Source organism: Lampetra fluviatilis, chromosome 50 (genome assembly GCF_964198595.1).
Source record: "Lampetra fluviatilis chromosome 50, kcLamFluv1.1, whole genome shotgun sequence".
In the NCBI taxonomy this organism is placed as follows: Eukaryota; Metazoa; Chordata; class Hyperoartia; order Petromyzontiformes; family Petromyzontidae; genus Lampetra; species Lampetra fluviatilis.
The window spans coordinates 7,514,114-7,658,292 of record NC_136324.1 but is presented as its reverse complement, the minus strand read 5'-3'; the positions used below and the strand labels follow the sequence as shown (position 1 = coordinate 7,658,292).

At 48.2% G+C, this 144,179-nt stretch overlaps 5 protein-coding genes and 1 long non-coding RNA gene across 10 annotated transcripts in view; 4 read left to right on the top strand and 2 right to left on the bottom strand.

The window, feature by feature from the left end:
- The window catches only part of LOC144948681 (chloride intracellular channel protein 5-like), a 75,826-nt gene extending 75,284 nt beyond the window's left edge, over nt 1–542 (bottom strand). Inside the window, exon 1 of the mRNA XM_078878331.1 lies at nt 1–542. This exon is cut by the window's left edge and continues 89 nt beyond it. Within this exon, the coding sequence (XP_078734457.1) occupies nt 1–421 (421 nt within the window). The 5' untranslated portion in view covers nt 422–542.
- A 6,752-nt stretch (nt 543–7,294) lies between these two features.
- Nucleotides 7,295–27,719, top strand: SCCPDH (saccharopine dehydrogenase (putative)). Its single transcript, XM_078878330.1, has 12 exons — nt 7,295–7,867; nt 11,194–11,306; nt 14,509–14,589; nt 15,137–15,266; nt 17,769–17,818; nt 18,415–18,545; nt 21,420–21,537; nt 22,253–22,372; nt 23,358–23,414; nt 24,117–24,228; nt 24,996–25,077; nt 25,891–27,719. The coding sequence occupies exons 1-12, from the start codon at nt 7,678–7,680 to the stop codon at nt 26,006–26,008; spliced, it is 1,302 nt and encodes a 433-aa protein (XP_078734456.1). The 5' UTR covers nt 7,295–7,677; the 3' UTR covers nt 26,009–27,719.
- A 7,242-nt stretch (nt 27,720–34,961) lies between these two features.
- Nucleotides 34,962–57,320, top strand: LOC144948679 (opsin-5-like). The gene is made up of 4 exons (XM_078878329.1): nt 34,962–37,476; nt 48,934–49,030; nt 52,288–52,522; nt 56,513–57,320. The coding sequence occupies exons 1-4, from the start codon at nt 37,134–37,136 to the stop codon at nt 57,128–57,130; spliced, it is 1,293 nt and encodes a 430-aa protein (XP_078734455.1). The 5' UTR covers nt 34,962–37,133; the 3' UTR covers nt 57,131–57,320.
- Nucleotides 57,321–72,740: 15,420 nt separating this feature from the next.
- LOC144948676 (adapter SH3BGRL-like) lies at nt 72,741–118,978 on the top strand. 5 transcript variants are annotated; one of them, XM_078878327.1, is made up of 8 exons: nt 72,751–73,100; nt 85,377–85,562; nt 86,950–87,030; nt 88,551–88,612; nt 89,451–89,478; nt 105,228–105,272; nt 117,410–117,445; nt 118,291–118,978. In XM_078878327.1, the coding sequence occupies exons 1-7, from the start codon at nt 73,056–73,058 to the stop codon at nt 117,422–117,424; spliced, it is 462 nt and encodes a 153-aa protein (XP_078734453.1). In that variant the 5' UTR covers nt 72,751–73,055; the 3' UTR covers nt 117,425–117,445; nt 118,291–118,978. The 5 variants fall into 5 exon arrangements, with proteins under 5 accessions (XP_078734450.1, XP_078734451.1, XP_078734453.1 ...); XM_078878328.1 differs by lacking the exon at nt 89,451–89,478 and having other exon boundaries at nt 72,754–73,100; nt 88,551–88,613; XM_078878324.1 differs by lacking the exons at nt 117,410–117,445; nt 118,291–118,978 and having other exon boundaries at nt 72,741–73,100; nt 105,228–105,668.
- Nucleotides 96,648–101,652, top strand: LOC144948677 (uncharacterized). Its single transcript, XR_013640182.1, has 3 exons — nt 96,648–96,691; nt 97,921–97,956; nt 100,878–101,652. It is a non-coding gene; the product is annotated as an uncharacterized LOC144948677 (long non-coding RNA).
- Nucleotides 118,979–119,774: 796 nt separating the features above from the next.
- On the bottom strand, nt 119,775–140,898 carry LOC144948685 (SH3 domain-binding glutamic acid-rich-like protein 3). Its single transcript, XM_078878339.1, has 3 exons — nt 140,757–140,898; nt 122,666–122,833; nt 119,775–120,512 (listed from the first exon to the last, which is right to left on the bottom strand). The coding sequence occupies exons 1-3, from the start codon at nt 140,799–140,801 to the stop codon at nt 120,447–120,449; spliced, it is 279 nt and encodes a 92-aa protein (XP_078734465.1). The 5' UTR covers nt 140,802–140,898; the 3' UTR covers nt 119,775–120,446.
- Between the last annotated feature and the right edge of the window lie 3,281 nt (nt 140,899–144,179).

Here is a 144,179-nt window from a genome sequence, read left to right as displayed (position 1 = left end):
TCGCTCCAGCTGCTGCTCCCCTCCCTCCCGCTCCTGATGCCGCTCCCGTCTCGGCCGCTGATCCGTGCTCCCCACGGCTGCCCACGTCGCAGGCCGGCTCCTCCAGCAGACAGGGCGGCGGGGGAGGCAGCTCGTCCGACAGGCAGAACTGCTCGCCGTCTTCCTCGCCGCAGAGCCCGTCCTCTCCACTCGGAGGAGGCGGTGGTGGTGGTGGCAGCAGCATGTCCTCCTCCTCCTGCTGCTCCTGCTGTTGCTGTTGCTGACTGTCCTCCACCTCCCCCTCTGCCACCACCTCCTGCTGCTGCTGCTGGTCGTGCTGCTGGTCTTCGTGGTCGTCCCCTGGGCACCTCGGCTCCTGGCTCGCCTCGCCCGCCGCCGCCGTCGCTGCTACCGCTGCTTCGCCGGACTCGGTCTCGGCCATGTGAACGTCCCCGTGTCCGCGTGGGACAGCAGCAGCAGCGTGCGGCGCGTGGGAGCGCGAGCCCAGCGAGGAGCCCGTGGCTCGCGCTCTTAGCCCCCCCCCCCTCTCTCTACCCCCTCACCTTCTCCACACCCCCCCCCGCCTCACCCCCCCTCCCTCACCTTCTCCCCACCCCCCCTCCCTCACCCCCTCTCCCTCACCCCCCCTCTCACCTTCTCCCCACCCCTCCCTCACCTCCCCCCCCTTACCTTACTCCTTCCCTCAACTCACTCCTCCACCTTTTCACTAAACTCACTCCCCTCCTCACCTCACTCCTACCTCACCTCTCCCTCACCTCACTTCTTCCTCACCCCTCACCTAACTCCTACCTCACCTCACTCCTACCTCACCTGACTCCCCTCCTCACCTCCCTCCTACCTCACCTCTCCCTCCCTCCTGCCTCACCTCACTCCTACCTCACCCCTCACCTCACCCCTACCTCACCTCACACCTTAATCCCTCACCGATCCTCACCTTGCTCCCTCCTTACAGCTCACCGTCTCTCCTCACCCCTCCCCACTCCCTCACTCTCCCCTCTAGCCACTGCACGCCCTCCCCTTAGCTCACTCACCTCACCCCACTCACCTCACCTCACCCCGCTCACCTCACCTCTCTCCTCACCCCACTCACCTCACCTCACTCACCTCACCCCTCCCCTCACCCCTCACATCCCTCCCGCTCGTCTACAAACAAACGAAGCGCGAGATATAACGGAGCCCCCCCCCTCTCTCCTTTTATATGTAAATGAGGCGCGAGGTGCAATTGAGACCCCCACCCACCCACCCCTGTTCTATGCAAATGAGGCGTCGTCTATGCAAATGAGATGATGAGGATGGAGGATGATGATGATGGAGGGGAAGCCCCTTGGCCGCGCTGTCTCCGCCGCGCGCGCCGAGGTGGAGTGAGCGAAAGAAGACGCGGAGCGATGCCCCCACCCCCACACCCCCTACAGCCCCCACCCCCGCCCCCCTGCCCCCACCCCTCCCCCCACACACCGCACCTCGGCCGCTCTCCATCCACGGCGACTGCCGCAGGAGCCACCAGTGGCAAAGCCCTCTCGGAGGGGGCCTCTAAAGCGTGACCATTGTTTAAAGAGACGGGGGGGGGCATCACACAAAAAACTCCCGGGGGGAGGGAGTGGGTGTGGGGGGGAGGAGGTCATGACACAGTCAATGTTGAAGCAAATTTCAACGCCAAATAGAACGAGTAACGACTTGATCTGCTAACTAACACCTCGTGTGTGTATGGGGAAAGGCTGCGACGCCGTGACGATAAGAACTTAGAGTTGGGGGGCTCGGGTGAGCTCCGCCCCCCCAGATACCGTCTCACTCCCTACCCCCTTCACTTTGACTACAATGCAACCTCTTCATATCCGCTAACGTCCCAAATGTTTCTCTCTCGCGCGCTGCGCAATGTGGGCAATGGGACGGGAGGTGTTCCTTGGGTCTCAGATGATGCTTGGCCATTGTTCTGAATGTAATGTAAAATGTACGTATGCGTGTACAGCCCTGTGTGGGTCGCGTGGATTGTTTGTCAATAATTCTGATGCGGGTTGGTCGAAGGCAAGGTGTGTAGACCTTTGGAGCCGCGATTTAATACGACCTCTGCTGTGCACCACAACTCCAGGTGGCAATTACTCGATACAACAGACGTAAGGGTTGTCTTTGGTGCGACTAAAAAGCTGATGTGAACAGGCTGGAAGCTGCACGCTATTGTCCCACAAGTCACACTTTGAGAAAAAGAGAATGGGGACAAATTCCGCCGAGGTAAAATAGAACACGTCCGTGTCTGCTCACGCTGTGGAGACTGTGAAATGTATTTCTACAAGGTCGGCTGACCGAAAGATTGAGAAAGCATTCGTCAACTTCGCATAGCCCACACCGGCTTGCATCTCGTAGTAAAAACGTCTCAGTGTCACAACGGGTGCGTCAGTAACTGTTGCCATGTCCGACGGATGGAAGCCACTAAAGGCAAAGGCAATGAAAGAAGTCAGGGGGTCAGAAAAGATACACAAGCCTAAGCAAGCTCTTATATTCCGGGAAAATGTATGATAAATTATTGTTGTTTTACAGATCAGACATTATGCCAAAGCACGCCACATTCTGCCAACACAACACCAGCGTTGCATCATTGGAATAGACTGCCGAATGCCTCTATGGAAATAAACAAAAACCTGAAAAGTCTGATATCAACGAATAGTAAAGTTCACTCTCATCGCCGGAAAACTACACACGGTCATTTTGTTAATCCACTCACTGATGGACATGTGAGCTATCTACACACGCTAACTTCGTAATGCTAAAAATGCAATCCTGTAATGCAGAGTCAACGCTCGGTTATCTGTAGATGCATTTACCAGCGTTGATGATTAACTGTGATTGTCAAAAACAAACATAGTTTTCTTTGCCGTGTTTATACATTTTAATAGCATAGGTTGCATTTATTGCGTAATATCCGTGTTGTTTTTATTTTATTTCAATCACTCTTCCCCCATTTTCCCAAGAGTTGACCATACGCTAGATCTGGAGGTTAAAAAGAAACCCACAACACTGGTTTAAGAATAAAAAATAATTTATAATTATTTGTCAATCCACTGCTGGATAAAGGCCCTCCCTGCCCCGTGTCCATTAAAGATTATTTTTGACCGTACGTCACCTCGCAAGGTTGCCACCTATTCCCACCGTGAGACCAAACACCGGACATTTCTCAGCCAGAACTCGGCCTATCAAAACCGTGCAGTATACCGTCATACATCTTAACGCAACACCGTTTCGAGATCTCTGTACAAATCAATTCCTGCACACGCACACACGCAGATGCCAATTCTCGTCAACCCCGAACGGGCGGCAAAACCCTATCATATCATATCATCACTTGCTACCGATGTTAGCCGTGGCAAGGGAATCGAACTCAGGTTGCCTTAGATTCATAGTTGTGGCACGGCTTAAAAAGCCAATGTGCCAACAAACTCCCATCGCTCTGTATCTGGAGGTGAAAATCTCTGTTCTGCCAACGCTGGACCCGTGGGGCGCGTGACACGTAGATACGGACGCGGACGCGCACGCGCGTGCTTGACGTTGTCGCGGCAACCGAACGAGAGTTGGGGGGGGGTGTGTGTGTGTGTGGGGGGTGCTGGAAATAAAAAAAAATTAATGGGGGCCCTCTTATCTCTACACTCTCAGGTCCAGGAGAATTCCTCCCGAAAACAAAGACGAACCCCAACAACAAACAAAAAAGGCTGACATACATTCAATAAAAAAAGACACGCGCGCACAAGCCTGCAATGTTTCATTGTCTTTTTGATATATCAAGCTGCGATGTGGCAAATGTAGAGGTGATGGCAGCGGGCTCGGGTCAGTCGAGCGAATCAGCGCTGCACATTGAAGTTGGAGCGTTAAGTTCGAATCCTGGTCAGGGTTAACGCATTTCCAATCTCGCCATCGTCATCACCACCGTAAAATCGCACATCTTCATACAATTGTACTCTACACGGTATGGAACATTGATATCAATATCAAAAAGGTGACAGTATAGTAAAATTAGGGCACTTGATTCAGCGAACGCCCTAATTGTAGACAATAATTGTAAACTTATTTTACTATGATTGGCTCAGCATGTGGTAATCTTGACACTACCGTATTAGAAATTGTAAAACTTGGATTTGGAGTGCCTTTAGAATAACATTTGCCACCCATTTCAGTTTGTCTTTGTCCCTCGACTCCCTCCTGTGATCAGCACACTTCGAGTGGGCATCATTGCCGGCGGCTCAAAATAACCTGACCAGTGCATCTCACTGCAACGACACACTTGCAATTATTGTAAAACACAAGGCATTCAAGTGCAAGGGTCTGATTCGTCAATTTAGCAGTTTTTTGTGAAAGGGGTAGAAAATCAACAGAATATATTTTTCATTGAAAATCCGGTGGTAAACCCAACTCATTGCAATGATAGCTACTTTGTTGTAATCAAATGCGTAGACTATCTTTTTCAGTGCCAAATTATTATGTTTTATCTTTAACCGGGATGTTTTTTATTACTGAGATGGATTATCTTTTGTGTTGGGGGTGGTGTGCTGTGATTAACGTGTTCGTTTCCCAGAATTTTCCTGAACATAACTACAGTATATTGGATGGAGTTCGTGAGATGTAGCTTAAAACATTGCGTGCTACATTTTAATTCTACAAATATTTAAAAAATCGTGTTCGCATGTAGGAATTGTTTTTTTGGACGACGTATGTATTATTTATCCCATACAATTTCCAAATAAAACAGGACACTTATCGGAATATAAAAATGGTTAATTGTAAATTAGTAAAAAAAAATATTTAAAGTTTTCGTGACTGCAGGGATTCATATTCTTGGTTCTTTCGGTAAAGTCACATAGAAGGAAAATAATAAAATAATAAAAATATTAAACAATAATTGTTTTATATTTATATTTTAATAATAAAAATATAAAACAATAATTTTCCCTTCTACGTGACTTTATATGTATATTAGTAGTCCAATTATCTGTTGCTAAATTTATGTCACTTGCCAACTTAATAAATTATGCAAACATCGGGAACGTGGCGTTTGTTTAGAATGCGTTGACTCCGACTCGGCCTTAAATTAGTACTGTACTGTGTCTGGGGCGGCTTGTAAACATCAACATTGGGGAGACAAAGGCAGCCGGGCGGTGGTGCTATCGGACTTCATAGGTGCTCGCTAACACCACTCGCCCCAGCAGTCTGTTAAGGGCTACACGTGGGGGGGGGGGGGGGTGTAATCTTCGTCTTATTGCTCATCACGAGTTGATTTTGAGCGGCGTTGAGCAGGTGCTTTGCCTCGAATTGTAAATTGCTTTAGGTAGGTGTGGCCTCTACTCACGGCGTGTATTGATTTTTCAATTAATTAACGCCATGGGGTTGATTCGTTGAGTTGGTATATGGTTATGGGTCTTTCGGTAAAGTCACGGTAAAGTCTTTGAACCTATCTACGCGACTTTACCGAAAGACCAAAAGAATATAAATTCCTGCAATCACGAAAGCTTTAAGTCGAGAAGATGCGTGTTGTTAACTTCGCAATACACTAGTATAGCTAGATCTCATACTGCATGGTACGTGTATAATAGTTGACTGTGTGCTGTATGATAGTTGACCATTTATAATATAACTCGATAAACGCTGCGAGGAAACGTTGTGGGCGGTAGAAGACAGTGGAGCAAAACTAACTGTTGTAGTGTACTTCTATGCTTACGCGTCTAATGCTCCACACCTTCAGCAAACCATCGCCCACCATGGACAACAAATACGCATAGCTCATGGAATAACTCTATGAGCTATGAAGACTTCGTTTTCACAGGTGTCCAGCCAAAAGCTGGGGTCAGAAATGGTAGAAATCTAGAGAGACTAGCGTGATGAAGTATGGTTGAACACCCCTCACCCCCAGCAGCAGTGGGTTGACACAAGTGGCTGTACGTTTAAAGTTTCATTTATTGGGTATAGCCCTGTGAGCCATGCGGCTCTTGAGTCGGGTGCAACCGCAACAAACTAAATATGAACAGAGAACATCTTAAAGCGATGACGCGCAACAGAAACATCCTGGATAAACCAGCAAATCTTCCAGAAAAAAACCTCACCGTATTACAACGCTGTGTGCAAAATTCCCAGTGTGATGCAAGTCAAACAATAACAACCATAAGACAATTTAGATTAAAGTTATCAGGCCAACTCTGCAACTTGCCACGGTGGCGTGATGTTAACTACCTCGCCTGTTATACAGGAGGTCGTGGTGTTCGATCCCGACGCTGACGCCTGCTGCTGTATATTTGGAGCTTGCATGTTCTCCCCGTGGTCGCGTGGATTTTCCTCCGGCTCCTCCGGTTTTCCCCTCCACATTTAGAAACAACACGCGTTTAAAGTATTTGGCTGCTATACATTTCCACGTGATAAGCCACTTTGTTGAGTTATCATGTGATAGCCAGGTCGCTTCTGAAAAGAGCTATATTATCGCTCAGTGGGCCTTACCTGGTAAAATTAATACAAAAAAGTTTCATAGTAGTGGGGAGAAACTTTCATGCCTGTCTAGCGCAGTGTTTCTAATTGCAAGGCCCCTGATGGCCTTTAGTTTGGCCTTTGACGTGCGTCCTCCGACAGGAACACAAAGAGTGAAAACACCCCCATCATCATCATCCTCGTGCTGCTGTCAAACCCACCCAATTTTTTCAAATGGTGTGGCTATTCTCTGAAAAGTAGTGAAGGACCTTTAACACGGAGGCTTTCGCGACCAATATTATCCATGGTAACGTTTTTTTGGGGTGTTAGATCGCGTAAATCTAAATGTGTCGTCGTTAAACCCGCCACCAGCCAACAACCCAGCCAATTAGGAAAGTTCGTCACGGAAACAGAACGTGCCAATTAGTTACTAATTCAGCACACCGGCGTGTTGGAGAGGAAACGCGGTGTTGCTGAACGATTAACTAATTGGCACGATTTGTTTCGCGTGTCGAACATTACTAATTGGCTGTGTCGGGTGGCGGCGGGTTTAACGACGACACATTTATATTTACGCAATTAACCACAAACAACAACAAAATCCCCCTTCATTATGACCACTGGTCTAGCGACATCTGGCGAACTTCTAAACGTCCGTTCGGTCACTGTTGATGACAACGATGTCCGTTCCCCCACAAAGACAAAGATCCCCCGTGTAGCCTTAACAGACTGCTGGGGCAAGTGCTGTTATCGAGTAGCACCTAATGAAGACCGGCACGGCACACGAGAGAGGGGGGTGTGTGGCCAACACCACGCCCGACCGCCTATGTCTCCCCAGTGGCGATGTTTATTAAACACCGCTACACCAGATATTAATTTGAGGTTGGGTCGACCTAGGGGAGGCCCGGTTCAGATAATCGTCACCGATGTTCGTAAACCCGTGAGCGGGAATCGAACCGGGGTGGCCGGGGTTCGTGGCGCAGTGCGCTAACCGCTGCACCACCGCTCCCCCCACGTGCCCCCCCACGCACCCAGCGCCCGCCCATCCAATCCCAGTAATTAACGCCGGCGGTTGCTGCTGCTTGTGGGGGGCAGGAGGTAGTTAAATTGAGCCAAAGGTGCGTCGCTGGGTGAGAAGCGAGCAGGGCCTTTCGAAGCAAAGGGGGCTGTGGAAGAAGGACAAAGGGGAAAGCGAGCTGAAAGCAAAGTCAAAGACAAGCGAGAATTCCTCTTGGAGAAGCCATGGCTGACACGCAGCGTTCTCCTCGCTACGACCTGGTGGTGTTCGGTGCCACGGGCTTCACGGGGCAGTACGTGGTGGAGGAGGTGGGCCGAGTCGCGGCGAAACGCGACGGCGATTTCACTTGGGCCGTGGCTGGCCGCAACGGGGAGAAGCTCCAGGATCTGCTGGAGAGAGTCTGCGTCTCTATAGGTGAGTTGTCATTGTTGTTGTTGCTGCCTCCCTCGTGCGGGGTTCGTGCTGCCCCAACCCGGCCGCTGTCGTCAGGCAAGGCCGTAGGGCTGGGTGAGGCCTTGCTTGCACGGCAATGTCGCACGCAGTAATGCAAGTGGTATCCAGTCCAACGTTATTTGTTTGTTGCATTCTTTACACTTTATAGTAGCGTATGGAAGGAACCGTGCAATGCACGATTGAGGAATGTTAACGATGAGCTTGAGAAAGATGCCTCTTTACGGGGTAATGGATCATGGTGGTCGAGATGTTAACTACCTCGCCAGGGATACAGGAGGTCGTTGGTTCGCCTGCTGCTGCATATCTGAAGTTCTCGTGTCTCCTCGCTCTTTCCTCGTGGTTGCGTGGATTTTTCTCCAGGTCCTCCGGTTTTCCTCCCATCCCAAATTTGTAATCGGCATTTTTTTTGGATGATTTTGGTTTATATAAGTTTCCACAAGACGATACGATACGCTACTTAATTGAGCATTCATTTGTGCGCCAGGTCGCTTCTGAAAGGAAAGAGCTGCATCGCTCGGTGGGCTTAACCTGGGAGAAAAAAAATGGTTTGTTTTTAATGTGAGGGATGAAAGTCATCATCCAGCAGTGGCTAATACTGGCTGATGAAGTTTGTAGGCTGCAACCCGGTTAATGGCAATATCTCGTGTCTTTGTAGATTGTTTGTTTTGAGTTGATGTGCTGTGATCCCATAACACATCTGCAACGAAGTCGTGAACTAACACTGCCCACGCATTTTGCGCGGGATGTACAACGCCAGTGAATTGCCGGCGATATGCATTTATTAATTTATTTACCAAATGATACACTGGCCAACTTTCCACCACCCAAAAGATATAACACCAACATTGGCGACAATTGTATAACGTATCCACACCACCGAGTTGACATCAACATATTGCATGTGACGCGGTGATGTTACCGGAGTTGCTATAATGCCACACATGACCACATGGTTATGCGCGTGTATTGAACTTTGTAGCCAACGATGCTAATCGGAGGTGCAACTTTAAAAGTATGAAACGGGACACGAGCGTGTTTTTGTGCTCTGTTATGCTTGCGCGTTTTCTTAATGTGTTTTTAATTAATTGTGTTTTCACATAATGCTTAGATTTGTTGGCAAGACTACAAATTATGATAGACTACATTGTAATCAGTTTATCGTGTGCCTTTTAAAAATGGCTACTGCCACCACGTGTTGCCTCCAAAGCGGGAACCACCACACCCCCAACCCCTTGCAAGCCATCCTTGGGCGTGATGCCCCCTAAAGTCAGAATCCGAATATTTATTTTTACTGGAGGAAATCCGATGAGCTATAAAGCTATTTTTCTCCAAGCCTCGCCCCCGTCACACGTTGGAACAGAGCTTGGGTTTTTTAATCCAAATATTAATGCTATCCGATTAGTCGAATTCCCCCCCCTCTCCCTCAAACGCTCGTTAATGTTTAACACGTAGGGGTTTAAAGCCCCGTTTTTATGGCGTTCAGTAGTACACTGACTTCATGAACCATTTGATAATTCGTGTGACGTAAAAATGACTTCTAAGTTTGCACAACCATTCAATTCTCAAAGCCACTCGCAACCTGCTCCTTGTCCACCCATTTATCATTCTCATCCAAGTCGACCGTGAATAATTTGCCCCAGCTATCATCCTGTATTTTTGTAGTTGTCCCAACCAGATCTCATCACTAGTATAACAAAAATAAGTAATATTTAAAAGCACGCTTTTATGAAATTTACTAGTAATGGCAAAACTCCACGACTCCAGGAAGTGGCCCGAAGCTTGCCATGACGTAAGGGAGCGTGGCCAATTACAGCCAACGTTGGTTGACCGTGGACAATTAGACCCAAGCCGAGCCATAACATAACATTTTTTAAAATATTTTTTTTATTTTCTAATGATAGACTATAGTATTGTCGTCAGTGGCATAAGTATACCAAGTTTGCAGTCGATACCACATTGGGAAGTGGGTTAAAATTGAGTTACAATATTTGAGGATACGACAGGTGAGTTAAATAAAAGCGTGTAAAAAAGCCTCAATCGCATGCTTTTATGAAATGCACGCTACGAGGCAGTGGTGATGAGGTTGTGGGTTTTTTTGTGTCTTTACACACTGATGCCAAAACGATCGCACCTTTTCAATGTTTGTTCTCTGACTTGTATGCATGTACGGTGGCTTTGTCACTCCACTGCTAGCCTGGGGCCTTGCTGTGCTTTTTTTGCGGGCCGTGTTTTTGCTTTATTATACTTCGCAACGCTGCTTCTGTACTACTAAAACGTGATCTCTTTACTGAGATTTATTAAAGGTTGCATCCAGGGCTGGATTAAGGCATGGGGGCTTTAGGGGCTGAAGGCCAGGCCTCCGCCAGCTGGAGGGCCTCCAGATATGCAGTGAAAAGTTATTTCACTTGTGAATGCTGATTTTTTTTGTTAGCCTTTTAAAAAAAATTTAATGTATTTTTACCTTTGTTTTCCTTTTTAAAATATTACTGGGGGCCTCGCAGTACCCTGTAGCCCAAGGGCCTACAACATCTTAATCCGGCCCTGGTTGCATCTCCTGCGCACAAATAATCCGCACCTCCGATTTTAGCCACGGTTGGCTGCGTAGATTGCGGAAGAAGTTTAACAAACTGCATACGTTTGTAATTTTTTTTTTTGCTATAAAATATGGTGTACTGACGTGTCACTCCTGAAGTTAAACTTCGAGTTTACTGCTCTCATTTGGGCAAATGGTAAAGTTGCAACAGTAAATTTACAACATTCTGATGACTCCATTATGTAAAGTTACCATTCTAGTTTTTAATGAAATACCAGTAACCCTGGAGGCTTTGCAGTCTCCGATACTATCTAATTGTAAATATTTGTCCATGGTGTTAAAATGTGTAAAAAAATGCATAAAACGAAATTGCACCTTTTTTAGCAATTTGAATACAGCCGTATGGTTGGTAGTGTTATTGATGTGGTGGTAGCTTTTGTAGCTATGCAATTGGTAACTTGGTCAAAAGTCGCGTTTGCATACTGCATTTGTCCAAATTATTGTTCCTGTAATTTTGTTTCTTTACATTGTTGCACTAACTTTCTACCATGCAGCCTTTTTTATCTCCAGTCTCTTGCACAAGACACGTTGGTCTCGTTTGAACTCTTACCTAGCTTATTAAGTTTATGTAAATTCAGATGAGGTGCAGTATTTTATATGAACTAACTTTTCTTTCCATGATCAGATATTTAACTTTGTAATTTAGTTGTGCAGTGTTTGTCAACGATTTTAATGTAAACTTAATCTTTTTCAGGACAACCACACGCAAAGAACAGTGTCGGCCTTCTCATATGCGATGTGGGAGATGAAGAGTCTCTGGCTACTATGTGCCAGAATGCCAAGGTTGTCCTTAACTGCGTTGGACCGGTATGTACTTTACACAACCATTTAATCTGCAAAGGAACATGGGTGAAAGTGCAGATTTGATAACCCCGTCTTCCTGCAACGGCTATGTTTCAATGCGCCTAACGCCTCGATCCAACTTAATCTCCAAGGTGCTGTACAAACGTGACAAACTCGATTGGGGCTGAAGGGCAGTGGGGGGTGGTGGTAATCGGGATGGGCAAAACATGGGTGGGTTGGGTAACACTGGTACGGACTGGAACGAATCAAACAGGACCGGCAGTGCTAACACAAGCCACGGTGCAGCTGGGTCGGCCAGGACTGAACCATAGAGCCACTGTGCATTCTTGGGCGTTTATGTAGAAAGGTGGTGGAAAGTGATAGAATAAATTTTACTTCGTTTTTAATATACCCAAGAAATAATATGCAGAGTCGCGAACGCTCATAGATTTTTAATTCCATTATCAGATGGCATCAATATCACAACCTCAGGGATTACAAGACCATGGCATCCCCATGATTATTGTTGTAACACTCAATTTTCCCTTTTTCAAGAAGATCTGTTGTATATTTTAATAGTCTCGATATAAATAGACGGTAAATAGTAATTTTAAAAGTGCAATTATATTCCTTTTATAATTCCAACCTGATTATGGACCGTTTAATCTCTTAAATCTTGACTTAATTCAGGAATTCGTATTCTTGGGTCTTTCGATAAAGTCACATGGCTTCAAAGAGAATAAGTAATATTTTAAAATACTTGTTTAAAAACATGTTTTAATGAAATGTACCGTACTGCTAATGGCAGAACTCCACGACTTCAGGAAGTGGCCCCGAGGCTTGCCATAACGTAAGAGACCGTGGTGCTTTACAGCCAACGGCAGTTGAGCGTGGACAATTAGACCAAGGCAAAATTTGTTTGTCTTATTTTTTATGATAGAATATAGTATTGTCATCGGTAAGACATACATATACAACGTTTTCAGTCGCTACCACATTCGGAAGTGGGTTAAAATTTAGTTACAAGATTTGAGGATGCGACAACAACACTGAGTTAAATGAAAGCGTGTAAAAACTACGATGATTCGATCGCAACACAAGCAATCGTCATCGGGAGAGAAAATTGCGGGAAAGCTGCCGAGGCAGGATGTTTTAAAGGTTTGAAATGGGTGTAGCCCAAGGGTCATAAGCGAAGTGGGCAGGGCTAATGATGTTAAAGTGAGAAATTTGCATGTAAATTTTAAGTTCTGAGAGCTACCCCCACATTTACATGCAAATTTCTCACTTTAACATCACTAGCCCTTTTCGATTTAAAGCTTTCGTGACTGCAGGGATTCATCTTCTTGGTTCTTTAGGCAAAGTCACGTAGAATTTGACAGACAGTCTCCTCGACAGACCTGTTCGCCACCTGAGGACGGCGACTTGCGTTGTGGCTGAAACGTCGTGAAAATTATTTTATGTTTTTTTTATTATTTCAATTCTATGCGACTTTACCGAAAGAACCAAGTAGATCACTAGCCCTGCCCACTTCGCTTATGACCCTTGGGCTACACCCATTTCAAACCTTTAAAACATGCTGCCTCAGCAGCTTTCCCGCTATTTTTTTGCTCCTGATGACGATTGTGTGTTGCGATCGAAATGTCGTAGTTTTTTTAATTTTTTGTTTTTCCTTTTGAACCTATCTACGTGACTTTACTGAAAGACCCAAGACTATAGTTTAATCTCTTCTCGCCATGAATGACAATTTAATGCATTCCATGTATTTATTCGGACTCACGAATGTCATGCATGCAGTGTACAGTATCCTGCATAAACATTGTTAGGACATTTTGAAAGGAGCAAATTACCTGGCACATGGTGTTTTGCCTTCGGTGTGCAGTCTTCGAGCGGTGTTAAACGAGCAAAATCGTCGTGTATGTGTTTTTCAATTTCTCTCCCACAGAATTTGTGCAGCATCTGCAGCCATAAATTGTGGTACTAATATAGTGTCCACCGATAGCGTGGGTGACCTTTGTGCAAAGCTGAATCGCACCTAGGTGTTGCATAGGCTTGGTTTGGGTGTAGCGTGTAGCACTCGTGAGGCTAGTCTTAATTTCAAAGAGGACAAATACCAAATGTAAAGCGATATGTACATATACTGTCCTTTTCTCAATGGATCTGTCCATTATTTGTGTCCATGAGGATTAACTACAACATTATTAAATGTGGGTTAAACAAGCAGCATAAACAGACGAGCATAATGCAGTAAAAATGGGATTTTGCCATACTGCCCTCTGCTAACAATGTCCAAGCAGCGACCTGTGACGCCACCTGTTTATGCATTGTGATCAACCTTCCAAGCACTATCCAGTCTCAAGCCTGCTTGGCCTTCGATCTGATGTTATTTGGCACATTCCATGTGATTTGGTCCAAGGCACAGTGCTATACAGTTTACAAACATTTTTGGAAGCCGTAATTTGCTAATCTTGTGTGCTGGGAACGGTGGCACTTTTATTACACTGTGCTTGCGTCCTGGGTTTGTCCAATTTTATGCTTGGACACTACTGGCCAGTGTTCTGACAACTGAAAATGTAACTCTGCAAAATTCGCGAAGTACAGCTGGGAATGAGAGCTCTGTCGTCTCTAGTGTGGTGGCACAGGACCCAAGATACATTTTGGATTCGTTTCGACAATGGGACTGATGAAGGCAGAGCATGGACCCTATATTGCATTCTGGCCTGTCTTGAGCAATATTGATGACAGGGATGCTTTGTATACTTGCTCAAGAGCGGCAGTTTATCCAGAATAAGTATTTGTTTTTTGTGCATGTATGCTTGTACTAATTTCATTTTTTTTAATAAAGAAAACTACTCTAATTTGTTTTGGAGAATATTAAATGATATTGTTCAAAAAAAGCAGAGTTATGTCATGGGCATGACTTGACCACACGGAGCATGTGGAGGAAATTCCACATTGCCATTTTTGTGGGGGACCAGTAGTTCAGTATAACATACATATGCAGGCCTTTTTGTAATTCTGCTGATGCTTAAGGGCAATCCCACATCATGGGAATTATTTGGCCGTACCTCAGGTTAGTTATTCTGGGTTTTTTGAGCAGGGAGCATAGATGTGGAAGCGTTGCCTAGATTTTGCCGCACTGGTCTCCACTTAACTCCACAACCCTAGTATACCAAGTGTCTGAATAGTTCTGCAATTTTCATAATTCTATTTGGATTTTTCTTTTCAGTATAGGTTTTATGGCGAGCCAGTGGTGAAGGCGTGCGTGGAGAATGGCTGCAGTTGTGTGGACCTCTGTGGTGAACCGCAAGTACGCACGCGCACACATGCAATGCTTGTGCGTGCAGTTGTTTTTGCCCTGCTTTCTATTTGCTTCATGGGCTGTACTTAATTGATTTGTTTGCCTTTGTCCTTTTTTAATCCAGGTGACTCGCAAATGAGACCAATCCTGGTCTCTGGAGTTCTTGCCTTGTTAATTGAATAAACGTGACACTGTCAAATATTGATCTTCGTTCACTTCAAGGTTGCTGTGTCCCGAGAGATTATTTGACTCTACACTCCAGTAACAAGATGTAATTTACTCCTAAAGTTGTACCTGGCAACATAAGATGTTAAATTACAACAGGACTACACTGCCCCTTTTATATTGTCCACAGCAGCCAGAGAAGGAAACTAATTGTCATTGAACCGTACACGCGTCCTCTAGCAATGTTGCCCAAAATCAAAATTCATGACCCAGTGAAAATGGCCTGTAACCCTGCCTCCTGTTCTCTTGGAATGATGTTCAAATCCACTGAGCCCTTGCAAAGTGGCCTCGTGTTGCCAAGGCCTGACACTCGTGTTTTTTTTGCATGCAGTTCCTGGAGGAGATGCAGCTTAAGTACAGCAAGGCTGCGGAGGAGAATTCCGTTTACATTGTTGGAAGCTGCGGATTCGACTCCATCCCAGCGGACCTGGGTGTGCTGTACACACGCCACCAGTTCCCAGGTATTGCAGATGCACACGCAAACACAAGGGTTGTACGTTTTGGTATATACCCCACTTTATAAATGATGGTTATTTAAATAATTAGCTGGGCGATGGTGGCTTGTGCTTAATCCAGCACTGGAGGCAATGCTTTGTTGCTCACACAAATATTGTGAAACGTCCTCCTGCAGGTGTCGGAGGTGCAATACCCTAGCTCTCCTGGAGAATGCTTACTTACTACTTCTTCTTGGCTCCATATGGACAATAAGGCTGGAAAAAGGCCACGCCATGCCAGACGGGGGTGGGGGGGGTAATTGCACATTGAGCTCACCGCTGCACTGCTCCTCCACCCCCGTATTTAACTGCTGGAATTGCTGAAAGTATAGTATTATGGTTAAATAATGAAAAGTACTGCTTTCTGCTGGAAAATTAATGGTCCGATCGTGGTGCAATGTCTTTAAAAAAAAAATGTTCCCTGTCCCATGATGCTCTTAACTTTATTTTCTGGATTATAAGGTGACCTCTTTTCCCTCTTGTTAAAGCAAACTTTGCAGCAGTAAACAAAGCAGATGCGATGCCATGTGACCCAGATTTGGTTAACTTTATTGTTACCGGGAACATGCTATGGGGGTGCATCTTTCCAAAGTATATTTTTATCTGAAGAATAGTGCTTTGTATTGGATTAGCTGCAGCTCTGAGTTTGGACCCGGCCTTTGGGGGCGGGGGGGGGGAATGTCCCCATGTTTTGATTTGTTGCAATTCTCTACAACAGGTTTCTAATGTTGGGCCGAGTCTCCGAACAGCTGCCATCAATTTTGGAAAACGTGTTTTTTGTCACGTAAATGTAGTTTTGTCTATCTGTAACCATGTATTCCCCATCTATAATTCGGAACACGATATCGTGCTGCGTGTTTTTAATACTCTAATTATCAAATGTTTTTGAACATGACTTTTAAAATTCAATGGTTTTAAACTAACGTTTGCATTTTACAACCCTCATTTGTAAGGGCATTCTGACCAGCAAACACATGCCAAGCTTTAAACATTTAAATAAACCCAGGAACCCTGTTAGCAAGAGCAGAACATCTTGTACTGATGGGCTCATTTCCGCATACATTCAGGGCCATTATATCGCACTGTAAATTTGCTTTGTGCAGCATAAATCAAATCTGTAAGTGATGCGCACAACCCATCCAAAACATAATAATAGTGCAGGCTGAAATGATAAAGCTTCAAACTAGATGCCAAATGTATGAAAAGCACACCGACTTTGTGCATATACAGTACAATATACCATCAGCATTTCCTGAAGATCATGGTCTTTACTTTGACAGCAGTGTAGTCGTGATCCTGTCAAATTGCTACCTCCTCTCCTCCCCCCCCCTTTATTTAGAAGTTGTCACTTTTATAACGTAAATTACCTGGGGTGCTGCGGTGGCAATCCTGTTATCTCGCTCTCCTAGTATGCAGGCTATTGTGGGTTTGCTTCTGACCTTGATGCCTGCTTTATATTTAGGGTTTGCATGTTGTCCTCGTGGTCATGCGGATTTTCCCCTGGGTCCTCTGGTTTCTCTCTCCTTTTTAGAAATGTGCGTTCTTAGATAATGTTTGGTTGCTATACATTTCCACAAGCCACTTGAGCTATCATTTGTGGCCAGGTTGCTTCATCAGAAAAAATTGCTGTAGCTCTCAGGGCCTTACCTGGCAAAATAAAATGGTTAAATTTAAAGAACCTGGGACTTTGGAGGTTTGCTTTTGATAAGTGGGGCGACTGCCGTGGATCTCCCAGTTTGAAGCACGTTTCTCAGTCTCCCCACACTGCTCCACCGGGCAGTACAGATGGGCACACCAGAGTTTGAACGGCAGGTTCTGTTTGGGCTTAAGTGTAGATATTCCCGCTGCCTCCAAGCTACCTAGCTAGCATGTAAGAGTTTGCCAAAATGTTCTCCTAAGGGCTCTAGCGCTTCCACGAGTGGAGACCCTTCCACTATCAGTGACATAGTAGGTAAATTGCAGAGCTGCACATAATATACATTGGTGCTGCGGTGGTGAGATGTTAACTACCTTGCATACATGAGGTTGTGGGTTTGATCCCGACCCTGGTAGATTTTGGAGTGTTGCGTGTCTCCATGGTCGTATGGATTTTTCTCCGGGTCCTCCAGTTTTCTCTCTCCACATTTCTTAATAAAAATGCATTTTAAGAGTATTTGGTTGCTCAATTTTCATGCAATAAGCCACTTCATGGGGCTATCATTTGTGATAGCCAGGTTGCTTCTGAAAAAGTGCTATATAGCTCCGTGGGCCTTACCTGATTTAAAATAAAGCAAAGTTTTGGTTTAGTTTAAATTAGCATTAAACATGCGCCCTTGCGGTGGCAGGCAGGTTATCGCTCCCTAGGCCATCGTATCGTGCTCGGTCTGCTTGCAAGAGCCACTCGTGCTTTCATTTGTAGTTCCATTTTTATAGCGGCTGTGCTTGGCATGGTGTTCTGGAAGACTAACATCGTGTACTGTCTGCTTTCAGGCACTTTGTCAGGAGTGGAAAGTTACCTTGTTATTGAGACTGGTCCGCAAGTAAGAAATGCATTTTGTTTATTACCAAGTTTTTTTTATTGTGTAGTAATCCAAGGTTGTATTTGAGAACTTGTATTACTTTTTCAATGCTTTAATTAATTTCAAAGCCTTTTGCTATATGATTGCAGTAAAAATTATGATATTTGATAGCAGACCATACAAAATAGGCTTCCCATTAACCAATACACCACCCTATATCTTTCTCCCTAATGACAATTGCTTGTGTTGTGATCGAAACTTTTTTTTTTACCTACGTGACTTTACTGAAAAGAACCAAAGAGTATAGATTCCTACAGTCACGAAAACTTCAAATCAAGATTCAATATACCATCAATTTGCATCTTTTACCAGCAGAAATTGTTTAACAAGGACCCAGAACCAGTTTAAAATTGCTGGGCAGGGTGCGGCCAAATAATGAGCTCGTTTGACCATTACTGTTTATTTTAAATTGTTTGTCTGCATCCTTTGTATGCATTTATGGAAAAAAATCCCCACTTTTATTTATTGTGAAGCTCTTATGTGTGTGCCCCCCCCCCCCCCCCCCCGGTTGGTCTTGGAAACAACTTGCTCCACTGTGTGCACTTCGTTTTTTGTAGGGTGGTGCTGGTCACTATGCCACGTGGCAGTCTGCCATCTACGGCTTTGCCGACCAAGACAAGCTCCGCAAGCTCCGCAAGGAGATGAACCAGAAGCCTCTGCCGGTCGTCGGCAGGAAACTGCCAAAGAGGTAAAATGGGAAGGGGGTTGCCTTGTAAACAGAGGCGTAGCTAGGGGGGGCAGGGGGGTACATATGTCCTCGGGCGCCAAGGTAAAGGGGCGCCAAAATGAGGCTTACAACTTTACATTATAACTTATTGCGGCGGGCGCGGCAGCCTGAAACTACTGCACAAATCTACACCTCAACCTAAAAGTTTATATATGCCAATTTTATTGTTCGTCCCCGGGCGCAAAATATTCTAGCTACGCCTCTGCCTGTAAATAGTCTGATAGTCTGACCTACTGAAGCTGAACACAAATGAAAATGTGGGCCCAGGCTAAGCCCTGAAGGAGATGGGGTTGGTGTTGAATTTTCGGCTGGGTGGAGCGCCATTTTAGTAAATGGCTGCCATAAGAGGTTTTTTTGGGTTCCGTCGCATAAATATGTCGCTAAAACCCGCCACCACCCGACACAGCCAACTAGTAAGGGTTGTCATGTAAGTAGAACTGTGCCAATTTGTCACTAGTACAGCACACCGGTATGTTGGAGAGTCTAGCCACAACATTCACAATCTGAGTACGACATTTTGCCAGTAATTACAACCTAGCTTCATCAAGAGACAGCCAGATTTGTGGAGAAGTCTTACTGTTTGGTTCCTTTATATAGAGGTGTAGATGTGGTGACTACACTCTTGCGCAAAGTGCAGGGGGGGGGGGATGATTACCGAGTCAATGCACATTGTGCATTATGCGAGCCCTTGGAACTTGTCCTTCCTGTCTATTTTGTGTCTTAAAACAGCTGTACCAACGGTAATCCGTATTGAGGTATGCTGCCCTTTAATTACTGCCCAAGTAATTAAAACGATCAACATACCGTACACTAGCCAGATGTTTGGAAAAACATCAGTCAGATTTGGCACAGTACATTAAATACAAAAATTAATATCTGGTACAAAATATATATTACCGAAGATGTGTACAGGATTGACTGCACGTGTGGAAAATGTTATGTTGGGCAAACAGAACGAATGATCAACACGAGACTAAAAGAACATCGGAGAAATATTAAATTCTCCCACATACAACTATCAGCAGTAGCAGAACATGCGTACCAACACGGACACTCGATTTGATTTTGATAATGTTGAAGTTCTGTGCAAAACTATCTACTACTGGCCAAGACTAATTAGATAATCTATCAAAATTGAAAGAAAGATTATTGTAACCGTTCTGATAGCTACTGCATGAAAGCGAATCCATCAAATACATTAATTAAATGCATGCCTAAATAAAGGGCAGCATGCTTCAATAGGATTACCGTTGGTACAGCTATTTTAATACACGCGTTCTGTTTACGTGACAGAACATGTGTGTGGTGGCGGGTTTTAACGACGCTTGTATATTTACGCGATCTAACCCAAAAAAACCCTCTACGGATGATATTGGTCGCGAAAGTCTACGTGTTAAACTAGTGCTGACTTTGGTTTGGAGGTGGTAGGGTTGGTGAGCGGGCTAGTGCTGATACTTACAGCTGGAAGGTATGTGCCCAATTTTCAAGTCCATAAATGGTGTAGTGAGTTGGTGCACGTCACTGATCCAGATTTCCCAAGCTTAGCCGCGGCTGGAGGTGACCTATACATGCGTGCCCCCTCGTGCACGTGGGTTTTCTCTCGGGAGCTGCAGTTTCCTCTTCCATGTACACGGTCATTTTGATAGCATAAAACATCTTAATATATAGAGTACCGCAGAGCTTGAGTAATTATAGGTGCTGAATCGCTGCCTGGTTGCTACGTTCCCGCTTATCTGGTTCCTCGTGCCTCCTGGGGTCATTTATTTGTGCTCATTAGTATTATTCTTATGACTTCAATTCCTGGCCACGGCTAAAATAAATGACGACGTGTCCGGAAACTGTCCTGGGGCTGCTCTAGGTCAACCCTGCCTTTTTATGCATAGTTGGTATGATTTGCAAAATATCACTGCTGGGATGCAAATATGGTCAGGCATGGTGTTGGCCACACCACCCACTTGTGGTCATGTCAGCTGAAGTGGTGATAGCTAACACCACATTCCCCTGTTTTCGTTTCTGGCGAGTCTTGCCTAGAGACGTTAACTACCTCGCCTAGTATACAGGAGGTCGTGGGTTCGATCCCGACCCAGACGCCTGGCTTTTTATTTGTAGTTCATGATAGCTTCCTCGCCGTGGCCATGTGAATTTTTCTCTGTTTAGAGCATTTGGCTGCTATACATTTGAATGTGAGCCACTTCGTTGAGCATCAATTTTGGTTAGGCCGCTTCTGAAAAAGAGCTGTAAATAGCTCATGCCAGATGTGGCTAATAAGCCGCCTCTACACCAGGCAGCTCGTTCTGAACAAGTGCCCATTTGTTAAAAATGTAAGTGGAGCCGATTTTTTTTTTTACTTGCACACTGGGTCGTAGCTACAGTTCAAAAACGCAATGCCCCATTTCCACTGGCACATTTGAACAAATCCAGTCCAGTGTCCTTACAGCATGGGTGGTTTGTCCACTTAACCAAATCAGTGACGATCTCTCACTTGCCTGGTATGCAGAAGGTTGTGGGTTCAATCCTGACCATGATGCCTGGTATATTTGGAGTTTGCATGTTCTCCCCGTGGTCGTGTGGATTTTCTTCCCGGGTCTTCCAGTTTTTCCCTGCACTTTTAAAAAACATGCATTTAATGCATTTAGCTGCTCCATAACGTTTCACGAGATGAGCCACTTTGAGCTATCATTTGTGGCCAGGTCTCTTATGAAACTGAGCTATAGGGCTCTGTTGGCCTTACTTTAAAATAAAAATAATGTAATTGCGTTTTTAGTTTTAATCGCGTGGGTCTCCTGGCTTGTCTAACACCAGTTTGCGTATTGTCCCTACACCTCTCCTTTTTAGGGGCGCAGTCTTTTACAGCAAAGACTCCTCTCGCTGGGCCTTCCCGTTTCCGGGCTCCGACGCGTCGGTGGTCAGACGCAGCCAGCGCTACCTGCATGAGGAGCTTGGCGAGAGTCCAGTGAGCAGTGATGATGGGTTGAGTGCGGTCGTGCAGAGCGCTCGTGCGCACATTCGTGTTTTTTCATGCCTGCCCCCCGGCTGCTGAAGCAGATATTTGGTTTCGTGTGGTGATGGCAAACTCTGCTAGTGCTAAGATTTCTTGTTTGTGTGGGTGATGCAGCTTTAAATGTGGCAACCGTTTGAAAAATGTATTATGTACAAATCTGATTGTCATCAGCCATGGTCAATTTGCTACTGTATGAAGGCCTCTCAAAGCTGCTGCCATCTTTTGCATAATGTGTTATTGTAACTGTCAGTGATGGATTACCAAGACATGCAATTGTATTATGTTGAATTTCTTTTTCACAGTACGTTGCCAACCATGCTTATCGGAGATGTGGGGGAAGGATAAGAAACTAAACACAAAGTAGTTTTAGAGAGATGAGATTTCAATTTAGATTTAAAAGTGTGGTTCCCATGGCTTACTAATATCGGAAGGAAGAGCATTCCAGACGGCCACAGAAGCGCATCCGAAAGCGAACGATGCAGCGACTGTTTTTGTTTTGATGCCGAGCAAAAGAAAAAAGTGCGAGGATGACCAAAGTTCATGTGACCGGTTTTGTTCCTTGACAAGATGGGCGAGATTAATTTGTGGCAAGCACTTTCCGTGGTAATGTATATGACCCGATGCCCTTTATGCCACTGTTGAGCAGCCGCCCCTGTGCTCCGTGCAGGTTCAGTACGCAGCATACGCCACCGTGCCCGGCTTCGGCAGCCTCCTGCTCACGATCGTCGCCGGCTTCTTCTTTGGCGTCCTGGCAAAGTTCCGATTTGGCCGCTCGTTGCTGGAAAAGGTACCGCTCTATCGGCGGTGTGACGATCTGACCCCGTGGGTCGTGTGTGTGTGTGTGGTCCGACTTTCAGATGCATCGCCATAATGATGCTTCTGCTCTTGGCTTTTGTAAATGTTGAAAATGGGTTACCCTCTCGCACCTCGGCTATGTACAGTGCAAAAGAAGTTCAACATTACGCAATTATACCAACTGCCTTTCTGCACGTTTGTGACGCTCAGTAGTTGGTGTCCTTTTTAAATTCTGCAATGACACAATGATGAAAATCCACTTCGTGACCCAATGAAATCAAGGAGAGGGAGTAGGCAAATCCATACAGTAGACTACAATGGTGAAGAAAATGTATGCGACTGGAACAAAAGGGAGAAATTAAAAGGGGTACAGGAGAAACGCACTTCAAAAGATCCAAACAAAACATCACACAATCCCTAGGCACATCGTATGGCTGTGCTCGCCTTGATCCACATGCGCAGATGGGAATGAGGCCATGGATGATATAACAATGACTCTCGTAATATATTGGTCATTCGTCCTTGCATCCAAATGCAATGGGAATGTGTTTTTTGTATTTACTTGGATTGGGAAAAAATAAATTGTCATTTTGTATATAATTTGCCAATTTCAGGAAAGGAACTCGATTTGATTTTCTAAGAAGAAAATCTGGCACCTTTGCCTATACGATGCATAGAATTTCCAGGGTCTCAGTTTTTTTCTGGCCTTAATGTTACAGACTGGTTGTTTGTGTGGTACAGTACCATATACGCTGCTGTTTTTTGTAATGCCATTTTTAATTCATTCTGTGAAGTGGGCAAGAGAGCCCTTGATGCCTCTTTCCGATTTTTGTAATTGTGGCCATAATGGGAGGAACTTTTGTTGGTGCTCCTTAAAATAAATCCCAAAGTGGTTTTTTGAACATTGATGGCTGTGTTTTTTTTCCTCTGGTAGTGAACGCACTATGAATGAGTTTCTTGTGCTTTTGTATTTGCAGTACCCCAGGTTGTTTTCCCTCGGTGTGTTTTCTCATGAAGGACCCACCGAAGCTCAGGTACTTGTGCGCGTTTGTTTCGTAAATCGAAGGTAAAAATTGGTTTTTAAATGAGTAATAATGTTTATCAACTTGTTCCATTGTATCTTTGTACCACCTACGACAACCTGCTCCCCTTGCCACCTGAACACCCACTTGTGCACTCACCAAATCCCTCCTACTCTTAGTCATGCTTGACAATTTGTTAGTGTTTTTTGCTTTGTTTTTTGGGTTTGACGCGAATGATGTGTGAATATTAAACTCTTCTCCACAAGGCACAGCCAGCTAATCAGAATGTGTATTTACACTGAGTTTTAGCTATAAAGCTCTTCGTCATAGATGTCCAGTAGGGGTGGGTCACAACGTTACAACAACAATCAATACAAAAACGCGATAGGAGTGAAAAATATAATCAAATTAAGCAAATCACAAAATATACACCAAGACTTTCTATTTTACCAAGTAAAGCTCACAGCTGTTAGCTTTGTCAAATGAAACCTGACCACAAATGAGAGCTCAACTTTTGGCTTGTGGACATCTACAGCAGACAAATAATCGAAGCCGAGTTGTGTAAAAAATAAATGTGCTTCAGCACACACCTGAAGCGTAAATGTCTCGCAACATTTTCGTAGTTGGTAGACGGTTGCCGATGCCGCTTTTAGGTGCGTAAAGTATCCCACGACTGCACCAGAGTAATTTTTGTGTGCCTGGTCCCTTTCACAGATGAAGGGGACTTCTTTCAAGATGACCCTGTTTGCACAAGGGTACAGCCAAGGACGGGACCCTCAAAGCGAGAAGCCCGACGTCCGCATGACCACGCGAGTCAGTGGCCCGGGTGAGTTGTCCAACGGGGGGGGGCATGCGTTGCTACGTAGTGGACGTCAAATTGTCTTCTCGCTCTCGTGAGCAATGGAGGAGCTCTTGTCGTTGCTGGCACGGAGCCCAGGGGGTGGATGTTTCGGCCATGGCGGGGGGGGGGGGTGTCCATGCACTGTCTCTCAAACTGGTGCTCTGTTCCCACTCTCCAACTTCAAATGAACTTTAAAAGTAGACAACTTAAAAATTCGAAAACTTTAAAGACAAGTCTGCACAGATGGGTACACACACTTTCCTGGTTCTGCCATCATCTTTGCAGCCTCAAAGCCCCCCAGCATGTTCTGGAAGTTGTGAATAAGTCTACGACAGCCACAGCCTTGCATGTCAAGTTTTTTGCTTTATTTTGGTAGCCATGCAAACTACATGGCAATTGTATTGCCTTAACGTGTTTTTGCAGCCACTATCATGATTGAAAATATTCTAGCTTGTGGGATTTATTGATTTATTCTGACGTTGAATACGTACGGTGCAAAAGATGTTCGCGATACAAATAAAACATCCGATCTACTTACTGAATTTATAAGAATTGCAGATGTTTGTGTAAGGGGTCCTGTCTCTTTGTATGGCCGCAACTCTGATTTCCAGTGCTGCTCTTGGATGAGAGATGTAACCATGCTGCCTGCAAAGTACTTCAATGTGGTGCTTTTAATGAGCGAGCTGTGCCTATGGTCGTTGTGACCCGGGTGAGATTGTTTTTCGTGTGCGCTCTCCTCCTCGTTATTGCAGAGCCAGGCTACGTGTCCACCTCGATGTTGTTGGTCCAGGCTGGGCTCACCATCCTCAAGGAGCACAACGCCCTGCCCAAAAGGTGCCACACGTTGCACAGAGTAGTTTGTGCGTATGGTAGTATAGCGGTTGGCACACTCTGCTATGAACTGAAGTTCGATTCATGCTCGCGGCAGATACCCAGTAATGATTCTCTAAACTGGTCCTGGGCCTCCCTAGGTCGACTCGAATACCTGGTGCGATGTGTAAGCATTGATACTTTGGAGATGAATGCGGCCGGGTGTGGTGCTGGCCACCCATGGCCTTCTGTGCCGGTCTTCATAGGTGCTCCTGAACAGCACTTCAAGAGTCTAAGGCTATGCAGGGGGAGGTTTGTCTTTATAGTGGTTATACACATGCCACTGAGCCCAGCAAACCAAAATGTATACAGGTAGGAACAACAGTTCCACACTGCCCACCAGGGATTATTTGTCTGTCTGTCGTGCATAGACACACCCTCGATTTGTATTTCATAAAGTGCTTCGGGAGGGCTCAGTGCCACGTGACGTGCCACCCCACGCAGCTTGTGCCGCGTGACACAGATCGCACGAATGCGCTGTCCAACCAAGTTCCTACCTGGCCACTCTGAAGGAACGTGTCCCACTTGTGGCCAAGAGCATTAACGATTGTCTTAACCGGGCCTTCCCTAGCTCGACTTGTGCTCTTGGATGCCTGGTGTGATTTTGTGTCAACATTGCCGCTTTGGAGATGAAGGCGCGGCCGGGCTTGGTGCTGGTCACCCATATACTTGTGTGTGCTGTGCTGGCCTTCATAGGTGCTCCGCTAACAGCACTAGCATGGCGACGTGTAAGGACTCATGTCCAATGTAAGTGCGGGTGAACGTGTGGCTGTGCAGGGGCGGCGTCTACACCCCGGCCGCGGCGTTTGGCCGCACCAGCCTGGTGGAGCGTCTCTGCGAGTGCGGCGTCGCCTTCTCGGTGGTCGAGGAAGCGGGCGACAAGAAGTCTGCGTGAGGGCAGCGGCGGTCGTCCTCGCTCTGGCCTGGCTCTCCAGGGTGGCTTGTGGGCACCCCCCCCCCCCCCACTCAGTGGTGCGTTGGAGGTCGGGGGGGGGAGGCCCAGTTTGCTTAATCCTCTTCGCCATGCCGGATGATGGAAGATGTACTGCTAGCAAAGCCCTCTGTTGCTACGCTAGCTTTTCGAGATTTGCGTACAGATTTGTTTGTTTGCTGTTCAGGCGGTGGTTTTTCGCACTTCAAACGGTTCGCTTAAAATTGCTGCAGGTTTTTGAGGTCCTTGTTATTTTGACCAAGACTCCCGTAGGTTATTGCGGTCGTGCTGTGTATCTCTCGCCATGTTTTTTGGTTTTGGGCTGGGTTTTTTTACCCTTCGTCTGGCGCATTGCTCGTGCTAATGTATGGCGCAAGGCATGGCGACGACGTGAGAAAACAACGCACGGTGGTAGAGCCCTGAAAAACGCATCGGTGAGAGTTTTCGGTACATTTCTGATTCTGCGCGTCCCATTTTTGAATTTCTCCGATTTAAAATGTTTTGCGATTTTTAATTTTGCCGCGCACTGTTGCAGTTCCTGATTTATATCGCGTTCATGAATGCTCCGGTCGATTGGTTCGCTCCTGCACTCAATAAACGTACCAATAATTAGCGCTGTCTTGGGAATTGCTACGGTTGAAAGGGACTTGCACTGGTTGTGAACCCAGGATAAATGTAGTTGCGTTTCTTTTTTGGCTTTTGCACACGTGACATTTTGGCACTTAAAAAAAAAAACTTGGCCTGTGTTACACCCGGGTTGACTTTGTATGGCGGAGGAACTTGTGTGTGGCCTCCAAACGGGGTTTGTAAAGGCTTTGGTGCAGTCGGTAGAACCTTGAACCTTTTGATGCTCGTCCAAGCAGAACGTGGTTTGGGCCCACAATGTTCTGAGACAATCCCAGAGTTTGCATGACCTAGGACAAAGCTACCTGATTTTTGTAACTGAAATTTCCCAGTCATTTGCAGTTTGTCCTTGAAGTTTTGTGGCAGTAATGTTGCCGTCTTTACAATTTCCTCCCCCCTAATGCTGTGTAGGCTAAAGCTGCCTTTTTGCCTGGGGATATTTAACTATCGCGAAATGCAGTAATCTCGCCTGCTGCTTCAAGAAATACTGTCACGTTACTTATGATGTACCTTGGCTATGTATGTACAGGTTGATAGGTTTAAAGATGAGATGCACTAGAAAGCTAAGGGGTCTCTGGTGTTTTGCACTGTCCTATAAAAACAAAGTATAAGATTTTCTAAAGCACTTAAAGCCACCATAAATTAAATATCCCAGTTTTGCCACGGTCAATTCCCGATTTTTGCCTGCGATGTTCTGCGTGTTTTTCCGCAAGTGATTGCGTCGTGAGTACAAGGGATGTTGCATCGTGATGACTTGCACTGTAATACAGTGACAGAAGACACTTTATAGTCAAATCGCCTGGATCATTCCCCCTAACCAAGTTGTGGGTGAATTTGTACTTGGTTTACTATTTCCATTTAAAGGTTTACTCAAGGAGTCCCTGCAAGCATTTTAAAGTGTTCCACGTCCATCTGGCTATATGCTGCGTCATAATCTGCCGAGTGAGTAGCGTAATTACGCCTTTAGTGCTAAGCCTGCATTCTTACGCGTTTACTGTTCTCAAATGTTGTGCTCTGACTGGTTTGGAAATTAATAAATCTGCCTAATACACACCTGGCGGTCTATAAATGTATGACTTGTCATGTGACGTATACATGGGACACGATGATTGTTTTACACATTTCTTCACTGCGATGCCCTGTACCTTCTGCCACTGACGGTCTTGTGCTGTGGTCGTCCTTTTATAACGGAGCTACTCGACTCCGGATGAAAACACATTCCTGCAGAGGGAGCTGGTAGGAACGTTGGGTTTCTTGGTCAATGGCCAGGGTCAACGGCGGCGTGGTGTATTCCGCAAGTATGCCTGACCTAAGGGCGGGCACAAGCCGGCGTGAATAGGTTAAACATTGAGTTTTATAAGGGCACCACGGGGTGACCAGCCCCTCCCTGCACGACGGACGGACACCATAATCTCCTGTGGGCTGGTGTAACCAGGAGGTTCCTACTAGTATAAAGTTGAGGAATACAACCCTTTTTTTAGGTGGTGTGAGAAATGGCTTTGCCAGTTTCATGAAGGGACGAGGTTGATGAGCCCCCGATTCTTTGACGGCGTTTTATAACCGCCAGCTTCACTGCCATCTGTATCTTTGTGGAACTTTCTCAACGAAGCATCGCGTGCTGGCCAATGATCCTGGATGACGTACGTCACCATTTCCAGGATCAACTAAACCATGAATCTTCTTAGGTTTTTTCGGTAAAGTCACGTAGAAAATAAAATAAAAAAACAAAAATCACGACGTTTCGGAGGCAACACAAGTCTCCGTCATCAGGTGGGACCGTCACAGCCAGATTAGCTGTATCAAGATTGATTAGCTGTATCAAGATTGATACAGCTAATCTGGCTGTGACGGTCCCACCTGATGACGGAGACTTGTGTTGCCTCCGAAACGTCGTGATTTTTGTTTTTTATTTTATTTTACTTTCTACGTGACTTTACCGAAAAAACCTAAGAAGATGATTCCTTGCAGTCACGAAAGCTTCAAATCTAGAATAAACCATGAATCTTGTTAAATGGGAACGACTCGGTGTTCTTTGCTCATAACACTGCCTACATTGGTGGTTCTTAACCTGGGGGTACACGCACCCCCTGGGGGTGTGAGCGATGCCCTTTTCTGGGGGTGTGAGATGTGGGCAGATTTTTTTTTTAGAAGGTAAATCCTCAACACGTGATGCACGAGCGGCGAAGTAACTACTACTTTATGGGAACTCCTTTGTGAACATGCAAACCAAGGTGTATATATGTGATTAATGCAGAAATGATTCCTTGCAAAATGTTTCTATTCGGTGTTAACATCGCAACACCTGTTTAATAGCCAGAAAGGGTAACACCTATTATAACTACTTTCTTTCATCAAACGTTAACGTACGTTTTACGATTAATAACCAAAGGGGTGCAAGGCTGCAGTAAAGGCAAAGAACCACTTCTAAATTATACTGTTTAGAGGTGACTTCAGAAAATGGGGGGGCCCTTGAAAGCACATTTTGAGACTTTTTAAATCCTTATATTAAGTTTGCTTGCTTGCTTACGACCGTGCAAATCTTTCGGTCGTTTTTTAACCCACTTCCCGTGATCCAATCGAGCTGACATTTTGCACACAGACTCGTTGTGCGTGACAATTAATGTTCGTGAAATTTTTTTTCCAAAATTTTACACTTTTTAGGACAATATTTAATTACTAATTGCTTAATGGTGCCAGGCAATCATCTGACCCATAGGTGGCAGCCATCTCAAGCCAGAGGACGAGAGGACTCTAGCCGCCACGCATATGAAGGATTTATAGTGAAAAACTTTGTTTTTACGGGTTAATTTTTAAAATCCTTTATATTAAGTTAACTTGTTTGCTTGCGCGCTTACGACCGTGCAAATCTTTCGGTCGTTTTTAACCCACTTCCCGTGATCCAATCGAGCTGACATTTTGCACACAGACTTGTTGTGCGTAACAATTTATTTTCGTGAAAAAAAAATTCCAAAATTTTCCACTTTTTAGGAAAATGTTTTTTTCATATTTAATTTAAAATACCAATGTGATAAAAATGAAACTCTTACTCAAGAAAAACAGAAATGAATAATAAAATAAAACCGATGCCACGCATATAAAGGATTTATAGTGAAAAACGTTGTTTTTACGGGTTTACTTGTTTGCTTGTGCACGCCTGCCAACGCAACTGCAGTATCGCCCGACTTGTTTCGACAATAGAGGGCGCTCCTACGTGGTCTGCGAGGAAGTGGTCCCCAAAATTAATTTTAGTCTCGCAGAGTTGGGGCCGAATCGTGTACGCGTAGTAGATTAGAGAAACAAGAATTTCTGGCTGGCAGGACCTGACGTCTGCAGGGGGAAGGACGGATGGTCACGTCCAAAGGACGTGTGGACTGCGGAAGTAAAACCCATTGCCATGGGTTGAGTACGCAGACAATTTCTGGACTGAGACCACTTCATTACTCTATCCCAGGGGTGGGGAATCTTTTTTTTTTTCTCTGCCAAGGGCCATTTAGATACTTATAACATCATTCGCGGGCCATACAAAATGATCAACTTAAAAATTAGCCTGTTATAGTTGGTCAAACATTTAATTTACTCGCCCCTAATGCGATGGCTGGAACTGCTTCTCTTTGGCGAGGCGCGTGATGTGAGCTGGTATTGATGATGTTGCTACTCGCAACTGCTTTTCCAGGTTTGCTCCTAGATTCATTGAATTTCGAGTCCCGCCTGCGGTTGCCTTGGCAGGGCCAAACCAAATGATTTCGTGGGCCTCATACGGCCCGCGGGCCGGACGTTCCCCACCCCTGTCTTTCCAATTTCGCTCGCAGACTCCAGTGCGCACGTAGTGGGTGGGGGGGCAGATGCAACCAATCCGATTGCAGGAGCTCTGAACGATTGCGTGGTGTTATCATTTAAAGCGGTGAGACTCCCGAATTCACTGGAGTGGCCATGGCAATACACGTGCCATGGGATTGACTGATGAATGCCATCGAATCGGGGCTGGATTAAGATGTTGTAGGCCCCCTGGTCTACAGGGACTGTGATGCCCCCAGTAATATTTTCAAAGAAAAATCAAATGTATTTTTACAAGGCTAACAAAAAAAATCGGCATTCACAAATTAAATAACCTTTAACTTAAATTTTGATTTAAAGCTTTTGTGACTGTAGGCATTCATATTCTTGGTTCTTTCGATAAAGTCACGTAGAAGGGAAATAATAAACTAATGAAAATATAAAACAATTAAATTCTCACGACGTTTCGACTGCAACACAAGCAATCATCAGGTGTGAAATCCACAGAAAGAAAATCTCTGGAGGCCTTTCAGCTGGCGAAGGCCCCTAAAGCCCCCGTGCCTTAATCCGGCCCCTGCATCGGATGAGCATCGATTGCCGGCTATTGTCCCCTGCCATCGGCGTGTGGAACGTTCGCTGCGTCTTAACACTGACCTCAAAGCATCGTTGTTACATCACAGAGACGAAAATCTCAAAACCCAAATGTTACTAACGTTCCACTGGAGGGCGCTCTAGAAGTGAGAGTTGATGTCCTAAAATCCCGTTTGGAGCGCGAATTCTGCGGGCCAGGTAAGTTCATTTCATTTTCTTGGTTCTTTCGGTAAAGTCACGTAGAAGGGAAGTAATAAAATAATAAAAATAAAACATAATAAAATAATTCTAACGACGTTTCGGCCACAACGCAAGCCGAAACGTCGTGAGAATTATTTATGTTTTATTTGTATTATTTTATTCCCTTCTACGTGACTTTACCGAAAGAACCAAGAAGATGAATCCCTGCAGTCACGAAAGCTTTAAATCGAAATTCATTTCATTTGTTACGCAGATGGCCCGTATCCACACGTCCGACGACGCAGAGCACCCGATCCACAAACACGGAGGAGGAGACATGGCAGTGATGCACCACTCCGCTGCTCCTGACGCGGTTGTCCGCCTTGACCCCCTGAATGGGATATTGTCGCTGTTGCTCATCATCCACATCGACCGTACGAAAGACGCAGAAGAGGAAGGCGACAACAACGGATGGTCCCGTTTAGCCAATTTGCCCGGCTGTCCTGCAAGGGAGAGCCGTGGTGCGTGAGCACACCCACATCAACAACAATCGCAATTAAAACGAAACCCCATCGGTAGTTTAATAGAGCGAGTGCAGGGTCCCTTAAGGAATATTGCACATCCTAACACGGTATTTTAGGAACGTTGCAATATAAACCTTCAAAACAAACCGGCTCTGACCAGCGTGGTGAAGTATGGTCAAATAACCCCCACGTACGGCACGCTATGGGGAGGGAGTCGTCCCACGGTGGACTGGTAAAAGGGGCTTTAACTTGTAATCAACAATCTTTATTTGTGGGACCTTTTTTTTGGCCAGTATCAAAAGTAAGAAAAATAAGAATATGTTTTGCCCTTTCTGACAATGAAACCGGTGCTGGTGTCTCGCGTTCTCACTCTGGTTACACGAAATAAACTTTGCTTGACAGCCCTAGATTTGAACTCAACATCAGGAGCATCATGACTTGTACGTGTTTAAATAAAATACTAACTTATTCCATGTATATATGTTGCACTTCTATCGCACCGTACGTAGCCAATCGTGCTAATCGGAGGTGCTTTATTGTTGTTATGCCACCGCCTCCCTCGCCTGCTAAGGCAGTCGACCAACACAGAGAATGTGTATCCATAACAGGTTTTTTTTAGTTAGATCGCGAAAATATATAAATGCGTCGTTAAACCCGCCACCACCCGACACAGCCAACTAGTAAGGTTTGTCACGTAAACAGAACGTGGCCAATTCGTTACTAGTACAGCACTAACCGGTGTGTTGGAGAGCCAATCCACAACATTTACAATCTGAGCACGACGTTTCGCCAGTAATTACAACTAGCATCATCAGGCGGACAGATTTGTGGAGAAATCCTCTTTCGTTCCTTAAATAACCAATAATATGGATGATATTGGTCGCGAAAGCCCTACGTGTTTAACAGAATGTTTAACAGAATGTTTAACTGCTGCTGCTGCAATTAGCGCACCAGGGCAAAATAAGACAAAGATCCCCCAATAGCCTGAATAGACTTGGGGCAAGTGGTGTTAGCGAGCACCTCTGAATACCCACACGATGCACGAGAGAGTGGGTGGCCAGCACCACGCCCGGCCGCATTTGTCTCCCCAGTGGCGATGTTTACTCACCGCACCGGGTACTCATTTGAGGCTGAGTCGACCTAGGAGATGCCCAGCACCGGTTCAGATAACCGTCACCGTTGTTGGCGGCCGTGAGCGGGAGTCGAACTCGGCTGGCCGCGTCACCGCTCACCGCACGAAAGTGAAACGACAACAGTCAACCCCGCTAAATGCCGTGGGGGTGTTGAGCGTCGTCACATCGCCCACTCTCGAATTTTGTCGCCTCGCGGTCTCCCTCTGCCCCGCAGTGAGCTCAGAGGCCCGGACGGGAGAGGCGTGCGCATGGAGGAATGACAGGAGGATGAGGAGGGGGGGCAATAGTGGAGCTGTCTCCCCCACCCCCTTTGATCTCTCTTCTCTCTCTGCCCGCCCACCACTCTCCGTTCGAGATCATACGCGGAGTATAACAACTCGTCCTCAGTTGAGCTCCTGGGCAGCCACACACCTACACACACAGCACAACATCACGGACCTTCGCATCCACGTGCTTGTATTTGCACAACCACGTCACGTGGACGGGATTTTAGGTTGATAGGGAATTACAGGAGGTTTATTTGTGTGTGTGTATATATATATTAGTACGTATGTTGAATTTCTTTCGCACGGTACGTGGACAACCGTGATAATATATTGAGAGGCAGTATTAAATAGAAATTTATTGGCTGAATAAAAATAAGAAAACCACACGCGCTCGCTAAATTTTGGCTTTTGGGGTTTGCAACGCGTTCTTGGGACATGGCAGAGCAGGGTGAGGACGATCAGTTTCGATCCAAGCTCTCTCCGACGGCGGACATCGCGGCAGGGACGTTCCTCCTGGCCGTAAGTAAGTCCCTCGTGCTCACGCGACGTTCGCACGCACACCCCTCACGCAGGAAAAGACAGAGCCACTCCGTACAGCCTGTAACAGACTGTAGGGGCAAGTGCCGCTAGCGAGTAGCGCCTATGAAGGCCGGCACGGCACACGAGGGGGTGGGTGGACCAACACCACGCCCGGCCGCCTTTGTCTCCCCAGTGGCGATGTTTACACACCGCGCCAGGTACTCATTTTAAGGCTCACACACACACACACGCACACACACACGCACACACACACGCACACACACATGTTGTCTGTGGGGTTGGGACATCATGCAGCAACTTTGCGCTTTGGTGGTTTGGCGATAAACTCAATTTGTGTGTATTCTTCGGTTTTTTCGGTAAAGTCACGTAGGTAAAAAATTTAAATTAATAAAAGTTAAATAAAATAAAAAAATCACGACGTTTCGGATGCAACACAAGCTTCCGTCTTCAGGTGGAACCGTCACAGCACGCTTGCTGTATCAAGTAAATGAGAGATTCCAAGAGCTACTACCCCGTATATATACTGGTTGAGGGGGGGGGGATGGGCCAGGACAAGCCCCCTTTTTATTATTATGCTAAGGTTGGTGCGGCTTGAGACTACGGCTAGTCTACATAACAAAGGACTGAGCCTTTGTTATGTAGACTGGCTGAGAGGGGGGTGTGTGCCAGAGTTGTTAAAGTGCAACTGCTGCTAATGAGACCGAGCCTCTGCCCTGTAGATGGTAAAAGCACAACAGCAGGTCAGGAAGAAACAGCCTCCTGCTATGTTGCTTGGTGGGTAAAACTTATAGCAGGAAACTAGTGTTTGAAAAAAGAAGCTAAACATGGTAAAACAAAACTGGTTGTCTGTCAGTAAACTGTACAGTAACTCAAGAAGAGTTGTCTGTCAAATAAGATGGTCCAAATATATGTAGTTAAATCTTTTTTGCATAGTTAATCCCATCTTTCCAATGATTACTCAGTTTGTACCCATCATCACGGCTGAAATTATGTCTGTGTTTGTATATTTGTATGGCTTCGTGTACAAACCTTTGATGGTAGCCAGGAGGTTTGCAGAGCACCTTGGTCTCGGAAAAGACAATTTCATGAGAGCCCACAGAGTTGTAGCAATGATCGGCAACGGCCGAAGAATCAGTTCTGCCGTGTTTCAGATCTGACTTGTGCTCGCGGACTCGATCAGAGACATGACGTTTCGTTTCTCCAATGTAGCAATCACCACAACTGCAACTTAGTTTGTAGACTCCAGGGTATTGTAAGTCAGGAACGACATCCTTCACAGATGTCGTTCCTGAAAGATGTCGTTCCTGAATTACAGTACCCTGGAGTAGGGTACTGTAGAATACGACGTTTCGATTGCAACACAAGCAGTCGTCATCAGGTAGAACTAAATTTGAGAGACAAAACACAGACACGGAGACACACAGACAGACACACAAGCAGAGAGAGAGACAACACAGACACACAGAGAGAGACACACAACTACCTATTTCTCTCTCTAAAATTTACCAGGCTCTCATAGGTCTATTCGCTCTTTCTTTCCCCCGACCGCCGCGAGGTGGATTTCCACACAGGTCTTTAATTGACATGCTAATTTCTCTGCTCCAGCAGACCCACCTATCTCGCTGCCCCCCCCTCTCTCTATTTAAGGCCACGACACAGAGGCATTGGGTCTCTGTGTGTCTATGTTGTGTGTCTCTCTCTGTGTGTCTATGCTGTGTGTCTCTCTCTGTGTGTCTCTCTGTGTGTCTGTGTGTGTCTATGTGTGTGTCTCTCTCTGTGTGTCTATGTTGTGTGTCTCTCTCTGTGTGTCTATGCTGTGTGTCTCTCTCTATGTGTTTCTCTCTGTGTCTCTGTTGTCTCTCTCTGTGTGTCTATGTGTGTGTCTCTCTCTGTGTGTCTCTCTCTGTGTGTCTGTGTTGTGTGTCTCTCTCTGTGTGTCTCTCTGTGTCTCTCTCTGTGTGTCTATGTTGTGTGTCTCTCTCTGTGTGTCTCTGTGTTGTCTCTCTCTGCTTGTGTGTGTCTGTCCGTGTGTCTCCGTGTCTGTGTTTTGTCTCTCAAATTTAGTTCTACCTGATGACGACTGCTTGTGTTGCAATCGAAACGTCGTATTCTATTATTTAATTTATTTTCTTTCTACGTGACTTTACCGAAAGAACCAAAGAGCAAAGCCACTCACTCTCCTTCGCGGTGAGCTGCTGTCCCTGCGGCCCCCTCCACACAGCAGCTCAGAGGTCGCAAACGGGTTTTGATTCCTTACCCGTACCCGGCCGCACCAGGGTCGCAAATAGGTACCCGTACCCGGCCGGGTACAGGTACCCGTTCCCTACCCGTACCCGTACCCTACCCGAAATGAGTGACAGACGGTTACTCACCAGTGACTCACGGCCTACCCGTACCCGTACCCGGCCGCACCAGGGTCGCAAACGGCTACCCGTACCCAGCCGGGTACGGGTAGCCGGGTATCGGGTAGGGTACGGGTATCGGGTACCCGGTTGCGACCTCTGCAGCAGCTCCACTGCCGGCACGTGCACCCGAGACGCGCCGGCTCGCCGGGCCTTGGCCACAACGCAGAGTTCACAGTGCGGGAGAATGTCGATACGCGACCTCTCGCGTTTCCGCCTGCGGAGATGCCAAAAGGCGCCTTCATGGCATCCGACGGTTGGACTTGGTCAGCAATGTCACCGTCAGCATCTGCGACCGACGGGTCTCCTCGCGATCGAGAGCTCAGTTGGAGGGAGACGGCTGCGGTGTCACTTTGTGAACGCCGCGTCGCGCCCCCGTCCTGATGCGCAAACCCCTGCAGCAGCAAATTGCGCAACTTCAGCCGGCGGTCGACGCTCGAGGTGGACTGCGACCCCCAAAGGATCCGTGGATCGAACAAATCACTCGAGACGCCGGTTTTACGGCAGCCAAGGGCAGTTTTACGCGAACGCTGTCGCAAGAGGTCACGCGTTCGGCGCAGCGTTCCACCGCTGACCACGCGTGACGAACGAACGAATGAGTGAATGAATGAGTGAACGAATGAGTGAACGAATGAGAGAATGAATGAGTGAATGAATGAGTGAACGAATGAGTGAATTAATGAGTGAATGAATGAGTGGACGAATGAGTGAATGAATGAGTGAACGAATGAGCGAAATAATGAGTGAACGAATGAGTGAATGAATGAGTGAATGAATGAGTGAATGAATGAGTGAACGTTTGAGTGGACGAATGAGTGAATGAATGAGTGAATGAATGAGTGAATGAATGAGTGAACGAATGAGTGAATGAGTGAATGAACGAATGAGTGAATGAATGAGTGAATGAATGAATGAGTGAACGATTGAGTGGACGAATGAGTGAATGAATGAGTGAACGAATGAGTGAACGAATGAGTGAACGAATGAGTGAATGAATGAGTGAATGAATGAGTGAACGAATGAGTGAACAAATGAGTGAATGAACGAATGAGTGAATGAATGAGTTCCGCCGAGGTGGCGCTCCCCCCTCTCCCGCCCTCCCCGTAGCGGTGCTCTCCCTCGTGGGCAACGGCGCCGTGCTGGGAGTCGCGGCGCGCCGCTGGGCACGGCTCAATGGCCCCGAGCTGCTGTCTGTGAACCTGGCGCTCACCGACCTGGGCATCGCCGCCTCCATCTACCCGCTGGCGGTGGCCTCGGCGTGGAGCCACCGCTGGCTCGGGGGGCAGTCCGTGTGCACCTACTACGCCTTCGCGGGATTCTTCTTCGGCACGGCGAGCATGGGGACGCTCACGGCCATGGCCGGGGTGCGTTACAAGGGCACCTCGACGCAGGTCCACGGTGAGAGTTGGTGCATCTCGTTGTTGTTGTTGTTGTTGTTTTTGTTATTGTTTGTGGTTGTTGTCAACAACACGGCCTCCTTCGTGGATGGAGCATCGAAGACGCGAGGTCACAGTGACCGTGGCCATGCAAAGCAAACTAAGGACCGGTTGTACTGGTAGGAACCTCCTGGTTACACCAGCCCACAGGGGATTATTGTGTCCGTCGTGCAGGGAGGGGCTGGGTGGGGAGGGAGGGGCTGGGTGGGGAGGGGGGGTGGGGAGGGGCTGGGTGGGGAGAGTGGGGCTGGGTGCGGAGGGGAGGGTGGGGAGGGGCTGGGTGGGGAGGGAGGGTGTGGGGGGGCTGGGTGGGGAGGGGCTGGGTGGGGAGGGTGGGGATGGGCTGGGTGGGGAGGGTGGGGCTGGGTGGGGGGTGGGAGGGGTGGGGCTAGGTAGGGAGGGGCTGGTCACCCCGTGGTGCCCTTATAAAACTCAACGTTTAACCTACTCACGCCGGCTTGTGCCCGCCCTCACAGTCGGCCATATTTGCGGAATATACCACGCCGCCTTTGACCCTGGCCATTGACCGAGCAACCCAACGTTCCAGCTCCCTCCGCAGCAGGAATGTGTTTGGGGAGATCGTGCGTGCCTGGTCAGGATGCCATGGGAATTTTCGTCTGGCCCTAATCGACTGGCGCGTAAACCCGTCCGGGTTCGCTGTTCAGCGGTCGTAGAAACGCAGCGGGAACAGGGTTTTCATGAATAAATAAATACATTCCCATCGTTGTTTTTTTTCCCTTTCTTACGGTTCTCCACTAGATTAAGCTTGGAGCACTTCTGTTTTATTCACTCTTTGGTGTTTGTAATTATGGATTGGAAAGATTCGATGCGTTTTTTTACACGTCAATAGTTTCTTTAGCTGTGCCTTTTTCTTTACGACTGAGCCCTTGGTAAGTGAAATGGATTGCAACCCCCCCCCCCATCTCTGGTGGTTTCGGGTTTTTTTGCTGTCAATTATCCATCGTTGGCTTAGCTGTAGACTATCTCCCTCTAAATCCTCTACCCGGAGTGACGCCGCCTTGCACCACCGCCTCTTGTCGCTGTTGCAATGGACAACGCGACAAATAAATTCGCGGTGTCATCCGAGTAAGTTCTTGGGAGAGCCAATGAACATTTTTTGGGGTTTTTTGGAAGCAAACACGCGGGGAAAGTCGCACGCTGCGATTCTCCGAATGCGTGGTGAGCGACAGGACGGAGAGTCCGGGCGCCGCGTTGGAGAGGGGGTGGGGCTACAAAGATTTTGTCGTGATTAGTTTCCACCTCCCCCCCTCCCTTCCTCTCGATGTCACAAATTCGGGGTCACGATGGAGTAGAATTTGGTAGCTGACGAGTGGGAGGAAAGAGCAGTCGTTGAGCTCAATCTCTCTCCTGTCTCTCTAAGGGTGAATTGACGGCCAACGGGGGGTTAGGGCTACCGCTGCCGCTGCCGCCGCTGCTGCTGCTGTAGATTTGCGAAGCTCGATCGAGGGCAGCGAACGACGGCGACGATTTTGCTGCCCTTCGAGGCGGGGCAAAAAGTCGAGAGTGTTTGGGGAAGCCAGGCACGGGCTTGTCCCCCTCGTAGACGAGTCAGCTGATGGAGCCGAAAGTGGAGCAACGAAAACGGCGTCTCCACTTCAGAGCTGTGTAGCCCCTCGACCCCCCAGAGATAACCGTCGCTCGTTGACTCGTGAACAAATAGAAACCCCACACAGCCTGCATCCCCCACAATCCGCGTGTCTGTGCCTTAGAAGATTCATCTCATCCACCCCCCCCTCCCCACGTCAATCACATGCGGCGATTGGTTGCTCGGCAAAAGTTGAATTTGATTGAAAAAACAAATAAACGCTCAGCTATGTCTCAGGACGGCAGTGATGAACTTTCACAATAATGCTGGTGGACTACAAGCTCACAAGTTTAATTGCGGATGATCTTATCTCAAATGGGGGGCGGAGATCGGATCACGAGCGCCATGATTTTGATGTGAGCGACGTTCACTGGCATTCTTGGAATGTTTGTAAGGTTGACAATATCGAAAACAACTCAAAGCACACTGGTTGGCTTTGATCGGAAGAAAAAAACAACACAAGAGGTGACGTTTCGGGCACTAATCCTTCTTGAGAGAACGTTAACAATGATGTTTTTTTGTTCGTTTAAGGTCACACATTGGTATTTATGAATGTGTTGAATTTGATTTTGCATGCATGTATGTTGCAACGCACGTAGCCAACCGTGCTAATCGAACACATTGCTAAAAACACTAGTATACGATTGTATTAATATTTAATTCATGAATGCGAACAATCAGTCTGTACATTTACAAACAGTTTATTGGAAGAAGAAAAAATATTTAGGAAAATAAAAATATTGAAAGGATATGCTGACCTATTGTTGTGACCGAAAACTCAAGCGAGAATATTTATTTTATATATCTATTAAATAAAAAAAAATTGTCCCAAATAAAAAGCCCCGCAATCTGCCAACTAAAATTGGCTGTCCAATGGTTCACCAATTTTCTTGAAGTGAATGTCGTTTCACATGGATCGGCACTATGGATTTTCACCGCTGCTCCCCTGATTCGACAGAACGTGTTCACTGATTCGAAGAGATATTCACCTTTGAACATTTTCCGCAAGAGCACACGCACACATACTCACAAGTGGTACTACACAATTGCCTCTGAAGCCAGTAAACGTTACATGTTTACTTGGTGCAATTTGAAGGAAAAACATTCTTACTTATTACGTCACTTCTGTTCACCCAGGAAAGTCTCACCGAGTCTCAAGACTCTCGTTCAGGAGGGTCCTGATACGTTGTTTTGCAGTAAGGCACGATGTAGCCCTTGCTGCTGCTGCCACTACTGTGTGTGATCCCAATTGAGTAATTAGCAGAGTCATTTCTTTCAGCATTTGGATATTGTGGCCAATAACAGCCTTTATAGATAATAGTAGGTTTTTACCCTTTTAACTGGTACAAAACTGACACCTTTATTCAAGGCATCATGTTTGCAATGACCACAACACAAGTAGTCAAAAAAGCAAACAAAAAGAAGAAACTCTGATAAGGATGATAATATGCACTGTCCTTGAAGTTGATTGGCCCACACCCGAGACGGCTTTCTTTAGAGCCTAGTCCCCATTGGTGTAGGGCCAGATGACACCAGAAGGCGTACAACTCAAACACAGTGCAATATCAGAGTATTGAGAGCTCGGGGTAAGCATTTACACTATGAGATCTCTTTTACCAGTGGCAAAATATAATAGTAGGTTTTTACCCTTTTAACTGGTACAAAACTGACACCTTTATTCAAGGCATCATGTTTGCAATGACCACAACACAAGTAGTCAAAAAAGCAAACAAAAAGAAGAAACTCTGATAAGGATGATAATATGCACTGTCCTTGAAGTTGATTGGCCCACACCCGAGACGGCTTTCTTTAGAGCCTAGTCCCCATTGGTGTAGGGCCAGATGACACCAGAAGGCGTACAACTCAAACACAGTGCAATATCAGAGTATTGAGAGCTCGGGGTAAGCATTTACACTATGAGATCTCTTTTACCAGTGGCAAAATATAATAGTAGGTTTTTACCCTTTTAACTGGTACAAAACTGACACCTTTATTCAAGGCATCATGTTTGCAATGACCACAACACAAGTAGTCAAAAAAGCAAACAAAAAGAAGAAACTCTGATAAGGATGATAATATGCACTGTCCTTGAAGTTGATTGGCCCACACCCGAGACGGCTTTCTTTAGAGCCTAGTCCCCATTGGTGTAGGGCCAGATGACACCAGAAGGCGTACAACTCAAACACAGTGCAATATCAGAGTATTGAGAGCTCGGGGTAAGCATTTACACTATGAGATCTCTTTTACCAGTGGCAAAATATAATAGTAGGTTTTTACCCTTTTAACTGGTACAAAACTGACACCTTTATTCAATGGGGACTAGGCTCTAAAGAAAGCCGTCTCGGGTGTGGGCCAATCAACTTCAAGGACAGTGCATATTATCATCCTTATCAGAGTTTCTTCTTTTTGTTTGCTTTTTTGACTACTTGTGTTGTGGTCATTGCAAACATGATGCCTTGAATAAAGGTGTCAGTTTTGTACCAGTTAAAAGGGTAAAAACCTACTATTATATTTTGCCACTGGTAAAAGAGATCTCATAGTGTAAAAGCCTTTATAGATCTAAGCCGAGTGCTGGAGTTAAACCGTGGCCTGGAGAGCAGCCGGGGAACGGATTGAATCCAGCCAGAGTTGACGGACCCGTGCGATGGATGGAATGGAGGCGGTTGAGAAAGGGTTGTCTCCACGTGTCCTTTCAAATTATCCTCGCCACGTGCGTCCTCTTTATTTCATACTCACGCAATCGTCTCACCCCTGCTCGCTCAGACCCGATGAGAGCGATCGAAATGATGGCAACAATGATAACGACGATGACAATCTTCTTGGTTCTTTCGGTAAAGTCATGTAGAATGGAAATAATAAAATAATAAAAATAAAACATAATAAAAAAATTCTCACGACGTTTCGGCCACAACGCAAGCAGCCGTCCTCAGGTGAAGAGCAGGTCTGTCGAGAAGACACACCTGTTCTTCACCTGAGGACGGCTGTCAAGAAGACAGACCTGTTCTTCACCTGAGGACGGCTGCTTGCGTTGTGGCCGAAACGTCGTGAGAATTATTTTATTATGTTTTATTTTTATTATTTTATTATTTCCAATCTACGTGACTTTACCGAAAGAACCAAGAAGATGAATCCCTGCAGTCACGAAAGCTTTAAGACGATGACAATGAAAACATAATGATGCCGGATGTAATTACCGGCGAAGCGTCGTGCTCAAATTCTAAATGTTGTGGGTTTACTCTCCAACACACCGGTGGGCTGAAGTAGTAGCTAATTGGCGCGTTTTGTTTACGTGACAAACCTTAATGGTTGGATGTGTCGGGTGGTGGCTGGTTAACGACACATTTATACTGACGAGATCTAACCCAAAGAAACTTCTATTGTGGATATACATTCTGCGTTGGTCGAATGCCTTAGCAGGCGAGGGAGGCGGTGGCATGACAATAACGCACTTCCGATTAGCACGATTGGCTACGTACGGTGCGAAAGAAGTTCAACATATATACAACCCAAAACACCCTTAATTATGAATAATATTGGTCGCGAAAGCCTACGTTTGAAACTGACAATGACAACACATTTCCGTGTGCTGTCCTCTCTAATAGCTCAAATTAACCTTTGGTGGACAACCACACATCAAAAACAAAGATCCCCCGTGTATTAATTCTAGATTTGAAGCTTTCGTGACTGCAAGGAATCATCTTCTTAGGTTTTTTCGGTAAAGTCACGTAGAAAGTAAAATAAAATAAAAACAAAAATCACGACGTTTCGGAGGCAACACAAGTCTCCGTCATCAGGTGGGACCGTCACAGCCAGATTAGCTGTATCAAGTGAGGCAATGATTCAAGATGTAATCCCTTAAAAGCGAGTTGAGGGGGGAGGGAGAGGGAGGGGGGAGCTCATCAGACTATGGTAGCCAATGAAAGGAACGTATCGGGAGGGAGGGGGGGCGAGGCCAAAAGGGTGGGCGATGGACGTGGAAGCGCTTGTGCCCAAGCGGTCAATTACTGCACACGCCAACACAATGGAGCGATTGTGCGCAAGCGGCCAGCCACTGCACCCGCCAACACAATGGGCAGAGAGGAGGAGGGGGAGGTCTAATACACATGATAGACAAAAGATCGAAAATGATGATGGGTACAAACTTAGGGGGAGCTCATCAGACTATGGTAGCCAATGAATGGAACGTATCGGGAGGGAGGGGGGGGGGGGCGGGGGGGGGGCGAGGCCAAAAGGGTGGGCGACGGACGTGGAAGCGCTTGTGCGCAAGCGGCCAATTACTGCACACGACAACACAATGGAGAGAGAGGGGGAGGGGGGGTCTGATACACATGATAGACAAAAGAACGAAAATGCCCATGTTTATACCAATGCTGGCTGAACAATGAAGAGAGTACTGTTAAAATAACTGGGGATGTTAACACTCGGTAAAGTACAGTAAAATAGTGCCTGTCAGATAAGATGGTCCAAAAAATTTAGTGATTAAGTCTTTTTTGCGTGGTTGATAACATATTTCCAATGATTACTAAGTTTGTACCCATCATCACGGTTGAAATTATGTCTGTGTTTGTATATTTGTATGGCTTCGTGTACAAACCTTTGATGGTAGCCGGGAGGTTTGCAGAGAACCTTGGTCTCGGAAAAGACAATTTCATGAGAGCCCACCGAGTTGTAGCAATGATCGGCCACGGCAGAAGAATCAGTTCTGCCGTGTTTCAGATCTGACTTGTGCTCGCGGACACGATCAGAAACATGACGTTTCGTTTCTCCAATGTAGCAATCACCACAAATGCAACTCAATTTGTAGACTCTAGGATACTGTAAGTCAGGAACGACATCCTTCACAGATGGAATCAGATCACGGATTTTATGCACTGTACTGAATCGGACTTGGATCTTATGTTTGTTTAGAATTTTGGAGATCTTTTTGGTCACGCCAGCTATGTATGGTAACGTGATGGTTTTGGTCGGAGTTTCATGTGGCTGTTTCTGTGTGGTGGGAGAGACAGCTTGGCGGATAGTACGGTCAGAGTATCCGTTCATCCTGAGGGCCCGATGTACATGTCTTAATTCACCGGTCAGGTGGTGTTTGTCAGAAATGCCATGTGCTCTGTGGTATAGCGTTTTGATGAGAGAGTTCTTTTGAGATGGGTGGTGGTGGGAATCCGGTTTCAAGTAGGAGTCTGTGTGGGTGGCTTTTCTGTAGACAGAATGTCCCAAGGAACCGTCAGGACTCCTCTCAAACAGAATATCCAAGAATGGTAGTTTACCGTCTTTCTCCACTTCCATGGTGAATCTGATGGATGGGTGTCTAGAATTGATGTGGTCAAAGAAGTGGTTCAATGCTGGGAGGCCATGTGGCCAGATGACGAAAGTGTCATCCACATATCTCTTCCACAGGGAAGGACGCAGGGTGGATGTCTGGATGGCGTCTGATTCAAACTTTTCCATGAATATGTTGGCTATAACTGGTGACAAAGGGGAGCCCATAGGGGTACCCTCATTCTGTTTGTAGAAGGTGCCATTCCAGGTAAAATAGGTGTTGGTGAGGCAATGCCTAACCAGCGCAGGTACATCAGAATTCAATCCATGTTGGTCTAAGTCCTCAATTATTGTTAGGGTGTCCGGTACTGGGACTTTGGTAAACAAAGATACTACATCAAAGCTGACGAGGATGTCATCAGGAGATAGTACCATGTCCTTAACCATAGAGACTAATAGGGTTGAGTTGAGTACTGCTGAAGAGGTCTTGCCTGTGAAAGGGAGCAGAGTATCTGATAGAAAACGGGCTAGTTTGTACGTAGGAGAGTTTATCGTCGACACAATGGGTCGTAGCGGGGTGCCTTCCTTATGGATTTTGGGAAGACCATAGAGTCTGGGAGGTCTTGCCGCCGATGGTTTTAGAGAGCAAACGTCCCTCTCTAAAACCATCGGCGGCAAGACATCCCAGACTCTATGGTCTTCCCAAAATCCATAAGGAAGGTACCCTGCTACGACCCATTGTGTCGACGATAAACTCTCCTACGTACAAACTAGCCTGTTTTCTATCAGATACTCTGCTCCCTTTCACAGGCAAGACCTCTTCAGCAGTACTCAACTCAACCCTATTAGTCTCTATGGTTAAGGACATGGTACTATCTCCTGATGACATCCTCGTCAGCTTTGATGTAGTATCTTTGTTTACCAAAGTCCCAGTACCGGACACCCTAACAATAATTGAGGACTTAGACCAACATGGATTGAATTCTGATGCACCTGCGCTGGTTAGGCATTGCCTCACCAACACCTATTTTACCTGGAATGGCACCTTCTACAAACAGAATGAGGGTACCCCTATGGGCTCCCCTTTGTCACCAGTTATAGCCAACATATTCATGGAAAAGTTTGAATCAGACGCCATCCAGACATCCACCCTGCGTCCTTCCCTGTGGAAGAGATATGTGGATGACACTTTCGTCATCTGGCCACATGGCCTCCCAGCATTGAACCACTTCTTTGACCACATCAATTCTAGACACCCATCCATCAGATTCACCATGGAAGTGGAGAAAGACGGTAAACTACCATTCTTGGATATTCTGTTTGAGAGGAGTCCTGACGGTTCCTTGGGACATTCTGTCTACAGAAAAGCCACCCACACAGACTCCTACTTGAACCCGGATTCCCACCACCACCCATCTCAAAAGAACTCTCTCATCAAAACGCTATACCACAGAGCACATGGCATTTCTGACAAACACCACCTGACCGGTGAATTAAGACATGTACATCGGGCCCTCAGGATGAACGGATACTCTGACCGTACTATCCGCCAAGCTGTCTCTCCCACCACACAGAAACAGCCACATGAAACTCCGACCAAAACCATCACGTTACCATACATAGCTGGCGTGACCAAAAAGATCTCCAAAATTCTAAACAAACATAAGATCCAAGTCCGATTCAGTACAGTGCATAAAATCCGTGATCTGATTCCATCTGTGAAGGATGTCGTTCCTGACTTACAGTATCCTGGAGTCTACAAATTGAGTTGCATTTGTGGTGATTGCTACATTGGAGAAACGAAACGTCATGTTTCTGATCGTGTCCGCGAGCACAAGTCAGATCTGAAACACGGCAGAACTGATTCTTCTGCCGTGGCCAAATCATTGCTACAACTCGGTGGGCTCTCATGAAATTGTCTTTTCCGAGACCAAGGTTCTCTGCAAACCTCCCGGCTACCATCAAAGGTTTGTACACGAAGCCATACAAATATACAAACACAGACATAATTTCAACCGTGATGATGGGTACAAACTTAGTAATCATTGGAAAGATGTTATCAACCACGCAAAAAAGACTTAATCACAAACATTTTTGGACCATCTTATCTGACAGGCACTATTTTACTGTACTTTACCGAGTGTTAACATCCCCAGTTATTTTAACAGTACTCTCTTCATTGTTCAGCCAGCATTGGTATAAACATGGGCATTTTCGTTCTTTTGTCTATCATGTGTATCAGACCCCCCCTCCCCCTCTCTCTCCATTGTGTTGGCGTGTGCAGTAATTGGCCGCTTGCGCACAAGCGCTTCCACGTCCGTCGCCCACCCTTTTGGCCTCGCCCCCCCCCCCGCCCCCCCCCCCCCCTCCCGATACGTTCCATTCATTGGCTACCATAGTCTGATGAGCTCCCCCTAAGTTTGTACCCATCATCATTTTCGTTCTTTTGTCTGTCATGTGTATTAGACCTCCCCCTCCTCCTCTCTGCCCATTGTGTTGGCGGGTGCAGTGGCTGGCCGCTTGCGCACAATCGCTCCATTGTGTTGGCGTGTGCAGTAATTGGCCGCTTGGGCACAAGCGCTTCCACGTCCATCGCCCACCCTTTTGGCCTCGCCCCCCCTCCCTCCCGATACGTTCCTTTCATTGGCTACCATAGTCTGATGAGCTCCCCCCTCCCTCTCCCTCCCCCCTCAACTCGCTTTTAAGGGATTACATCTTGAATCATTGCCTCACTTGATACAGCTAATCTGGCTGTGACGGTCCCACCTGATGACGGAGACTTGTGTTGCCTCCGAAACGTCGTGATTTTTGTTTTTATTTTATTTTACTTTCTACGTGACTTTACCGAAAAAACCTAAGAAGATGATCCCCCGTGTAGCCTTTACAGACTGTTGGGGCAAGTGCTGTTCGCGAGCACCTACGCAGGCCGGCACGGCACACGAGGTGGTGGGTGGGTGGCCGGCACCACGCCCGGCCACCTTTGTCTCCCGAGTGGGGCGATGTTTACACATGACAACCAGGTACTCATTTGAGGCTGAGTCGACCTATGGGAGGCCCCAGGACCGGTTCAGATATTCGTCACTGATGTTGGCCGTGAGCTGGAATCGAACTCGGGTTTGTTGGGATCGTAGCGTGCAGCGCGCTTACCGCTACACCGTCACAAGTCAATACAAAGATCCCCGTATAGCCTTAACAGACTGTATGAGCAAGTGCTGTTAGCGAACACCTATGAAGGCCGGAACGGTACACGAGGGGGTGGGTGGACAGCACCACGCCCGGCCGCCTTTTTCTCCCCAGTGGCGATGTTTACACACCGCACCAGGTACTAATTTGAGGCTAAGTCGACCTATGGGAGGCCCCAGGACCGGTTCAAATAATCGTCACCGGTGTTGGCCGTGAGCGGGAATCGAACCCGGGTCGCCAGGTTCGTAGCACAGCGTAGCACTAACCGCTACACTGCCGCTCCGCAAGTCAATACACACAGTGACACACACACAGTGACACACACACAGTGACACACACACAGTGACACACACACAGTGACACACACACAGTGACACACACACAGTGACACACACACAGTGACACACACACAGTGACACACACACAGTGACATGCACACGTCTAAGATGACGTTAAAATGAAAGAAACGATTCGGCAATGCTACTAACTGCTGCGTTGGCAGTGGTGCACAAAGCGCTGTGAACCGGGAAAAATAACCCCACAGCGCATTCATCAATAAGACCGAGGTCTTAAAATGAAACGTCGAATGGGCGAAGCTTGAGTAGTAATTTCTGAACACAATTACAGGTTTACCGATTTTTATCTTTTAACAACTCTGTTTCGTGACAAGGATGCGGGGAGCGTGGGGGGGGGGCGTTTGTGCACCCGTAAGTGTTTACCTAATCATTGTTGTGTGTGTGTGTACGTTGAACTTATTTCGCACCTTGCGTAGCCAACCGTGCCGATCGGAGGTTTGTCGTTAATATTATTAGGTTTTTTCGGTAAAGTCACGTAGGAAAAAAAATGTAAATTAATAAAAGTAAAATAAAAACAAGTATAACCCGTAAAAACTAAGTTTTTCACTATAAATCCTTTATATGCGTCCTCTCGTCCTCTGGCTTGAGATGGCTGCCACCTATGGGTCAGATGATTGCATTGCACCATTAAGCAATTGGTAATTAAATAGAATATTTTTGTCCTAAAAAGTGTAACATTTTGGAAAAACATTTTCACGAACATTAATTGTCACGCACAACGAGTCTGTGTGGAAAATATCAGCTCGATTGGATCACGGGAAGTGGGTTAAAAAACGACCGAAAGATTTGCACGGTCGTAAGCAAGCAAGCGAACTTAATATAAAGGATTTAATAAAATAAAATAAAAATACAAATCATGATTTGTATTTAATTTTTATTTTATTTTTATTAATTTTAATTTTTTACCTACGTGACTTTACCGAAAAAAAAACCTAAGAATATGAATCCTTGCAGTCACGAAAGCTTCAAATCTGGAAGTTTGTCGTTAACCTCAATCGATGTTTCTCGTCCGCAGTGAAGAAAATCACCAAGCGAGCGATGCTGGCGGTGATCGTGGCGGTGTGGGCCTACGCGCTGCTCTGGTCCTGCCTCCCTCTCCTGGGATGGGGCAGGTGCCTTCTCGTCTCTACCTCCTCCAAAGACAAAGATCCCCCCCCCCCCCTATAGCCTAAACAGGCCTTTGGGCCACATTCACAGTGCCACGGTGGCGAGATGTTAACTACTCTTAGGTTTTTTCGGTAAAGCCACGTAGGTAGAAAATACAATTAAAAGTTAATAAAAGTAATAATGGAAATAAATGTATTAACTTTTAATTAATTTTTTTACCTACGTGACTTTACCGAAAAAACCTAAGAGTATGAATCCTTGCAGTCACGAAAACTTCAAATCTAGAAGAGATGTTAACTCCCTCGCCCGGTATACAGGGGGTCGTGGCTTCGATCCCGAACCTGACGCTTGTTGTATATTTGGAGTTTGTGTGTCTCTCTCTTCGTGGTCGTGTGGATTTTTTTTTTCTCCGGCTCCTCCGGTTATTTCCTCCACATTTAGAATCAACGTCACGCGTTTAGAGAATGTATCTGCTCTCGATTTCCACATAATAAGCACACTTCGTTGAGCTGTCATTTGTGGCCAGGTCGCTTCTGAAAAAGAGCTTTTCGGTCAGTGGGCCTTACCTGGTAAAATAAAAAAATAGTCGATTTAAAGCTTTCGTGAACTGCATGGATTCATATTCTTGGTTCTTTCGGTAAAGTCACGTAGAAGGGAAATAATAAAATAATAAAAAATAAAACATAATAAGATAAAATTCTCACGACGTTTTGGCCACAACGCAAGCAGCCATCCTATTATGTTTAAATGTTATTATTTTATTATTTCCCTTCTACGTGACTTTACCGAACGAACCAAGAATAAAACAGATAGTTTTATAGTTTAGTTTTTTATGACATTGATGCACGCCAGAGCGTTTTCAACCCACGGCTGTATGGGTGAAGGCCTCGCCACGCCACGTCGGTCAATTGGGGGTCGTGTAACCATATTTAACCTCTCCAAGTGAGTTGGTTAAGTTTGGGAGCAGCAGTGGCACGATCGGCGAAGGTATTTTGCTCGTAATCCACGGCCGTGAGGCACGGCCAGGAACCTTTACTCAGGTCATGGGGTTCATAGCGGAGTGCAGTAACCACTGAAACTGCCAACTGCTCCCATCATCTGCATTTCATCATCAACATCATCAGCAATGGTCATCATCTGCCTGGAGAAGAAAAGCACAGGACGGTCTAGTCCTCTGTGAGAGTAGGAGAAGCTCCTGTGCTATCTTGAAGAGGCAGCAGCGCAAATCTACCAAGGAAGGACGTGTGGCTGCACCTCAGAGCTCTACATCCTCCCTGACCTGTCCAGTGTGCCACAGAGAAATCCCGACAAAATGACAAACGTGCCATGGTCATCAGCAACTATGATGGACGAACGAGAGAGATAGAGAGGGGGTTATCGAGGTCCCCATGAGTTACATCCTGGTTTCCCATCACTGCATTGCAAATAAAAATTCGCACGCATTTTATTCCAACTGAATTCAAATCAAGTTCAGGTTTATTTATTAGCTATAGCCCTGTGAGCCATTCGGCTCTTGAATCGGGTGCAACCGCAACAAACAAAAAACTAAAACATGAACAAAAAACATCTTAAAGTGAATATGTGACTAAGTGCAAACAGAAAATCCAAGAAAAGACAGCAAAATATTGCAGAAAAAACACCGTACACCAACGCTGTGTGCAAAAATCTCAGTGGGATGCAAGTCAAAAACAACAACAACAACAACCACAAGACAACTTAGATTAAGGCCATCAGTCTAACTCTGTACTACAACAAACAAACATGGCTAAACCAATACACTTTTCGAAATCACCAAAATAAAGCCATGAAAGCAATGAAAAAACAAACATAGGAACTGATGGAATTTTCACAATAAATGGCATAAACAACATGTACTACCAAATGAGCTCTGTTAAACGTCACCATCACAATCATCATCATCAGTCTCTGACAATTCACCGCGGGATTCAATGGCTCCCCGCACGTCACGTCAGCCACGGGGGTTGTTTAGCCAAACTTCACCGCGCTGATCCACGACAAGTTGGCCAAGCGGTGGAGGGGCAGAACCGGTGCAGTATCTTCTTGGTTCTTTCGGTAAAGTCACGTAGAAGGGAAGTAATAAAATAATAAAAATAAAACATAATAAAATAATTCTCACGACGTTTCTTCACCTGAGGACGGCTGCTTGCGTTGTGGCCGAAACGTCGTGAGAATTATTTTATTAAGTTTTATTTTTCATTATTTTATTACTTCCCTGCTACGTGACTTTACCGAAAGAACCAAGAAGATGAATCCCTGCAGTCACGAAAGCTTTAAATCGAAATTTAACGGTGCAGTATCACTCACTGCCGCCCTTAGCCTTGGCCAGGAGAAGGAGCGACGGGGCATCTGAGCAGCCCGAGCCCAACATGTGGCTGTGAAGAACAGGAAGAGAGCAGCACTTTTCTCGTCAAGTAGCATGATCCATTACGGCAACTCTGGTCATCCTCGTAGCAGCAGCAGCAGCAGCGGCTTTTGGCTGACCATTGAACAAAGGCGGCGGTCACCGCATCGCACGCACTTTCAGATGCGCTTCTGCGGCCGTCCTCAATGCACTACCTTTCCGATAATATCACACTGGTCAACAAAAAAAAACAATTTTTTTCTGGCCTGGACTTTTGCAGCTGTTTTAGACTAATTTCAGGGTGCTGATTCCAAATCTGATCTCAGATTTGCTCTATCACATCATTTTTATGCTATCGGCATACCCCATATTCATTGATTTTACCCGAAATTAACTCTGTCACTTATGATTGCAAGTTGTTGCGAGTCAGTGACTGCTTTAGTGTTAAAATATGGTGCTGTATTTTTTGGATAGTGTTTTTATAATATCATTTTATGTAGATATCCACATTTATTTAATATATTTCTTCTGCAGTTTTTATTGAAAATGCAATATTTGCTATCTCAAAAACCTGATGTGATAGTCAAAAACTGATGCCAGATTTGGAATCAGCACCCCAAAATTACCTTAATACCGTTGGGATACCTTGTGCCAGAAAAAGTGTGTTGACCAGTGTAGTAATCCACTCGAGCTATGCACTTTTAAATCATCATCTAGATTGAAAAACTAACTTTTTTCGTTCGAACTGGATTTTTGTGTTTACCTATCGTCATTCCCCCGCGCCTCCGATTAGCACGGTTGGCTACGTACGGTGCGAAAGAAGTTCAACACACACACGTACACGCGTTAACCGTCCACTCAGGGCCCGCATGGGGTGGTCTGTGCGCGTGTGCCGAGCAGCTACGGCGTGGAGCCGTTCGGCGTGTCGTGCACGCTGGCCTGGGCCGAGCTGCAGCTGACGCCGGGAGGCGCGGCCTTCTTGTACGCCATGTTCGTGCTCTGCCTGCTGTTGCCGGCGATCGCCATCGGCCTGTGCTACGCGGGCATCGTGTGCAAGCTGCGGCGCGCGTACCACCAAGTGCGCACCAAGCGGCGCACGCCCACCGCTCGGCACGTCGAGAGCCGCCTCACAAAGGTTGGCACGCCCCCTGCCCCTTCCCCGCGGGTCGTGGAATTAAATCCATCCCAGGGGTAGTGGAATGAAATCCATCCCAGGGGTAGTGGCATGAAAACCATCCCAGGCGTAGTGGAATGAAATCCATGTCATGGGTAGTGGAATGAAATCCATGTCAGGAGTAGTGGAATGAAATCCATGTCATGGGTAGTGGAATGAAATCCATGTCATGGGTAGTGGAATGAAATCCATGTCATGGGTAGTGGAATGAAATCCATGTCGTGGGTAGGGGAATGAAATCCATGTCATGGGTAGTGGAATGAAATCCATGTCGTGGGTAGGGGAATGAAATCCATGTCATGGGTAGTGGAATGAAATCAATGTCATGGGTAGTGGAATGAAATCCATGTCGTGGGTAGGGGAATGAAATCCATGTCATGGGTAGTGGAATGAAATCCATGTCAGGGGTAGTGGAATGAAATCCATGTCGTGGGTAGGGGAATGAAATCCATGTCATGGGTAGTGGAATGAAATCCATGTCGTGGGTAGGGGAATGAAATCCATGTCATGGGTAGTGGAATGAAATCAATGTCATGGGTAGTGGAATGAAATCCATGTCGTGGGTAGGGGAATGAAATCCATGTCATGGGTAGTGGAATGAAATCCATGTCAGGGGTAGTGGAATGAAATCCATGTCGTGGGTAGGGGAATGAAATCCATGTCAGGGGTAGTGACATGAAATTCATCCCAGGGGTAGTGGAATGAAATCCATGTCAGGGGTAGTGACATGAAATTCATCCCAGGGGTAGTGGAATTAAATCCATGTCAGGAGTAGTGAAATGAAATCCATGTCATGGGTAGTGGAATGAAATCCATGTCGTGGGTAGGGGAATGAAATCCATCCCAGGAGTAGTGGCATGAAATCCATCCCAGGGGTAGGGGAATGAAATCAATTTTTAAGGAACAAGCCAGCAACACCGACGAATATCTGAGCTGTTCCTGGCCTCCCCACTGTTGTGTGCGGTGTTTTGTTTGATGCCATTATTACCTTATTTGTTCACAAGCAAAGGAGGGGGGGATTGGAGGGGGACCATCCCGAAACGTCTAATTATTTAAATACTGTAGGGCCCTACGGAAATGGTGAGGACCCACATTGGCCCCTCTTGTCACGTTTCCGTATTTTTATGCCGGACACAAAGAGTCGTGCGGAGTTACGTCCGTCACAATGGGCATCATTTTGTTTTGCAACTCCTTTCAGATCTGGGAAGCTAAGCAGGTGTTGAGCCTGGGTAGTGCGTGGATGGGCGACCACCGTGCAGGAACCGGTCGCCAGAGGGCTTCGCTTGCGGGCGCTGCATAACGAGCAGCAAGGGGACAGGCCAGCAAAATCCATTGTGATGGACTGCACTTCTATGCTCTTAGTCTAATGAGTTACTGGAAATCTGTAACACTACCAGACATAAAATAATAAAAATAAAACATAATAAAATAATTCTCACGACGTTTCGGCCACAACGCAAGCATCCGTCCTCATGAAATCCATCCCAGGGGTAGTGGAATGAAATCCATCCCAGGGGTAGTGAGGACGGCTGCTTGCGTTGTGGCCGAAACGTCGTGAGAATTATTTTATTATGTTTTATTTTTATTATTTTATTACTTCCCTTCTACGTGACTTTGCCGAAAGAACCAAGAAGATGAATCCCTGTAGTCACGAAAGCTTTAAATCGAAATAAAACTACCAGACATCTGTGATACGGAGCTTCGTAGTTCATCGGATTCCTCCAATATAAGTAAGTATTCTGATTCTGAAAGAACAAAAAAATCGGATTATGAAGTTTGTGGAACTTGCTGGACAGGATTGGGCAAAACCAAGCCCCACGTTTCACCCAGGCAATTGGAGTGCACGGACGGAGTGTTTCTCAACGAATATAAAAAAACAATAATAACATATTTAAAAATCACAGTTAAGAGACAAATAATATATATATACTATAAAAATAATCAAACTAAATGTAAACTAAAAAATTATCATCAATGGTCCTCCAACTCTATCCGGGACACTGTTTGTTCCAGTGTCCAACCAGGCTGCTTTTATTGTTGAATTTGAATCACCGTGAGCCACCAACTCAACGCCGCGAGGAAAATGATTGCAATTTAAAAAGCGGTTACTTGAACGACGCCATCGATCTGCGTGCGAGTACTGAGGATACATTTTATCTTCAGATAATAACAAACACAATGTGTTTATTAAGGAAATGCTACCACGCGCGTGGCTCTGCGTCCTCACCAACCCACGGTGAGCGGCGTCGTGAGCGGCGTGGTGAGTGGCGTGGTGAGCGGCGTGGTGAGCGGCGTGGTGAAGCATGGTCAAACAACCCCCATGACTTACGTCGCGTGGGTGGAGGGGGGGGGGGCTTTCATCCAGCAGTGGATTGAAAAAGGGCTGAATATGATGGCTGGGGAAAGGGGTGTATGTATGGTGGTGGGGGGGGGCGGTGGGGGAGGTGGGTGGGGGGCGGTGGGGGAGGGGGGTGGGGGGAAGGGGGTGGTGGGGGGGGCGGTGTAGGAGGGGGGTAGGGGGAAGGGGGTGGTGGGGGGGGCGGTGGGTGGGCGCAAGGCGGTGGGGGGGGGGGGGTGGAGGAGGGGGTGGGGGTGCCGTGGGCATCTCCCGTGCCACGTGCTCGCGACCGTCACCAGCCCGTCGACGCGTGGCCGCGATCGGTTTTTCTCTCTCTGACGTAACAGAGACGTCGGTTTCTGCGGACGTCCACGTCAAGCGGCGTGATGCTCGCGTTGTGACGCCTGTCAAAGTGTTCTCTCGCCCGGTGACTTGCTTTGAGAACAAAATTTTATACGAATACGAACACGCGTGTCCTCCCGAAGAAGGTGTTTGTAGTGCGCGGCAGTGCAGATTCCCTTTCCCCCCTCTCAGGAATACACGCGGAGAGGTGTTCGTGCTTCGATTCGTGTGATCTCCGCCTAAAAAAAATCGAACGTATGTACGCGTGTAAGCTGAACTTCTTTCGCACCGTACGTAGCCAACCGTGGCTAATCCAGACAAACGTGGGTGACCGTGCCGGATAAGGAAACACTGACAAAGACAATTGAACAATGAAGTCGCTGCGTGCGGCGGTGGCGTTTTGGGAATTACACCGAGAGCCAGCGAGAGAGAGAGGGGGGGGATCGCGTGAATCTGGGGAACAAACCCAAAATCAGACGTCGCCCTGTGCGACTTTGGGACAGCAAGGGCGCTCCTGGGCTGGGCACAGCGAGACTGGCAGAGGGCCGATTGATGAGGCTGCGGTGGTTGTGAGTGGCAGTCGAAGGAGAGAGAGAAGCCTTGATGCAATGTACAAGGCAGTATTTATACAATGCATCTGGGATTATATAAACACAATATCACATACATTGTATGCATGCAGCCAAGGCAGACCTTATAGATTGTATGATGTGCAAGGCAGTATTTATTCAATGCATCTGGGATTATATAAACACAATATCAGATGCATTGTATTTATGCAGCCAAGGCAGACCTTACAGATTGTATGATGTGCAAGGCAGTATTTATACAATGTATCTGGGATTAGATAAACACAATATCAGATGCATTGTATGCATGCAGACAAGGCAGCCTTTATGCATTGTACGATGTGCTAGGCACCAATTATGTATCTTACATTGTATACCTGTAAAATGTATACGTTGTAGATATAAACATGTTTGTATCGGTGCGATTGTGGGTTTGCTGGGCGTGTGAGTCGCTTGACGCTGGGGACACCGTAGCAAAGCGAGACGTTCCCACCTCTAGGAGATTATCCCGTGAAATGATTGAATGAAAAATAAATCAGACGCCTGTCACGGTACGTCTCAACCATTTGGCACCAGTGTTCTCCCTGAAGGTACAGCCGCTGCCTGTGACTCGCAGCCACCTGCGACAGCTGATCTCTGTGTGGCCAGGAATATTGCAGACGCCCCACCACTGAGTATCAATGTGCCCACGCTGTGTTCCAGATGGCGGTGCTGGTGACTGTGGGCTTCATCGGCTGCTGGTCTCCGTATGCGATCGTCAGCCTCTGGTCGCTATTCCGCAGCCCGGGCTCCATCTCCCCGCTGGTGGCGCTGCTGCCCTGCCTGTTCGCCAAATCCTCCACGGTCTACAACCCCTTCATCTACTACCTGTTCAGCCGCTCCTTCCGCGCGGAGCTGCGCTCCATGGCCTGCCCCTGCCTCGACGCGCGGCGCCCGGGCGCGTCCAGCGAGAGCGCGCCCCCTCTGCCCCAGCGCGCCGCGCGGAGGAGCTCCCAGCGCGTGTGGAGCATCACCGAGGCCAGGCCCGCGGGCAGGTGCCATCCGCCGGGCGGCGGCGGCGTGGGTCTCCGCGCCGCTGCCGCCGCTCGCGATGCCGCCAACGAAGCGGAGGGCGCGACGGATGACGACCCGCGCCCGCCGAAAGACGTCGCCGCGATGATCCCGCTCGTCAGCTTCGACGGCGGCGGTGGCGGCAGCTCCTACGCGGCGAGTTCGAAGGGGCTGCTGCTGCCACCGCCGGCGTCTCCCGTCGAGGGCACGCACCGCGTGCTGCTCGAGGCGGCGCCTCCGGGGCGCAAGCCGGAGAAGAGGGGGACGTAGCTCGTGGCCGCGTCTCGCGTGATTCCGCGTCTCGCGTAGGTTTCTGTAGCGATTAAAACACGTGTTCGTTTAGATGATCATGTGTAGTTGTTCATAATGATGGGGGGTGGGGGGGGTTATTAAAAGTGGTGGTGTAGCTTTTGGCGAGGACAGGTGGGAGCGGTTAGGAGTTAGTGATAGGGGTAGTGATAGGGGTGGGGTAGTGATAGGGGTAGTGATTGGGGTAGGGGTAGTGATAGGGGTTGGGGTAGTGATTGGGGTAGTGATAGGGGTAGTGGTAGTGCTAGGGGTTGGTTCAAGTGCAGGGAGAGGCGGCTGCAGTGAAAGGGAAACAAGACGGGAGAAGGAGCGAGAGAGCGAGACTGGGCGCAGCAGGGCGAGAGAGGCACAGGGAGGGACAGCAGAGGCTGGGAGCGTAAAGGGGCCGTCCATAAATGACGTCACGCACCTGGGGGGGGGGGGGGGTCAGACATTTGTGACAATGTGTGACGGAGGTGGAGGGGGAGAAATGTGACGTCAGAGTGCAACGCCACATTAAATACGCACTACAGTGACAATAGTTTAAAGTGATTTGAAGCATGTTTTATTTTTGGGGGGGGGGGGGGGGGGGGGGGTGGGACAGAGCTTTGTGACGTCATATTTGAGGGGGGGGGGTCTGACTTTTTGTGACGCCGTGTGACGTGGGGGGGGGGTCAAAAATCGTCAAAAATCGCGTGACGTCATTTATGGACGACCCCAAAGGACGGCAATGGGACAGAGCAGTGGAGAGATGAGAGAAGCGAGATTTTGCAATGTGACAAGACCACGGAGGGAAGTTGCGGGCACGAGCGATGCATTGAGGCCCACAGCGATAGAAGACGGGGAGCCGATGGAGTTGTCAAAGTAGAGCAGTGGGAATTGTGGGGAAGGTTAAACATGATCCAGGCTGAGAAATGACTGAAAGCGTCGGCAGGGAGGCTGAAAAGAAAAGAAATGCAGTAGCCGAGGTTCTGCTATCCATTCGAGATTTAAAGCTTTCGTGGCTGCAAGGATTCATACTCTTAGTTATTATGTTTTATTTTTTTACCTACGTGACTTTACCGAAAAAAACTAACAGTTCTGCTATCCAGCTCTACAATGTGTGTGTGTTTTTGTTTGCCGGTTGTTCGGCACCGGTGCCCGACGTTTCGCCCCACGTGCCGGGAGTGTCGACGCAGTTCCTGAAGAAGCTGCCAGGGCGTGGAGCGAAACGTCGAACCGCATGCGTGGCAAAGCGAATGCACGTCGGATAGGTGATGTAGTCATTCGCCGCCATCGCTGCTGTCGCTATGGCTCTGCCATCATCGCTGCCTCATGGCAAAAATCGATTCCCAACTCGTGCGCATTTCCACGTGGAGGTGTTTGTATGTTCTCCCCCTGCTGGGCACGGATTCCCTCCGGGTTCTCTGGTTTCCTCCCATGGTAAAACAAAAACCCCCCAACGTAACCCGCATTGGCAATGAAAACACACCGACTCCAACAAATTTAAATATCTTGCGAATTACTCGTTTGGGATTACGCCTCGCAAGATTTCTCTCCCTGCTGCGACAACTTCAGAAGTGCTTTCCGTTTTTAGTTTGTTGTCCTTACCACACACCCCGGCACCTCCTATCAGCACGGTTGGCGACTAGGTAAGGTGCGAAAGAAGTTCAACGTACAGGGCCCTACCGAGAAGAAGTCTCGAGACTCGATGAGGACTTTTTGGCTATGCGAGCGCAAGTAATGTTCATGATAATAATCTCAATAACACTAATGCTGAATTCTGCACGTGTAGATGTCGTCTGTTCAGCTTCGCCTCCCTAACTCGTGGCTGCAAGGGCAACAGAGTAGCCCCAGACACCTCGTCGTCTGTCTATAGCCCCTGATATCTTGTCTGTCACTAGCCCCGAACCCTCACCCCGAATCGCAATCATCACCTAAAAACTGAAACCTTCACCCCGAACTCCGAACTCCAAGATGGCAACCCTCCTAACTAACTGCTGGCGCTAAACGCCCAGTGGTTGCCAAGCGCGCTGGTACGGTAGCTCCCCAATGGAGAACGCCGGTTACTCAGGCAATCATACAGAGAGGTCACGTGCCCACCACTCCAGTCAATGCGGTGTTAGGAAGGCGACGTTTTTTTTCATGGCATCATGTATTGGTGTGTGTTTGTGTTTGTGAAAGGCATTCGTTTCACGTGGTGTATTGGTAAGGCATTCCTTTAAAGTTGTGTATCAGTGTGTTCCTGAGGCATTAGTTTCACGTTGTGTGTGAGTATGTTTGGTGTGAGTAAGGAATTTGCTCCAAGTCGGAGCTTGAAGTGTGTGTTGTGTTTCACGTTTGTGCATAGGTGTGTTCTGTCACCACAACGTGTCCACTGATGCACCCTACGCACATTCGAAATTTCCCCCTGCACGGTATCCATGCTGCAGTCTGCGTGCCTCCCGAAAGGCTTTCATGCGGGGCAATGCGACCCACGGATTGAGAAACTGCCGTCTGAAACCCTAACTCCTAACCCCTAACCCGAAACCCGAACCTTAACCCCCAACTCTAACCACCAACTCTGACCCCCAACTCTAACCCCCAACTCTAATCCCTAGCTCTAACCCCCAACTCTAACCCCCAACTCTGACCCTCAACTCTGACCCCCACCTCTGACCCCCAACTCTGACCCCCAACTCTGACCCCCAACTCTAACCCCCAACTCTAACCCCCACCTCTGACCCCCACCTCTAACCCCCAACTCTGACCCCCAACTCTGACCCCCAACTCTGACCCCCACCTCTGACCCCCATCTCTGACCCCCACCTCTGACCCCCAACTCTGACCCCCAACTCTAACCCCCAACTCTAACCCCCACCTCTGACCCCTAACCCTACAGCCGTCGCCATGACTACCGCCACTGTTTACGGCGTTGGGCCTCTGTGGTCGTCCTCGTAACGGATCTGCTTGAGCCCAACGGGCCTTACCGGCTGAAATAATAATAACAACAATAACTAAAATAATAATAATAATAACAACAATAACAATAAAAACAATAAAAATAACAATAAAAACAACAACAATAACAATAAAAACAACAATACTAAAAACACTAATAATAAAAACAATAATAGCAATAACACCTGGGTCTGATTCTGAACTCCTCACCGTACCTTTAACTCAGCACTCAAAACTGAAGGGAACCAATTGTCTCTTCATCAGCTCCGAGGTAAAGCTCTGGAAATCCAACGGAAGTTCTTCGGGTAGAAGAACACTGCGGGGGGGTGGGGGGGTGCACAAGAGACTCGGTTGTCTCCCCGCGTCTGTCAGAGAGAGCAGTCCGTGTTATGACACTGAATCTGCTACCTCTCTGGTCTATCTATTTGCTTTGAATAAGTGCCATTGCCTGAAACGTCACCTATTACGTACTTTTTTTATTTTTATTTTTAAGGTCTCGGTGTTATTGACAAATGTGTTTTTGTTGTCGTTACGAATGCATTGAGGAGGGGAGAAGCCAAATGTCTGTGGGCACCGCGGTGGCGAGGAGATGTTTAACTCCCTCGAATGCATCAGCACACGGTAGTCACACATGCTCACTGCTGCAGAGTCTGTTTGTGGGAATTATACTGGTAGGAACCTCCTGGTTCCACCAGCCCACAGGGGATTATTGTGTCCGTCCGTCCGTCGTGCATTCAAAAATGGGAGGGGTGGGGCTGGGTGGAGAGGGGAGGGTGGGGAGGGGCTGGGTCGGGAGGGTGGGGAGGGGCTGGGTGGGGAGGGGTGGGGCTGGGTGGGGAGGGGCTGGTCACCCCGTGGTGCCCTTATAAAACTCAACGTTTAACCTACTGTAGTAACGCTTATGACTCGTTCACGCCGGAGTTGGAGGCACACTTGTTTATTTAACACCACACGTTGTGACATACACACTGAGGGGGTATCGGCCCCCTCACCCGTCTATCTGAGGACACACCTCTAGGCTAACCCTAGCCTGCCTCTGAGTCCTCCTCTAATGGGCTAGGGGAGGCTATCTTGGCCCGACACTGGTCAGTCGGGCCCGGTACCCAGAGTCCAGACCAGCACTGGCTCTGGCTCTGGTACCACGCCACTGGCTCGAGCCTGCGCGGTCCTGATAAGGACGGCGTGCCAGGGGGAGACCAGGGCTCTATCTAGGACGTCTTCCGTCTCCTCTTCTTAGCTAACACAACACTCTCGAGCCCCCCGATACATTCCCCTTTTATACACCCCCCTCCCTGAGGGGTGGGGCCCCGGGGGATCGTAACGTCCGAAGCGCGGACGTCGTAGAGGGCACCTGCCCGTGCACTGACGTAGCCCCGCCCACTGTGCTTGTTTACCATAGGCTGCCATGCATAACGGGCTCTCTGTAACAGCCCTACATCACTCCCCCCCACATAGCATGCAGCCGTCCCGGCTGCCAACATACAAAATTTGACAATAAAGGTGCCTTCACCCCCTGACGTGTGCCTCACTATTTTTGAACCATAACAGGAACCAGAACAAGACACAACAACAAGATGAGAAACAACCCGTCGCACCCCCCCGAATAAATACGAATTCCGTAAAAAAAACAGCTTATATACAACCAGCAGGGAACCCACCCCGCACACACAACAAACGGTGAACCCAACATATGTACATCCGAGGAGCGGGAAACACACCATCCACACAACAGCCAATAAACACGACAGCTATGTACACATTTTCCGGCCTCACAACAGTTTGCGCATTTTAGCGCGCGTCCTTGCAGCGGGCCCCTCACACGGGGTAACCCCGCGTGGCGGACCATCAGGTGGCGACTGTCCGTCTTGAGGTGAGCATTCCTCTGACTCCGCGTGACCCTCGGTATCCGCAGGAGGGGTGATCGGGCGTGAGCCCGTCACTCCTGATGCTCCTGAAGGTGGCACAGCCGGCAAGGCATCAGGTGAGAGCGACAGAGACGGACCCAGCAAGTCGGCCGACCCCCCACATGTTTGGCCACGCGCGTGTGAAGTGGGGTCGTGTACCGCAGCGAAGGGTTTTAATCTGGAGGGGTGCACGAACCATCGCCGCTTCCCCCACTTGATGCGCACGCACTGCGGACGTAACACCTCCACCACTTCCACAGGGCCCCGCCACGGCCGCACAAGTTTAGAGGAGGTTGCCAGTGGCACCTGGGGGCAGTGCAACCATGCCTTGTCCCCCGGCTTCCACTGCAGCATGTGCGCTCGACTCAATCTGAGGCGCTCATTTGCCTTCTGACGGAGGTCAGAGTTTTGCATTGCAGCATCCCGTGCCTCGGTCAATTTGTCCAGATTAAATTTAACGTGGTCAGCCAGATTAGTTTTTCCCTGCGGCACGGGGATCCGCAACTGGGCACGAACAGGCGGGTCTGGTTCTCGGCCGTACATGAGGTAAAAGGGAGAAAACCCCGTAGCCGCATGGGGTGCCATCCGGTACGCCGCCAAGACCCCCTGAATTTGTAGGTCCCAATCCGTTTGCGAGTCCGAAACTTGTTGTGATAACATGGACGAGATGGTGCGATGCAAACGTTCGACCATCCCGTCAGTTTGTGGGTGATATGGGGAGGTCCGAATTTTCTTTGTGCCCAGGAGATCGCAGACTTGTCTGAGTAGTTTACCGGAAAAATTTCTGCCCTGGTCGGTCAGCAGCCTCTCCGGAGCACCTTTGTCCAGGACATAACCCTGAACAAAGGCCTCCACGATGGCTGCTGCCGACTGGTTGGCCAAAGGCCAGGCCATAGGCCAGCGTGTAAAATACTCGACACCCGTCAACAAATATCTATTCCCTCTGGGGGTGGCGGGGAATGGTCCCAAAATGTCCAGAGCGACCAGCTCGTTTATCCTGGACACTTTGATCGATTGCAAGGGCGGGTTAGACTCTCGTGCCGGCGGTTTGCGTTGTGCACATTGAGGGCACGATCCCAACAAATCCCCCACATCCCTCGTCATGCCAGGCCAGTAAAAATCAAGTTGCAGCAAGGCGAGAGTCTTTTGGGTCCCCAGGTGTAGGAGGCGCTCATGAGCGGCCCATACCACCCTACCCCGCAACCCAGTAGGGACAACCAGCCGATGTCGACGTGACTTCCCGTCCCAATGCATTAGCAGACCTTGGCACATTTCCCATGCGTCGGAACCACCTCTTTTTCCCCCCGCCGCACCGCCAACGCGACGTCGCCACCCGAGGAGGGAGACATCCTCCATCTGGAGGCGCCCCCATTCAATGACGGGCAACCCCAACAGGGAATCTTTGCCCTGTTGTTCGATCGAATTAGGAACCATTGCATCGTCGTCGTTGGCGGCCGCCAAGACAGGTACCGATGTGTCCCCTGGAGGCCTGCAACGTCCAGACCCCAGGAGGCATGCACACTCGGAGGTGGTTGGCAAGCGTGACAGAGCGTCCGCGTTGGTGTGGCGAACGCCCTTACGGTATGTGGTTTGGAAATCGTAATCCTGGAGGACCTCCAACCATCGGGACAATTGTCCCGATGGCTGTTGGACCCTCAGGGCGTACTGCAGTGCCGCATGATCTGTGCGGACGGTGAAATGCCGACCGTACAGATATGGGCGATACTGTTGGACGAAATGGACAATTGCCAACAGTTCCCTACGGGTGACACAATACCGTTGCTCCGCTGGAGACAACACCCGACTGCCGTACGCAACCACATGTTCCACGCCGTCAACCACCTGGGAGAGCACGCCCCCAATACCCGTGTTGCTCGCATCGGTGTCGAGCAAGAACGGTTTTGAAAAATCAGGGTAAATCAGGGGAGGAGCGTTTACCAAAGCATCCCGAAGGGAGCAAAAAGCAGCCTCCTCCTCCTGACCCCAGCAAAACCGAACCCCTTTAGATGTTAAAGCATGTAGGGGTTTGGCGATAGTCGCAAAATTAGCGACGAAGCGTCTATAATACGACGCAAACCCAATAAAACTCCTAACCTCTCCCACTGAGGTGGGAGTCGGCCAGGAGCTTACACACTGCGTTTTGGCGGGATCGGTAGAAATACCTGAGCGCCCCACGATGTGCCCCAAATAACGCACCGACTCGCGTAACAAATGGCATTTTTGGGGCTTAAATTTCAAATTAGCAGCCCGCATCTTTAGGAAAACCGCCCGCAACCTCTGGAGATGTTCCTCAAAAGTTTTGCCAAAGACAATGACGTCATCCAAATAAATCAGGCACGACTCCCATTGCAATCCAGCCAAAACCATTTCCATCAACCGCTGGAAAGTTGCCGGCGCTGAGTGTAAGCCCATCGGCAACCGGTTGAATTGAAACAGGCCGTGCGGAGTACGGAAAGCAGTTTTAGGCTTTGAATCATCGTCCAGAGGGAGCTGCCAGAATCCCGAAAGTAAGTCCAATGTGGAGAAGAATCGCGCTCCCGCCAAGGCGTCAAGCGATTCGTCCATCCGTGGGAGCGGGTATGCGTCGGCAACCGTAATTTTATTAAGGCGCCGAAAGTCAACGCAAAACCGCAACGAACCGTCCTGCTTCTTAACCAGGACGATCGGCGCTCCCCAAGGGCTGTTGGAGGGAGAAATTATGTCGGCGGCTAGCATGTCATCAACAGCCGATTTGACATGGTCCTTTTCGGCGGGACTCAACCGAAAAGGATTTTGGCGTATTGGCGCGCTGTCACCCGTATCAATATGGTGACGCAGCAGATGAGTGCAGCCCAAATCGTATTTATCCCGACTGAAAACGTCGGAAAATTCCCTCAGTAGTGTCTTAAGACGTTGGCGCTCTAAATTTGACAGGTCCGTCGATCCCGCGCAAAGCGCCTCGAGCCACCCTTCATCGCTGTCTGAATGTGGTCGCGGTGCAGGGGCAGCGCCGACATGACTCGCGACGGGTTCCTCACAGGGCACCGGCGTTGCGTGAGCAAGCACGGTCCCCTGTGGGACCACCACCGTCTGCGAGCCCACATTGAGGACCGCGATGAAGGGTTCTCCATCCCCTCTCACTATGGTCTGGGCCGGGAGTAAATTAGGTCCACTGACCCCGGCCCTAGACGGTCCCAGCAAAACCCCTTGAGCCCCAATGCCCTTAGCGAAGGGCCGCCGAAGTCTCAAAGGAATTAACATTTGCGCCCCCGGAGGAACGCGCACCGTTCTATCTACGAACGCCGGCACCGTCGCGAACGCCGTCCGGCTCGTAGCGGGGGATGGCAAAAACGCCATGCGTCGGCCCGATGGGAGCTCAATGCATCCCTGGTCGATTAATATCCTAATCGGCATTTTGGCCAGGAAATCCGTCCCCAGCAGGCACGGAACCGCCAGCGAGGAGGAAACAAAAATCGGCCCAGATAATTTAATATCCCCGACACAAATTTGGGCTCGAATTTGTCCGATGATGCCAAGTGAACCCCCGTTAGCAGCAAAGAATGGCACATTAACAGGCATCAAAGGACGGCTCTGGGCAGGGAGAATGTTATAAATCAACTCCGAAATAATGGTCGCCGATGCTCCTGTATCGACCAAGATGCGAACCTCCACCCCATCGATGTGACCCACAACGGCCGACGACCCCGACGACGCGGCTACAACCCGATGGGCCAACACGGACCACTGGCTGGGTTCAATGTGAGTACCCAGAGCGGTGCGTGTTGGTGCCATGGTACGCGATATTGGCCCCCCCTTCGCTGCGGTGTTTGAGTGTGTGACGGGCGTGTGCGTGGGCCAAGCATGAGGGGTGCCGCGACTCGCCGGATTATGATGGTGGAGCTTGTGACGAGGGCCAGCGTCCCGTTGAGGTGTCGTCCTGCGCTGCCCAGGAGAGCGGCACCCCGAGGCGACGTGGCCCCGGATGCCGCAGTTGTAACAGCGTGGAAGCGCTGGTGACGACGATGGATGTTGTAGACGGCTTGAACCGGCCCGGTCCTCCCGTACTCCCGCTCCATGCTGCCGTTGATGGTCGATGGCGCAAACCTCTTCCGCCGGGAGGGTGGCTGCAGCGACGGCACGCCCGCTCGCCGCCTTGCTGGCCTTCCGTCGTTGAGAGGACAGGTTTGCGTGGAGAAGACGGGCCGCTTGGAGGGAGCACATCTCTGCATCGTCCTGTGCGACAATGACGATGTCTAAGTCGTCCGCCAGCAAAAGTATCTTCTCTGTCACCATGGCGTCGACACCCTCGTCATCCATTCGTGGAAAGGCCTCCTTCGCCAGTGCCAGGAGGCTTGTGCGGTACGCCAGGGGCGACTCCTTCGTCCCTCGCTGGCGATCGTAAAAGAGTTGGCGACAGTCCGATGGTGGACCATATACCGCCGACAGCACCTGCATCGCCTTCTGCAGCGTGGAGCGCCTCTCCTTCGAAGCCGATGTTAGAGTGGCGAGGGCGTCGCTGTCGAGAAGTGCTGGCAGCGCGCGGAGAGCCTCGGCGTCTGTCCACTGTGCCATCTCCTGGTGAGCGAGGAAGCGCCGCTGGAAGCCGCCCCAGTCGCCATCCTCGCCCACAAATTCCTTGAGTGGAGGTAGCCGCTGATGTAAGGCAGCGGCTGCAGAGGAAGAACGCACTCCCTCGTCCGCCTCACTCAAGTCAGCGTCGGCACGAACCAGCGATGGCATCGCCGGTCGCACCCGTGGTGACGTTCCGCCCGTTGGTGGTGACGCGGCAGGTACTGTACTCCCGCCGTTGGACGCGATGCTTAGAGCGGCCACGCCCTCAACAGCAGCTGCGGCGATGGCGGGAGTTTCAAAATGTTGCTCCGTGGAAATGGCGGGAAGGCGCTGTGATCGTCGGCTGCCGTTGCCCCGTGGCGGTCCCGCAGCCCCCAGCTGCGTGATGGTGTCGAGCATGGCGGCTGCGGCGTACAGCAGCTCGGTCAGCTTCGCGTGCGCCTCCCTCAGCCCCTCCATCGACGGCTCCCCTTCCTCCAGCTGCTGTGGCGTGGATGCGCCCAGCCCCGGCTGGTCGATGGCATCTTCAGCCGTCTCGGGCCCTCCGACTGCAGTGGTGTCTTCTGCCTCTGGTACCCCGACTCGAGTCGTCCGGCGTGTATCCATGTTCGTACTTTGTTTCACTTCTGACGCCAGATGTAGTAACGCTTATGACTCGTTCACGCCGGAGTTGGAGGCACACTTGTTTATTTAACACCACACGTTGTGACATACACACTGAGGGGGTATCGGCCCCCTCACCCGTCTATCTGAGGACACACCTCTAGGCTAACCCTAGCCTGCCTCTGAGTCCTCCTCTAATGGGCTAGGGGAGGCTATCTTGGCCCGACACTGGTCAGTCGGGCCCGGTACCCAGAGTCCAGACCAGCACTGGCTCTGGCTCTGGTACCACGCCACTGGCTCGAGCCTGCGCGGTCCTGATAAGGACGGCGTGCCAGGGGGAGACCAGGGCTCTATCTAGGACGTCTTCCGTCTCCTCTTCTTAGCTAACACAACACTCTCGAGCCCCCCGATACATTCCCCTTTTATACACCCCCCTCCCTGAGGGGTGGGGCCCCGGGGGATCGTAACGTCCGAAGCGCGGACGTCGTAGAGGGCACCTGCCCGTGCACTGACGTAGCCCCGCCCACTGTGCTTGTTTACCATAGGCTGCCATGCATAACGGGCTCTCTGTAACAGCCCTACACTACTCACGCCGCTTGTGCCCGCCCTCACAGTCGGGCATATTTGCGGAATACACCACGCCGCCGTTGACCCTGGCCATTGACCGAGCAACCCAACGTCACTACCAGCTCCCTCCGCAGAAATGTGTTAAATGTGCAGTGCCAAATGACACACACCGGGCCCAATTTCGTGATTACCAATCTTTTATATTCTATGGCACGTCATCAGATCTCAGAAGCTAAGCAGGTCTCAGCCTGGATAATACTTTGATCGGTGATTGCCACGCGCAAGCAGATTGCTAAACAGGCTTCATGGTTGCGTGTGGTAGGCATAAAAGGGGCAGTGTGGCAAAAACACATTGTCGTATGGTGGCTAGGAGATGTTAACTCCCTCGCCCGGTACACGCGAGGTCGTGGGTTCGATCCCGACCCTGACGCCTGTTGTATTATTTGGAGTTTGCGTGTCTCTCTCCCTGTGGTCGCGTCGATGTTTCTCCGGGTCCTCTGGTTCCCCCCCCCTCCACATTTAGAAATGCGCGTCTCGAGTATGTGGTGGCTGCTGCTGGACATTCCCACGTGATGATAAGCCATCTGCGTTGGGCTATCAATTGTGGCCAGGTCGCTTCTGACAAAAAGCTACGATATAGCTTGTGGGCCTTACCTCGTAAAATAATATATATTTAGTTGGTTGTGGTATCACAAGCAAATCTTTAAATTGTGTTTACACGGCCACGTTTATGGAACGACGTATGGCACGGTACCTCTTGTGCACCTATCAATGTTTTGCGTTTGAGCCTTTATGTTACAAACGTTCCGTACTGTGGGACTAGTCACGCTTTACCTGCTGTATGCAAACACTCTGTCGTCTTTCGTCGTCCTCAAATGAGAAGACAGGCGAATTATTAAACGATGTTGTCAACTAGTTTATCACGGTCTTTGGTGTCCGCATTCCTTTATATCAGGGGTGGGGAACGTCCGGCCCGCGGGCCGTATGAGGTCCGCGAAATCATTTGGTGTGGCCCTGCCAAGGCAACCGCAGGCGGGACTCGAAATTCACTAAATCTAGGAGCAAACCTGGAAAAGCAGTTGCGAGTAGCAACATCATCAATACCAGCTACCATCACACGCCTCGCCAAAGAGAAGCAGTTCCAGCCATCACATTAGGGGTGAGTTAATGAAATGTTTGACCAAATATAACAGGCTCATTTTTAAGTTGATAATTTTGCATGGCCCGCGAATGATGTTATTATAAATATCCAAATGGCCCTTGGCAGAAAAAAGGTTTCCCACCCCTGATTTATGCACGGAGGTACGTTTAACGTCTTTAGCACCGCACGTAGCCAACCGTGATGAACGGAGGTGCGGGGGAAGGACTACGAACTAAACGCAGGAAAGTTCATGGAGGGCCAGAGGGATATATTGAACCGCTCTGCTGAGCTAGCATTTGTGGACAGGTCGCTTCTGAATAAGTAATATTTGTAAAAACTTGTTTAAAATCACGCTCTAATGAAATGTACCGTGCTAGTAATGGAAAAAGTCCACGACTCCAGAAAGTGGCCCCGAAGCTTGCCATAACGTAAGGGACTGTGGGCAATTACAGCTAACGTTAGTTGAGCGTGGACAATTAGACCCAAGCCGAAACATAACATAGAAAAAATAATGTTTTAAAATACTGTATATGTTTTTTTGTTATGATAGAATATAGTATTGTCATCAGTATGACATAAGTAAACCAAGTTTGCAGTCGATATCACATTGGGAAGTGGGTTAAAATTGAGTTACAAGATTTGAGTATACAACAACAACGACAACATCAACAGACAGAGTGAGTTAAATAAAAGGGTGTAATAATAGTTTTCGGTTTATCATCGATTATCCGGCGTCTCAGGCGGATCCGGCGAAACCGGCAGAATCGCTCCAAAGGCTGTACCAGTCCGGCAATCGGCACCACGTCGCGTGATGAACACAAGTAGCTTCGCTTGATTTCAGTGTCGAATATTAATATCCAATACCTTATACACTACATACAACTTAAACAATGAAAATACTGCACGTGTACACATCGCCACGTGATACAGAGTCTACGAGATTGGAGTGGTAACTTCGGTACACAGTAAATACAGTAACTTTTAAAAGTACGATATTAAATGTCGTCTATTTGTATGTTTATTGACGTCATTTTCACATAGTAAACACATGTTTAAAACACACACAAAAACATAACGACACCTAAAAACGTAATGTAATGCAAGAATGTGCAAAAATGAGCACTAATAATAATCACTAATGATCATTAGTGACTATTATTACCCTTCCCCCCTGAAAGCCGCCAGATAAACACATTCCTGCGGAGGGAGCTGGTAGGAACGTTGGGTTGCTCGGTCAATGGCCAGGATCAACGGCGGCGTGGTATCTTCCGCAAATATGCCCGACTGTGAGGGCGGGCACAAACCGGCGTGAGTAGATTAAACGTTGCGTTTTATAAGGGCACCACGGAGTGATCAGCGCCTCCCCACCCAGCCCCACCCCACCCAGCCCCACCCCTCCCACTCCCCACCCAGCCCCACCCTCCCTACCCAGCCCCTCCCCATCCTCCCCACCCAGCCCATCCCCACCCTCCCCACCCAGCCCCTCCCCACCCTCCCCTCCCCACACAGTCCCACCCTCCCCACCCTCCCTCCCCACCCTCCCCTCCCCACCCAGCCCCTCCCTCCCCACCCAGCCCGTCTCTGCACGACGGACGGACGGACACAATAATCCCCTGTGGGCTGGTGTAACCAGGAGGTTCCAACCAGTATTAATCGATGAACTCCTGTAGCTCAGTGGGCCTTACCTGGTGAGATAAAATAGACACAAAACATGGGAAACATGGGTTGGGTTCCCGTGCCTGACTGAGCATATGGGATATTAAAAAAATGTTTACCATGACATATTATTCCCGTACGGTATTAGTTATAACGTCCATCACCACATTGTACGATTCAACCTTCGACGAGGCACGCGTGTCCTCTGGTGCCGTCTGTAACATTAAAATAAGTTATTTTACTCCGCAACAAAGTGCTTGTGAGCCACCATGTGTCCTCGTCCCCGAGTGGCCGGTTTAATGCTCCAGACCCTCGCAATTTTGCCACTCGTTCCCAAAAGTGCGTGTGACCCGTATGGCCACTTTTAACGAGTGGCAATTTTTGTTTCCCGAGTTGATTGAAATGAATAATTTCTGACGGTTATGTAAGAAAAGTGACCCTAATAAAAGTGAAGAAATTACACGAACATATTTGTGTGTGTGTGCGTGTTAACTATGGCACGGACACTGATGTAGTATTGTGGTCTATGTCCCTCTTACTGTTTACACGAACATTTTTTTTTTTTACACAAACATTTTTTGTGTGCGTGTTAAATATGGCATGGACACTGATGTAGTAGTGTGGTCTACGTCCCTCTTACTGTTTACACGAACATTTTTTTTTTTTACACAAAATTTTTTGCGTGCGTGTTAAATATGGCATGGACACTGATGTAGTATTGTGGTCTATGTCCCTCTTACCGTTTCCATTTGCCATCTCCTCCACTGCGATCACCTTGCTGTGAGCACCTTCAGCTCCGTCTCGCTGCATCCTGTCCCCAGCTCTTTCCCCCGTGCCATCGCCAAGCAGCGTCAGCTTCGCTTCCCTGGCACCCTCTCTGCGACCCTTCATGTGGCCCCTTCAGTTTAAGCACTTATCCAATTATACCCATTTTTCCTTAATTCGGGACCTCGAAATTCTGCTTTTGCCTCAACTGCAATTACCGCAAGCCTTCCCGAATTGTACATGCCTGCCCATCTCGGGATTGCTGCAATTGCGACTCGGATTTTTGTCACCGACAATTGTTGCTCCACCTCTGATCTTTCGCTCTTTCTGCGAAGTTGCCAGCCACGTGTCCCTCTGCTTTTCTTACTCAGCCTCGCTTCGCTCTCCCGTAACAACTCCGTTGTTGGTTGTGGTCTGAGCTGACGTCTGCAGCTCTGGAAGCTTTGGTCTGAAGAATGCATGTCCTCCGCTGCCCCCTGGTTACGATGAGTCTCGGTGTTACCGATGGACTTCAGGTTCCAAATGAGACAACCAAAATGTGTCAAACACACAGCCAACTGTGCAAGCACCCAGCACTTCCTAAACAAGTGCATTGTGGTCCTCTTGTAAAGGGTGTCCATAAAGTCCCTATTTTAGTAAACTAATGGTATATATAGATATGGACTTTATGGACACCCTCTATCTAGGTCACCAGCACAAATACATTGTGGAGAATGTGACCGACTTACTGCAGCAGCAGCAATAGACAACTGTGGAATGGTGTTGTTCTACTTAGGACTCATCAGCACGGTGTAGTCACCAGTGCTCGCTGCTGCAAACTTTGCCTCTGGGAACTGTCTGTAGTTCCCACATCCACACGACGGGGCCCATGAAAGCCGTCAACGCTCAACTCTGTAAATGACGAAACGAATCCCATCATATAAGAAAAAAATGTCACGCTGGGGGTGGGGGGTTACTTACACATTATTCTCTCATTATTTACTGATTTAAGTCAATAAACCGTATACTCTGAGTGTATGGTCCTTAAGTTAATTATTCACTCAGGCATTCATGCGTGAATGACGTACACTAACGATGCTGTGGGCCATACGGCATCTTTAATGAGGGTCTCTTTCCACGTGACCCCCGTTTAGCCTCTTGGCAGACTGTTGGGGCACGTGCTGTTAGCGAGCAGCACCTACGAAGGCCGACACGGCACACGAATGGGTGGGCGGCCACCACCACGCCCGGCCGCCTTTGTCTCCCCAGTGGCGACATTTACACATCGCACCCGGTAAACATATAACACACACACACGGTATTAAACTCCTGTATCTCTGAACACAGAACCACCAATGTCCAATTGTCGCTGAACTTTCTAAAATAAACTGCTGCGGCAGACGGAATCTAATCACCCCTCTTCCAGTTGCTGCCGGAATCGATTCAGTGCAGGTCCTTTATTTAGCCTTCCGTGGGACAAGCACCAGCAGCACCACCAACCTCTCCTCCTCCTCTGAGTGGTCCTTGCCAAGAGAGCAGCAAAAACCATCGGCCACCCACCCCTTCTCTCCCGCCCGCCCGTCAACCTCGCCAGCCCCCCCCCCCCACAAATCTACCCACGACACACAGACGCACAGTGAGAGACACTGACAACCCAGAGGAGACACGTACAACTCTGGGGACAACTGCCACCCCGAGACAGATAATCAGGCAGCAGCAGCAGCAGCAGCAGAGAGACAGAGGGAGATAGAGAGACGGTGGCTGGGCCAGGAGGTGCGGACGAGGAGAGAAGGAAGAGAGAGAGAGGAGGAGGAACACAACGATGGTGATTCGCGTGTTCACAGCTGCCCTGGCGGGTTCCGCCGTGGTGAGTTCACGCACCGGTCAAGCCAAACGCCAAGCAAGGATCGATCGATCGATCGATCGTCTAACTCGCGTGACGATTTGCACCTGTGTGGGTACGCGCGTGTGCTTGCGTCGTGTGTGTTGGGTGCCGATGTGTCGTGTGCTTGCGTGCCATGCGTCTGTGTGTGTATTACGCGTGCGTCATGTGTGTTCGTGTCATGTTGCGCGAGTGTGCGTGTCGAGTGTGTTAGTGCCATGCGCGTGTCGTGTGCGTGTGTTTTGGCGTGTGTTATGGCGTGCGTTTGTGTCACGCGTCGATGTCGGTGCGTCACGCATGTTGTGTGTCACGCGTGCGTCATGCGTGCGCCATACGTGTGCACGTGATGCGCGTGTTTGTGTGCATGTGTGTGTCATGCATGTAGTTCGCGTTTGTGCGCAACATACACGTGTGTGTCATATCATTCATACGTTTCGTCGTATGTGTGTGTAACACATGTTTTACACGTGTGTAATATCAACAGGTCACGCAGGTTGTATGTTGCATGTGCTTGTGATTCACGTATATTTGTCATGTGCGTCACACGCATGTGCGCATTGATTCTAATACATGTGTGCGTCACATATCATGCACGTGCATAATTTCTGTTTTCACGTGTGGGATATGAACATACGTGTGTCATACGTGTGTATATGCCGTGTATGTCACGCACGCATGTTTGCCATGCATACGTGTGCCATGCTCATATAATGTATACCTTTGTGTGTGTTCATGTACCGCACATATGTGAATCATGAATGATGTGGGGGCATTTGCGTGTGCGTGTGTGTCATGCATTTTATCCATCATGCAAATGCATTCACGAGGGGAGCGGTGGTGTAGTGGTTAGCGCGCTGCGCTGCGAACCTGACGATCTGAGTTCGATTCCAGCTCACGGCCAACACCAGTGACGATTATCTTAACCGGTCTTGGGCCTCCCCTAGGTCGACTCAGCCTCAAATGAGTACCTGGTGCGGTGTGTAAACATCGCCACTGGGGAGACAAAGGCGTTCGGGCGTGGGGCTGTCCGTTCCGCGCCTTCATAAGGTTCTGCTACGCTAGCACCACTTGCCCACGACAGCCCGTTGGAGGCTACACGGGGGATCTTTGCCTTTGTGTGTCGGTGTGCTGTGGCCGAAGCTAAACTTAGCATCGACAGCCCCGCCGTGCCGGGGGGTGCCGGGGGGTGGTGATGGTGGTGGGGGGGGAAGTTTCTCGAGCGAGTTTATTTTCGTGACAAACTTTACCGTGGCCCTGCGGGCGCGAAGCATTTCAATTACCCCCCCCCATCCCCCACGTACGAGACTTATTATCCCACCCGCCCCCCACCCGCAACAACGACGATTGGTGGCAAGTTCTTGTCGTGGTGGACATTGCGTTGGTGTTTCAAGCCCCGTCGGATATTGCCGTTCCCACGGCGGGGTCAATATTCGAGCAGGCGGAGACGTCAAAGCAAAGAGGCTCAGCAGTTTGAAACCTGTCCACCCCTTCCAGCCCGTGCCCACTGCCACTCACGCATTAGAGACAAAGACCCCACTCCCCACCCGTAGAGCCTTGGGCAAGCTGTTGGGGGGAAAGTGCCCGAGCACACATTGAGGCCGGCAAGGCGGTGGGTGTGGCCAACACTACGCCCGGCCGCCTTTGTCTCCCCAGTGGCGATGTTTACACACCGCACCAGGGACTCATTTGAGGCTGAGTCGACCTATGGGGAGGTCCAGGACCGGTTCAGATAATCGTCAACAACCCCACAGTGCGCTAACTACTCACACTACCGCTCCTCGCACAGACACAAAGACAAAGATCCCCCGTGTAGCACTTTACACATCCGTTGCGGCAAGTGCTGTTAGTGAGCACCTATGAAGGCCGGCACGGCACACGAGGGGGTGGGTGGCCAACGCCAAACCCGGCCGCCTTTGTCTCCCCAGTAGCGATGTTTACACAACGAACCAGGCACTCATTCGACCGGTTTTGATAATCATCAAAAGCCCACGAATTGAACTCGGGGTTCCTAGGCGCAGTGCGCTAACCGCTTAACACGACCGCTCCCCACATAGACACACAGACATATACACACTCTGGCACACCACCCCTCTCACCATCCATCACTCACCCTCTCTCTCTCTCACACACACACCTGTTTGGCGGTATGGAAGATACCGCCGTATTCTGGGCACATCTCGGCCGCTGGTCACACAGTTCGCCGCGTAGCAGCAATGCAAATGTTCAAGCGTGTCTGGTCCTTAGCGCATGTCGTATGTAGGAGGTGTTATCAACAGCAGTGTCTTCATGATGTCATTAGCGTTCAAGGTATTCTTTGCGTAATAGCGCACCGGGTAGATTTGCCAATCTCCAAGCAGTGAGGCCCAGAGTTCAGGCCCCAATAAGATTATACGCTGCCTCTATATCATCAGCATCATCATGTGTGATTAGTGAAGATCGAGTAAAGCCACTACTCTGGCAATCTCTTAGATTCAAGCAAGCCTGACTCTGCTGATGATACCACTGAATGTCGTAAAGAGGCCCCCAGAGTTTGTGTTGGAGCGATGCTGCTGCAATGACGCACTACCAGAAGGCAGTGTGACCGATGGGATGGGTTAAATAAAATGTTCACGTGGATGGACGGACACGTGAAACAGGCGCATTGTGTCAAATGAACGGATTGTTGGGTCAGTTCAATTGCGAATCGTTAATTTGTATTGCGACGGTTTGTTGTTGAGTGATAGCTCAAGAAACATCGTATTCTGTGCCCACCAGTTGCTTGGGTGAAAAGTGATGGTGGTGGTGGAATGTCCTTGCCAAAATTCTGGCCAGTGAGGCCGAAAGATCCCAATACACCAGGCAGACGCACGTGGAGCAGATCGATATTCATGGGGCACGGGCAGAGTCGCAAGATAACAACAAAAACAGGCGTTTTGAGATAATTGATATTGCATGTGTCAGCGTATCTAGTTTGACACGTAGGCTTTCGCGACCAATATTATCCATAATAAAGGTCGATTTTTGGGGGTTATATCGCGTTAATATAAAGGTGTCGTTAAACCCGCCACCACCCGACACAGCCAATTAGTAAGGTTTGTCACGTAAACAAAAGTAAACCCACTGTCCAACACAAAATTACTAACCTTCCTAATTCGCTGTGTCGGGTGGTGGCGGGTTTAACCACGCATTTATATGTACGCGATCTCACCCTCCCAACCCCGTATTACGTATCATACATAATCCGGCAAGTTTCATTGCTTAGCCCAATGAATATACAAATCCCAGGAACGTTTAACAGTTCGGTACCAATTTCTACTCGTCATTATGGACAAAATAAAAACAGTTCCCAGGCACACGGAGAGCATTCGTCAACACACGGGGGAGTGGAGAGGTTGGAGAGGGAAGGATGTTTACAAGGAACCGAATGTGTGTGGATGCGAACGCGTGCCTCTGTGTGTTGTTCCTACGTTTGGGCACGTGGCCGTCGTGTCGGATGCCTCCAAAGAAGCAGGCTTGCAGAGGAACAATCGCATGCTCCCCGCGATGTTTCTGTGCAACAGTGCTGTGGAGTGACCAGTCTCTCTGCCTATTGTCTAGAGACCCCGTTAGGGATCAGTCAGTCTATTGTCTAGAGACCCCGTCAGAGACCGGTCTGACAGTCTATTGTCTAGAGACCCCGTCAGAGACCGGTCTGACAGCCTATTGTCTAAAGACCCCTTCAGAGACTGGTCAGTCTATTGTCTAGAGACCCCATCAGAGACTGGTCGGTCAGTCTATTGTCTACAGACCCCGTCAGAGACTGGTCAGTCTATTGTCTAGAGACCCTATCAGAGACTGGTCGGTCAGTCTATTGTCTACAGACCCCGTCAGAGACTGATCAGTCTATTGTCTAGAGACACCATGAGAGACTGGTCGGTCAGTCAATTGTCTACAGACCCCGTCAGAGACTGGTCAGTCTATTGTCTAAAGACCCTTTCAGAGACTCGTCAGTCTATTGTCTAGAGACCCCGTCAGAGACTGGTCAGTCTATTGTCTAGAGACCTCATCAGAGACTGGTCAGTCTATTGTCTAGAGACCCCATCAGACCAGTCAGTCTATTGTCTAGAGACCCCATCACAGACCGGTCAGTCTATTGTCTAGAGACCCTATCAGAGACCAGCCAGTCTATTGTCTAGAGACCCCATCAGAGACCGGTCAGTCTATTGCCTAGAGACCCCATCAGAGACCGGTCAGTCTATTGTCTAGATACCCCATCAGAGACCGGTTAGTCTATTGTCTAGAGACCCCATCAGAGACCAGTCAGTCTATTGTCTAGAGACCACATCAGAGACCAGCCAGTCTATTGTCTAGAGACCCCATCAGAGACAAGTCAGTATATTGTCTAGAGACCCCGTCAGAGACTGCTCAGTCAGTCTATTGTTTAGAGACCCCATCAGAGACCAGGCTGACAGTCTGTTGTCTAGAGACCCCATCAGAGACTGGTCAGTCAGTCTATTGTCTCCAGACCATATCGGAGACTGGCTAACATCACAATCAAGTTATACCTGAACCGACCCCTGGGCAGTGTAAAAACGTCAGCAAAGGTGGCCGGGCATGATTCTGCCTATGCCACCTCCTCGTGCGCCATTGTCGACCTTAACGGGTGCTCGCTTACAACCAACACTGGCTCCCAAAGTCGCATGTGGAGGCCTAACACGGCGGCGGGGGGTGTTGGGGGTGGTGGTGGGTGGTTAAGGTGCGTGAACGCCTGCTGCTGACACGGCCATCGGGCGGCATGGCGAGCGAGCCGGCTGGCTGGCTGGCGAGTCCACGTCGCGTGGCGGTCGCGATCTGCGAGACCGGGGCGGGCTCGGTGAAGGGCACTAGTGCTGGCACGGCACCACGGGGAGCCACGCGTCCTTCCCTGTTGCTCGTGCCCCCCCCCCCGCCACAGCGCCACGTGAATTATGAAACTCCGTGCTGTTTTGTTTGGAGGTGACACTTCTGCGTAGCAAGTGATTTTTTTTTTCTACGCGGTTTATTTGGCAATGCTTCTTTGATTTGTCGGATGGGTGTGTCCGTTCCTCAATAGCTACTCCAGAGTGTCGTATACTATCTTCTTGGTTCTTTCGGTAAAGTCACGTAGAAGGGAAGTAATAAAATAATAATAAAACATAATCAAACAATTCTCACGACGTTTCGGCCACAACGCAAGCAGCCGTCCTCAGGTGAAGAACAGGTCTGTCGGGAAGACAGCGTCTGAATGAAACACCCCAGGCTAGGAGCGTATATTTAAGCTGGGTATACTAATTTAGAAACTTGATGCCATCAGAAAACTCTCTTTTTGAAATGAAATTCTCATCAGGCCCCAACGGATTTCTCCACCATAAATAAATATTCTTATTCTGAATTTTTGTTTCTAATTCTCTAAAGTGCAATCTCCAACTCTTACTATCCACTCCTTCTCTCTGGCCTCTCTAGCTGTGTGCTATAAAGTAAGGGTCATTTCCCGAAACGTCACCTCTCTTATATATTTGTTAAAACTTTTAAGGCCGCACACAGCGTGATTGACTAATGCGTTCAGTTGTTGTTGTTAACTGTGCTTGTGCACCACTGCCAACGCAGCAGCATCACCAGATAATTTGTTTACATTTTTAAGATGGCATTGCTGCCTCCAACAGATTGAGCTTATTTACACCGATGTTTAAAAGCCCACAATGATGTAGATGGTTTATAGAATTTGGGATTGCAATCTAACTGCACCGATGTTTAAACGCCCACAATGATGTAGATGGTTAATAGAATCTGGGATTGCAATCTAACTGCAATCTAACTGTACGCCGTGGTGGCGAGATGTTAACTACCTCGCCCGGTATACAGGAGGTCATAGGTTCAATCCCGACCCTAACGCCTGCTGTATATTTGGAATTTGCATGTCTCTCTCCCCGTGGTCCCGTGAATTTTTCTCCCGTTTCGTTGAGCTATCACTTGTGGCCAGGTCACTTCTGAAAAAGAGCTACATAGCTCAGTGGGCCTTACTTGGTAAAATAAAAATAGTTAAGTTACATTTGTTAAACTGCCTCCACAGAGATGTGTTTTTCTTGTGCCCACATCTCACTCGAAGCCTCTCATCCAGTACGAAGCAATTAATTCAGTCTTGCACAAGTGACCAAAGAGTGACTGAAATTCTAGATTTGAAGCTTTCGTGACTGCAAGGATTCATATTCTTAGATTTTTTTCGGTAAAGTCACGTAGGTAAAAAAATTTAAAATTAATAAAAGTAAAATAAAAATAAAATAAAAATAAAAATCACAACGTTTCGGAGGCAACACAAGTCTCCGTCATCAGGTGTATCAAGATACAGCAAATCTAGCTGTGACGGTCCCACCTGTGACTTGTGTTTCCTTCGAAACGTCGTGATTTTTATTTTATTTTTTATTTTACTTTTATTCATTTTAATTGTAATTTTTTTACCTACGTGACTTTATCGAAAAAACCTAAGAATAAAAGTGACTGAAATCGAAGTTGTGCAAAATTAAATTCCTTATAGCGCTCCGATGCATCTCCGCGTCCAACCGCACGTAGCTCGGCTTGATGTCCGACGTTTCGCGCCACATGCTGGGAGCAACACGACTCGACACAGATTTCCTGTTGTTCGGCTTCGCGGCAGGAAGTGCCAGGCACAGTGCATGCCAGCACACGTGGGCAATACGTGTGCAAAGATTGTGAATTGTCGTTCGTTAGCGCGCCACGTTACAACATTTTCCACTGGCGCCTGGGATTTGATTTTCGCCCCTTTCCAAATTACGTTACAACCGCGGTTATTGATGTCGCATAAACAGACAATGCAAATGTCCGACAAATAAGAATAGTTAGTATCCTTTCGGGCAATGAAACAGGTGTTAATGTGTTCAAACACCAAATAGAAACCTTTTGCAAAGAATCAAGTGCGTTGTAGGCTAATTAAGTTTCAAAGCCAATGCATATTATAATAAACAGAGCATGTTTGTTTGCATGTTCAAAACAAGTACGTGCGGTTAATGCAGATTTGATTCCTTGCAAAAGGTTTCTATTTGGTGTTTGAACATCTGAACATCTCCTGTTTTATTGCCAGAAGGGATAAAAGTTATTCTTATTTCTAATACTTGATACTGGCAAAAAAGGTCCCATGATAAAAAACTAAATGTCCATTCATAATTCTGGCAAAGGGCACGGCACGACCAGAATTGCTTGACTGGAGGCCTCAAAGCAAACTCAGGAGGAGAGCTGGGGGCGCGATTGGTGATGTCTGCTTATTTATATTATTATAATTCACTTATTTATCTAGGAGAGCCACACGGAGCTGTAGGGATAATTTTCAGGAGGTTCCTGCCGCTGCTACATATGAGTTAAAAAAAAAATCTTAAGATGTTTTCAGCAAATTAATGACGAGCCGTGCTTATGTTGTACAAGTGGGGAGGAGACTGGGGCACCCGGAGAAAATCCACGCCTTGCGGCAGGGAAGAACACTTTATAGCGGTGTAGACGGGAACTGATGGGTATTGGTCCACTGGCTCTACCGGCTTCTCCTAGCGAGCCAGGAGAAGCCGGTACCTCATCGACGTCCACGGGAAGGGAGTTTCACGACTTGATTTGAAGCTTTCGTGACTGCAGGAATCCATACTCTTTGGTTCTTTCGGTAAAGTCACGTAGGTAGAAAAATAAAATAAAAAATAACATATCATGACGTTTAGATCGCAACACAAGCGATCGAAACGTCGTGATATATAGTTTTTTATTCTTGTTTTTTTCGGTAAAGTCACGTAGAAGGGAAACAATAAAATAATAAAAATATAAAACAATTGTTTCCCTTCGACGTGACTTTACCGGAAGAACCAAGAATATGAATCCCTGCGGTCACGAAAGCTTTAAATCAAAATGCAATTTTTTGTTTCACTTTATTTTTCCACCTACGTGACTTTACCGAAAGATCCCAGGAGTCAAGAGTTTCACGACGTCCGTGCAGGTGATCCACCAACTCTCGCTGCTGCCTCCACGGTGATCCACTGACAATTCTAATCGACTGCTCTGTGGCCACCACCTGCCACATCTGTATGTGGGTACGTGTATGTCGAATTTCTTTCGCGCCGTACGTAGCCAGCCGTGCGAATCGGAGGTGCGGGAAACTTTCTGTCAGGAAACTCCCAACAAAGGCCGGAGGAGGGATGAGCATCCCTCATACTCCCCCCCCCCCCTTTTTAAATTGTTATCAGAATCCGAATGTTTATTAATACTGGAGGAATCCGATGAGTACGTTGCCACGTTTTGTTTACGTGACAAACCTCACTGGCTGTGTCGGGTGGTGGAGGGTTTATCACAGATTTATACTTGTGCGAACGAACCCAAAAACCTTTATTATAAATAATATTGGTCGCGAAAGCCTACGTATTAAACAGACTTAAGAAGGGGCGTTTTAAGAGTAGACTTAAAAGTATTCACATGATCGGATGAACGAATTTCCAAATCATTATTATTGAGACGCTTGCTTACCCGAGAAAGCCTCACCGAGTCTCGAATATTTTACACGCTTTCTATTAACTCACTCCGTCTGTTGTTGTGTCCTCAAATCTTGTAACTCAATTTTAACCCACTTCCCAATGTGGTATCGACTGCAAACTTGGTATACTTATGTCATACTGATGACAATACCATATTCTATCATTAAATTAAAAAAAAAAATTTAAACATGATTTTTTATATGTTATGTTTCGGCTTGGGTCTAATTGTCCATGCTCAACTGACGTTGGCTGTAAATCACCACGGCCCCTGACGTTAAGGCAAGCTTTGCGGCCACTTCTTGGAGTCGTGGAGTTGTGCCATTACTTTATTAAAGCGTGTTTAAATTTTCTTTTTAAATATTACTTATTTCAGGTCCTGCCTAGTTTTTTTGCCGTAGGCCGCGATGCTGCTGCTGCTGCTGCGAGTTCAATTCTCGCTCATGGCCACCAACACCAACGACGATAATCTGAACCAGTCCTGGGCCTCCCCATAGGTCTACTCAGCCTCAAATCAATCACTGGGGGAGATAAAGGCGGCCGGGCGTGGTGCTGGCCACCCACCCCCTCGTGTGCCGTTGTCGGCCTTCGTAGGTTCTCGCTAACAGCACTTGCCCCCACAGTCTGTTAAGGCTACACGGGGGGTCTTTGTTTGATCCCAATTGAGTGATTTCCATGTCGTTTGTCAGCATTGGGATGTTGGGCCAATTCCGGTGACATTAGGGGCCGTCCATATATGACGTCACGCGATTTTGGACGATTTTGACCCCCCACCTTCCCATCGTCACACGGTGTCACAAAAAGTCAGACCCCCCCCCTCAAATATGACGTCGCAAAGCTCTGCCCCCCCCCAAAAAAAATATGCTTCAAATCGCTTTAAACTATTGTCATTGTAGTGCGTATTTGCGTATTTAATGTGCTGCTGCACTCTGATGTTGTAGGAGAAAAGATGTATTAAAAAGTATATTTCATTAAGTAGAACGTGTTGTCTATATTTATTGAAAGTTGCGCATTTTGATGTGACGTCACATTTCTCAACCCCCCCCTCGTCACACATCGCCCCCAGTTGTGTGACGTCATTTATGGACGGCCCCTTACGCGGTGTGTGTGTGTGGTTTTTTTTGTAGCTATGAGGATAAACTGAAGAACCTGGAGGGAATTGGAGGAACCAAGATTCAGAGCAGGGGCCAACATAAACATCCACACACGAGTTGGGAATTAAACCCAGGCCCTTCTTGCTGTAAGGTCACGGGCATTACCACTGCGCTCCACTGTCGCCTAAAAAAATGTGAATACTTTTTGAACAAGGTCACACCGATATCGAATTGCCTCCCACCGTTCCGCCTATTGGCGCGAGTGTGGTGCGTGTGTGTGTCCCAGTGCTGTGCAACCAACGCCACTAGGGAGACAAAGGCGGCCGGGTCGTGGTACAGGACTAGCCACCCCCCCCCGTGTGCCGTGTCGGTCCGATTCTTCGTAGATCGTTCGCGAACAGGCACTTTCCCCAACAGCCTGTGAAAGGCTACACGGGTGATCTTTGTCTTTGTGCGACCCAGTGCTGTGCTCATTCCTGTGGCTGCTGATGTGTTTGGGGAGTCAAGCTCAGGGCCCAGCTGCCCAGCAGTGTCATTCACGAGCCTCCTCCTCCTCCTTGCTACACACACACTCGCTCACACCACCACTTCCACACTTGGGCACACAGCATGCAGACAGTTGGCACAAAGACAAAGATCCCCCGTATAGCCTTTCACAGGCTGTCGGGGCAAGTGATCTTAGCGAGCGCCTATGAAGGCCGGCATGGCACACAAGGGGGTGGCTAGGACCACGTCCGGCCGCCTTTGTCTCCCCAGTGGCGATGTTTACACACCACGCCAGGTACTTATTTGAGGCTGAGTCTACCTAGGGGAGGCCCATAACCGGTCACCGGTGTTGGCCGTGAGCGGGAATCGAACTCGGGTAGTTGGGTTTGTAGCGCAGTGCGCTCACGACTGCACTACCGCTCACACACCCGTACAGATGAACACACCAATAACTCCAACTCTCATCCACTCTATCTTCCTGGCCTGAAAAAGGGTCATTGCCCAAAACGTTACCTGATGTATTTTTTTCTTTTTAAGACCACAGTTTTCCTACTGAAGAGTGTGTGGAGCTCTGTGTTGTGTTGTGCACTGCCAATGGAATGCCAGCAAATAGTGTTTGTTTGAGCCATTAGCTATCCACGTGTTTGCTAAGAAGCCAAATGTGTTTATGCAAGCAATTGTGTCCCAATGACAGCTACAGTCCGGGCACCTGCCTCTCTGTCCCCGTCTCTGTTTAGAGGTGGCAGGAATTGATTTGTGTCGAGGTCTGCTGCCAGTATTGCGTTGAACTTTTTCACAGTAGACTGCACATTGTTGGCAATAGACTGAGAAATTAATCTGTCCGGGTTTGGTCTAAAGAGTTTAAGGTTGCATTCGCAGCGATGTTTTCAGAATCAGAATATGTATTAATACTGGAGGAATCCGATGATCTATAAAGCTCTTTTTCACCGATGTCCAGTTTGGGCGGGTCAGAACGTGACAACAGGAGCCATCCTTGAAGGGCACTCTTTATGAACACGAAAACATATTTTTCCATGTAAGGCCCCACTGAGCTATGTAATAGTTCTTGTTCAGAAGCGACCTGGCCACAAATGATCGCTCAACAAAGTGGCTTATCAAGTGTAAATTTATAGTAGCAGCCAAAGACGTTTTCTTCTAAATGTGGAGGGAAAAACCGGAGGACCCGGATACAAATCTACGCGACCACAGGCAGAGACAAATGCACGCTCTAAATATATACAGCAGCAGGCGTCCGGGTCGGGATAGAACCCACGACCTCCTGTAGACCATGCGAGGTAGTTAACATCTCCTAGCCACCGTGGTGATGATGACAGAGAGAGACACATGCAAACTCCAAATATACAGCAGATGTCAGGGTTGGAATCGAACCCACGACCTCCTGTATACCAGGCGAGGTAGTTAACATCTCCTAGCCACCGTGGTGATGATGAGAGAGAGACACGCAAACTCCAAATATACAGCAGACGTCAGGGTTGGGATAGAACCCACGACCTCCTGTATACCAGGCGAGGTAGTTAACATCTCCTAGCCACCGTGTCGTCACAGTCTGCTCCTGGCTCGGCTCGACAAATAACCGGAGGCAAGCCACCCGTCCTGGAAGAGCCCAGCGCCGATTCGCCACCACGACTCTCTCCTTCACGAGGCTGGGTGACACACAAAAAACATGGAACGTTTGGCCCCAAACGTTGACACAACGTTGGAGGAGGCGGGATGGGGGGGGGTGCCCCAACGTGTCTAACCGCACGCACGTTCGGCCATGTCTTAGGGGCCGTCCATAAATGACGTCAAACACCTAGGGAGGGGGTCAGACATTTGTGACGATGTGTGACGAGGGGGGGGGGGGGTGAGAAATGTGACGTCACATCTAAATGCGCAATTTCCAATAAATATAGACAACACGTTCTACTTAATTAAATAGATTTTTTAATACATGTTTTCTCCTACAACATCAGAGTGCAGCGCCACATTAAGTACGCACTACAATGACAATATTTTAAAGCGATTTGAAGCATGTTTTATTTTAAAAATGTAAATATGGTTTGGGGGGGGGCAGAGCTTTGTGACGTCATGAGGGGGGTGGGGGTCAAAAATCGTCCAAAATCGCGTGACGTCATTTATGTACGACCCCTTACACCCCCCCACCCCCCACCCCTTATCGTTGCCGTCAGATCAAGAAGAAGCAGCAGGACGTGGTCGGCTTCCTGGAGTCGAACCGCATCGCCTACGAGGAGCTCGACATCGCCATGAACGACATCAACCGCCAATGGATGAGGGAGAACGTGCCGGGCGCGAGGAGGCCCATCGCGGGCAACCCGCTCCCGCCGCAGATCTTCAACGAGGAGGCCTACTGCGGGGTCAGAGGCCTCCATCCACACCACGGGGGAATCAACCCCGTGGGAGGGGGGGGGGTAGCACCTGGGATTCCCTGGCACCACGGCCCGCTAGCTGAGGAGGGAGCACACAAAGACAAAGAACTCCCCGCGCTGTGTAGCCTTAACAGGCGGTTGGGGGCAAGTGCTGTTGTTGGCGAGCAGCAGCTGTGAAGGCCGGCACGGTTCACGAGGGGGTGGGTGGATAGGTGTGTGGCCAGCGAGGGTGACGGGGGGGGGCTAGAGGGGAGGTGGAGTGTGAGGGGGGGTGGAGGGTGAGGGGGGGTGGAGGGTGAGGGGGGGGTCATCACGTGATGACCCCCCTCCGCATGAAGTGAATCTAACAATTTCCGTTGATCGCATCATTCCGATTAGCCGTCGTTGGTGATTCCAATTGACGGTCAACCTCCGTGACCACGTCCATCACCTTCCCGTGCGAGAGACAAACAGCACGGCGTCATTCGCCCTTCAAAACAAGATGTGTCCTCCTCGATTTGGTCAATGAGACATTTTATTTTCAGCGACAGGCACGGGCCTAATGCAATTACCCCGCTTACTTGCAGCTTACACGCTTCGTGATGAACGAGCCAGTATGATGTCATACCCCGTTGTGGGCACGCTATATTACATTTATCGCAGGCACCATGAACATAGCAAAATCATAACCTTCGCTAAAACGCCACTGATCCCCCTCCTTCTGAACACAGCGATTGAGCCACCACTCGACATTCGCAACAGATATCCGCAAGTACCCGGGCAACGCCGGATATTTCCTGCTCGTGTATTCATATAAATTGCAATACATGTATATTTTTGGTGGGTTATTCACAGTTAATCAGCATACATAATGCATGTACATGCATGTAAATTATGTATGTATGCTGCAGTCATAATAATCATAAGAACAACGAATCACCATAACTCAGTACAATGCATTTACGTGAACTTATCTCATCTTCTTGAGCTGCGGTCGTCAGCGTCGAAACGTTAGGCTCAGCTCCAATGGGGCCTTCCCAGCTGCAATGATAAAGTCCACGTCCGAACTCCTCTGCCCTCTGCACTTACACTGAAGGAGGGTCAGCGGTCCCGTTCATCCACTGAGATATTCTGCTTGACGTTATGTTCCGGGTAACTTTTTTTTGCCACCTAAATCGAGGTGGCAACCTTATCTCTGCACTCCTCTGCTCTTGGAGAGATTCATTATTATTATTATTATCGTTTTGGAATAGCTTCTTCATCTCGTGAGATGATGTTTAGAGCGGATTTGTAATAGATTGGCGGAGGTAAGGGGAGAGATACAACAACAACAAATATCCCAATTACCCACTTGATGTGATATCGTGTGTCCTCTCTTCCTCTCTCACTCATTCAGGATTATGAGGCTTTCTTCAATGCGAAGGAGAATGAAGCCATCCTCACGTTCCTCGGAATAGCCCCACCGCCCCAAGAAAAGGTTTGACACCCACGAGTGTTAAAAGCACACGCACCAAAGACAAAGATTCCCCGAATAGCCTTCAAAGGACTGCTGGGGCAAGGGAGGTTAACGTGCCGGCACGGCAAGCCGTTATCTTTCCATTGCTGATGTTAACACACACCGCACAGTTTACACATTTAAGGCTGAGTCGACGTAGGAGAGGGCCCAGCACCGGTTCAGATCATCATCACCGGTGTTGGCCGCGAGCGTGGCTCAGCCGCTAGGTAATTCTTTCACGTGTAAACTTATTGTTTTGAGTGGGCATAATTCCTACTTGTACAACTGATTGAAAAGAAAAACTGGACTTTTGAATTTTGGTGGGAGAACTACCAATCAGAAGTTCTGGGAACTCCAGGACCAGGTGGCAACCCGAGATGGCATCTGGGCTACGCGCGACTCGAATTCTCGATGCGGCTATGCCGGCCTCCAGCGGGGCTGGGGCACACACACACAACCCCTACTGGGGCACCGCATTGCCCATTCCCGCGACCCAGCGGAGACGAAATATTCAAAGTAAATACTTCCTATCGGCCCTATTTATAGAGCGGCACATTGACCGTTTAGGCAAGCAAGTGGCCTTGGGTAGGGCATACGGCCCAAAGGGGATGGTGGCCGATGGCCAAAACAGACGAGGCAGTGGTGGCCAACAAAGGAGGGAACGCGCCCGAGCGGACGACCACAGAGGAGATGGAGCGGCGAAATCGGAGCGCGTGTGCAGGAGCAGTGTGGGATTGTGGCGTTTCTTATAAATTTTGAGCCGGCGTTTAACGCCACGGAATATATGACCGTTAAACATGAAAACATTTCCACTGACACATCCGTTAAACATGGCCCCATTTCCACTGACACATCCGTTAAACATGGCCCCATTTCCACTGACACATCCGAGCCGAACCTGCGCTGGGCTCTCTCAGTACGGGTGGCTTTCCTCTGGTTATTTGTCGAGCCGAGCCAGGAGTAGAATGTGGCACCACGGTGGCGAGATGTTAACTACCTCGCCTGGTATACAGGACGGTCGTGGGTTCGATCCCGATCTGATGCCTGTATATATGGAGTTTGCATGTCATTTTCCCCGTGGTCGCGTGGCTTTTTCTCCAGGTCATCAGGTTTGTTTCCTTTACACATTTATAAACACACGTTTTGATTATATTATTTGAGTATCTGGCTGCAAAACATTTCCACGTAATAAGCCACTTCTTTGAGCTATCATTTGTGGCCAGGTCGCTTCCCAAAGAGAGCTATATAGCTCAAATGACCTTACCTGGTAAAATAAAAAATAGTTTAATTTAGTTGAGACGCAATGGCCTTCTGATTCAGGCTCGGGGCTAAGCAGGGCCAGGGTCGGGGCTAATCATTGTTGCCATACGTGCATCAGTCGGTAGACTCATCAGCAGCGTGGCTCGGGTTCTGCTGTGGCAAAAAAACCTATTTGTTTCCTTGGCACGGCTCTGTCATGGCTCAGTTGAACAGCAAGATGCATGTTCTTGTCGCCTCCACAGGCAGAAGTGGAGGAGGCCGCAGTGGAGGGGACTTTGGAGGAACCGCAGGCAGAAGACCACGAGGTACCGGAGTTAAGCGTACTTTGTTCGGGTGGTGACACGGCGTAGCGGTAGAGCGTTCGGCACTTTGTTAGCAAAAGCTCACGGTTCGAATCTGACAGCCGCCACGGTTAATAATTATAAATCGTGACTCAAGTTCATCGGAGGAAGTCTGACGCAAAGGGTTTGATAGCTCACTCCTATTGAGCCGCTTTTTATCTTCAGTTTTTATTGTCCTTCCCCCACATCTCCGATTGGCACGGTCGGCTACGTACGGTGCGACAGAAGTTCAACGTGTAAGTTCAACGTACAACATAGAACACCGCGGTTGTGTGTGAACCGGGGGCAACACCAATGCACCGCGCTGCTTCATTGAGGACGTCGTTCGCGAGAGGAGGCCATTGTGCGCTGGCGTCAGCCTGAAAAATAACTCGCCCTGTCGCTAATTTTTTTTTCCCGAGTCAGAGAAGAGAGCTGCGAACAAGATCGAGGCGACGGATAGATATTAATTAGCGCGCGTGTGCTCTCAGGTTTCAGCGGGGGTGGGGGTGGGGGTGGTTTCACTTTTAGCATAATCTGAATGAGGAGCTGATATTCGGTGCACCGCAATTGATTTTTTTACGTGACTCCAGGACCCCTTGGGCCATCCCTACACTGTCGCTCGGTCTTGCTCGCTCACTGCTGGGCGCAACACCCCTGAAGTGAACACCGTCGGACGATGAAACCTGGCGACGCGTTTTGTTGAAAGCGACGATGCTCGCGGCGTCCGTCGCCTGTCACGTGACCGTGTTTTTTGTACCATGCTGATGAAAAGGAGGAGGAGGAGGGGGAGGAGGTGGAGGAGGAGGAGCAGGTGGAAGAAGAGGTGGAGGAGCTGCCTGCGAATGAGGCAAGCAGGACTGCCGGCCCGTGCGCGCGCTTTTGTCAAATGTCAATCGCTTGCGTGCTGTGCTCCATCGCATCCCAGGCAGCCCGCCGCATTGAGTCCACTCAGGGCCAGAAGCGATGGAGGAATGGGTGCGTAGGGTTACACTGAGAACCAATGGACTGTTACAATATGGTGCCAAGATGGCGAGATGTTAACTACCTCGCCTGGTGTGCAGGAGGTCGGAGGTTCGATCCCGACCCTGATGCCTGTATATTTGGAGTTTGTGTTTCTCTCCCTGTGGTCGTGTGGATTTTTCTCAGAGTCCTCCGTTTTTGCCTCCACATTTAGAAACAACGTGCATTTAGAGTATTTGGCTGCTATACATTTCCACGTGACGAGCCACTTCGTTGAGCTATCATTTGTGGGGCCTTACCTGGTAAAATAAAATAAAAAAAAAAGTATAGAAGTTGCTCAATTGGGCAGGATATGTCCCGAGAAAGGATGACGGCAGCCAAATGAGAGAAAGCCCCAAAAATGTCGTCCTCTTCGGAGATGGAGCGATGACATCGGCTCGTGTGCAGGAGTTGGATAGATCGTGGCGGACTGCGCGAGGTGTTGACAGCGTGGGCGAGGCCTTCGTCCAGCAGTGGATAAAGCATGGCTCGTGATCACGTCCGTGACGCTGAAGCATCGCTGCACATTTATCGAGCTTTTTTTTGTTGGTGTGCAAATTAACTGGCGGTGGTTAGACAGCGCACTGCACGGCGGTAGGGAGACGCCTTGTACGAGGGGCGATCAAAGAGTTTGCAGCGTGACGTAGAAGGAGCGGTGCTGCGGGTAAGGATTCGGGACAGGTTAAAAGGCAGGTGCCGGACGGATTGTTACATCCAGACAGCGTGTGGCATGGCGATGACTTGGGGGAGGCCTTCATCCAGCAGTCGATTGATCGTGGCTGATGACAAGTGACAACGATGGGTCATAGTTGCTCAGAACCGGCCAACGTTGGTTCAATGCGTGCGCGCTACCTGGGATGCAGCCCTCATTCATCATCTTGGTAATGACTAATCTTGCTCATCCCTGCTTGCCCCATTGTGTGTTATTTATGGTACAGGACTCCTTTCTCCACAGACCTGGTGGGTTTGTTTGAGTTTCTCCGTACAATGTCATTCGCACACGAACATCGCTTCACCAAATTGTGCTTTATTTACAACTCAGTTTGGTTACACAATTCAAACTTTTGGTTCTTTCGGTAAAGTCACGTAGGTATAAAATAAATTAAATCACGACGTTTCGGGCGCAACACAATCGGCCGTCATAATTGCTGTGGTTGTCCCACCTGATGATGATTGCTTGTGTTGCAGTCGAAACGTCGTGAGAATTTTATTGTTTTATATATTTTTTATTTTATTATTTCCCTTCTACGTGACTTTACCGAAAGAACCAAGAATATGAATCCCTGCGGTCACGAAAGCTTCAAATCAAAATTTAACTGCTCAACTGTGAGCCACCTGGCCTGATGGTGACACGGAAATTTGGACATCACCAAAATTGTCACAACACAATTGTATCCGTACCGGTATAGAGCCACAGTGCAGTACAACCGGTACTGGATAGGGCATTTTTTTAAATATTCGTATGAAATGCCGCAAAGTTTGTGAAATGTGAATTCAATGTTCAATGGGGAATGAGGTCCCGACTCAGTGCCCGCATGAGCGGGGAGTTCACTTCACGTGATATCCAGGCTGGCAGTGCTGCTGCATTCATTCCTGCCTCGGCAACGATTTCCGCGCCTCGTAAACGCCACTTAATCCTTCCACCGCAAGGTGCTTCGCGTCAAGTGCCGAGGTCGGATGACGTTGATGAGAAAACCGAGGTCAAAGTTCACGATGGATTTCAGCCGCTCTGCTCGGTGGATCGTTACGGGGTCACGGGGCCGCGAGGTGTGGCGGCTGGGCAGGACGGTTTCATCTAGCAGTGGATTAACCCAGGCCGATGATAATGATGATGTTGCTGTTGGTATTGTAAAGGGATTGTAGTGTGGTCAACCACATTTTGAGATTTGCCTCATCCTTAGCAATGCGTCCATTGCAATCAATATCACGATCGAATTAGTCCAGTCATTAGTATTAGTGCCATCATCATCATTCGATCATCATCATTGTGTGTGATTAGTGAAGATCGATTTGAGCCACTCACTGGCCACCCCTTAGGTTCAGGCAAGCATGACTCTTGCTGATGAGACACTGAATTTCAAAAGAGGCCCCCAGAGTTTGTGTTGAACAGTGCTGCTGAAATGACACACTCCCAGAAGGCAGTGTGGCTGATGGGATGGGTAATATAACGTCGTTTATTGTGTTATGTGGATGGATAGATACGTGAAGGAGGCGCATTGTGCGGGTGTGTGTTAAGCTATCGGGGAAATTTACCAAATATCCCAGGAGGAGGTCAAAGGACCCTCATGAAAAAGAGCCTTGAGACTCGATGAGGCTTTTCCTGGTGGATTGACAAAGAGGGCTTTAATCTCCTTGTCGTGTTTATTCTTCTTATGCTATGTCGCGTTAATGAGGCCCGTTCTTTGCTCGGTGACATATCGCGTCGTGTAACGTTGCGTAGATGCCGCGAATGTTGATGTTCACAGACGCCCATTGACACACGTGGCAACCATCGTGAAAATGTAACCTCCTCAGTGACGTCATTTCCTGTCACATGACCGTGTGTGGCTCCACACTGACCCAGGAGGAGGTCAAGGAGGAGGAGGAGGCTGAGGAAGTGGAGGAGGTTGCTGGGGTTGAGGCAAGCCAGCCCTGCGGCCTGTTCCGATGTTCGCTCGGCTCTTAATGCTTCGCTGACTACTTATTGACAGTTTTGGTTGTTTGATATTTTAATTTATTTATTTACAGTTTCAAGGTTTTTGTTCCATAACCTCTTTGATTATGGCTTCTCTTTCAGCTCACATTGCAGTGTCGATTTGGTTTTGAAACACTAATGCGGATTTAAATAATTTCGTCCACAGATCATTTCCATTTTCATTTCTCTAAGTTTTTATTTGACCTTATTTCGTACGGCACAGTGGGGGTTGAGGTGAGCGGTGGCACGGCGGTTAGCGCACTGCACTACGAAGCTGGCCACCCGAGTTATACTCCCAGTCATGGCTACATAAGTGAAGAGCAATAACTGATACCGGTCCTGAGCAGCGTCGTTCCACCAACCCACACTTACCAGCGTGGTGAAGTATGGTCAAACATACCCATAACCAACACAAGTGTGGAGAAGCCTTCATCAGCAGTGGAGTGTCAGTGACTGCTGATGATCGTGATGAATTTTCGCAGCGAAGTCAGTTAAAATCACTTTCGTGCGATTTTTTCTATTTGTAATGCAGTGATGGGCAACCCCGGATGAGACCATGAGCTTGTAACTCATGGGGACCTCTTTCATCACAGTGCACTGGAGTGTGGCATTACTCTGTGTCAGAGTAGGGTTCACCATTAGACATCAGTAGACTAACTACCACATCGCCCCCAATGCACCTTACTTCATTGGAACTGGAAATCCAAGCCAAGTTCAGCCTGGCTAGTGTACCTTCTTGGAGACTGCCTCCATTATCACCTGTTGAAGACGCTCACTGTGAGCGGGTCAGGAGGTTGCAGTGAGGCATTTGAATCTCAAATCTATCTGAGCAGAGATTTCAGTATTTTTTACTCTCATAATGAGCCACGGTGGCGAGATGTTAACTACCTCGCCTGGTATACAGGAGGTCGTGGGTTCAATCCCGACCCTGATGCCTGCATATTTGGAGTTTGTATGTTCCCTCCGTGGTAGTGTGAAGTTTTCTCCAGGTCCTCCAGTTTTTCCCTCCACGTTTAGAATCAACATGTGTTTATCGACTATTTGGCTGCTATACATTGCCACATGATGATAAGCCACTTCGTTTAGCTATCATTTATGACCAGGTTGCTTCTGAAAAAGAGCTATATAGCGCAGTGGGCCTTGTATGGTAAAATAAAAATATATTGAAAATAGTTTATATTTTGGGTTTTTTTCTCCGGGTGCTCCTGTTTTCTCCCACGTGAAGCCAAATCACCCATTGATGGAAAAATACCAAATAGCCCATGGCTTCAGACTTGGCGAGGATTTTCCTGGATGAACCGGGTCATTGTTACCACACCTGTGGTACAACCGTCGTGAAGATGTAACCTACTCAGTGACGTCATTTCCTGTCACGTGACTGTGTGTGGCTCCACATGGTCCCAGGAGGAGGTCGAGGAGGAGGAGGTGGATCCTGGGCTTGAGGCAAGCCAGACCTGCGGCCTGTTCCGATGTTCGCTCGGCTCTTAATGCGTCGCTGAGTTTTTATTTACAGTTTGTTGTTGTTGAATTTTATACATTAATTTATTTAGAGTTTCAAGGTTTTTCTTCCATAACCTCTTTGTTTACGGCTTCTCTTTCAGCTCACATTGCAGTGGTGATTTGGTTTTGAAACACTAACGCGCATTTAAATAATTTCGTCCGCAGATAACTTCCATTTTCCTGCCTGTACGTTTTAAATTGACCTTATTTCGTACGGCACAGTGGGGGATGAGGTGAGCGGTGGCGCAGCGGTTAGCGCACTGCACTGCGAAGCTGCCAACCCGAGTTTGATTCCCAGCCATGGCTTAACATCAGTGGCGAGGGACATCTGAACCGGTCCTGAGTCCCACTTCTCTACCCCGCCCTTCACCAATCTGCTCTGACCAGCATGGTGAAGTATGGTTAAACAAACGTAATGACTGACAATTTGGGGGAAGCCTCCATACGGCAATGTATTGACAAAGGGCTGTAAATTGTTTTAGTGTATATGTAGTCTAAGCTTTAACCATAACTGTAGCTACATGACTTACCACTGGTTTAAATAACTCAAAACTGAGTCTGCTCGAACTGAGCGTTGAAGTCCTGATGTATGTGGTGTTTTAAAGTTGTCATTTGTAGTTCCGTGGTCAAGTTTTGTACTTTTCTTACGAACATTTTCCTCATAACTTCAGCCGTTCGTGTGTGTATAACTGTGCACCTCTAAATAGTTGATTTTAAAAGCCGTGGGATTATTCGGCGCGCCACGAAAGGGGACATAGTTGGGTGTCATCGTCGATTGGGGCTCGTGTCAAGCGCCGACATTGGCCATCTCCACTAAGTGGAGGAAAATGTTCGTAAGAAAAGTACAAAACTTGACCACGGAACTACAAATGACAACTTTAAAACACCACATACATCAGGACTTCAACGCTCAGTTCGAGCAGACTCAGTTTTGAGTTATTTAAACCAGTGGTAAGTCATGTAGCTGCTGTTCAGTGCGGGGCTTGTAGCGTATGTTATAATTGGGCCCTAAATAAAAACAACTAAAATATTAACACGCAAATTTTTTACTTGCATAATAAAGTAATCGTATTTTTTTATTTGCTATACAGCCAGATAATACGACAAATTGCTAACCTTAAACACCCAGTCGTTCATAAAAGTTGAAGGCAGTATAGTACTATAGTAATAGAGCAAGTGCAGAATCACTGAACCGGAATTGATAGCCGAAAGCATTTAGCGCGGGGCCCTCGAAAGTGCGGGGCCCGTAGCATATGCAGCTACTTTTGCTACTAGGGGGATAATCCGGCACTGGCTCCACTGAGGTCTCTCCGTAGATCTCAAACTAGAGCATCATTCAGCACGGTTGTTTACATAAGAGTCAATAAGAATCTCAGAGGTGAGGTTCGGAGATGAGATTCTCAGAGGTGAGCTTCTTAGAGGTGAGTTTCAGAGGTGAGATTCAGAGGTGAGCTTCTTAGAGGTGAGTTTCAGAGGTGAGATTCAGAGGTGATATTTAGAGGTGAGATTGAGAGGTGAGATTCAGAGGTGGGATTCAGAGGTGAGATTGAGAGGTGAGATTCAGAGGTGGGATTCAGAGGTGAGATTGAGAGGTGAGATTCAGAGGTGGGATTCAGAGGTGAGATTGAGAGGTGAGATTCAGCGGTGGGATTCAGAGGTGAGATTGAGAGGTGAGTTTCTCAGAGGTGAGATTCGGAGGTGGGATTCAGAGGTGAGATTGAGAGGTGAGATTCAGAGGTGAGATTCTCAGAGGTAAGATTCAAAGGTGAGATTCCTAGAGGTGGGTTTCAGAGGTGAGATTCAGAGGTGAGATTGAGAGGTAATATTCAGAGGTGATATTCAGAGGTGAGGTTCTCAGAGGTGAGATTGAGAGGTGAGATTCAGAGGTGAGATTGAGAGGTGATATTCAGAGGTGAGATTCAGAGGTGAGGTTCTCAGAGGTGAGATTGAGAGGTGAGATTCAGAGGTGATATTCAGAGGTGATATTCAGAGGTGAGATTCTTAGAGGTGAGATTCTTAGAGGTGAGATTCTTATAGGTGATATTTAGAGGTGAGGCTCTCATAAAAGACCGATGAATGTCACAGTCCTGTCATGGTAACAGGATGAGAACCCTGTGGAGCCACTCGTCCAGCTGCTCTTTCCGTTCAAAACACGACACTGGCTTTGAAGGGATGTGCTTGTAAGAGAGACAGAGGGATACTGCAATATTAATGCACCCCCCCCCACCCCCCAGTCGAGAATACAGCCACTCATTCTCTTAAGTCACGCCCAGACATTGGGCCACTGTCTCAGAGCAGAGCGACCGCTGCTTTGGGGCCGTCCATAAATGACGTCACGCACCTGGGGGGGGGGTCAGACATTTGTGACGATGTGTGACGAAGGGGGAGGGGTTGAGAATTGTGACGTCACATCAAAATGCACAACTTTAAATAAATATAGACAACACGTTCTACTTAATTGAATAGACGTTTAAATAAATGTTTTCTCCTACAACATCAGAGTGCAGAGCCACATTAAATACGCACTACAATGACAATAGTTTAAAGCGATTTGAAGCATGTTTTCTTTTGGGGGGGGGGGGGCAGAGCTTTGTGACGTCATATTTGAGGGGGGGGGTCTGACTTTCTGTGACGCCGTGTGACGAGGTGGGGGGGGGTCAAAAATCGTCCAAAATCCCGTGACGTCATTTATGAACGGCCCCTTTCCACTCCTTCACTCGTCAGCGATTTCACAACGTGCGGAGCCACTGCGCGCGTGTGTGAGAACCATGACCAGACAGCTCTTCATGTCCACCAATAGGAAGAGGAGGAGGTGGTGGAGGCGGTGGAGGAGGAGGAGGAGGAAGAGGCTGATGTGAAGGAGGAGGAGGAGGAGCATGTGACAGAGGCAAGCAGGGCGCCCCGTCTGGTGGATTAACTCTGCTGCGCGTTCGGTTTGCAGCTCTTGTCGTGGGCCCACACCGCGCACTGCCGCGCAGAGGTCGCAAACGGGGTTTGATTCCTTACCCGTACCCGTACCCGGCCGCACCAGGGTCGCAAATGGGTACCCGTACCCGTACCCGGCCGGGTACGGGTAGCCGTTCCCTACCCGTACCCTACCCGAAATGAGTGACAAACGGGTACTCACCAGTGACTCGGCCTACCCGTACCCGGCCGCACCAGGATCGCAAACGGCTACCCGTACCCGGCTGGGTACGGGTAGCTACCCGTACCCGGCCGGGTACGGGTAGCCGGGTATCGGGTAGGGTACGGGTATCGGGTACCCGGTTGCGACCTCTGCTGCCGTGAGCCACCACAGCAGCAGCGGCAGAGCGAGAACATTCCCAACAAGGGTGGGGAAGTGCCGAAATTGGAAAGTTTTTTATTAAACGGGGACCGACTTTAATAACAGTTAATAATAATAATAAAACCCATTCGTTGTTTATTCACTGGCACAGTAAGTAGATTATCAATGGAATACCAAATTTAGGGGCCTCACGGGACTCGGGTTCGACCACGAGGTGTCGAGTTTTCGTATCTTCCACTCAACCCAAGTTCAAAATCTCACCTCCCATTGGCACAGTTGGCTATACGTGCGGTGCGAAAGAAGTTCAACATACGAACTTTTTTTTTGGCTCAGATCGCAGAGTAAAATGCGTGCCAAAAATGAAAACCAAAACGTTTATTTGCCAGCCTGCGCATCAGGCCCAGTGAGTGTCAACACTGACGTTGCACAGAGCATTAGGCCACCACCACCACCACCGGCACCACCGCTGCCGCCACCACCGCTAACACCAGCACCACCACTACCACGGCCACCACCGCTACCACCACCGCGACCGCCACCACCACCGCTACCACCACCACCGCTACCACCACCACCGCTGCCACCACCACCACCACCGCCGCCACTACCACCACCACTACCACCGCCACCACCGCTACCACCACCACCGCCGCTACCACCACCGCCACCACGGCCATCACCACCACGAGCGAGCCAGCATTCATAAGATAGCGGCGCGCCCGTCAATCCGAGACGCGTTTGTCTTCTTCAGCCTCGACTGCCGCCTCGAAAGATAACGAACGACGCGACGGGCCTGTGTGTATCTCCCCCCCCCCACCCCCTCCACGTAGACGGAGGAAGACCCAGAAGATGAGCCAGTCACAGAGGTAGAGTGACCGTGCAGAGGATTGTTTTGTGTCTCTTGGATTTCCCTTCTCTCTCGCCGTGCCCTTCGTTGTATGTATCCATGTTGAACTACTTGCGCGCCATGCGTAGCCAACCGTGCTAATCGGAGGTGCGTGGGGGTGAAAGGACAACATGCTAAAAACACACACACACGAAAAATGGAACCCGACACTGGCGATTAGTATATTTCCATTTCTCTCTCGCTGTGCTTTGTTGCGTTCTCTCTTACAGCCGTAAGTCATCACGATGACACGAGGCGCGTAACCATCCATCGATGCGTGGATTACGATTCGGGATGCCGAATTTGACTTTGATTGTGACCACAGACGAGAGGACCACAATGCACCTTTACGGGACAATGCTGATGGGTTGTTGTTGTTGTTTTGCTGTACAATGCAACGAGGCTGTGTGCGTTGAACACGTGGCTGTGTATGACAAAATAAGAATAGGTTTTACCCTTTCTGGCAATGTGTTAAGACGTTCAAACACTAAATAGAAACCTTTTGTAAGAAATCATGTCTGCATTAACCACACACCATACTTTGCGGTCGATATGCAAGCAAAACATGTTCTGATTGTATGCATTGTCTTTGAAACTGATTGGTGGATAGCCTTCTTTAGTACGTGTGGTTAATGCATACACGTTTCCTTGCAAAAGGTTTCTATTTGGTGTTTGAACATCTTATAACACCTCCTGTTTCGTGCCAGAAGGGTAACACCTATTCCAATTTTTCTGACTTTGGAACTGTCTGTGTGAAACTCATGGTTTTCCCTGGCCTGCGCAATTTATATATATTAATGATTGTACTCCTGGCCATTTGTAGGAGCTTTCATCAGGAACCCCGTAAATTGTCCATAACCCGCCCAATGCTCAGATTAACTAACAAAGACAAAGATCCCCCGTATAGCCTTAACCTACGGTCAGCACAAGTGCTGTTAGCGAGCACCTATGAAGGCCGACATGGCGCACGAGGGGCTGGTTGGCCAGCACCACGTACGGCCGCCTTTGTCTCCCTAGTGACAAAGTTTACACATCGCACGAGACACTCATCTGAGGCTGAGACGACCTAGTGGAGGCCCAAGACCGGTTAAGATAATCGTCACTGGTGTTGGCCGTGAGCGGGAGACGAACTCGGGCCTCCGGGTTCATATCGCAGGGTAGCGCTAACCACTACACCACCGCTCCCCACAGATTCACTGACAACCACGACCCCAGCTGATGATGCTTTCCAAGTGACTGTTGGATGCCCTCTCCTGGGCACATGGAGTAACTTGCTGGCCATATCCCACGTCAACAATAGCCATCGCATTCCAGTGTAGAGCTATGACATTGATCGTTGCACCGTTACATTTAAAGTGTGCATTGGACATGCGTCGTTAATCATTTATGAATGATGCAAATAAAATATTCTCGGCTCTTAAGGAAGAACCGGCAGATACAATGCGATGAGCACACCTTGAATACACGGGAAAGCTCCGAGGTAGAAACAATAAAGAAGGCACTGTTGGCCTAAACGTTCCATGCCTTAAGATTATTTAGATTATCTTGATGCTACAAATGTCCAAATGATGGTGCCACTTTGTTGAGCTATCATTTGTGGCCAGGTCGCTTCTGAAAAATAAGTTAATACCTCAGTGGGTTTTGCCTGGTAGGATGGGGATGTAGTAATAGGTTTTTACCCTTTCAACTGGTACAAAAACTGACACCTTTATACAAGGCATCATGTTTGCAATAACCACAACACAAGCAGTCAAAATGCAAACAAAAAGAAACAACTCTGATGATGATAATGATATGCACTGTCCTTGAAGATGATTGGTCCACACCCGAGACAGCTTTTCTTAGAGCCTAGTCTCCATTCGTGTTGGACCAGATGACGCCAAAAGGCGTACAACTCAAAGACAATGCACTATCAGAGTATTGAGAGCTCGGGGTAAGCATTTACACTATGAGACCTCCTTTACCAGTGGCAAAATATAGTAATAGGATGGGGATGGTTTAGTTTTATTTGTGTGTGTGTGTTTGGGTGATTTGTTTACCTTTCTTGTACTTTGCACTCCTATCGTGTTTGTGTAAGTGTTTGTTGTTGTAACGTTCTTACCCCGTGCCACTACTGAACATCTGTGAAAAAGAGCTTCATAGCTCATCGGATTTCTCCAGTATAAATACATCATCTGATTCTGGATACGCAGGTCTCGAAACGTTTTCAGTTTGAAAAAAACTAAACAAATGAAGCTTACATGGCACCCCCAACCAGAACACACAAAGTGCTGATCCTATGGGGCAAATCAACCGCATTGGGCCACATCTCGTCAGACCTGGGAAGCTAAGCAGGCTGAGCCTGGAGCGTCCGTGCGTGGGCGACCGCCGTGTAGAAAGTATTAACAGGTGCTATAGGCAGCTCCCGCTGCTGCTGCTGGGCTGAGCTGTAGGCAGCAGAGGGCATCGCAGCAAAGCGCCCATTGTCGTGCACAACTTCTAAGCCCCCACGCTTTCTAAAGCGAAAACCTACTTCTTTAGAACTGCTTTTTGTGCTTAGTTTGTTGTCCTTCCCCCGCGCCTGGTTGGCTACGTACGGTGCGAAAGAAGTTCTACACAATACATACGTCTACGCTCCCTGTGTTCAGCAACCCGGCACTGACCAGCGCGCTGAAGTATGGTCACGTAACCCCGACGACCCGCACGGTGTGGGAAGGCCCTCTTCCAGCGGTGGAGGGCTTGAACCTTGTTGTTGTTATTTTTGTAAAGATGTTGCGTTATGTTAATGTTCTCTGTGACGTGTACGTACGTACGTGCGTGTGTGTGCACATGTGTTGAACTTCTCTTGCGCCGTCTAAGGTGCCGTTGATGTTGATGTTGACGAACGCTCATTGACACGCGCGTCTTGTTGCACGTTTCTAGGACGAAGACGAGGCGGAGGCGGTGTCAGAGGTAGTATGTCTCCAGAGATAAATCCATCCCCCATTGCTCTGCCATCCTCTCTCTCTCTCTCCGAAGTACGGTACTAACGTCTTATAATCTCTCATTCCAGCTCTTCTCCTCCGAGTGCGTTTTTTGTAACAGCAGTTGGGTGGTGGCGTTCCCCCCGTTGCGTCCGTTTGCATGGAGTTCACTCGTCATTGGGTGCCGTGATTCCATTCCTTGGTTGGCATCCAGTTTGTAAACTTAATATATATTTTTTGGAACTTCGCTATTTTAAAAAAATGCTACCAGGCTAGGGCCCACTGAGCTATATAAATGTTTTCTCGGAAGCGACCTGGCCACAAATTATAGCTCAACAAAAGTGGATCATCGTGTGGAAATTTACAGAAGCCAAATAAAAAAAATTTTATGCACATATTGGAAACACTCAATTTATTGGCCGACGACACCTTGATTTGTAGAGGAACGCAGAGCTCGGGCAATTGTTGGTAGCTCAGGCTAACCCGTCTGACTGCTGCCTCCCCGCTCGTCTGCGGTTCCTCCTCGCGCCTCCGAGCCGCATTCACAAGATTCACTCTCTACGAGAGAGCCAATGCGCTGTGGCGGTGGCGGCAACGCGTTAAAATTTGAGGTTATTATTGTGAAATAATAATAATAATTTAATTTTAGACAGCGTCAGTCATGTACAGATAATACAAAAACAAAACCCCACTACTTAGCGAATAAAAATAATTAATACGTATATAACGAGAAAAAAAATACGCATCATAACTTAATTTTTGTTTTCTTTGGTTCTTTCGGTAAAGTCACGTAGGTAGAAAATGAAAAAGTATAAAATAAAAAGAATAGATCACGACGTTTCGATCGCAACAACAAGCGGTCGTGCGGTTTTCTTTTTTTTATTTCACCTGAAGACGACCGCTTGTTGTTGCGATCGAAACGTCATGATCTATTATTTTTATTTTATAATTTTTTATTTTTTATCTACATGACTTTACCGAAAGAATCAAAGAGTATAAATTCCTGCAGTCACAAAAGACTCAAATCAAGATTAATATTCATTGCTCGTCAGAATTGCGTCATGGACAGTTTCATTGTTGGGTGAAATCATCAATGCAATCATGACGGTAGACTTAAATTTCGATTTAAAGCTTTCGTGACTGCAGGGATTCATCTTCTTGGTTCTTTCGGTAAAGTCACGTAGAAGGGAAATAATAAAATAATAAAAATCAAACATAATAAAATAATTCTCACGACGTTTCGGCCACAACGCAAGCAGCCGTCCTCAGGTGAAGAACAGGTCTGTCGGAAAGACAGCGTCATTCTACGTGACTTTACCGAAAGAACCAAGAAGACGGTAGACTTGTTTTTGTTACTTGGGCGCAGCGTGAGTCAAAAGAACTAGGAGCCCAGCGATTGTGACAGGCACAATTCTTTCTACCTTTCTTGAGCAATTGTGAAACCGCTCACGAAATTCCACGGTGTCGGACGTACGCAGACGAACGTCCGTTGTCCGCGCTACGACGGCGTTGATGGTTCATTTGGTTTTGAGTGTTTTTTTGTTCAAATGTCTTGTACATGATAATTGGTTCTTTACCCTTCTATCTGGCAACAAAACTAACACCTTTTTTACAAGGAGTCATGTTTGCATAGACCGCAATACCTGCAGTCATAATACAAACAAAAGAACATAACTCTGATAATGTGCACTGTCCTTAAAGTTGATTGATCCACACCCGAGACAGCTTTCCTTAGAGCCTAGTCTCATGTGGATCAATCAACTTTAAGGACAGTGCACATTATCAGAGTTATGTTCTTTTGTTTGTATTATGACTGCAGGTATTGCGGTCTATGCAAACATGACTCCTTGTAAAAAAGGTGTCAGTTTTGTTGCCAGATAGAAGGGTAAAGAACCAATTATCATATTTTTACTGGCAAATGAGGTTCCCATAGTGTAGATGCTTGCCCCGAGCTCTCATACTCTGATGGTGCATTGTCTTTGAGTTGTGCGCCTTTTGGCGTCATCTGGTCCAACCCATATGAGACTAGGCTCTAAGGAAAGCTGTCTCGGGTGTGGATCAATCAACTTTAAGGACAGTGCACATTATCAGAGTTATGTTCTTTTGTTTGTATTATGACTGCAGGTATTGCGGTCTATGCAAACATGACTCCTTGTAAAAAAAAGGTGTCAGTTTTGTTGCCAGATAGAAGGGTAAAGAACCAATTATCATATTTTTACTGGCAAATGAGGTTCCCATAGTGTAGATGTCTTGTACATATCATTTTTTTAAACAAATACATTCGAAAAAAAATATATAAACTAAACACATTCGTCAATAACACCCGTGTGGTCTTAAAAAAAATACGTAATAGGTGACGTTCCGAGCAATGGCCCTATTTTAGAGCACGTGGACAGCGAACGCATCCTGTGCTCTAAAGAGTGGCCATTTCCCGCGATGTCGCCTATTATATATTTTTACATATATAATATTATTTATATATATTTTGTATATTATATATATATAAAACATACAATTTTGACAATTGTATAAAACCGCCGAAAAGCTGCGCTCGCTTTTCAACGTAACTTGTTTGCTGAAAAACAATATCACTTGGCATACGTGACGACTACTATTTTATTCGGCTGTGTTTCGCGATGCTGGGCGGTGCATTGCTTCTCCAATTGACGTTATACCCACAGGACGATCCAACCCAAGAAAGGAAACCATCATGAACAACAACAACAACAATAATAATATCAGCCGTGAAATAAAAAGCGACATGTTTCACGTTCACCAAAACCGGGAGTGTTTAGGAATGCCAGCTGCCGGGATAACGAACATCACAGTGAGTTGTATTCAGGGTCTCATTTCTCGCTGAACATTTTCCAGGTTCGCCCGGAGACTTGGGAGTTTAGGCGCCGTGGCCGCAGCGATAGGGAGATGCACGCTGAGCGTGGTGTGTTGCGGGGTGGGTGCAGAGATATTCAAATTAAAGCCGTGGCCGTACGTCGTTCCACTCAACGGGTTACTAGGGCACACAGGGCTCCCTTGTTGTGGACGTGTTCAGCCGATTTGGACCGTGAGCGGGGCGTGAATTTGTAGATTCAGGCAGCAGAGGGCACACTTGGAGTGAATTGCAGGATTTGGTAATATTGCTTTGGCAGCGGTGCGCACAATCACAAACAACTGAGCACATTTGTCGATGACACAATGCCTCTATGAGCGTAAAATAAGGCGGTGTGTTACGGCACACGGTGAGCTACTAAGAAGGGCCTCTTCTCGAAACGTCGCCTGGCTGAAATGAACACAGCGACAGCGGTTGGTTCACGTTCCCTTGCGAGATTGGGGACGATGCTAGGATTTCCATGGATGGCGAGATGTTAACTACCTCGCCTGGTATACAGGAGATCACGGGTTCGATCCCAATCCTAACACCTGTATATTTGAAGTTTGCGTGTCTCTCCCCGTTGTCGCGTGGATTTTTCTCCGGGTCCTCCGGTATCCCCTCCACATTTACGAACGCGCGTTTCGCGTATTTGGCCGCTATGAATTCCCACACGATAATGAGCCACTTCGTTGAGCTATCGCTTGTGGCCAGGTCACTTCTGAAAAAGAACTCCATAGCTCAGTGGGCCTCACCTGGTAAAATACAATTTTCCCCAAAAAATAGGAAGTGGCAGGAAAGTGCTGTAGATGTGAGCGGGACGCATGTTTCAGGACGGGAACCGGGGCAGGTGGTGACATTTGAGTGGCACTGCACTCATCGATAATTATAGGAGACGAAGAGAGCTGAAAGCCAGGTGGTGGTCACCATGAATTACCCTGACCTTGGAGGAGGGATGTTAACTTTACGAGGGAAGGAATCGATGGGAGCGCTGTGGTGGCATCAACCGCATTGGGCCCTGATGAGGTCATCCTGATGGGGAGTTTTGTTGTTGCAGGCATTTGAACGTTGAACTCTCAAGACTCAATGGGCAAATAAACACGTGATCGCAATCTCTGAATACATCGTCAGGCGTACTGCATAGGCAGGGTTAACTCTTCAACATCTTCTCCATTAACAGCACACAAGTTGCCCGTCCACTCTCGAATGAAAACTAATTTCTTTAGAACCGATTTTTTTGTTGCGTTTAGTTCGTTACCCTCCCCACCCGCACCTCACGGCTGGATACGTATGGCGCGAAAGAAGTTCAACGGACGTACGTACGTTCTCCTTCCGCATGGTGGCTGCAGACACCATCACCTGTCCGGCGATATTTAACGAATTTGCTTTTGTGTCTTCCCTTAAAACGCACGCACGCACCACCCCCACCCCACTCCCCGGCAGGAGGAGGCCGAGGAGGAGCCGGCAGAGGGTGACTCCCAAGGCGAGGTAACCCCGGAGGCCCCGCGCCCTGTGTTGAGGGTGGACCCTGCCCCCGCTCGCGCCTCTAGAAGTGCACGCAAGGGTGACTCCAAGGCCATGTGGAGTGCTTTGTTGAAGGCCCTGCCTCAAGTGACCCAGTCCCAGCCTGCCGCCCCCCTGCATGTACATACGCCGCATGCACACGTACAGCCCGCATGCACCTCCATGCATTCCGCCGCAAGCACGCAATCCGCGCCGCCGCCACCGCCCCCTCCATCCCATTTCTCATTTCCCGACCTCCACTCGCGCGCACGCCGTGCGACCCTCGTCCGACGGCAACGCACGGGCCATACGGACGGGGGGCTGCACGCAGCGCGGCGTGTGTGGCGTTGCCTGCCTGTGCCATGATGCAAGCAGCCCGTGTTGCATTTCCTCTTTGTAGAGTGCGCGCGTGCGCGTGCGTGGCGTCTTGCAGCGCCCCTGGCGATGACGGGCACTGCACCGCAGGGGGTCATCCGAACACGATGACCTCTGGGTTTTTGTCCCGCCCGCGGTATCACTTGCTTTTCATAAATGACTAACTCCGTGCACGAGTTGAGTTATCGTCGTCAGCGGCGGATACTGTCGGCACTCCGCTGCTGGATGAAGGCCTAAACCGATCAAAGCCATCACCTTGCCATACATAGCAGGGGTGACCAAAAAAACTTCCAAAGTCATGAACAAACACAAGATCCAGGTCCGATTTAACACAGTACATAACGTTCCTGATCTGATCCCATCTGTGAAGGACAATATTACTGACATGCAATATCCTGGCGTCTACAAACTAAGCTGTGTCTGCGGCAGCAGTTACATTGGGGAAACTAAGCGACATGTCTCGGACCGTGTTCGTGAACACAAGGCAGATTTGAAACACAGTAGGACCAATACTTCTGTCGTGGCTGATCATTATTTTAATGTGGCTGGCTCACACGAAATTGATTTCTCTAAGATGATGGTACTTTGCAAGCCTACTGGCTATCAACAAAGATTCGTTCATGAAGCCATCCATATATACAGACACAATTTCAACCGAGAGGATGCTTATAAACTCAGCAGTCATTGGAAAGATGTCATCAACCACTTTGGGTTATGACTTGATTTGTGTTTTCTTGTCAACTTCAACAGTCAGCAGTGTGGGTGTGTGGAGCTCGGTGCAATGATTGCCTGGCGGCCCTTTGATTGGTGTAGACCCGCTGCGTTGTCGTTGCTTCCTCCTACATTAACATCAGCTGCCCCGCCCATGCTGCTGACACACTTGGGCTACGCCCATCTCTTAACCTTTATAAACAGTTTGCCTTTAGAGGCTAACCCCCCTTTTCCTGATGGCGATCGCTTGTGTTGTGATCGAAACGTCGTGGTTTTTGTTTTTATTTAATTCAGGTTAAGAACCAGACTACAGTCTACATTATAGACTGCCAGTACACTCACCCAACTTAATAACCATTGCTACAGTCTACATTATAGATTGCCAGTACACTCACCAAACTTAATAACCAGGCGACAGTCTACATTGTAGACATCAGTACACTCCGATTTAGAACCAGGCTACAGTCTACATTAGTGTTTTTTTGTTTATTATTTTTATTCACTTAATTTGTATTATTATTTTTCTATCTACGTGACTTTACCGAAAGAACCAAAGAATACTAACCCAAGCCGTCAACACCACCCCTTAGGAACCTGCTATGTAGATTCCTGCGAGCCACCTGCTACAATCGGCAGATTTGATGGCTCCTCCTGGACACGTTCCATTCCGTGGCTGCCACTCCATCGCCATTCTTGTCCACGGGCCTTCATTCCAGCAATGTGCCTACCGCTAGCCCACTCACGTCTCCTAACAGTTTTAACGATTTAATTAACCTGTGTGTATGTTGAACTTCTTTCGCACCGTACGTAGCCAACCGTGCTAATGGGAGGTGCAGGGGGAGTGCAACAAACTAAACGCGCAAAAACTAACCTGCACGTGTGTGACAATTCGTGTGTTCCACTTTCTGTCCCTGACTTTAATTCCAAGCGTGCACCTCGTTGCTTGTGAACTTTCCAGTCTTCGTTCAAATGTTTCTTGTTGTTGTTGTTCACGGCCATGCTGATGAACCATATTTCGTAGCGGTTAAGTGCGCGCACCGCTTGAAACGTTTCACATTGAGGCACGTCGGCATGTTGCTCTTGACCATCAAGTTCAAAAGTCCTCCATTCTGCTCTCATCCCCCTCTTCATTTGATCGTCTTGATCCCGAACTGCCTTCAACTACTGCCCTCGGTACACAAAACCCTGCCACGTGTTGCAATTCGCGACGTCCCTCCGGCAGAATCATCTCCCGATTTTTTTGAAAGTTTAGAGAACTTGTTGTACATTAATCTAGATCCGAAGCTTTCGTGACTGCAATGAACCATACTCTCTGGCTCTTTCGGTAAAGTCACGTAGGTATAAAATAAAATGCAACAAAATTAAAATAAATTAAATCAGGACGTTTCGGATGCAACACAAGCGTCCGTTTCTTTGACACAATTTCCACAGTCACCCATCTGATCCAGTCAATGTCCCCTCTTTTCATGCTGCGATGGGCAGATTTCATTTATTCACACGTGACTTACAGAAATTCTTCCTCTGCGGGAGTCGGTCATATTACGAGGCTATTATCATCCGTTTGACATTGCGATCTCTATAAAATTCCTCCACTGATCTTGAGAATCCGTATCCATCATGAGTTGAGGTGTTAAACATTTTGAGATATGGTATTATTTATCTTTAAAGGCCACCACTGGCACCGTGTGCTGTGATTTACACCATTACTATGCACTGGAGTTCCTGATTATTACAGTAAACTGTCGGAGGATCCGTCACATGCTTGATTAATCCTAAAACTGTTTAGTGTGATCGATCCGGTAGAAGCCGGTAGACAGTGGCTCAACATGGGCGGAGAAATCGATGAGCGAAGATCATTCGTTGAAAACATTAATGAAAACGCATTTTTAAATAACAAAAGAAAGACCAATATGTAATTGAATCAGTGAGTTGATTGGCAGCCGCTTTTGAAACGCCATATGCCAGGCGTGTGGCCTCTACGACGATGATGACGATGATGACAAGGACAATGATGACAAGGACGATGATGATGATGACGATGATGAAGATTATGACGATGGCGATGATGACGATGATAATGATGACGATGATGACAACGACGATGATGACGATGATGATGAAGATTATGACGATGATGATGATGACTGATGACGATGATGCCATTAGTCCCTCGTCATCTTGACCTCCAGACTGGCACCACGTCACATCTTGATTTTTCGTGTCAAATTTCCACCTTCAAATGAATATTTCAGGATAGTCGACTAACAAAAATGCTGACGGATAACATTGCTCTCAGTACAAGTTGCCTTTAACCCCTGCGCTTAAACACTCACGTGTTGAGGCGACTATGATTCAATAGTTGTTGTGTTTATGCTAACGACACGCAGATTACACGCTATTGTTTGAATTAATGCATTATATTAATCTATATATTTTAGTCGCAGCCAGGACCTACTTTCAGTCCAATCTATCCGAGGGGTGGGGGGAGGGGCGGGGTGTTCGACGATCCGGAACATAATTCAGCACCCCCGGCACACCACATCCAGTATAACTCTCTTGCTCTGGCTGCGGCGGGGGCTGTGGCTGGTCACGTGCCACCACCCCTGGAATCGAAGCCCTGGCTCGCGGCCCTCTTCAGTTGCGAGTCCGTCGCCGGTCGATAGCATTAAGCAGTTGATCGCACAAGCGCCTCGATCACTGGCGGAGCCATTGGGGAGGGGGGGGGCTGGGTGGCACGTGCCTTCCCAATGATCCGATCGAAATCCCTCATTTCGATCGGATCATTGGGGTTTATTAGTAATAAATCGGCATTTTGCGACTGCCACTGTATAGCATATAATTATGCGCCAGGGACTGTGTGAGATGATAGGACCATAGTCTGAGTCCATAATTGGCAATAAGTAACGGCAAAGCAGTTCTAAGTGACTCAGAATTGTGCGCAGTTGCGTACACAGTACACGACTTCCCTGAAGGCATTCACCTTCAGCGAGCGCGATGCCGATCACACAACGCGGTTCGAATTCGACCCTCGGTCGATGGCTGCACCATCGCCGCACACGCTTCGAATAAAAAGCAAGGGACAAATCCTTACTTAGTCCAGAGGTGGGACAAAGTCATTGTTATGCAAGTCCAAGTCGAGTCGCAAGTCATCAAATTCATGACTCGAGTCTGACTCGAGTCCAAGTCACATGACTCGAGTCCACATCTCATAGGTGGGACAAAGTCATTGTTATGCAAGTCCAAGTCGAGTCGCAAGTCATCAAATTCATGACTCGAGTCTGACTCGAGTCCAAGTCACATGACTCGAGTCCACATCTCATAGGTGGGACAAAGTCATTGTTATGCAAGCCCAAGTCGAGTCGCAAGTCATCAAATTCATGACTCGAGTCTGACTCGAGTCCAAGTCACATGACTCGAGTCCACACCTCTGTTACTTACTAACTACTCCTTACTAACAACACCGAAAAAAATTCATTGCTGGAGGGGTTGCCCCCCCCTCCCTGAAAATCCCGGCTCCGCCATTGGCCTCGATCGCTCTTTGTGACGCGCGCGGCGTCGTCCGGAAACCCGGAGCGGCCACCTGTCAACCCATCGGGTTTACCACGTGCTCTTCATCTGCAGGCAAATTGAGTTCACAGGTCCATACGGCGTACAGCCCATTGAATACGGGCAAACTAAAATGTCTGTTTCTTTAACTTGTATTGCTCCCTTGTGATGGCACTTTTTATAAGGGGGGCACGGGGTGACCAACAAGGTCTGCATTGGTCTGTAATAAGGTCGGGCACTGACAAGGGGTTGACAGGTGTGGGGGCGCCTCGCGCGCGCGCGTGAACTCGGAAATGCAACACTGGCTCGAGATCTCCCATGATGCACGCGCCCCGCAGTAAACACGGGGACACGTTGGTGTCACGGTGCCAACAACGTCGGTTGCATGTTCACCGAGCGCACACATGACGATGTGTCTCTGTGTGTGTGTGTGCGCGCGCGCGGAACACGTGTGTACGTGATGATGTGTAATGTAAATATACACGTGCTAATTTGTGTGTGTGTAGTGTTTAGCGCCCTGCGTTACGAAGCCTGCGACACGAGTTCGATTCCCGCTCATGGCCACCAACACCAGTGACGATCTGAAGCAGTCATGGGTCTCCCCCTAGGTCGACTCAGCCTCAAATGAGTACCTGGTGGGGTGTGTAAGCATTGCCACAGGGGAGACAAAGGCGGTCGGGCGTGGTGCTGGCCACCCCATCCCCTCGTGTGCCGAACTGGCCTTCGTAGATGCTACTCGCTTACAGCAATTGCCCCCAACAAAGTCTGTTTTCAGTTTTCAGTTTCATTTATTAGGTATAGCCCTGTGAGCCATTCGGCTCTTGAATCGGGTGCAACCGCAACAAACAAAAAACATGAACTTTTGCAGGCTACACGGGAGAAGCTTTGTATTTGTCTTCGTTGTCTATGCAGTGGTAGAAATGTGCCGGTGCACGATGGGAAATGTCCCATCGGCACTTCTTAAAACAGCAAGGAGTATGTCGTCGGCGGGTTTCGAAACGGTTAAACCTGAAGTAAGAACTTTGTATTTGTTTGGGTACAACGGCAGTGAACGTGGGCTGCAGGACGAATGGGTTTTCATCCCGAGGCTTCTAATATTCTAATTCGGCCACGGTGTGTGTTTGCGTGCGTGTACATCTATACATAATAGAGGGTGTAAATATAAATGTGTCGTTAAACCCGCCACCACCCGACGCAGCCAATTAGTACGGTTTGTCGTGTTAACAAAACATGGCAATTTGTTACTAATACAGCACACGCCGGTTGTGTGTTGGAGAGTAAACCCACAACATTGCTGCTTCGCGGCATTATTTGTCAAGGACCCAAACGTATTGCGGCTTCTGAAATATTGAGGGTTTTTTTACCCAATTCGAGGAAAATGGCTCGTATTGTTATTTTGGCTGCCGACCCCTGTTTTGTTGACAGAGAGACAGAGAGCGACAGAGAGTGTCGCACGAAGCGGTAGAGAGACTCTGCTCTGACGCCGGCTTTTAGCAACAGAGATTACTTAAAATTTCGATTTAAAGCTTTCGTGACTGCAGGGATTCATCTTCTTGGTTCTTTCGGTAAAGTCACGTAGAAGGGAAATAATACAATAATAAAAATAAAACAGAATTATTTTGTTATGTTTTATTTTTATTATTTTATTATTTACCTTCTACGTGACTTTACCGAAAGAACCAAGAAGAAGAGATTACTTTGGCGACATCAAAGCGGCCACCCAGCCGAGAGCCGGGGGACCGTTGTTGTTGCATTGTTGTCGCAGAGCGTGACCCCACGCAGCCGTGACCCTGGGGTCATTTTACTCGGCGGGCCTACAAGACCGGCCTGCACGTCGGGCGAAATGTGTCTGTGTGTGTGTCTGTGTGTGCGTGTCTGTGTGTGCGTGTCTGTGTGTGTGTCTGTGTGTGTGTCTATGTGCCTGTATGTGCCTGTGTGTGTGTGTGCCTGCCTGCCTGAGTGCGCACGCCCGAGAAGAGATTTGCATCTCCTGCAAGGAATGCGGTGGTGCGAGAGCTCACAGCACAGGTTCTGCAGAACAGTCGCAAGCTCCCCTTTGCACTTGGACGGAAAGAAACTGGTTTAGCGACGAGATATGCTACGCTAGGTCACAAACGACATTTTTTGTGCGGTTATCGATGACCCCCCGGGGTTCTTGACCGACAGCCCGCGACGCTTGATAACAAAGCGGTAGGTGGTCACAAGTGGCTCAAATGTAATTTCTAATCTAGGATCTTGGCCGTGCCTGTCCGGTAATTCGACGGCCGGTCCCGTAATTAAGGTTACAGCTTGTAACGCGCCACGTTATTTTCGTTCACTCTCGGTGAGAGAGAGAGAGAGAAAGATTCAGAGGAGCGAGATACCACAGCAAGAAGTGGGAAGGAAGCCAAAACTGATGCTGACAATTGCCCAAGTTCTGTCGCCCTATATTGGGATCTTTGGCCAACTCCATACTTGCTCTGAACCGTGGTCCACGAAGTCAAACAAACGGTGGAGCGCATCGTGAACTTGGATTTACAACCTAGACATGAAGTTGTAGTTGTTTCTAATTTCGTACGCGATAGGGACGAGAGTGATTTGGCGACAGAAAAAACCACGGCTCCGTTATGAGGCCATCTTTTTTTTGAGGCCTGGAGAAAAAGTTTCCCCGTTTCTCCACCTCTGTGGGTGGCCCTGCTCTGACCCGCTATTAGCTATCGTAGCCACCTGACTGCATCCCAGATTGCTCTACAAACGACACTTGTTGGGGGGATGGGGGGGGGAGAAGTCACGAACAAACGCCTCGTGAAAGACCCGACGCAAATGATCGCTGGCTCCGATCGTCAGCCGGGAAGCTGACGAGACAACACTAATCCACATCCAGCGCACAAACCATGGCAGCAGATGCTGATGATGGTGATGATGCGGTCACCCAGAACAGAACCATGGGACATACTCTTTGGTTCTTTCGGCAAAGTCACGTAGAAAGAAATACTAGCATACGACGTTTCGATTGCAACACAAGCAATCATCAGGTACAAATGAAAGAGAAAACAAACCTAGTAAATTTAGAAATATAATGCAATACAACACAGAGAGTCGGATAACATAACAGTCATCACCCTACCTGGTTGATTACGTTCTTCCAAAGATTGCTACATTTGAGAGAGAGACACAAAACACAGACACGGAGACACACAGACAGACACATAAGCAGAGAGAGATAACTCAGAGACACAGAGAGAGACACACAACATAGACACACAGAGACACACAGACAGACACACAAGCAGAGAGAGACAACACAGAGACACAGAGAGAGACACAACATAGACACACTGAGACACACAGACAGACACATAAGCAGAGAGAGACAACACAGAGACACACAACATAGACACACGGAGATAGACACACAGACATACAAGCAGAGAGAGAGATAACACGGAGACACAGAGAGAGAGACATACAACATAGACACACGGAGAGAGACACACACAGACAGACATACAAGCAGAGAGAGATAACACGGAGACACAGAGAGAGACACACAACATAGACACGGAGAGAGACACACACACAGACATACAAGCAGAGAGAGAGATAACACAGAGACACACAGAGAGACACACACATATGCACACAGAGAAACAACGCCTCTGTGGGACATTAAGCAGCGCGCGTTAATTCGCGGTGTTTGTTCAAAGGTGACTGCGGAGGAAGTTAGTATGGTCTCGTTTTCATGGGGCGCATTGGATATAACGCGAATTTTTATGTATTAGGGAACTTTTTTTTATATATATACCGCGGATGCGAATTATATATAACGCGATTGAGTGAATGGAACTACATCGCACGTGTCAGGAATACGCGGTTGTACGCTTGCCTCGGCGTAGCATCACGCCTGGCTGGATGCTGCTGGATGCTTCTTGATGCTATCCACACACCTCAAGTCTTTGTTCAGTCTGCGTACGCAGCTCACGTGTTATCACGGACTGTGCTTTACCAATACATTATTTATTATAACGCGATGTTTCCATCATGCGGTGTTCTTCAGGAACGCAGCGACTACTACCGTGTTAAAGTAAACTAGTATTTTGAGCGTGTGTCCTGGTCACGTATCCTGATTCATTGTTGCAACTTCACGTCCGTGCCCGTGCCGTGTTCATGAGTGCACGTTTCGTATTGAGAGGGACAGATCTTCTCTACATTTCCCCAAAGTTTAGCTGCACTCTTTTCAGAGATATGCCCACGTTGGTTTTCAATGGGAATTGAAATTGTGTTGTGAATTGAGCGTGCCCCAGTGTTATGACCTCGGTGACCTTGAGTTAGATTCCCTGCCACGGCTAACATTAGTGGCTGAACTGGTTGGTTCTGGTGTCTCTGTTCACCAACCTGCGTTGACCGCCGTGATCTGAAAGCCTTGATCCAGCAGTGGGTCGACAAAAGGGCTGTGGGTGACTGTTGGTCTGCGTGTAGATGCATTTTTAAATCATTTATATTAAGTTCACTTGCTTGCTTGCGCGCTTACGACCGTGCAAATCTTTCGGTCGTTTTTAAACCCACTTCCCGTGATCCAATCGAGCTGACATTTTGCACACAGACTTGTTGTGCGTGACAATTTATTTTCGTGAAAAAATTTTTCCAAAATTTTACACTTTTTAGGAAAAAATTAATTCTATTTAATTACCAATTGCTTAATGGTGGCAGGTAATCATCTGACCCATAGGTGGCAGCCATCTCAAGCCAGAGGACGAGAGGACTCTAGCCGCCACGCATATAAAGGATTTATAGTGAAAAACTTTGTTTTTACGGGTTAAATTTTTCTTTGTGATTACGGCCAATGCTGCAAAACGTGCTGTCATATAGCAAAGTCAGCTCTTGCACATAACAGCTGTTGGCACATGGCTCAATGTGCAGTGTTGCGTGGCCGGCTTAGTCAACGTCACCCCTTGCTTATTTTACCCTGTGCTTGTATGTTTGTGTGTGTACGTGTGTGGGGAGCGGTGGTGTAGTGGTGAACGCGCTGCGCTACGAACCCGGCGACCAGAGTTCGATTCCCGCTCACGGGCCAACACCGGTGACGATTATCTGAACCGGTCCTCCCCTAGGTCGACTCGGCCTCAAATAGGTTAATGTTGCGGCGTGTAAAATCATCGCCACAGGGGAGATAAAAACGGCCGGGCGTGGTTCTGGCTACCCACCCCCTCGTGTGCCTATCCGGCCTTCATAGGTGCCCGCTAACAGCACTTGCCCCAACAGTCTGTTCAGGCTATACGGGGGATCTTTGTCTGTGTGTATGAATGTTGTTCTTTGCCTGTACTTGACGGGCGTATTTTCGGAAGAAGCCGCGGAGCGATGGTTCGCAGCAGCGCGACTCGCGATCCGGCGCTCGCAGGTTCGAGTTTAGATTCGTTCATCACCCCTCCTCCCCCTCCTCCTCCCCCTCCCCCCTCGCCTCTCACCGGCAGTCGAAGTGTATTCGCCACAATTAAGTCAATCGGCGGGTCGCGTCCGGTGGGGTAAAGTGTGGGTACCTCTCCAACTCTCCCGAGACGTCCACCCCGTTGCGGGAGGTGTCGATCAATGCACGTGGGGGGGGGGGGGGGGCTCTCTGGGAGCTACCTGTGTTGGAGAAGGTCACTGGCGTCGGCAGCGGCGAGAATGAGCGCACTTTTGCAGGGCTGCGTCTTTACCTTTTCACCTTGGACGCGTGCGTCAGTGAGTGCACGTTGAACTTCTTTCGCACCGTACATTCGGCGATTTGTTGAAACAGGCACAGGCGATTGTAAATCGCGAATCAACACTGCTCAGCGAGGACCGCGAGGCAGTGTGACAGTCGTATCTTTGATTTTAATTAAAAACATTTCTCGATGCATCGATATGACAATGCGCTCGAGTCAAAGTCACCACAAACTCCCAGCCGGCGATTCCATGAAACCAAACGACGACAATTCATATTTTGAACCCTTCAAGTCATTGCGAATGTGTGTGGTTTATTTTGTTTAGTTAATTCCAATTCTAGCTAATATTTTTTTTCGCTCAGAGTTTATTGACGACGCGGCTCGATTGCACTCCCCAAAAAACCCCGATTCCCAACCGCGCTCGCGTGTGCGTGGAGCCTCTGCACCGCGTCCCGTCGACAACCCAGAGTTGTTTGCTACTCCACGCGTTTGCGATCTCACACAAGCGGGCCCGCTGACGGTCGTGCCATCACAGCGGCCGTGGTAGGGCACAGGCCGACGCGGCAGCGTTGTGGAAATTAATTGACGCTGCCGTACCACAACTGACGGGGCAGTGACAATGACAGTGATGTCGTGACGTCTCAGTGCTAGTCCGTGTACAGGCTTGGGGAAAGCTGCCACCGACAGCCCATCTATGGAAATTCACGTTCTCGTGGGGATCATATCTCAGCCAATGTTCTCCACGTCGCTGGCAAGCGCGTGACCAGTAGCCGCAGTCATTCTCACACCTCCGATTGGCGCGGTGGCCTACGTACGGTGCGAAAGAAGTTAAACATGCGTGCGTTGTGAGAGCCATACTGGATGTGGTGGGTTGTGTCAGGCAGCGATGGAGTAATAGAGTTGAAATATTAATGGAGTATGGTAATGCGGTGTGTTGATACAATTTATGTATTAGCCACGTCTTGTGTAACGCAGATACAAATGACCAATTACTTTGCGGTGTGTAATTTAGTTGCCAATTAGATTACAAATGAAATGACATTACATATTTAAAATACGTCGGTTTGATGTTGCCCATCTTGATGTGACCCGGCCTGGCCTGGCGATGCAATTATTTTCCAGGTCACTGACCAGGACAGACCCGAAGGCCCAGATTTTCTAAATTTAATTGGCAAATTACTCAGTTGGGATTGAACATAGCAATCATTCAAACTAAAAACTCGTCTCTCAGAAGTGAGGCGTGAAATTACGTTTGTATTTTCATTACGACGCTTTACTTAACGCAGGAAGGCCTCGCCGAGTCTCAAGGCTCTTTTTCAGGAGGGTCCTGTCACGTTTTCGCAGAAGTGGTGTAATCTTTCAGCATTGCACGTGTGTATGCTGGACTTCTTTTGCGCCGTACGTATCCGACCATGCCAATGGGAGGTGCGGGGGAAGGACAGCTAACTTAACATAAATCAGTTCTAAAGAAATTAGTTCGTCAATCTATACGATTGATAAGTGCATGGCTCCATTGACTTCCTAAGAGCGTTCCAGCCGGCCGCGCAGAAGCACATCTGAAAGCGCGTGAAAATTGCGATGTGTTGGCCGATACAAAGTTACATTGTGGGGTTTCGTTTAGCTGCGGGAACAAACCCGGAGCGCCCGGCGGCAACCCCCGCGGCACAGCGGGTGAACAAACTCCAAACAGAAAGGCGTCTCGAGTCGGGGAGTCGTACCCAGAAGATTCTCGCTGCGAGGCACGTGCGTTGCCAACTGCGCCACCCGCTCTCTGCCACCACGATGATAACGATTCACTTCTCTCGTTTCCCTCCCCTGGCCGAGCAGGATGCGGCAGAGTAAAGCGGCACGAAGGCCAACATGGTAATTATTGGCAGCTATTATGTTCGTGTTACTTTATTAAAGTAGAGAGTGGGGCTAGTTGATGGTCTTAGCCCTGGTCACCAATGACTGCATTCACGTTGTTTCTGCACCAAATTTGGCGAAAATATGAATTCTGAAAGAAAATATGAATTCTAAAATAAAATATCTAAACTAAAATATAAAGTTAAATTCGAATATAAAATATCAATTCTAAAATAAAATATCAATAAAAAATAAACTATCAGTTCTAAAATAAAGTATCTAAAATAAAAAATAAAATAAAAATTATAAAATAAAATTTGAAAATAAAATATAAATTAAAAAATATTAAATTTGGCTAAAATATCAATTGTGATAATTGGCTTCACTCTCGTGCGATGAATGCTACTCTCATATGCAGAGGCGGGTAAGAAGGTGCTTCCCTCTACTGTGGACCAGAGGGCGCATGAAACGGTCTCAGAGGGTAGCTCCATGGTATCCGCTTCTGTGGGCCGTTCTCTTAACAAGAAAGGTGGCACTGCTCTGCCAGAGATCCGAATGGATACTTCTACTAGTGACGTCACGCAATCGGAGAAACAATTGGGAAAAGTAAAACAAGGTGGCTGACGTGACGATCAACTCGCTGTATTTGCCGAACGCCCACCAGCTTTAATCATCACGTTGGCAGACACCACTTGTGCACCAACACTTTGTGGAAAACAGCCAAATAGGAAAAAAATACCAGCGGCTCAGCCGCTTTTCCACTCAAAGTCTGAGAAAACGCAGACACCCACATTTTACGCAAAACGGACGAGTCCCGTTCGCCTCGAATGTCACGTTCCCGTCCGCCGTGTGTGCTCCCGCAGGAGTTTCCGCGTTTAGGCCTTGGAACACGGCGGGAGGCTTCACGGCCGTGGTGGCAGCTGCTGCCACCGCCGGTGGGCAGTCACCGTCGCTCGCCGCCGGAGGGAGGCCGCATCACGAAGCGCAGCGCCGTCTCCCCGCGTCCCACAGGCCGCTCCACCGCGTTCGTGTTTAAAATGCATGTCCGTGTGTTACCGGAACCCTCGCGCAACCTGCCACCGGCGCGTCGATGTTTGCCTGCCCACTGGCACGCGGAAGCGGACGACGCTTTTGCAAATTCGCTCGTGCCACTGAATCCTTTCCCCGTTTCCGTTCACCGCCGAATCATGGAATGCCGCGCAAGCGGTTCAGCGTTAATTTTATTTCGAGAGGCGTAGCGCCATTGTTTTTAAAGATATTGTCCTCGCCGCAGAGAACCGTAGCGACACGACTGCACTCTATCATAGCTGGCACCAAACTGTGCTACACACCCTCCCGCATGGCCTTGTGGGAGCCTCGGTACCGATAAAGTTATTTTAGTTTTTCTTCCAGTTTCGGAACGGAATCGGAAGAAAAACTGATGACGTACATGCACGTCATCGGAATGGGAGAGGGTTGAGGGTGCAATCGAGCCGCGTTGTCGAAACTGTGAGCAAAAGAATTAGCTACTTGTAAAAATAAACACATTCACAATGACTTAAGCGTTCTAAATATACGATGTCGTCGTGTGGTTTATGGAAGTTCCGGCTGGGAGTTGTCATGACTTTGACTCTCGCGCATTGCCATGTCGATGTATCGAACATTGTTTTAAAATTAAAGATGCGACTGTTACACTTCCTAGCAATCATCACTCTCAGTAGTGTTGATTTGATGTTCACAATCTCCTGGGCCAGTTTTAAACAAATCGCCTGAAATAGATCAAGTTTGGACAGCGACTGCTACATGCTAATGAATCGACTTACAGATACAAGATCACACCTGGTCCTGTCCAGAGCCACGATTGTTACAAACAACAAAAAACATTAACTGAACCTGTTCACAATCGACTGGATTTCACCTCGTCACGAGATTCAAGGTTGCTCAAGTTAGAGCACTCTCAGCTGACACTGCTGAGATTCTGGGTTAGAATCCAGGCAGCTGCCTCCGATTTTCTGGCCCCTGAAGTGTAGCTAGTTGATGGTCTCAGCCTGAACACCAATGATTGCACAAACAACGCAGGAACTAAAAAAAATGTAAAAGTCAAAATCTTGGCCTTGTGATTTTAGAGAGGAGCAGGTTAATTTGACAAGTGTACATTGGTTTCATCCGTGTTAAGACTCATCAGGACTATGCAACCGTCATGGCAACTGCAGTAAACAGACAACGCAGCATGGACAAAACAAACCGGAAGTGATGCGATAGTAATGGCGACGGCTGAAGTAAAAAAAAAATTCGAAAGTAGAAAATCCACGAGAAATTAGTTTTGAATCAAACCAGATAGGAAACGTGCACGCAAATAAAACTTTTTTCTCAAGAGCCACAATTTATTGCTTTCTTCATTGAACGGATTTTTTTATTTAAAAAACCACAACAGACCCGTCTTGATTTTCCGTTATTTTCCACAACCCCGCTAAATCCAGACAACACGAAGTTCGTGGCACGGGGGGGGGGGGGAGAGGCAAAACGTTCAGAAACACTCATCGCGGAAAGGGGCATCCCGCTCGCAGATTGGCTGAAGAAGTGCCACCAGGCACCCGCGGTGACCTTATGGCAACTGTGGTTTTCGTGGCTTTAAGCTCGGTGTGGATGGTTCGACAGCGCGGGTGAGCAAAGGGACGACGATTGCATTTAATCCACAAGCCAGGGCGCAGCAAGAAAAACAACTAACGCTAAATGGCAAGAATTCAAGGCATGTCCACAGAACTGGCCCAGAGGAATGCGTTGCGTGACCGTGCGCTTGTGCGGAATGGACAAGGGGGGGGGAATTGGGTCCCGGGCATGAAACGCTCGGGCGACGAAAGTCGGTCCGTGGAAAGTTTGCCAAACCGTGCAGTGGCGTCCATAGAATCGGCTTGTTACAAATAAGAACGTAACAAGAAGCAGTGCGTTCTGGCGGCGGACTATCGCGAGCGAAAAAAACGATTGGTAGGGGGCGCGCACGGAGCGGTGTGCGTGGACCGCCGCGTGGAATGGCAACGTTTCATTTGAGCTTCAGGAAAGATTCCAGGCTGTCCAGCTCCACGGCTTCTGCAAACTGCTCGTAGTCCTGCAGGGTCGAGAGAGACGGGGGGGGGGGGGTTCACGGAAGGGTGTGATAGCAACAGGGCAACTTCACGATAACGCCAAGTACACTTCACGCATGTCACAGATGCGGGTGACCATTCGTAAAATCGGCGGTTACGAACGTGGTAAACAAGTACATTATTGAGGACCCGACCGTGAAAGTGCCGGGATTCTCTCTCTCTCACGACGGCTGTGGACCACACTGAGCCGCGCTCGGACGCAGCACGGGAGATGTGTGAACTACCACGTTGATCCATAAATGGAAAATCAAAGATTCACCAATCTGCGACTGTGGTAAAGGTCAAACCATCAGACACATCACCGGCGAGCGCGCCATCCATGCACACCCTGGCAGCATCTCTGAGATCCATGCAGCATCTACTGCCGCCTTGGATTGGGGTTAAAGGACCTTAACATTCAACTCTGACATCGTCCATATAATCCGTACCACATCTACTGCCGCTTTTGATTGGTCAAAGGACCTTAAACATTAAACTATGACATCTACACAAACTGTTGCTTACATGCCATACGAAAGGAGTATCATCGTGAAGGTTGCTTTGTTTTTACCTGGCACGAATACTTCAAACCGTTATGGCTGTAAATGTGATGCAATAAGGTGTCCGTTGATAAGATAGGAAATGCGCGTGAAATTCCACGGTGGGCTTTAGTCGAGACAAACCTGATTTTCGCGTAGCGGTTTCGGGAGTCTGACGAATATGTGTGTGTGATTCACCAACCCTTGCCTTCACGGTGCTGGACTACGGTACACTGCAGCACCACCGGCTACTGTGTGAGAACTGTAAATTCTCCCAACGACTGAATGTGTGGCAATGTTGTCATTTGGACCACCAACTCAGAGAATTTGAGAGAACAGGTGAACCAAAGACAACCGTGGACCGGTTTCGTTCAGATTAGGACTCATCTGTACAGTACAGCCATGTTTGCTGTTGCCATCTTTCCGTGGTAGCCTAATCTATGAAGAGGACTTGTGGCTGTGTACTATGGGGACACTACTAGTCCACATCTGTAAATTACGAGAAAACGAATCACAACGTAAGGGTGGTGCCAAATGAGAGCTGTACATCTGTGTGTGTGTGCGTGCATGCTGGGGAGCGATAGTGTAGCAGTTAGTGCGCTGTGCTATGAACCTGGCGACCCGGGTTCGATTCCCGCTCACGGCCAACACCAGTAACGATTATCTGTACCGGTCCTGGGCCTCCCCTAGGTCGACTCAGCCTGAAATGAGTACCTGGTGCGGTGTGTAAACACCACCACTGGGGAGACAAAGGCGGTCGGGCGTGGTGCTGGCCACCCACCCCCTCGTGTACCGTTCTGGCCTTCATAGGTGCTCGCTAACAGCACTTGCCCCGACAGTCTGTTAAGGCTACACGGGGGATCTTTGCATGCTGTTAACTCTTTCCCATCCCCATGACGTACGTGTACTTCATCAGTTTTTCTTCCGATTCCGTTCCGATGACGTACGTGTACCTAATCGGAACGAAATCGGAAGCAAAAGGCAGTGCAAGAGGGCGTGTGCCACAGATTGGCACCAGCTATCGTAGAACGCGGTCGTGTCGCTACAGTTCTTTGCGGTGAGTAACGTCTTTATAAATAGCGGTGCTACACGCCTCTCTAAATGAAATTAACGCCGAGCCAGCTAGCGCGTTTTGAGATTCGCCGGCGAACGGAACACCCAAATTCTAGATTTGAAGCTTTCGTGACTGCAAGGATTCATATTCTTAGGTTATTTCGGTAAAGTCACGTAGGTAAAAAATTTAAATGAATAAAAGTAAAATAAAAATAAAATAAAAAATTAAAATCACGACGTTTCGGAGGCAACACAAGCTTCCGTCTTCAGGTGGGACCGTCACAGCACGATAGCTGTATAATACAGCTATCGTGCTGTGACGAAATTTTTTACCTACATGACTTTACCGAAAAAACCTAAGAATAGGAACACCCAAACCCCTTGCAACTTACAGACGTCTCGGAACGGGGAAAGGGTTAAAATCTGCTCCCAGCCTGCGTCAGGTTTTCTGTTTGCCACGTGTCTGCTCGTCGTTTTATTGTTTTATTACAGATTAAAATCCGAACGGGAGGGGGGCGGGGGGGAGACACGGAGGGAGGGCTCACCCCGCAGTAGGTGTTGTCGTTGAAGATCTGTGGCGGCACGGCTGTGGGGTTTCCACTCAGGTGCCTCATGTTCTGGCGGAGCTCATCGTTGGAGGCGATGTCCACCAGCTCGAACCTCACGGCTTTCCCCTCCAGCACGCGCCACACGTCGCTCTGATTCGACTTGATCTGGACGATCGACACAGGCACACGCGCAAAAAAGACAAAGGTGGTCCCGGGTTAGCGAGCACCTATGAAGGCCGGCATGGCACACGAGGGGGTGGGTGGCCAACACCACGCCCAGCCGCCTTTTTCTCTACAGTGGCAATGTTTACACATCGCACCAGGTACTCATTTGAGGCCAAACCAATATAGGCGATGCCCAGGACTGATTCCGATAATCGTCACTGGTGTCGGCCATAAGTGGGAATCAATCTCAGGTAGCCAGGTTCGTAGTGCAACGCGCTAAACACGACACTAACGCTCCCCACGTGTTGTGCACACGCACACCATGCCTGGGCACACGCACAGACAAAAAGACAAAGGTCCCCCGTGTAGACTTAACAGACTGTTGGGGAAAATGCTGTTTGCAAGTAGCACCTATGAAGGCCGGCATGGCACAGGAGGGTATGGGTGGCCAACACCACGCCCGGCCATTGTCTCCCCAGTGGCAATATTCACACTCCACACCAGGTACTCATTTAAGACCAAGTCGACCTAGGGGAGGCCCAGGACCGGTTCGAATATTCGCCACTGTTTTTGATCGTGAGCGGGAGAGGAACTGGCGTTGTTGTGTTCGTAGCGCAGCAGCGCTAACCGCGTGCAGGTGGGCAGCCGAGGTGCACCATTGCATACGTGCAATTTTCTTTCATATTTTATAACCCGAAGTTAAACTATAAACTCAACTAAACTATTTTTTATTTTACCATGGCGCCCAATCCAGTGGTAGATGGAGGGGGTTGTTTGACCGTGCTTCACCACGTTGGTCAGTGTAGAGTTGGCGAAGTGGCCAGGAGATATCTCGTGCGATGCCACCGATGATAGCCGTAGTTGGAAATCGAAGTCCTGAAGGTCGTTGAGTTCACGGCGCAGTGCACTAACCGTTGCACCACCACTCCAAAACTGTCACCAGTTATTGCAACATCTTAACGTGATCTTGCCAACCGATATGCGCTGAAAGACAGATCTGTAAACACGCGCGCGTCTGGTCCCCTCGTGCACTCGCTCTGCAAGTTTTCATGGAAACACGACCGGCCACCCGTGACTTCTAAAAAGAGTGACGTGAAAACCAGCGCACATACCTGAGGACGAGCATCTCTTTACAACCGTGCACTCGTAGTCAAACATGGGTTTGCAGCCACCCAAAACTAAACTGGGTTCCCAAGCGTAGCAAGCCGATTGCCTCAGCCTGCTGCCCAATCGGAGGTGGCACAGTGGCAACACGCCCTGGGTTCGATTCCCCGGCTCGGGCGCCTTTCTGCGCGGAGTTCGTGCGTTGTCCCCCTGCTCTGCATGGGTTTCTGCCGGTTTACTTCCACACAAACGCCACCGGTATTTTGTCAAGCATCGATCCCAACCACACGTGAAGGTAGAGCCTTGGCAATGTCGCTCACGCCACTCTCGGCAGAAGGGCCTGCACGAGATGAAAGCCTCGAGGGTGTTTGGCCTACTGCGCTATGCGGGCGAGATGGCGTGGAAGAGGGAGGAGTACCCACACTTTACCCCACCACACGCGACGTGCCGATCGACTGCTGCAACCATTTTCCTCACGATGGCGAGATGTTAACTACCCCATGCCTGGTATATGGGAGGGCGTGGGTTCGATCCCGACCCTCACGCCGTTATATTTGCAGTTTGCATGTTCTCCCTGTGGTCGCGTGGATTTATTTTCTCGGTCCTCCGGTTTTTCCCTCCACATTTAGAAACGTGCATTAGAGTATTTGGCTGCTGTACATTTCCACTTCGTTGGGCTATCATTTGTGGCCAGGTCGCTTCTGAAAAAAAGAGCTATTTAGCTCAGTGGGCCTTACCTGGTAAAATAAAAAAACACTGTAGTTTAATGTTGTTTATAATTTATACTGTTGGGTGGACAGGTGCAGTGGATGATTTTAGAAATTTGCACCATTGGTTCAACTGCCGCAGACCTCTGGATTGCATACCCAGTGAGCTACTATACCATTGCAGCATTCTCATGCGTTAGGGAGGAAGTAAAATTCCCCAACAGTGAATTCAATCAAGATATTTACCATGGAGATAAGTGCACGAATGACCACAAATATATCACTCAACAATGGATCCCAAATACCAAGTGGCATGCAATGCTAGCTTCACAAACCCCAGTAATAATAATGATGATGATATTTTTTTCATTCTAGATTCGAAGCTTTTGTGACTGCAAGGATCCATACTCTTTGATGATTTCGGTAAAGTTACGTAGGTGAATTTTTAAAAAATATATATTTTTAAAAAACTTACAGCCCCGCCCACTTCCCCCCCCTGCTCAGTCTCAATCACACATGCAACGCTCCCCCTCTCTGACTTATATAAACCCTCTTAACTCCGGCATCTCTCCCGCTTCCCTGAACTATGATCCGTCGTGAAAACTTTGAAACTAACAAGTCTTCTTGGCCACGAGTTATTTGGCGATGCTGCTGCTGCACAAGCACAATAAACATGAAGAAAACTCAACATATGTCCGTTAATAACACTGCCTAAAAACAAAACATACATATAATAGGTGACGTTATGGGCAATGCCCCTTCATTTGTATGCTATGAAGAAGGGCCATTATCCAAAACGTCGCTAATTATATATTTTTTATTTTAGGGTCACAGTGTCATTGACGAATGTGTTCAGTTTTGTCATGGGTGGAAAAAACCCGATTTTTCCAGCGGCCGGCATCGGGTTTTTTCTTTAATACAATTAAACCCGATTTCGGGGAATTAAAACCTGGTTTAATGAATATGAAACTGATAGGCTTAGGCTGCTTCCTCGTCGGTGCTGCTATCGTACTCGGGGCGGCCGTCGGGCACGGGGTAGTCGTAGAATGCGGCGGGCAGGTTGGTGTTGATGAACACGAGCTTTTCCACAATCGTGGGCGCCAGTGAGTTCCTTCGCTTGGAATGGATGAAGCCCATCGTTGAGAAGTTGGCGAAGTGCGGTTCTGCAATTGGAACCAATTAAACCGGATTTCTCCCAATCTCAGATGATCGGGTTTAATATAAAAAGACAATTAAACCCGATTGTAGAAAACCCGACTGTGCCACCCTTGAGTTTTCTTGACGACAGAAAGCACTGTACTGCAGTGCTATGGTTACATGCCGTTGCAGCCACGCGTGTGTCGACAGGTTGTCATCTGTAATCTTCAAAGAATGCAGAAACAAATACCAGTATCGACTCTGTGAGCCTTTGGCCACAAAGGACTCGTGCAAACACATGACCTGATAAGATCAACCTGTCAACATGTTCGCTGATAGCACGTAGCCAAATCTTAAAACCACAGCCCACACACCTCAAATAATCAAATAACAATAACTAATTTCGAACCCCAAGCCAAAGCACTGCTCTAAGAAGGCCTCACCACGCCTGCTGGTTGTGTGTTCATACTCCATCACGCTGGTCAATGCAGGTTACTCGCTTGCCAGACTTTCCCCCCCCCATTATATCCATCACCAACTACCCCCTGAAGAAGCTGGATGTCGAACCGGCCATAGCTGCTGCTGCTGCGGAAAAAGCGGTCGGTGCCTTCAAAACCTGCGTAAGAAGCCGGCTCCAGCGCCGACAGGTGAAAAGCGGCACGGCAATTATTGACCTCTCTACCGCCTACGACTACGCCGTGTGGCATCATGGCCCCTGCTGATGCTGCTGATGATGATGATGCCGCCGTTCTACTGCTCACCGATTGGACGCGATGCGCAGGAACCGTAACTTTGACGGTGAACGCCTCGCAGGAGAACGCAGCTGCAAGAGAATTGATGAACGATGGCCTCCCTCAAGGCTCCCTACTAACGCCGCCACTGTTTAACATACGCACGCGTGCGTGACCTGCCATGTACATCACCTCGCAGGTTCGCATATGCGGGCGACGTAGCCCTGGCCGCACAGGGCACTCACCTCGAGGACAATGCCAATACTCTTAACAGCTGATCTAACTTTATTGGAGGCGTATTTATCTTGCTGGAGACTCTGACCAAATCCCTCAAAAACCACCGCGAGCACTTTCCACCTTAATAATCGTGCAACAGATGCCACTCTCAATGTGTCCTTCTTTGTGAGCCCACTCCCAAATACACAAGCCTGACCTTCAGGGCCCGCATGAAACGGACCTGTGAAAACACCAACTCACGCATCACCCAGCTTAAGAAATGTGCAGGAACGACCCAAACTATGAACCGTGAAGTAAATCACCGTAGTCTGCGCGCTCCTTCGACGGAGGGAAAGCAACATTACAAGAACTTGATTTGAAGTTTTCGTGACTGCAGGAATCCATACTCTCTGCTTCTTTCGGTAAAGTCACGTAGGTAGAAAATAAAATGAATCACGACGTCTCGGGCGCAACACAAGCTTTCCCACCTGATGACGGACGCTTGTGCTGCGCCCGAAACGTCGTGATTTGTTTTATTTTATACCTACGTGACTTTACTGAAAGTATTACAAGAACTCTCTCCCGAAGCCCTCTCGTCATGGCATGGTTGGCTAGGTACGGTGCGAAAGAAGTTCAACGTACACACATACATACATTCTAGATTTGAAGCTTTCGTGACTGCAAGGATTCATACTCTTAGTTTTTTCGGTAAAGTCACGTAGGTAAAAAAAATGAAATTAAAATTAATAAAAAATAAAATAATAAAAATCACCACCTGATGACGGAGACTTGTGTTGCCTCCGAAACGTCGTGATTTTTATTATTTTATTTTTATTAATTTTAATTTCATTTTTTTACCTACGTGACTTTACCGAAAAAACTAAGAGTACATACATACATGGCGAGCAGACCTCGACACTGCCATTTAGCTTCCTGAGCAGGCAGGTGAAATGATGATGATGATGGTGGTGGTGGCGGGGATGGAGGCGGTGGCACGGAACTGGATGAGATATTACTCGCCGCTGATGCGAGCCGTAGGGGGCGGACCCGACTCGTCGTGCGCAGCGTGAACCCTCTGCGGGGCCACTCCACCCCCAGGATTGCACTGCTCTTCTGTTGGGCTCGTGAGGAAGTCTGCGCATCCGTGACCGATCGTCAACATTCTTACAAATTACCCCCCCGAGACATAAATGTGAAATATCACACGAGCGACGAATAGAAACGACAAAGCGGGAGTTACGTGCGCATGCTGAACTTCTTCCGCGCACCGTACGTGCGGGGGGGGGGGAAGGACAACAAACTAAACACAAAAAGCAGCTAAATGTCGTTCCCAGTTCAGTACAAACAATTTTACATCATGAATTATTAATGAAGTTCACTTCTCTAAGCTGACTATATATACATGCATGCACATATCCAAGAATCCATGTTTTGAACCGTGTAACCACACCCCGCAGGCACTAGCCGTGCTACTATTCACCGCAATCATACTACAGTAATATGAAAAAAATATCTATGCCTCGAGTATCTTGGCTGGGCTCCTGTCAAACCCCAACAGGAACTCTGTTGTCAGTGGCTGCTGTCTGCTGTTGCTAATTAAACTAGCTGGGTAACTGGCTAAAAGGGATGTTCTATGTGGCAGGCAATGCATTATTCAAACGGAAGTTCAGAAGACATAAGAGATAGCGATACCAACAAGGTGGGAGTAATTAATGCAGAGTGAGATGTTAGTTTTAAATTGCTCTAACTTTTGTACTTCGTGCTTCTAATAATGCACTTATTTTGCCAGAATATTATTTAAATCATAGAGAATGAAAACCTTCACAATATGTATATTCTTGGCATATTATTATGTAAAACAACTGATTATTCTTCATGCTCCCACATTATGAAAAGAGTATGAAAATGACAGCTAGAATTTTCCATTGCAGAGCCACAAGTAATCTACGAGTCTTAGTAAAAAAAATAGATTGAGGAATACATTTTTGTAATCTAAATCGTGACAATTCGTCAAAATTGCCAGGGTGAAAAATCGTTCCACTTCGAGCCGGAAGGCGAGCACAACAGCAGAGTGCACATCGTGTCACAACATGGGTGCGTTACTCTTCATTCAGCTACGCTCAATGCTCAAGGCAACAACGAGCGTGCAAAATACGCTTCCATCCCACGTCTGATGATGACGTGGTCAACCCTGAAAACTGTGACCTTGGGTCCAAGCGTCTCCTAGTTGTGTGTGCAAATGGTATGTAAATTGCATGTTTATTTTGAATTAGATTCATAGATGCAATAATGAATAAATGAATCATTTCAAGAGTCTGGTAGTTGTAGCTCTAGTGCGAAGGAGTGCCTGTAACAATAATAATTAAAATGTATAATGCGCTTTCCATCCTAGGATCCCAATGCAAAATGCATGAAAATCAGGAAACAAAAACAGAACCAGGACAACCGACCAAACTAAAGAGGGAAGGCCACTTTAAAGAGATGGGTTTTCAAAGCAGACTTAAATCTATCTACCGACTCCGATTGCCCTGATTTCAAGTGGCGAGGCATTCCATAGTTTGGGTGCCACACACACAAAAGCCCGATCACCAAAAGAGCGCAACCTGTAGACCTGGGAGTGCTGAGAAGTTTGAGAAGATCCTAAGGACCTTGATGGAATATATAAACGTGTTAGTTCCTGCAAGTAGTGTGTGGTGAGCCCTTTCAAAGCCATACAGGTTAATAGCGTGATCTTAAAAATTCAGAACAGCCACAGAAAAGCTCTTCAGATGCCTTGCAGTGGTGAACAAGGCCCCGTGGAGACCTGGCAAAGGCTACACAGCAAGATTCATGGAGATTTTTAAAAAGCCCACAATGGATTCAGCAAGCTACGGGGAATTGAAGGAGTGCACGGCCTCAGAAAACTCACAAGATAATGGAATCGTGGATTTTGTAGGCGGTCAGATGAAGTTGTTTTGTTGTTTAAGCAGCTGATTGATGAGCCAGCATTTACTCATTCATTCCGGCAACTTTCTCACTGGCGCTTAGTCACATCCTTATCACTCTTCTATCGCTTGGTTAGTGTTTTCGTGCACTGCTCGTTGACTTCTCTACCCATGTTTAGTACTTGGTGCTGACAGAACCACCGTTTTGTCTCATTCATATTGTGTTCAACCACCACACTGCAGGTCAATACAACACAACAACTGCCATTAAGTGGCGGTGACGTCACTACAGCACTTGTGCCAGGCTATGTGCACTTTAATGCCACGTGAAGTGTCGCGGGACAGACCCAGGTGCCATGGGTTGACTGAGATGACTGGCCGATGCACGACCTGTGCCCCCTACTGTGCCAACTTGCTGTGTTTTAGCCGCCCGGCGCTCTGCTCGTTGTTGTGAGCGTCGCTCCTCTGCCCTCCAATACAAACGCAATCGCTCACCCGCCCATTCACCCACTCACCCACCCACTCACCACATATGCAAGGTCACAACATCTCTCTTTATGCTTCTTCCCACACACTGCTCCACTTTAAAATTCCCTACCATTATCGCCTTTCCCACGCTCGTATAACCTTGCTCAACGCAAGGTTGGCTACGTATTATCGTGTCGTATGTTGCTGGCTCCCAGACGTTTTCGGCCCTTGGGGCTGTGCTCAGTGAATGGACTGATTATTGGGTTTAGTTTGCCCCACACAGGTAAAGACTGCTCACCATCTGTTGGCAGCTACTGCAATGATGAGTCCTAATAGTAACGAAAAGCGGTCTGCGGTTTATATCTGTCTCCCTGCTGCCTGTCAGTCGGTCATATTTGCTCAAATGTATTTTGATGGTGACCAAAGACAAGAGGACCACAATGCAGTTCTTCAGGAACCGCCGATGAGTTTTGTTTTGTGTATCATGCACAAAGGCGGAGGAGTGCTTTTCACACGATCTGCACCGATACGGTTTTCAGGCCTGTGCTATTATTCTGTTGTGGCTGATTTCCATCTCGTCGTTCAGACTTGACAAAGCACGTGTTGCCAAAATGTGCGGGCATAGAGGGAGTAGCCTCTGCTTTCAGGAAATTACAGCTCCTGCTTGTTAGACCGTGGAACCACCCTCTGTGATTGGCGTGGCATGATGACAGGGATAACATCGTCGTCGTCATCTGTACGCGTTCTGCATGGACATGTCTGTGTTATGCACCGTGTGCTAGACACGTCACAGCCCTTTCGTCAATCCGCTGTGGGATGACCATTCTTCACCACGCTGGTCAGTGCCTGATGGTGAAGGCGGCAGGTTGCATAGATGTGGGAGCATAGGAATACAGTACGATAATCCAGTAGGTGTGAGTGTGCGTTTGTGATTAGATGTGCATAACTTCATTGACAATGGCCACACGTTTGGGGTGAGGTTTTACTTTCCAGGGCATCTTACAATTCAGAGAATATGGTAACTGCCGTCTTCAATGCAGGAGGAATGGCAAAACTGCATGAACGCTCTCCTGAAGCCGTGTCTCTTGTCGTGACAAGCAGACCTCTGGTCATCCTCACGCAAACTCCGGTCATCCTAGCAGCGGCTTTTGGTTAGCCATCGAACAAAGACGGTCACTGTGTCGCTCACTTTCAGATGCTCTTTTGCAGCTGTCTGGAGCGCTTTTCCTTCCGATATTAGGAAGCCACTGGAGCTATGCACTTTTAAATCATTTAGATTGAAAACTCATTTCATTACAACAAATTTTTGTGTTTAGTTTGCGGTCCTTCCCCGCACCTCCGATTAGCACGGTTGGCTACGTACGGTGCGAAAGAACTTCAACGTACACATGTACGTACACCGATGGCATTCGGCTCGTGAACATATTGCTGCCATGATGCGCAGGAATAGAACGGAGGCATGACATGAAACGCATTTCACGTCCACGGCGCGATGACAAGGTCACTGCACTCTACCGCCGGAGGTGCACTCAGCGGGGATGCGCATTTGTAACAAAAAAAACGACTGCTCGCAGCGCACAGCGTGCCTGCAAATGTTGTAAGTTAACAAGCCCAGAAAGTTTTCTTTCTAAACCTGCGAAGTGCGCCGGGTCATCATGGCTGGGTCAGTACGGCAGTCACAAAGACGCTGCGCAGAGGAGCAGCAGCAGCAGCGGCGGCAGCGCAATGCCTCGGGCTAACACTGTCCTTTTGGTGGCTGCAGTTTGCTAGGAGGCGCATGTTTTTTTTAGCAGCTCTTTTACAGAGGGAGGTGGAGCAGCAGCAGCAGCAGTTCCCCCGTGTTTGTCCTCGAAACCTCAACGTTCACTCCCGCAGGTCGAGACACGCTGCTGCTGTTCATGGTTGCTGCAAGCCAGAACACAACTCACTCGACCAGACCTGCAGCATCATCTCATCGATCCGTGCAGCCACCAGCGCACCCTGAACACTGCTGCAGTAAAACCCTAAAATGTATTTGTTCTTAGTAATTAGCCAGCTTGTAAATGTTACAAGTCTTTACAACTGCTTTTGGTTTTTTGTTTGTTGTAATTCACCCCCGCCCCGCACCAAAGATTAGCACGGTTGGCTACGTATGGTGCAAAAGAAGTTCAACATACGTACGTACATACAAGTCGCCTATGTATGGTATCTAGTCTGAACACTGCATTTTTTTTCGTTGAAAAGCGGTTTTAGCTGGACTCACAATGTTGCGCAAGTTGTACGTGTTTATCACGCCAACTTGGCAAGTGTTTGTTGCTACCACCGCTCTGAATAAGCCAATGCCTCGTACATTAATAATGATACTATAAGGGCGCCCCCATGCCATTAGTTCATGGGAGTTGTTTTACCATCAAACAATTATTTACAAATATTTTTTATTTTACCAGGTAAGGCCCACTGAGCTACGTAGCTCTTTTTGAGAAGCGAACTGGCCACAAATGACAGCTCAACGAAGTGCCTTATCATAATGTGGAAATTTATAGCAGCCATGTGGAGGGAAAACCTGGACGACGCGGATAAAAATCCATGCAACCACAGGGAGAACATGCAAACTCCAAATATACAGCAGGCGTCAAGGTCGGGATCGATACCACGACCTCCTGCATACCAGGCGAGGTAGTTAACATCTCTCCACCGTGGCGCCCCATACTTTACTATACTAGTGAGTAAGGGTTGTGGAAAGGGGTGAGCAATTATCAATCTAAATATCACTCGCCAGTGATGTTAACCGGCCAGGCGGCTAGAGGTCAAACATTGGTTGGAGGTCATCTCAGCCCATTCTCCCGTCACAGTCGACAAAAAATTAACCCGTAAAAACTAAGTTTTTCACTATAAATCCTTTATATACGTGGCATTGGTTTTATTTTATTATTCATTTCTGTTTTTCTTGAGTAAGAGTTTCATTTTTATCACGTTGGTATTTTAAATTAAATATGAAAAAAAATTTTTCCTAAAAAGTGAAACATTTTGGAAATTTTTTTTCGCGAAAATAAATTGTCACGCACAACGAGTCTGTGTGCAAAATGTCAGCTCGATTGGGTCACGGGACGTGGGTTAAAAAACGACAGAAAGATTTGCACGGTCGTAAGCACGCAAGCAAGCAAGTGAACTTAATATAAAGTATTTAAAAATGAGGACCGCTTTGTGGGAGAGTCGTGGTGATTATGATGGTGTTTGTCTGATTTACTGGAATGCCAATAAAAGTTGTTCACTGTGTGTAAAGTCACGTAACAGCTCTGTGTTGTACTCCAATAAACAGACGGGATCACAACGACCCTCCGTGTGGACTTACATTAAACCTGTGTCCATCAGCTGTCGTTATTTTATGAAGATGCTAAAACAAAGTTAAGAGGATATATTTGTTTACCAAATAGATATTTTGCGCTTAGAGACAACTGAAGCATACAAGTCTCTATAACAAAGAATGATCATCATTATCGTATTAAAGATGACCAAGACCATTTTGTGTTCAATTAACTAAAAAGTATAGCAGGTGATAACTACGTTATTTGTATTTATAATATACTATATGGTGCGAGTCAATATAAATTCCATGGTACCAAAGCATTGGGTCACAATGAGAAAAAAAAAGTGCTCACTTGCACCCAAATAAATGCCCCACTGCAAAGTGAACACTACAAAAATGTGCATGAGAAGACTTGTTTGGTGGCTCAATTACCGCACCGTGGAATGAATACCAAGCAAAAACGTGGCCCATCTCGGCAACAATACACGTGTTCGCGTTCTGTGGACATTGCAAAAAAAAAAGAAACCACGCACCCCTCGCAAAACCACAGCAGCCGCAAAAACAGCATGGGCACCAGGCGTGGCCACATGGCTTCCATGGCTACGCAGAAAAAGCTGGCACTCGCTCCACCATAAAACCAAGGACACGGTACAAAACCACTACGTCGTGCCACCGAGCTCTCTCTCTCTTTCAAGGTCTCCCGGGCCCCAGACACCTCCACCCTCCTCACTCCAATGACCACGGCAAAACCGCCGCGTCCTACGGAGGCACGTCCGATAATTCGCTCATCGTACCCAGAAGCGGGACCGTGCGCGGCTGAGCGGTGTCACCGTAGCTGCAGCGGCAGCTGTCTGAAACTCTCTCCCAATGCTGCACATTCGCAGCATGCAAGTCCCGTTAAAGCACCATTATCTACCTTCAAGCAGCAGCTCAAAGTTCTCACTTATGCAGGCCTCACCCGTTCAGGTCCTCACCCGTTCAGGCCCTCACCCGTCCAGGTCCTCACCCGTTCAGGCCATCACCTGGCCAAGCCTTCACATGTCCAGGATTTATCCTGTCCAGGCTCTCACCTGTCCAGTCTCTCACTGCACTGCGAAAAATTATTTCTGGTTTGCTTTACAAACCAAGTAAAAGTTTGGCTTCGTTGGGAAAAAAACATTATTTAGTAGCCTTTCAAATTTTTTACACGTAAAATCTCACGGCCTCTGCAATCGATCTACCCTTGACACCCAGCACAATCCCAGCACAATCCCACCACCAGTCTCACAATTTCTCAGTGGCGATAGAAATCAGCCATGGTTGAGTGAGGCTATCCAACTAATTAAGTATTATATCGCACTGATTATTGATTCCATTAATTCGACGAATCTGATAACGTGGAAAAACAGTAACAGAAAAACGTATTTCCTCTGTTGCCACATGTGCCACCGGATTGGAAGTGATGGACGGGCCTTGATAAAGTCAACAGCATCGTCGTCCTCGTCACGTCAGGCACGGCCCATAAAGGGTTTCCAGCCTTCGGGATGCAGGATTCTCTGGGTGACGCTTTAATTGAAGGGGCCTGTGTAACCGACCGCAAGAGAAGTAGTCGATTACAAACCTGAGTCAATTTGTCGACTCTTCGTCCCAGCTATCGTTGATAACGTCCGTTATTCCATCGCGTCACACGGTAGCGTGCGTCAACTCAATGTCCCTGCCGAGCCATTCAACAGCGAGACCCGAGGGGTAGTGATCGCGTTTCTTCTTACCATCGCGGTGCTCAGTTTCCCGTGAGCACGTGCTTCTCAGTCGCGTGTTGTCACACCTCTCACCTGCACCGGCTGTGATTACTTCGTCTCGCCTGGAGCCAGGCCAAAAGGTCATCTCCAGTGAGCTCGCTTCGATTGCCTATGTCAACTGCACCAGGTTAGAGCTTCACCAAGCTCTAACATGGACCAAATTTGAGCTTGTGGTGCCTCGGTGCTGAGATGTTAACTACCTTGCCTGGTATACAAGAGATCGTGGGTTTGAGCCAGACCCTGACGATGCTCGCTGTATATTTGGAGTTTGCGTGTCTCTCTCCCCCCATGGTCACGTAGATTTTTTTTGCGGGTCCTCCAGTTTTCCCCTCCAAATTTAGAAACGTGCGTTTTCAGTATTTGGCTGCTATATATTTCCACATGATAAGCCACTTCGTTGGGCTATTATTTATGGCCAGGTCGCTTCTGAAAAAAGAGCTATATACCTTAGTGGTCGTTACCTATAAAAATAAATAAACGTTTAGTTTTATAGTTTTTCACCACCACTCACCTCTCGTGCAACCAGCACCCGAGTGGGCACTCACTGCCTTTATTAGCAGGCTTACAAAAACCTCCATCCTCTTATCTTAATAGTGCGCGTTAAACCAAGGTGACATTTGCCTGCAGTGTTGTTACTAAAACAATGTTGATGATGAAACAAACTATTCGGTGATACTGCTGATGCATTGGTAGCGATGCACAAGCACAAATAATCCTTAAAATCAAGTCAACACATTCAACAATAACACTGTGACCCTAAAAATACCATAAAATGCGACGTTTTGGCCAATGGCCCATCTCCCCAATACTTTACTGTCGTTACAAAACAGGATGTGGCTATGCAACATACGAATTTATTAAAAATGATACCATTTGTTGCTGCTCATGCGACAGTGCTCCCATTCTGCTGGGTCACGTGGTCGCCATGGCACTGTGAAGTCATGTTCCAACCTGGCTGAATGTTTCAACGCTTGCCAAGGCAAGGCGAGATGTTCAATAAAGAAAACTTGGATGAGTCCTAATTTATAACATGTATATAGCGTGTTGCATTCACCTCACTTTATCGATATTTTCTTACTTCCACCATATTTATATTTCTCTAACATGCCTCAAGTCTGCCCTCGTTCAAGTCAAGAATTAAGACGAACTTATTTTCACGTGCGTATCGCTTATATGTTTTGTTTGTTCTCTAAATGCTTTTGGTTTCCTCTGAAGGGTGGTTCAGATGTCTTGATGACTCCCAATTAAATTGACCTTTACATATTAATGTATGTTTTAAATAAACCTTACTTTAAAAATATATATTAAGTTTTAGAAAATGTAATCGGGGTCGCAAGACATCTGGACCGCCCTGTAGAATATTGAATATTTTGATTTAAAATCACACATTAAGCAGGTGCTACTCCATATCTAGATTCCTTAGGTTTCCTCATCTAAATAGTTACAATAAATAAATATCTCGCTGCAAGTGGCGAGATGTTAACAACCTCGCTTGGTATACAGGAAGTCGTGGGTTCGATCCCGACCCTGACACCTGTATATTTGGAGTTTGCGTGTCTCTCTCCGTGGTTGCGTGGATTTTTCTCCGGGTCCTTCGGTTTTCCCCTCCACATTTATAATCAACATCACGCCTTTAGAGTATCTAGCTGCTATACATTTCCACACGATAAGCCACTTCATTGGGCTATCGTTTGTGGCCATGTCTCTTCTGAATAAGAACTATATAGCTTAGTGGGCTTTACCTGGTAAAAAATAAGAAGTAACATGTTTAGTTTATTTTTTAAAGCTACGGTGTTATTGACAAATGTGTCGAGATTTGTTGTTAACTGCCCTTAAGCACCACTGCCAATGTAGTTTCCCTTTCCTGGGCTCTCCCTGGGCTGCACCGTGTGGGAAAGATTGGAGCGCAAGAGCGGGTTAGTCCTCAAAAGTCTCTAGCACCTTCGATGTTAATCATTAAAGACACACGAGGCCCTGACTTATTGAAACGGTGTCAGCAATGTGCAACCGTAGCCCTTTTTAATGCGTTCCGATTCAGGTCCAAAGCGTTAACGCATTCATTAGCTCTGTCCGCAGTGGGGGAGGCGGGGCATAATAACACCCGAAAAAATTATCCAACATACTAAAACTATTGTTTTTATTTTACCGGGTAAGGCCCGCTGAGCTATACAGCTATTTTTCTGAAGCGATCTGGCCCCAAATGACAGCCCAATCAAATGGCTTATCACGTGGAAACTTACAGCAGACAAATACTCTAAACCAGGGGTGCAGAACCGTTGTTCTGCCAAGGGCCATTTGGATATTTATAACATCATTCGCGGGCCATACAAAATTATCAACTTAAAAATTAACATTTAATTAACTCACCCCTAATGTGATGGCTGGAACTGCTTCTCTTTGGTGAGGCGTGTGATGTTAGCTGGTATTGATGATGTTGCTACTCGCAACTGCTTTTCCAGGTTTCCTCCTAGATTTATTGAATTTCGAGTCCCGCCTGCGGTTGCCTTGGCAGGGCCACACCAAATGATTTCGCGGGCCTTATACGGCCCGCGGGCCGGACGTTCCCCACCCCTGCTCTAAACGCATGCTTCTAACCGTGGAGGGAAAACACGGACGACCCAGAGAAAATGCACCTGACAACGGGGAAAGATACACGTACACTCCAAATATACAGCAGGCGTCAGGAACGGGATCGAACCAACGACCTCCTGTATATCAGGCGATGTACTAAACATCTCGCCACTGCAGCGCCCCATACGAATGGAAGTTTAGCAAAAAATTGCCGTGAGTGATAACTGGCCAAAAACGGATCAAGCGGTTGCGTCAAAAACTTGAGGATTAATAAGAAACACTGCTAAAAGAGAATTAACCTTAGGTGGCATGGGCAAGTGTGTGTCATTACGTTGTGTGACGTCTCCTATGTCACATGTCATGGGGTGAATCTCGCCTGCCGATTACGTTCTCATGTGTACTGTGTGTCATCATCTACAACATGACGTGTGACATACGACTTGGAACGCATCGCTATTATTGCCCAGACAAAAATCGAGGGCAAATGCAGATTGGGGAAAACATTTAAAGAGTTCACGCCTATGGATGATTTGTTCTTCCTTGTTTACATGAGCGATTAAATCGGCGTATTGTGAAGGCATTGTGACCAATACATTCCCAACAAAAAAACGTTAACGACCTCCTTGCGAAAGGTTGTAATAGTAGTTTGCAACATGCTGAAAATCGGCGTGAATTAATTTCGCATGGTGCAGCCAAATCAGTTGCAATAAACCAGAGCATTTTTCCTCTAGTTAAAGTTGTGTGCTGCTAAGAACGGAAGCGACCAAGTTGCATAGCTTAACGCGGGATAATTTCACGTATTAGGTCTGCACAGCCAATATTATTCATAACCGATTTAATGGGTTCAGGCCTGGTAATGATCTGGCCACCCGCCAGGCAAAGTCAAACAAAATTTAATTCTCACGCACACAACAGAATGTAGTAAATCTATACCAGAAATACTTCTTCAACTTGTGAACTGAAACAATAAATAACCGTAGTGGTGTTAACAAGACAAAGGTCCCCCGTGTAGCCTTAACAGACTGTAGGGGCAAGTGCTGTTAGCGAGCACCTTTGAAGATCGGCACGACACAACGAGGGGGGCGGGCCAACACCACGCCCGGCCGCCTTTGTCTCCCCGAGTGGCAACGTTTACACACCGCACCGGGCGCGCATTTGAGGCTGAGCCGACCTAGGGGAGGCCAGTTTAATCGTCACCGGTGTTGGGGCCGTGAGCGGGAGTCGAACTCGGCTTCACCGGGTTCGTTGCGCAGCGTGGCGCTGACCGCTGCACCACCGCTCCCCGGTGTTAAACCGCGCGTGCAGACACACACACACGCGCCTTTAAATTGTTTGGCTATGACGGTGGTGGTGGGGGTTGGTGGTGGTGGTGGTGTGGGGTGGGTGGTGGTGGTGTGGGGTGGGTGGTGGTGGTGTGGGGTGGGTGGTGGTGGTGTGGGGTGGGTGGTGGTGGTGTGGGGTGGGTGGTGGTGGTGTGGGGTGGGTGGTGGTGGTGTGGGGTGGGTGGTGGTGGTGTGGGGTTGGTGGTGGTGGTGTGGGGTGGGTGGTGGTGGTGTGGGGTGGGTGATGGTGGTGTGGGGTGGGTGATGGTGGTGTGGGGTGGGTGATGGTGGTAGTGGTGGTGGTGGGGGTTGGTGGTGGTGGTGGGGGTTGGTGGTGGTGGTGTTGGTGGTGGTGGTGGTGTTGGTGGTGGTGGTGTGGGTGATGGTGGTGTGGGTGATGGTGGTGTGGGTGATGGTGGTGGTGGTGGTGGGGGTTGGTGGTGGTGGTGGGGATTGGTGGTGGTGGTGGGTGGATCGAAAGTGGAGAGGAATTTTGGCTAGATAATTGCGTGGGCCTAACCCTGAAAAATCTGCGGTGGATTCTAGACACGGCAGAGTTGCCACGGCACTTTGAAAAGTGCCTGTAAGTTGAACTGTAATCGCGTTAATAATCTAGATTTGAAGTTTTCGTGACTGCAGGGATCCATACTCTGGTTCTTTCGGTAAAGTCACGTAGGTATAAAATAGCGTTGCTTTTTGCGAGTTTACCAAACTTGCACCGATTCCAATATCTTAAAACTACAGTATTTGTTTAATTTAACCAGGTACGGCCCCACTAAGTTATATATAACTATTTTTTTCCCAAGCGATCTGGTCACACGGGTCAGTTATAGCAGGCAAATACTCCAAAACACGTGATGTTGATTCTAAACGTGGAGAAAAATCCACGCGACCACGAACAGAAAGAGAGCGACACGCAAACTCCAAAATATACAGCAGCAGGCATCGTCAGGGTAGGGATCGAACCCACGACCTCCTGTAGACCAGGCGAGGTAGTTAACATCTCATAGCCACCGTGATGATGAGAGAGAGAGAGACACGCAAACTCCAAAATATACAGCAGCAGGCATCGTCAGGGTAGTGATCGAACCCACGACCTCCTGTAGACTAGGCGAGGTAGTTAACATCTCATAGCCACCGTGATGATGATGAGAGAGACACGCAAACTCAAAATATATAGCAGACGTTAGGGTAGGGATCGAACCCCACGACCTCCTGTAGACCAGGCGAGGTAGTTAACATCTCACCACCGCGACGCCTTCTAAGAGGTATAATTGCTTCTCAAATGGAATGTCTTAGTTACTATCAGGCCTACCAATAACCAACCCTCCATCTCCACGTATGGCTTACAAAAACACGCGTCGCAAACAACACGTGTTTCAACCTCCCACCTGTAGCCGGGCTTACCGATGTCTCTGATCGGAGGTGCACTCTTACTTATCTCCCCACGTGGATGTCCTTACTAACGCCTCTCACGTGAAGCTTGGTGCAATCGTCCACCACCCACAGCACAAACGTCGTGATGCTTATACAAGTCTCTGCACCCATGCACACTAACATCAGTCACCTGTAACCATGCTAACTTCACTCACCTGTAGCAAGCAACGTGTACCCACACCGTGCCCCCCCTCCCCACTGCAGCCACGCTCACCAACATCGTCCCCAACCCTCGTGCTCACCTGCCGGGAGCCCGCCACGCTGGTGTAGTAGATCTTCACCACCATGGCGACCCCGGGGGAAGACTGCGCCGGAGACGAGGTCTCGACACAAGTGGCGAGATCTCTCTCTCTCTCTCGTGTCTCTCTCTCTCACTCCTCGGCAGTCAAGCTGCAGTTTGACGCGGACCCCCCGCACCCACACAGCCCCTCCCGCACCAACGCACCCCCCCACACCGCACCACCCCCACCCACCTCGCACCACCCCCCCCCCGCATCACCCCCCCCCGCATCACCCCCCCCCCGCACCAACCCCTCCCCCGCATCACCCCCCCACCCCCGCATCACCCCCCCCCCCGCACCAACCCCTCCCCCGCATCACCCCCCCACCCCCGCATCACCCCCCCCCCGCACCAACCCCTCCCCCGCATCACCCCCCCACCCCCGCATCACCCCCCCCCCGCACCAACCCCTCCCCCCGCATCACCCCCCCCGCACTAAACCCCCCCCCCCCGCATCACCCCCCCACCCCCGCATCACCCCCACCCCCGCACCAACCCCTCCCCCCGCACCAACCCCCCCCGCACTAAACCCCCCCCGCATCACCCCCCCCCCGCACCAACCCCTCCCCCCGCATCACCCCCCCCCCCCCGCATTACCCCCCCCTTCGTACCAACCCCCCCGCACCAACCCCCTCCCTCACCAACCACCCCACCTTCCAATGAATGGGCGAGGTCAGGGGGGTGGGGCTAAAAAGGGCGGGGTGGGCTTAGGGATCGCGGTAAATCGACACTGCTGGCACTTAAATTAAATGACGTGGGGAAACTACGATACGCGTCAGTTTTGAGGCAGCGTTTTCTAATTACTGTATTATATTTTTCTCGTTGGTTATACGGTTATTGCTATGTCGCAGTGGTGCACAAGCACACTTAACAATAAACTCCACGCATTCGTCGACAGCGCCGAGCGTGCGTCCGTCTGGAACGCTCTTCCTTGCGATAGTAGGAAGCCATTGGGAGATGTGCACTTTTAAATCATCAAGGTTTTAAAACTAATTTATTTATAACTGCTTTTTTGTGTTTAGATCGTTGTCCTTCCCGCCCCGCAACTCCGATTAGCCACGTTTGGCTATGTACGGTACGAAAGAAGTTCAACATGTAGTACATACATAGGGGCCGTCCATAAATGACGTCACACGGCGTCACAAAAAGTCAGACCCCCCCCTCAAATATTACGTCACAAAGCTCTGCCCCCCCCTCCCCAAAAAAGAAAACATGCTTCAAATCGCTTTAAACTATTGTCATTGTAGTGCGTATTTAATGTGGCGCTGCACTCTGATGTTGTAGGAGAAAAAATTTATTAAAATTTGTATTTAAATAAGTAAAACGTGTTGTCTATATTTATTTAAAGTTTCGCATTTTTATGTGACGTCACATTTCTCAAACCCCCCCCCCCTCGTCACACATCGTCACAAATATCTGACCCCCCCCCCCCCCCCTAGGTGCGTGACGTCACATAAATACGCACTACAATGACAATAGTTTAAAGCGATTAGAAGCATGTTTTATTTTGGGGGGGGGGTGCAGAGCTTTGTGACGTCATATTTGAGGAGGGGGGGGGGGGTCAAAAATCGTCAAAAATCGCGTGCCGTCATTTATGGACGGCCCCTATACTCATATGCTTCCCGTCCTCACCAACACGCTCTGAACCAGCGTGGCGAAAGTATGGACGATTAACGCCCACGACCCGGGCGGAGTAGCAAGTCGGTCATCATCCAGCAGTGGATTTACGGTTGATGCTCCTGCTGTGGTGGAGTGGCTTTTGACTTGCATCCCACTGGGATTTTTGCACACAGCGTTGGTGTACGGTGTTTTTTTCTGCAATATTTTGCCGTCTTTTCTTGGATTTTCTGTTTGCACTTAGTCACATATTCACTTTTTAAGATGTTTTTTGTTCATGTTTTAGTTTTTTGTTTGTTGCGGTTGCACCCGATTCAAGAGCCGAATGGCTCACAGGGCTACACCTAAAAAAGGAACTTGAAACTTGAACTTGAAAAGGGCTGTAAATGTTCTCGCAACGTATGCACAACAATCCAGTAGTCGCTTGGTGGTGACCTGTGCACGTGGAATGTGATCCTGCGCTGTGGACGACACGATGGTTGGTGGATGGCACAAGCGTTGTGGTTACACTCCCTCCGCACGCTTCGTGGAGCCATGCGACAAAATCTAAATATTTATTTATATATACATACTATTAATGCATACATACTATTAACATTCCTTTCCTTTGCTAATGCTACCCCCATCCCCTCCCTTTGATGCTGCTAATCCTGCATAATGCACGGGCATAATATGACTTTTAAACCCCCCGCCCACCTCCTACTTATTTACCATAAATATGTTAAATTCCTCTTGATATGCAAATTATTTTGTCAAGGCGCTCTTCTTCTCCCTCCAACCCAGCTTAAATATACGCTCCAAGCTTGGTGGTGTTTCATTCTTCACCTGAGGACGGCTGCTTGCGTTGTGGCCGAAACGTCGTGAGAATTATTTTATTATGTTTTATATTTATTATTTTATTATTTCCCTTCTACGTGACTTTACCGAAAGAACCAAGAAGATGAATCCCTGCAGTTACGAAAGCTTTAAATCGATATTTATTCATACTGGAGGAATCCGATGAGCTATGAAGCTCTTCCCCCCCCCCCCCCCCCCCCACAGATGTCCAGGAAGGGGCGGGTCAGACCGTTACAACAGCTAATAATGACAAAAATACAATGTCATCACGGGAGGACGGAGAACAGCGGTCCAGGGAAGAGCTGGACAACGTGCCTTGTGTGGAGGACTTCAAATTAATTGACACATTTAAAAAAGAAAAAGTACTGTACTCGTCAAGGCATGAAGAATATACCGGAGAGCATCCAAAAACAGTTTCAGTGAGACATTTTTCAGCATATGTCTGTGTGTTTGTCAAGCTAATCTCTCCCATCAACATGGTGCTAATCTCCCATTAGCACTGCTGTTGTGCGCATATGCGGGGACGATACTCTTGTGCGGCGACGGAAACTCATTTCATGCTAATCTCTCTCCCTAATGTCTCTCTCCCTCATCTCCTCCATTAACACAACTGACGTGCTTGCGTGCGGGGATGGGACTCCTTTCCAGCTCAGACCCCGCTTGCTTGCCCTTCGCCACATATATAACCTCTTGTTGTAACTGCTCTTTCGCTGTGTTCTTCCTGGTTCAGCAGTTTCACTGCTGGATTATTTTTTCCGCCTGAGGACGACCGCTTGTGTTGCGATCGAAACGTCGCGATATATTATTTTCTAAACTTACACATCTCATTTCTCATTGTAACTGAGACGTTTAGATCAGCTGACAGCCACCGTGAGCGGTAACACGCGGGGTTTTCTGTTATTTTTGTTTATGTTTGTTGGCACTTTAGATT

Bases quoted from the DNA above. Each gene is read 5' to 3' on its own strand.
- SCCPDH (XM_078878330.1), top strand. From the start codon at position 7,678: ATGGCTGACACGCAGCGTTCTCCTCGCTACGACCTGGTGGTGTTCGGT. The intron at 22,373-23,357 runs GTACCGCTCTAT...TTGTATTTGCAG, and splicing joins GCCGCTCGTTGCTGGAAAAG to TACCCCAGGTTGTTTTCCCT. The intron at 23,415-24,116 runs GTACTTGTGCGC...TCCCTTTCACAG, and splicing joins AAGGACCCACCGAAGCTCAG to ATGAAGGGGACTTCTTTCAA.
- LOC144948679 (XM_078878329.1), top strand. From the start codon at position 37,134: ATGAATGAGTTCCGCCGAGGTGGCGCTCCCCCCTCTCCCGCCCTCCCC. The intron at 37,477-48,933 runs GTGAGAGTTGGT...TCTCGTCCGCAG, and splicing joins CACCTCGACGCAGGTCCACG to TGAAGAAAATCACCAAGCGA. The intron at 52,523-56,512 runs GTTGGCACGCCC...GCTGTGTTCCAG, and splicing joins TCGAGAGCCGCCTCACAAAG to ATGGCGGTGCTGGTGACTGT.
- LOC144948676 (XM_078878324.1), top strand. From the start codon at position 73,056: ATGGTGATTCGCGTGTTCACAGCTGCCCTGGCGGGTTCCGCCGTG. The intron at 73,101-85,376 runs GTGAGTTCACGC...CGTTGCCGTCAG, and splicing joins CCCTGGCGGGTTCCGCCGTG to ATCAAGAAGAAGCAGCAGGA. The intron at 87,031-88,550 runs GTTTGACACCCA...TCGCCTCCACAG, and splicing joins CCCCACCGCCCCAAGAAAAG to GCAGAAGTGGAGGAGGCCGC.
- LOC144948685 (XM_078878339.1), bottom strand. From the start codon at position 140,801: ATGGTGGTGAAGATCTACTACACCAGCGTGGCGGGCTCCCGGCAG. The intron at 122,834-140,756 runs GTGAGCACGAGG...TCGATCGTCCAG, and splicing joins GCGTGGCGGGCTCCCGGCAG to ATCAAGTCGAATCAGAGCGA. The intron at 120,513-122,665 runs GTGAGCCCTCCC...TCGACCCTGCAG, and splicing joins ACGACAACACCTACTGCGGG to GACTACGAGCAGTTTGCAGA.